General features: G+C 43.1%; 1 protein-coding gene across 7 annotated transcripts; it reads right to left on the reverse strand.

Moving 5' to 3' along the window:
• Nucleotides 1-39614: 39614 nt before the first annotated feature.
• On the reverse strand, nucleotides 39615-113587 carry GALNT1 (polypeptide N-acetylgalactosaminyltransferase 1). 7 transcript variants are annotated; one of them, XM_084857544.1, is made up of 14 exons: nucleotides 112953-113514; nucleotides 109903-110167; nucleotides 88770-88934; nucleotides 87319-87542; nucleotides 83559-83733; nucleotides 64947-65113; nucleotides 57945-58152; nucleotides 56364-56534; nucleotides 53421-53538; nucleotides 52696-52876; nucleotides 49901-50040; nucleotides 47880-47978; nucleotides 46241-46375; nucleotides 39615-42784 (listed from the first exon to the last, which is right to left on the reverse strand). In XM_084857544.1, the coding sequence occupies exons 4-14, from the start codon at nucleotides 87455-87457 to the stop codon at nucleotides 42638-42640; spliced, it is 1680 nt and encodes a 559-aa protein (XP_084713670.1). In that variant the 5' UTR covers nucleotides 87458-87542; nucleotides 88770-88934; nucleotides 109903-110167; nucleotides 112953-113514; the 3' UTR covers nucleotides 39615-42637. The 7 variants fall into 7 exon arrangements, with proteins under 7 accessions (XP_084713670.1, XP_084713667.1, XP_084713666.1 ...); XM_084857541.1 differs by having other exon boundaries at nucleotides 109903-110208; XM_084857540.1 differs by lacking the exon at nucleotides 88770-88934 and having other exon boundaries at nucleotides 112953-113587.
• Nucleotides 113588-126678: the final 13091 nt, after the last annotated feature.

Here is a 126678-nt window from a genome sequence, read left to right on the forward strand (position 1 = left end):
GCTTTCTAAATTTTTAAAAATGTAAATGTTAGGATTCAGGTCACCATAGTAGGCTGCCTTTTAACGGCAACCACCAAAAATGTTGCAGACTTTACTGTTACCCGTTTATCTTGATCCAAAAGGAGGAAGGATACATGCAGTTCAGATTAGCACACTGGGAGAGGTACTAATAGTGGAGTAATTAACTCTTTCCATAAATCTCTACAGAAGGGGGAAAAAACAGCAGTACATGAGTGAGCGTTTCAGTGCCATCACCGTATGGACATGTGCGATTTTCTACTGGGATTCCCTTAGAACGACCCTCAAGTAATGCTCTACTCCAGATATTTCCTTACACAGGCCACATATTTTCTTGAGTGGCTCATTCCATAGATCGTTTCCCTCTGGGTCTCTTTCCATTCTGGAAGATGCCTCTCTGTTGCAGAACATTTTCAACCCCAAACCAGCTGACAGGGATCATATCCATTTGTTTATCACTAGTGAAACTGTAAGTGTCTCAACTACTCCTGTTTTATGCTTTACAAACCTGTGCTGGAAGCAGCAACACGAGAAGAAGCTCTGAGTGGTCGGTTAGGGCTTCTTTGTCTGTATGAATTCCCTAACAGAAAAATCAATCTATCACTTGGCAGATCTTTAGCCCAGCCGTAACACACACAGAAAAGTGGATAGCTAAAATAACTCAGTAAGTGCAGATGTGCCTCATTCTGCGGAGCCATAGACTTTTCTAGATGTTTCCTCCAATGGAGGCAAAGCCGAGAGGAGATAATTACATACTTCATTTGGCTCAAAAATTCATGTTCAGTCATTTTGGAGCCAAGAGGAATTAAACGAGCCGTTCCAAGTTGGCATGGGAATACAAAAAGCTCAGGATATATTCTAAAATACTTTTTTTTTTTTTTACAAACCATGTTGTTCGTAGCATTGTGTCAAAAATGCTTAGATGAAAGCCCAGCGCTACTTGAGATGCACCGGGGTGGGGCACAAGGGGGCTTTTGCTGCCAAGAAAAAAGGAATTATATTGATTTCAAGTTGGAATAGAGCAGCAGGACGTTGTGCTTCCTGAGCCAGTTTACACTCTAAATGATTGAAGTCTAGAGCCAGAGAAGGCACATTGGGAGCCAAATGCTGCAATATGTCCATCACAGCAAGACACAAACAAGAGAATCAACCATGTTCTTCATTGTTGTTGTTGTTGTTGTTGTTTCTTAACAGCAAAAAACCAGGAACCAAAATTGGTGAAGCTGAGAGTAACGTTAATAACTGGAGTGGAGGAGAAAACGATTCACCTAATTTAGTTAGCAACATGCAATTTGAAGCTCTGGTGCTTGGAGAAGGGAAACTTTTAAAAAGTAAAATAGTTGTCCGGAATTGCAATACGTTATGTACAAATATTTAGAATACAGTCCTATGCATGTCTACTCAGAAGTAATCTCAATTGACCTCCTTGGAGCCTACTCCCAGGTAAGTGTGTATAGGGTTATAGCCTTAGTGATGGTGACTCACACTGCAAACATCAGGTAGCCCAGAAGTTACTTTGGAATATCAGTCTATCGATTTGTTGATCCAGTCAACAGACCTCACAATAAAGCTTCTGCATTAACCTACCAAAGTCAAGTTCAAGAACATAGATTGAATATCTTTATTAACAAATACAGAAAACCCACATTACATTTAGGGAGCAATCCTATGGCTGCTAGTCAGTGGCTAGATGGCCATAGGGTATCTGGTTTTCCAGGAATTGACCTCAGAGCCCATGCTCCAAGGTCAGTTCCTAAAGAACCGACCTTCCCTTCCTTCCGTGCTGCCCTGCAGGTAGCACAGAACAGCCCCATGCTCTGTGCTCGCAAGACGAGCGTGGAGCAGCCAAAACAGGGTGTTCCGGGTGGGGCGTTCTGGGGTAGGGAGAGCAGAAATGCTTGTACGACACATTTTATGTGTCATCTGGCAGCCTCCTCCCCTGCTCCACCCTCCCGCAGCTAGACAGCTGAAATTAGCTGTCTACCTGCTAATGCAGGGCAGGAGAAGCGTGGAGGGAACAATCCCCTCTGTGCTTCTCCTGCCCGGCCTTGGATAGGTGGTTGCCGCTGAGTTTAGAGGTGGCCACCTATCTGCATAGGATTGCGCCCTTAATTGCATAAAAGTTTAGCTTGTATTCTCATTGCTCTCAACAAAAAATTAGCTACTGTTCCTTTGATAACCTCATCTATATCAGAAAAAAAGAAAAGAATGTAACATTCAGACGATCACTGAGGATGTCAAGCGTGGACGGCAGCAGGTAAGTGCTCCGTTTCGCACGCCTTTCGTGGGGTGGGGGGGCTTCGTTCCGCCATGGATTTCGGGGGGCCGAATGCACTGGCATTCGGCCTCACCGAGATCCGTGGCAGAATTCTTCAACATCCCTATGTGGGAAGAGAACTGAATGTAGGGAAATCTTAGAAACACAATACAAACTGAGAATTGTAACATTGTAACATAAGAGGCCTTTAAGATGAGGTGCCAAAATGTGGCCATCTAGTGGTTACTCTGCAAAAGTGGAGTTGCTGATCTTAGTTTCTCTCTTGCTTTGGTGGTGGTGGTGGAGAAAATACTTCAGAGCTCAATGAAACCAATAAAAATGGGATAGAAATATTATGGTATAAAGCTAAAAAAAATCTCAAGAACAAATAAAAGGTTGGCAACGTGCAAAAGGTAACGCTGAAAAGATGAACCATCTAGACAGAAGGATATGCATGCTCCCTAATCTGCAGAAGGTGGGGGTAGGGATCAAACACCGCATAAGAAAATCTGCTTGCATTAAAAGGGTCCGATTGCATTTTTTAGACTAGGGGCTAAGAAAAAGGAAAGGGGATTTTGTTAGTACCTCAAGGTGACAGAGTTTTAGTCAAGGAATTGATTAATTGATGAATTAAATTTGCATATGGTGAAAACAATGTTTCTGCAGGAAGACACACATTTGCGTTGTCTTTAGATGATGTCATTGGTGTCATAGCAGACGTAGTCTTAGGGCAGGGGAGGGTTTCAAAAACCCTCAGCATGGGATCAGTTCAGACTTCTGGCAAGAGTGATCTATTCTCTTTCCTGGCAGCCTGCTGGGCAGAAAGGATTAGGGAGAGAGAAACAAGGGAGTGGCAGAAAAGGACATACAGGCCCTGACAGGTTACCTGTGAGGAACTGTGGCCCTCAACAGAAAAATGCTTGCCCAGCCCTGTCTCAGGAGATGCATTCAATGCATGTATGTGAAAGGAGGGAGAATGCTGCTTTTAAGATCGTGCTTGCCATCTGCCATTTTTATTTATTTAATTAGATTTTTATTGTGACATTTCAACAAAACAAAAAGGGCCAGTTTTATAAACACACACACACACAGACACACCTAATTAATTGGAGGGGCACCTTTCAATTGAATGTGAATCAATCTAACAGATGAATTGATAAAATTTGCAGCCCTAATTATTTCACAAGTTTGAGTGCTTGCAACTTAGATAGATAACATTGCATTCCAAGGACAGGTCTTCAGACAATCCTGACAAACAAAAAGAAATATCACAGTGATTTCAGTGCTCCTGTGATTTCACTCAATATTGCTCTATCAAAACAATTGGATCTGTCTAACTGATTGGTATGTTTGGTCTCAAGAAGACTTCTTTCCTCAGGATATAGTGTCCGATAACTCTGATATTTCATTTTCACTGTACTCTGTAGCCTTGTTCAGGTATGTTTACTGAATGGATTCCCTATTCCATGTATATGACCAGTTATTGCTCATTTTTTGCTTACTGTGGAGTAAGAGTGGCACACAGTGGCCAAAAATCCAGTGCCAGCCCTTTTCTAACAGAAATAGGATCAGACAAAACATGGTATTTGATTGGCTTTGAATGAAGTTTTCAGTGAACGTTTCAAGCAAAGAAGTGGTTGCCTGCAAAGCCCCAGAACTGGGATAACTATTGGTCTGCAGCAGAGGTGTTGAAGTTCAGATCTACGGGCCAAATCCAGCCTTCCGAGGTTCTCCAGAGGGCCACGCCCCCTTCCCCATGCTCTACGCCATTTCCAGCCATCAATCATTTGGTGGCTTCCTGGCTTTTGCATAGTTTTTTCCCCATTCCAAAAGCTTGAAATGCCTCTCCTAAGGCTTAGTTATTGGCAGGAAGACCTTTATGCTAAAATATGCTGGCATTTGGGGGGGGCGGCCCCTGCCCTCTTTTGCCTTTGGCCCTGCCCCCCACTGGAATGTGGCCCCTGAGAGCTTCTCCGAAAGAATTCAGACTTTGAGCTGAAAGAAGCTCAACACCCCTGGTCTGCAATGGTCTCAGAAGAAGAGTACTGAAAGGGATTCAAGCCATATTTTTTTTAAAAGCTCCATGCAGTGGTAGAACATGTGGTTTGCATGCCGAAGATCCCAGGTTCAGTTCATGGGATCTCCAGTTAAAAGGATCTCATGTAGCAGGGGATGGGAGACTCATGCCTGACACCTTGAGGAGCTGCTGCCAGATTAGTACCGGGCCCAATCTACATGAAAATGGAATGAGAAGCATATTCTGGTTATATCCGGATTTTCATGAAATCACTTTGGTCTTTCAGTGGCACATGAAGCAAGAACAGCAGAGTATGTACTATCAAAAAACCCGCTTTCACAGGTCACATGGCACTTGAAACTTCTGGGTTGGGTGGGCGGAATCCAGGGAGTAGAACTGAATGTCATCCATCCTGTAGGTGCTGCTCAGTGACTGAGAGGGGCTTTGTTCCCCACTCCTGTCCACACTCCCTTGCTCAGGGGAAGTTTACTGGAAGCACTGAATTAAGCCCCTGCAATTTACCCCACACCTCTCCCCTCTCATCCACCATTGGTATATTGTGAATGCTTGAAACAGCACTACTGCATTATTCTGAATGGGAAAAACAGGCTCCATACTGTGAATGGGGAAAGCAGCTATTGCGAATGCTTGAAATAATAATACGGTTTCAATACTTCAATACTGTGAATGGGAAAAAGAGACTCGATACTACGAATAGGGAAGCAGCCCTAGTGCAAATGGGGAAAAGAGGGAAGGGGGGGCAGCCCCACCCATTGACCAGGTAATTGCTAGGTCACAGCCCAGTCACACAATTAGGCATGCCCAGGATTTAATGTGGGGGGGATGGGGTGCACTGCAGCAGAACCGCGCAGGAGCTACGTTCAGTGGCATGCCCTGACCTCTGACATTGACTCGGACCCCAATTCAGCGCTTTGGAAAGTGGCCCAATATGGCTTGGACCATCTGCTTCAGCTCAGTAGCAAACCCGAGCCAAGGTTCAGAAATTTGAGGCTTTGAGCATCTGTACACCAGCCTAAAATCCCACATTTAAAATGGGGCTTTGTTTCCGTTTTAAATGCAGGATCACGACGGGCTCCCTTCACACACACTTCTTCCCCTTCATCCGCCCCCCGTTTCCCCCCTCCTTTTCTCCCTTATCAGAGACTTCCATATGTTTCCTTATACAGCTGCTAGATGGTGCTGTGGTCTAGCTCCTCTTATTGCGGTGTTTCCTTTTTCATGAGGGAACTCAAGCTGAACTCAAAGCGCTGTAATTTGATAGCTCATTATCTTTGATCTTTTAAAAAATGGAATAAAGTTCATTTAGTGCAGGATACACCCTGGAGGTTGACAACGTCATCTAAAGGACCCTCAAACTTCCATGAACAACCAATCTCAATAGCAGGATAAAAGCTCTGGGTGAAGAAGCCTTTTGTGCTTTCCACTGACTATCATGAGAAATCCAAAAATGACTGTTACTTCTTTTCCTCAGAATTGGATGATAGTTGCGGCATAGTAGCCTCTTACGAGGGTGTTACATCTGCCCAGTGTCTGGAAAAAAAGCTGCAGGAGTTTTTGTATTTATATTTTTGTTTGGGGTTTTTTAAAGGATAATGCTGGTAACTTTTCTATTTCTTTGCAGACATGGAGAAAAATTGCAGGGATGGTTTCCCCTTCTGAGGGGATAGACTCTGCCAAATTTGAGAATGATGGCTGCGTGGAGTCTTGTGCCAGAGCAAGCTTGACATTTTGAGGATCTCCAGAGGAGGATCTGCTTATCCGATGTTCCTTGTGGACCATTGCTCTGAAAGCGACAGACAGCCCAGAGATTTCTCTAAGGAAGAAGCCTTAAAGGTTTCAGAAAGGTAGGAGCAGCAGTTCATGTGGAGGGAGAGACCTCAATGTTTTTGGGAGGGGGAAGTGATTCTCATCCTCTTCCTTTCTTTCCCCTCTAGCTTTTGGGGGGCAATTTGTATGAAAATGGCACATGTCATAGAGGTGTCCCCAGGCAAGAAACCTGAAAATGTTCAGAAGGAGAGGTGCAGGGGTTAGGAAGTTATGATGACTTTTTTTTAAGGCTTAAAGCCGAGTTTAAGGCTTTTTTTCATGCCTGGTGGCCTTGAAGGGGTGGCCATTTCCTTGTCCCATCCTTGCTCTCCCCTAAAGCATGGTGATTGGAGCCCCTGGTAAAACATGCCCTGGGATTAGAAGGTGGACCTGTCAGTCACTCAACTGTGCCCCTTCCCCTGGTTCATAATCAGCATTTAGACAAATTAAACCAAGAGACACTATTTGCAGAAGACAAAATCTGCACATGTCCCAAACACACATCACTAAGGAAGTCTTGTTCTAGAGTGACTTTGGTTCTTTTGACTTTGGAGGGAAGCCCACTTTGCCTTGTGTCCCGCTTACACTGGGTCAGATTCAGAATTAAGGTAATAGAGGGGAAAATCCAAAGGCAAGTCAATAAACAGGCAAAGGTCAAAGGCACAGTTTTAACAGGCAAGAGGGAGAGCTCCAAGAGAAAAGTCTGGGGCACAGCCAAGGTCCAAACCGGGGAGAGTAGTCAAGCAGAAACACAATCTAAAACAAAGTCAAGCAGGAGTCCAGCAGTCAGTAGGACAGAAGTTCAGCCACAAGGCAGGGTTAAGGAAACAAACATATAAGGTACTGGAAGCTGAGGTAAAGTGTTGTTTCCAACAGCTCTCAAGTTCCAACTGAGAGCTGATGTAGCCAGAGGTTCAAGAGCCCCAGGGCCTCAGCTGGAGTTTATCACAGGCTTGTGTAAAAGGTCCGCCTCATGAGGAGGGCCCTGCTCATGAGGAATCCTTTACTTATGAGGAGCCTGGTTGCTGTGGTTCTTGAGACATGCATTTCACCTCCAGGTCTGTGCCTCCACCTTCCGGCACAGACATGCTGTAGGGCCAGGCGGATGCTTAGCCTACTCATTCTGTGTGTGTGGGGGGGGTATGGTCCTCAGGGGCCCTGCCCAGGGGTTCCTCGGCATCCACCAGTCCTGGAGCTCCGGGTGTAGCTTCCCTGGAGGTGCTAGGAGTGCCATTGTCAGGATGATGCACTGGGCTGTTGGACTCCATGCTCTCCACATCATCATTCATTGAGCCATCCTGGCCTGAGAGCCGGGAACCTGGCACCTTGGGAAGTGTGCTTGGGCTGTGGGCTTCATCCAGATCTGATGCATGTCCTTAATGAAAATTATTTGGATTGCTTTATCACGTTGTGAAATGACTTGGCAGTAGACTATTATTTTAGTGACATTGCTGTTAGCATATTGCTATTTTGGTGTCGTGAGCCACTTTGGGCACCACTGTGTTGAAAAGTGGCATCAAAATAATTAAGCAAATAAATACTGCCCTGTTTGTGCTCTCCTCCCCCCATCCCTTATATTAAACTCTTCTCTCTTCATTAATGTTTTTTTTGTCTCCTCCCTTTATGTGCCTGTTGGCCTCCACCATGTCTCACCAGGGCTTCCCTCCACTCCTCCTCAGAATGTGGGGCAGAGGCCTCCAGGGGCCTCACTGGAAGCAAGCTTTGAGTGTTGTGGGCTATCCTGCCCAGAATTCAATGTACACTCTCAGGATGGTGAAAAGAGGAAGTGGGGATGTGGCTGGCTGTCACACACGAACCCTGACCACCAGCTGGGCTGGACACAGGAATGAGGGGGAGGAAGCCAGCAGAACGAGAGGAGAACTGAGGGCAGGAAGACATAGAGGGAGTCAACTGGGGAGGAGGGAGAAAGCCATGAAGGGAAGTGGGGACCTTATATAGGAACAGGGCGGGGGGAATGCTGGGAGAGCCCTGCACCAGGAAGAAGCCATTGGGAGGAGACCATCCCAAGAATCACTGGAAATGGGAATGGTAAAGAGAGAAGGAAAAGATCCTTGTCTCCTACAGCTTCTGAAGCGATCTAGGGATGCCAAAGCCAGCGGGGCTCATCTGCCTAGAGGAAGCCTTACTTGGGGACAGGAGCAGCCAGATTGTGGCAATTCCAATGATGAGCCTCCACACTTGCCTTCACCTGGACTGGTCTGCAGTATGTGGTCGGTAAGGAAGCAGCCATTTCTGTCCAAAGCACCCAACTTCAGGAGAGGCACCACCTCAGACCAGTGGAGGCTGGTGGCTCCAATGTCAGCGGGGTGGTGAATACACTCCGGGCTTCAGTCAGAACTCTAAAGGAGCTCTCCTTTGCATCAATACATATAAATTAGCACAAGCCGATTGTATGAAAATCTGGGGCTTTTGTCCTCATGACCTAGCAATGTCCACACTCAACTAAATTCACCTTGAAGCTCATTTCAGATCACTCCCCTTTTCACTTTTGATCCAATTGGAGGCTTGTTCGAATGGGAATAGTGTGTATTCAGACAGGACAAGGGCACACTGCTGTGTGTATTTTTCAAATGTGCGCACTTTCCACCTATTTTCTAAAGCATGAAAATGTATACTTTTTAAAAGTGTTTCAAAGTGTGTATTAAAAAAACACCACATGCATTTTTCAGACACTATTGTAAATTTGGGAATATTTCCAGGGGAAAAGCACTTCTGCTCGTGTTTGTGTTTAGGATTGTGAATGGGACATGTTTGCATGATTTGTGAACAGAAATTAAATTCTTATACATCCCAAACACACACACACACACACACGTGCCTTCAAGGCTTCCAGAACTCTCTTCCGGCTTTCAGGGCATTTCTCTGCACTCCTCCCACTAGGGGCAGCCTGTAGAGATTCATAGGGCAGGGCATACACTGACTTTGTTACAATAGTCAGTGGAGGTTGGTGCCTCCGATGTCCATGGGGCTGTGCCTCCACTCCAGGTTTCAGTCAGAACCAAGCTGCCAAACCTATTTTGGAGATAGAGTTCAGGATGTTGGATAGCTCCTTTAGAGTTCTGATTGGTTCTGACTGAAACCCGGGGTGAATTCACAGCCCCACTGACATCGTATCCACCAGCCTCCATTGACAATAGTATATTGTCATCCATCAGCCACACCAAGGCTTCTTCCAGACAGAGGGGCTCCTAGCACTACCAATCAGAAGACATTGTGTAGCTATTCCATCTTTTTTTTCCTCATCAAATTTTCTGCACTGAGGAAAAAAGATGGGAGTGGTGGGAAAACACAGGGAGGTTCAGAGAGGAAGGGGACACTGTCTCAACCCCCTGGAAAATTCCAAGTATGAGGCTGGAGGACAGCACCTCATCTGGAAGCAGCCTAAAAACAGGGCAGAGAGCTACACAATATCCCCAGCTCCCCCCTGCAGTCTGAAATGGCACAGACCCAGGCATTCAGTGCCAAGAGCTCTATGAAGCTCGCCACTACCCTGAGTGGGAAGCATTATGGTACAGCCAGGGGGATTCATCACATTAAAAGCTATGTGGACTTCACAGCAGCATGTCACATTTGCTTCTCCCAAGAAAGCGGAAAAGCATTTGTGTTGTTAGATTTCTGTAGAAGCCGAGACCTCATCAGCGAGTCATCCGTTGCCATTTGGTGCAACAGGCCACTCTGTGTAACGGTTCCTCCCTAAAATATGCACAAAGGACACTTTGCGATTGTGTGGTCTGTCGGATGGCGACTTAATGGAGTCTGTGCTTTTTCATCACAGCCGTAGGCAATTTCATGCTTTTAGAGAAAAGACATGATGTAGTACTGCCAGCACACTGGAAGGCCTTGGCAGATACACAAGTCCCGTAATCAGTTTGTCTCCTGGTGTGATCAATACTCCAAAAGTACATCAAGCAGGCTTATTTTCATCAGGGATGAAATAACAATTTCTCAAGCAAATCAGAGACACAGAGGAGAAATGATTGCACCATGTGGACTGTTACGGCATGTATCAATAAGCATTCAGTTCATCCTGAAAGGGGACGTCTCCTTTGGGCAGGGCGGGACTTCCTCTGTGTTGATCACTTATTCTTTTTTTCTCATTCATTGCAATGGGTCTGCTCTACATAGGGCTAACATGGATGCTACCCTCTGAAATCTGTCTGTTTTGCTATGAAGTCAGCCATAAAAGGCCTTGATTAAGTCACCCTGCAAGCTAATTAAATGAGTTTTTTGTGAAGGACAGACTGAGCTGAAAGGAACAAAAAGCCAATTCACAGAGGTGGAGCACATGCATACAGAGCCAATAGTTGCATTAGGCTGCCACTGCTGGGCAGTTGTCCACCGTAGCTAAGCAAGAGGTATGTGTGAACAGCAATTGAATTATGGCTGTTCACACACACATGATTCAAATTCCATCAGCCTGATGGACCTCCTCTAGCTTCAGTACATCCCTTGGACCCCTTGAATCCTTGCTCCTTGTGCCACTGGAATTATTGCGTCATAATGCTACTGTGTGCGATGCACATATAAACATAAGAGACATCTGACTAGACCAGGCCTAGGGTCTGTCTAGTCCAGCATGCTATTCCCAATGGTGGCCGCTGCCAGCCCAACATTTTGCTGGCTGAACCAGAGCGCAGATGGGACCTTTTGCCTCTAGGGCCAACATGTTTAAAAGTCTTGCTGCACCATTCAGATACCAATTCCTCTCCTCATCTATTCCATCTTCCGCCCCTGTCATTATACCATTTGACTCCTCTTGCTTTACTGGCTGGCTGCCCAGGCTGGCCCTGACAGTGGCCAGGCAGATGTTTCTAGGAAGCTTACAAGTGGAGCATGAAGGCTCCCTTGTGGAGTATGAAATTCTGCCCTGTTGATTGTTCAGGACAACCCTTCCAACAGAGGATGGTCCTCTGGTAGCCCTTCAGATAGAGGGCTGTCCTCCAAAAAGAAGAACACAGGAGCATCATGTGACTCAGCCACAGGTTCACTTGACATATGGAAGGATTGAGTTGAGCAAGAAAGGCTGGATAAGGCATAAGTTGTCTTGGGTGGGTGGTGGGGGACTTCAGTCCTTGCTCCTGGGCTTAAGCTTTCATCCAGACTAAGTGATGGCAGTGCAATAACTGGACTCTCATTCTGAGCCCCCACTTAGCAGCACAGTGCCCAAGTAAAGAGGTGACATTGGTAGGCAAGGAGATCTCCTAGGCAGGCATCACATTCTGATAAGATCAAGAGGACAAAGGAATGATGTCATCACAGGATAATGGGGTAGTGTCATAGCATATAGGCACCCACCACAGTCCTTTACCATTCAAGATCTTGGCTTCAGAATTATCAGCATGGATTCTTTGCTGGGTAGGAGCATCCTTTGTCTAGTAACTGCACTCATGGTAGATGAGTACTAAGCACTGCCATGAAATAGTAGGGTAAAATAGCTTAGAATTCTTAACAGAGAAGACTGATACCTTGACTGAAGATTGAGAACTTTCAAACAACTTTTCGGACAACGTTGGCAGATACAGCCTCCCAGATGAGCTTGCCTTTTCCTGGGGGTTGGGGAACCAAGATGTATTGCATCTGTATGCTTCCCCACACAGGGCAAATGCTGGCTGGGTTGTGGTTCAGACGAGGAAGACAGCCTGGCCCTGATCTGCACCCACATCCGCCCTTCCTCCTACAATTTGTTCACTACATTTCTGTACTGCCCAATAGCCGAGGCTCTCCTTTCTCTCTCTTTTTATCTTCATGCTTATCTTTAAACTGAAAACTCATGGGGGGCAATCACAGATCGCCTGCCATTCTGTTTAGCACAGCCACATGTGCTAGTCGCTTGCTCCACTTCCCACAGTGGTGAGAAGTTACAGGGGAAGCGCTACCAGCTTCAGGGTCCTTTGAAAGATTACTCACTGGGATTGGGTGTACTGATCGTATTAAACTAGTGCAATGCCAGCTGCACTGGCTCCCAGTCCATTTCCGGGGCAATTCAAGGTGCTGGTTCTGACTTCTAAAGTCTTTCGTGGCTTAGGAGACAGGTGTACAACTTGCAGGCTGGATGCGCCCCCCCCGGATATGCGTGCGGCCCTTGTGCTTCCCCCACCACTGCTGAATCCCCCCACCCCCGGCCAATTGGCATCTCTGCTTTTGTGTGGCTAGCAGAGGCGCCAAAGCGGTCAGGGTCTTTCGGGCATGGGAGTCACTTCTGGGTCGCTCACCCCCATGGCCCAGAAGCAGCCAATATCCCTGCTTCCATGCTGCTAATGGCTGTGCCAAAGCAGCAATGCCTTTTGGGGTCACTGAGTGGGGAGGAGGCTTTAGCTTCCCCCTCCTTCAGCAACCCTAAAGCAGCCTCCCCCCACCCCAGTCCTTTTGCATGGGATCACTGAGATGGGGGCAAGGTTAATGCCTCCCCCAACCCAGCAGTCTTGCACCTGTGTGCGCGCGTGCATACACGCGCCAGATGTGACCTTCAGGGCCAAAAAGCTTGCGCCCCCATGGCTTAAGACCAGGGCAGTTGACAGACCGCTGCCTCCATACGCACTGTCAACTCATGAAGATCTTACATGGAGGGTCTCCTGTGGCCTGCCACCTGGGGTGAGCAAGGTCAGGGCTGGAGAGGGGGGCCTTCTCAGTGGTGGTGCCCCACGTGTGAAATTGTTTCCCTGGAGAGGTTTGCCCAGTGCCTACTTCATTGTCCTTTCGGCCCCAGGCAAAGACTTTTCCATTACAGCAAACTTTTTAGGTGCAGTTTTGATATTGTTGATTGTTTTATGTTCCTTTTTCATTTTATGGGTTTTAGTTTTGTGTATGTGGGTGTTGTGTTTATGTTTTGTTTTATTCTTTTTGTAAACCACCCTGGGAATATAATTGAAGGGTGATATTAAAACAATTCTATGTATGGAGTTAGGCAAATTTAATTGATTTAATTGATTTAATTGATATTTATTATTTAATTGATACTTAGCCAATCTTCCCTTATATTTGGTTTCAATCATTTTGCACCCTCCTAAATTAAACATCATCAAAGTTTCTATCCTTTCATATGTTGATAATGCCAGCCTGCTTGGGACTCAGATGAATGCAGGGATGAACTTTGATGTATGAAGGGCAATATCCAAGTCAACGCCAGCACTAATGTAAATTATGTTGCACTCGCACAGGCAAGCCTGTGTAACACCAGCAGCGTTAGCTAGAATGACAGGTTTCCCCAGAAACCCATTGTGCCATACAGTGCTATCAGCATTGCACCAGAAGTTGCTTATGTTGACTTGGTTACTGCCCTAATTATGCAAATTCAAAGTTCATGGTATTTTCAAAAAGGAAGGATAAGTATTCCTGGACCATGGATGGTCATAGATTTTAGAAGAAGTTGCCTCTTACAGGTACCTTGGGATCTGTTTTCATGAGTCCACCAACTGGAAAGTGCAGGGTAAACAGTAAAGACCAAAGCAGAACAAAACGTAAAAGCAATAGTCTGGTGGGTTTTTCAAAATGATTACATTTGTTTTTTGATTGTTTGTTTATGAAGGGAGATAAATTTGTTCTAGCAGCCATTGAAGTGTGCAGTGCCAAAACTGTGACTCAGAATCTGCTTGGAGCCTTAGTGTGGTTTCCAGGACCTAAACTCTGCAAAGCATCCAATCCTTTTTTAGGTCTTTACTGGAGACACCCAATTGTGTTGCTGGTGCTGTCCTCCATTTCGAGATTGGTCTCAGTTCATTGAGTGCCGTGGCCTGCTTATATTCCATCCATTATTGTCTTAAAATGTATTCTTTTGTTGCCTCTTAAGTCTCTTGCATATCAGGTATTTTCAGACTCTAATGTGCCTTCTTGAAAATAAGAAGCAATGGGGCAAAATTGTTAGTTTTCTCCCTCTTTGTTGTTGTTGGATTGAGAGCAAAACCTAGCTAGACCCACGCTCGTGCTTTTTATTGGTATTGAAGTGCACTGATAACCGTTCAGGCACATTGCATATTCTACACGCTGCTTTTCTAGCATTATTTCCCACTTTTTATTCCATATTATCCAAAATACTGCAACAGATGTCATTGTGCATGCTGTGAGTTATAAATGCGCAAGAGGGATATAGCATTATCATGATGGGATCATATACCACGAGGCGTAGATCTGCTCCAAAAGTATAGTTAAGTGCAGAATAAACGACATGGACTTGCAAGAGCTACATACACTAGCCTGTGGGCCATGTACCCCATGGCCACAGGTCTGACTTGCTGTACCTCTAATAACCGTATAACTTATTTTAATTTTAAAAAAATCAATACCTAAATATAGAAGAGCAATTTTATTGGCTCATTTCAACATTTTACCCTCAAAGCTTTTGGATAGCAGATTTCCACCAGTTCTCTTTAAAGACAGATGTTGTCCCTATAATCATACTGTGGTGGAAATGGCTGTGTTCTTTTAGGGCATAATCCTATGCATGTTTAGACAGAAAAAAGTCCTACAACTGGTTGGGGCATACTGTGAGCTGTAGGACTTCTTTCTGTCTAAACATGCATAGAATTGCATACTTACTGTAGTTATTACCAGAGGGTTGTTGTTGTTGTTGTTCAGTCGTGTCCGACTCTTCGTGACCCCATGGACCATAGCACGCCAGGCCTTCCTGTCCTGCGCTCTCTCCCGGAGCGTGCTCAAGTCCATATTCATTGCATCAGTGATGCTATCTAGCCATCTCATCCTCTGCCATCCCCTTCTCCTTTTCCCTTCAGTCTTTCCCAGCATCAGGGTCTTTTCCAGAGAGTTTTCTCTTCGCATTAGGTGGCCAAAATATTTGAGCTTCAGCTTCAGTATCTGTCCTTCCAATGAGCAGTCAGGGTTGATTTCCTTTAGGATTGACTGATTTGACCTCCTTGCAGTCCAGGGGACTCGTAAGAGTCTTCTCCAGCACCACAGTTCGAAAGCAACCAGAGGGTTAGATACTGTATAATTTATCCTCATGTTAGACCATTTCAAGTCTTCCTGAGGACTTTTCTTGAGGGGCTTAATCTTTTTTATCATTGAGCTGGTACCAATAAATAAATATTGTTATATCTCATAGACCTATGATGATTGCTAGTTCTTCATTTGTTATTCTTTATCATCAGTTTTACTGAAATTGTAATTTTATATTTTGTATTATTGGTAAGCTGTCCATAATAAATGTACTAAAAAGGTAAAAGGTAAAGGTGTCCCCAACCAGTCGTGTCCGACTCTAGGGTGTGGTGCTCATCTCCATTTGTAAGCCAAAAAGCCAGCGCTTTCTGAAGACACTTCCGTGGTCATGTGGCCTACATGACTGAACACCGAGGTGCACGGAATGCTGTTACCTTTCCCGCCAAGGCGGTACCTATTTATCTACTTGCAATGTCATGCTTTCGAACTGCTAGGTTGGCAGGAGCTGGGACTGAAGACAGGAGCTCACTCCATCATGCAGCACTCGGGTCTCGAACTGCTGTCCTGCCGACCTTCCGGTCTGCAGTTCAGCGTCTTAACCACTAAATCACTGCAGCCCCAATAAATGTACCACTACTACGTAAAATCAATAAATAGGGTTAGATCCAGCTTTAGTCATACTTGAGTAGACCCACTGAAATCAATGAGACAAGTTAGTCCTGACTAGTCTCACTGGGTAGTAGTATCCCATGTTAGTCCTACATAGAGTAGACCCATTGAAATGGATGTGACTTAAATTATGACTAGCTCATTTCAATGGGTTGACTAATGTTGGACACTACCCAATGATTTCAATGGGTCCACTCTGACTAAATCTGGATTCAACCCATAACTAAGGAAGAACCATGCCATGTTAGAAAGACCTAACACACTCCTGGTACTATATCATTATTTTAAAAAATATATATAGTTTATTTGAAATGCTAAATAATTGTGCCACATCAAATTATGAAGGATGTAGAAATGAAATATGATGTAAAGCTGTGATTGTGCCTGGGCTGCAGTCATGTCTGTCATGTTTAATGATGATTACACATGTCTTGCTGGTTTAAGTTGTAATTCCTTTTTTTTTTTTTTTTTTTTAAGGATTTAAAGCAAAGGCTGCTTGGAATAGGAATTGCTAGTTCTTACTTTTTTGTCCGTTGCAATACTTATTAATAGCACTAGAGGGAAGCAAAGTATAGTGGTTTAAACATGCTGTTTGGAGAAAAAAATGATCAAAATGATACATAACTCTCTGGTTCAATTGCTCTCAGATCTACCTTCTGAAACATCTTAATAGGAGATAGCTGTGAAAACGTATTACTTCAGTTTAGAATAAAATTAAATCGTTATAGGTGGGATTTATTTTTTAGATGATCATTCTCTCCCCCAGAATTGAACATTTACCTTTAGCAGAAGTTATGATGGTGACAACGATGATGATTCATTTGTAGTTGAAGGAGAGAAGTGCCTGAAATAGATGTTGCTTTGACTTCTCAGTCTTGAGAAGTGGTATTTTAAGTCACTGTTTTAACAGAGTTTTAGAATGGCTAATTAGGGAAGTAGTATTGAATGATCTTGTATAGTCAGCTGGTTTCTTAACTGTTATTAAATTTTGCATTGCAGCATTATAGTGCTATAACATTAGAGTACAATACTGTTAATTTTTAAAAGGATTTTAAAAAATGCTTTTAACAACCCTTTCTAGACATTGCCATTTTAACAACATGATATACGATGGTGATCAGAAAGGTTTCTTCAATTTTTTTTTTTAAATTAACTTATCATGAGGGTGTGATAGCTCTGTGTCTCTCATGGAAAAAAATATCTGGAAGAGCACTAATTTAAAGATAGAATAAAAACAAAGGGGGTCATAACATGGTGCCTACTGCAAAGGTTGTAATGAATGTGTACTGAGCTGTGATAAGGCCACTGGCCATATAAAAAACCCATTTTCCTGACTGGTCATAAAAAAATTCACCCATTAAAAAAAAGATGGAAGAGTAGTGCTTTAGCATCTATATGTGTGGAGATAGTTGTTGTTGTTGTTCAGTCGTTCAGTCGTGTCCGACTCTTCGTGACCCACTATTCTTCTGTGGTCTGAGAAAAGACAGATGAACCACAAGGAAAATACAGGATGACGATTGGATACTGGTGGCATATGGATGCGCCATAAAAAATGAATGAACTCCACATGGCAACTCCACACTAAACACCTAGTATGGATTCTTGCAATGTGTTGGGCTTTTCCCCTGTAATTAAATGGAAAGTCTGAGAGCATTTTTTAGAACAAAGGCACACACATTCAAGAAAAGACAGACAAAACATGTTTTGTTCTTTGAAAGGATCAGGTCAGAGTGCCTCCCAGTCCTCACTTGCCCACAAATGAAAGGCAACACCTTCTCACGGGTGCAACTAAGAAACATTACATGAAATGAGACGTCACTATCCCCACTTGAAATTCAATGGGAACATTGTTAAGGATTTTCTGTTAGAACAGCAAACATTTCCCATTATCAGGCACTGTAGGTGGGAAGGTAGCTCAGAATTTTGTGTGTAGACATCAGCTGGTGAGTCGGCCAACATGAAGGAGGAGCTGGTAGCCTCCTTACACAAAAGTCACCCATATTGAAGGAAGGTGATTAGAAAAGTCCCTGTATAATCAGCCAGTGGCACCAGATTGGTCCTCTGGTCCTGACTTGCCAGGAGAATTCTGGGCAGTGACGAAACGGCCCAGCAAGAATGGCCTGTAGTTACCACCTCTAACCAGTAGAGAAGCCAGTGTCTGATCGGCAAGTCTCCCAGTTGGAGTTCTGCCACCTAAGGCCACTCTCTACTTAAAGATCCCGTCAGATTACAAAGATATATTTATCATATGAATAGAAATATTCAGAGTACAGAAGATTAAAAAGAAATTACTCCCATTCCACAGGCCATTCACTTCAATATACCTGTGGCCTTTATATATGATCGACAGGCCAGAATATTCTCGTGGCAGCAAGTACCTATCCCAGTCCCATCTGTTTCTTCCATTTAGATCAGCCTTCCCCACCTGGTCCCTTCCATATGTTCTGGACTTCAACTCCAGTCAGGCTCAGCCAGCATGGCCAATAGTCAGGAATGCTGGGAATTGTAGTCCAACACATTGGGAGGGAACCAGGTTGGGGAGGGCTGCTTTAGACCCATCCCTTACATCAGCTGTTTTATACCTAACATTGTAGGGACGGGGAGGAAAATGACAGGTGGCCTGCTAACATTGCTGGCGGCAAAGAATTGCTCTTGCTCATTACTTAGTAAGACCTTTATATCACTTGCAAATTAAATATAAAAAATGAAAATGATAAAGGCATCAAGCAGCTGTAGATGAGCATAGGATTAAAAAAAAACTAAGGACTTTACTGGTAAAGTTCTATGTAGAGTCAGGCTATCCAAAGCAAGGAGCTGCGATAATGTTCTTCAACAAAATAAGAGGATCACACTGAGCCCCACCATGCTTTGTCTTGACTGATGGATGAACTGGATCAGGAGAGGTGCAGGGCGGGGAAGTGGTGGAAACCTCTGTTTCTGGTTTTCCTGCTAGTAGATCCAAGCTGTTCATAGAGATGGACAGAATCATTTAGTCCAGTTCTGGAAACATATTGGAGAACCCAGATTTTTTACCTGGATTTGGTCAAGGCTTAGATTCCAGAATGGCCATTCTAGGCTCTCAATCTGACATGGCGTGAGAGTCTGTGGTGTCCCTGATTTGTGTAGGCCTCTTGCCATTTGTGGTGAGGTTTACTGTGGTGTGGGGACGTTCACCAGTCATACCTAGTCATGATTTTTCCCATTTTTAAAAGATCCTGTCCTTTCTCCAAGGAGTTTTGAGACTGCACACATGCCTCCCATTTTCCTCCCATCATAACCCCCCACCCCCTGAGTCTGACCATTTTGATGCCATCTTATTTCAGTTTCAGTAGTTCTATGGTTCTATGAATTCAGACATATCATTTCTTCTACCTACAGCAAGAGCCTTCCTTGATAGCTTGGCAGATATATCTACTGGCAAGGTTGCAAACTAGTTGTACACACATGACAGAGCACTTCAGTTTGAACCAACGTATAATTTCACCAAAGTCAATGATGCAGGTATGCTCCTTGTTATATTTGCCTGCACTATTTAAGTTACAGGTGACCATCATATCTACTATTGTGGGCAAGAATCCCTTAGAAGAAATGGAGTAGCACTCATAGTCAACAAAAGGGTGGGAAAAGCAGTACTGGGGTACAATCTTAAAAATGATAGAATGATCTCAGTACGAATCCAAGGCAAACCATTCAACATCACAGTAATTCAAGTCTATGCCCCAACCACTGAGGCCGAAGAAGCTGAGGTTCATCGGTTCTATGAAGACCTACAACACCTTCTAGAACTAACACCAAAAAAAGATGTCCTCTTCATCATAGGGGATTGGAATACTAAAGTAGGAAGTCAAGAAATCACCGGGATAACAGGCAGGCATGGCCTTGGTGTACAAAATGAAGCAGGACAAAAGCTAATAGAGTTTTGCCAAGAGAACATGCTGATCATAGCAAACACTCTTTTCCAACAGCACAAGAGGCGACTCTACACATGGACGTCGCCAGATGGTCAATATCGAAATCAGATTGATTATGTCCTTTGCAGCCAAAGATGGAGAAGCTCCATACAGTCAGTAAAAACAAGACCTGGAGCTGACTGTGGCTCAGATCATGAGCTGCTTCTTGCAAAATTTCGGCTTAAATTGAAGAACGTCGGGAAAACCACTAAACCGTTCAAGTATGACCTAAATCATATCCCTGATGAATATACAGTGGAGGTGAGGAATAGATTTCAGGGATTAGACCTGATAGACAGAGTGCCTGAGGAACTATGGACGGAGGTCCGTAACATTGTTCAGGAGGCAGCAACGAAATCCGTCCCAAAGAAAAAGAAATGCAAGAAAGCCAAGTGGCTGTCTGATGAGGCTTTACAAGTAGCTCACGAAAGAAGGGAAGCGAAAAGCAAAGGAGAAAGGGGAAGATATACCCAACTGAATGCAGAGTTCCAGAGAATAGCAAGGAGAGACAAGAAGGCCTTCTTAAATGAACAATGCAAAGAAATCGAGGAAAACAACAGAATGGGAAAGACTAGAGATCTCTTCAAGAAAATTGGAGATCTCAAGGGAACGTTTTGTGCAAAGACGGGCATGATAAAGGACAAAGAAGGCAGGGACCTAACAGAAGCAGATGAGATTAAGAAGAGGTGGCAAGAATACACAGAAGAACTATACAGGAAAGATCTGAATGTCCCTGATAGCCATGATAGTGCGGTCACTGAACTTGAGCCGGACATCCTCGAGAGTGAAGTCAAGTGGGCCTTAGGAAGCATTAGTAACAACAAAGCTAGCGGAGATGACAGTATTCCAGCCGAGCTATTTAAAATCCTAAAAGATGATGCTGTTAAAGTGCTGCATTCAGTATGCCAACAAATCTGGAACACTCAACAGTGGCCACAAGACTGGAAAAGGTCAGTTTACATTCCAATTCCAAAGAAGGGCAACGCCAAAGAGTGTTCAAACTACCGCACCGTTGCGCTCATTTCACATGCCAGCAAGGTGATGCTCAAAATCCTACAAGCTAGGCTTCAGCAGTATGCGAACCGAGAACTACCGGAAGTACAAGCTGGGTTTCGAAGAGGCAGAGGAACTAGAGATCAAATCGCCAACATTTGCTGCATCATGGAGAAAGCAAGAGAATTCCAGAAAAACGTCTATTTCTGCTTCATTGACTACGCTAAAGCCTTTGATTGTGTGGATCACAACAAACTGTGGCAAATTCTTAAAGTGATGGGAGTACCAGACCACCTTACCTGTCTCCTGAGAAACCTGTACGAGGGTCAAGAAGCAACAGTAAGAACCAGACATGGAACAACCGAGTGGTTCAAAATTGGGAAAGGAGTACGACAAGGCTGCATATTGTCACCCTGCTTATTTAACTTATATGCAGAGTACATCATGAGAAATGCCGGGTTGGATGAATCAGAGGTCGGAATTAAGATTGCCGGGAGAATTATCAACAACCTCCGATATGCAGACGATACCACCCTAATGGCAGAAAGCGAAGAGGATCTCAAGAGCCTCTTGTTGAGGGTGAAAGAGGAGAGTGCAAAAGCTGGTTTGAAACTCAACATTAAAAAAACTAAGATCATGTCATCTGGCCCTATCACTTCCTGGCATATAGAAGGGGAAGAAATGGAAGCAGTGACAGATTTTACTTTCTTGGGCTCCAAGATCACCGCAGACGGTGACTGTAGCCATGAAATTAAAAGACGCTTGCTCCTTGGGAGGAAAGCTATGGCCAACCTAGACAGCATAGTAAGAAGCAGAGACTTCACCTTGCCGACAAAGGTCCGTCTAATCAAAGCTATGGTTTTCCCAGTAGTAATGTATGGCTGTGAGAGCTGGACTATAAGGAAGGCTGAGCGCCGAAGAATTGATGCTTTCGAACTGTGGTGCTGGAGAAGACTCTTACGAGTCCCCTGGACTGCAAGGAGGTCAAATCAGTCCATCCTAAAGGAAATCAACCCTGAGTGCTCATTGGAAGGACAGATAATGAAGCTGAAGCTCCAATATTTTGGCCACCTAATGCGAAGAGAAAACTCCCTGGAAAAGACCCTGATGCTGGGAAAGACTGAAGGCCAAAGGAGAAGGGGACGGCAGAGGATGAGATGGCTAGATAGCATCACGGATGCAGTGAATATGAACTTGAGCACGCTCCGGGAGAGAGCGCAGGACAGGAAGGCCTGGCGTGCTATGGTCCATGGGGTCACGAAGAGTCGGACACGACTGAACGACTGAACAACAACAACAACAACAAGGTTTGTGAAGCTTGGTACTGCAGACTGTTCATTCTAAACCTAAACAAAGATGGTGCAGCAGCCTGTATGAAGACATGTATGATGCAGGGGGCTGCACCATGTCACGCTCTCTATTTTATAGAGTTAAAATATGGAACAGGTGGACAGCCTATTTGGTACCATTTGTGTAAACATCACCCAAAATTCTGAAAGGGGCTAATCCCATCATATCTCCCCTTTCATTGCACTCTTGCTTGGAAATTAATAATTAGGCTCCATATGGAAACGTTCCTTCTGTGCGAGCACCAGGTCATTACTGCCCCCTAGAGGGATGCCGCTTGCGCTGGCGTTTTCCTGGCAGACTAGCGGGGTGGTTTGACATTGCCTTCCCCAGTCGTGGCTACCTTTCCCCCAGCGAGCTGCGTACTCATTTTACCGACCTCGGAAGGATGGAAGGCTGAGTCGACCTGAGCCCCCTACCCAAGACCCGGCTTCTGCTGGGATCGAACTCAGGTTGTGGGGAGAGTTTCAGTTGCAATACTGCCACCTACCACTCTGCGCCACATGAGGCTCTAAGCTCCATATAGACATGTTCAAAACAACTGCAGAATTAAAGCAGACAGCGTGTGGACCTGCTTAATGACGAAGATGGGAAACTACTGCAATAAACTGCTGAGTTTCTAAAGAGAAGGATATAAGTACAACAAATAGTATCTACACACACACTCACACACAGACATGCACACAGTTAGCAGAATCTAATGGTAAAACCTTTCCTAGACTGTACCATTTCGGATAGCAGGTTCTGATATTCCATGTTTGAATGCACGCTGGCTGGCTGGCTGACATGCATGCACGCACGCACGCACGCGTGGTGCAGCAGCTAATGCGCTCCATTCTTAAACATACGTATCTAATGGCTTATCAGGATCTAGGACTGGGTCAGAAATCTGCTCCCCCCCCCCCCCGAAGTCTTGAGTTCGTTAAATTGCAGGCTGTTTCCTCACATGCCAGAATGGAAACAAATGGTCCAGATCCAGCTACCCAAGCCCACGGTTGCACATACATTTCCCCAGGCTCAAAAATCCCATTTAGATGACAGCATCACTCATCTGTTTGAGAGGCAGGGCTCAGTCCCACTCTCCATCCCAAACAAGGATGAACAATTTAGCTGGGGCTGCAGTTCCTCAGTGGACTGGAGAAATGCATACAGTACATGGCTGTGCTCACTAGGGAATGCTGCTAGGGAATGTTCATTCCCTCTGTGAATTTAATTCTGTGAGGCTTCCTTCCATGTAATTATCAGGACCCTCCTATCTCCATCAGCACGCCCATGTATTTTTGCACCTCTTCTGTAATGTTCTCCTTTTTAACAGCAGGCCCCCGTGCTCGATTACAAGCTGCTTCTGAAACTCCTCTCCTTGTGGTATGGGCTGCTGTACAAGACAGATGCATCTTCCTCTTCCCCCCTCCCTGGCCTGTGTAACATGCTGCAGCGTTATCTGGCCACTGGCCAATGCATTTGCAGATTTCCACTTCTATATTGACATTCTTAACAATTGTCATTTTCTGAGACGGGATCCACTGAATAGAGGTGTTATATAAAATAGAACAGCCAAAGCAGTACCAGGGTTATCTTGTTTCTGGGAGTTTTGTGAAAGCACAAGTAGACAAACCTGAGTTGTCAGCCAGTATTTTCTCAGCTGCTGCGGACACCGAAGAAACCAATTCAAGTGTGGAACAATACGTTTTTGTATACATCAGGTTTGCACTGCTCAAGTTGCTTTATTTACCTGTGTCCTCTTTTCCTCTCAGGACACAATATGTAATCTGTTATCCACTCGGCTGCACTTTGCAGACGTGAGCTTGTTTTTCCACAGCATTTGTCTTCCTGAAAGTTCAAGCCAGCTTTGTCACTGGACTTGATTGCATCCTTTAGCATTTTGATAAAGTACGCAAGTTGCCAACGCCCTGCTAGATGACCAGAGATGGGCTACTGCTCTGCATTTTTGGTAAGGAGTAGCTGCTATACTGTTTCATGGAACTGCCGTCAGGTGAGGCCAAATCATAGGATTGGGCCATTAAGTGCCGCCGTCTGTCTGCTGCCGCAGCCACCGCTTGCATCTCCCTCCTGTGTTCTGCCAAGTTTCTAAGTGTGGCTTCATTTTGGAATCTACATTTCTTCACTGCAGTACCTCAACTCTGACCAATTTTCCCCTGTGCTGTTCTTTCAGGGCTAACACAGGTCTGTGCCCACCTGGCCAGGGTGTTTCCTGCGTCAGCCACCTGCCTCTGCCTGCTTGCCCAGTGCTGGGATGAAGTAGCAGAGCTTGGTGGGTGTCACGCTGGGTGTCCAAACTCACAGGCCTAAGGCACTCTGTCGTCCGGCGCTCATTCCGCCTCAAACAGCCTGCCTTCAGCCCCACCTGGCTCCCTCAACCATCCACCTAACTGCTCTTTCCGTGCAGCAACTCAGCTCTGAACCTCTAGTGCTACACTGAAAGTAACTCAGCTCTGAACCTTGTGCCCCCACGCAGTGATCAGGGGACGGTGCCTGCCTGGCAAAGGTGCTTCTCACTTAGCTAGCTGCCAGCCTGCCTCTCGTGACAGGATGAAGTGGCAAGAATTGGTGTCACACTGGACATGCCAGGTCACAGGTCTATGACTTATGAGTACTCTATACAGTCTGCTGCATTCTACCAGCAACTCTGCATCTACGCTGGCTTCTAGTCTGTTTCTGAACCCAAAGTGTTGGCGTTGACCTTTAAAGCCCTAAACAGCTTGAGGTCAGAGTACCCAACAGTACCTCTCCACCCATATGTACCCGCTCAGACCCTTAGGTCATCTTCGGAGGCCCTCTTCCGGGTGCCCCGCTGAAGGAAGCTAGGCAGGTGACTTACCAGGGAGAGGGCCTTCTCTGTGGTGGTGCCCCACTTCTGCAATAAGGAACGCCTGGTGTCTACATTGGGGTCTGTTCAGTGCCAGGTAAAAACCTTTTCTCCCAGGCATTTTAGGAACTTCGTTTTTACATTTCATAGCTTTCATATCATGCAATGTTTGTTGCATTGTATTCTACTGATTTGTATTGTATTCTTTTAATCATTTGTAATCTGCCCACAGAACATTTGTTATTGGGTGGATTAAAAATACAACAAATAAATACCAAATAAAAATTCCACCCACCTCTGCCAAACAGTTGCTCTTCCACTGAGTTTCTCAACCCTGAAACCTATACTCTGCTGCCCTTTCAATGCAGTACCTCGGCTTTGACCATTGGAACACTTCTTACTTCAGCATGATGCCTCAACCCTGATCAGGAGCCTGTACCTGGCAAAGGTGTTCCGTCTCACCTGCCACTGCCTTCTTAGCCGCTGTAATAGTCCTGTACCTCAACTCTGAACTGGAAGCACTTTGCTGCTGTAGCGTGGTGCTCTGCCCCAAGTAATATGGGGACTGTGTACAAGCGGCAAGGCTGTTTCTCATAGAATCATAGAACAGTAGGGTTGGAAGGGGCCTACAAGGCCATCGAGTCCAGCCCCCTGCTCAGTGCAGGAATCCAGGTCACAGCATCCCCGACAGATGGCTGTCCAGCCTCGTCTTGAATGCCTCCAGTGTGGGAGAGCCCACCACCTCCCTAGGTAATCGGTTCCACTGTCCACTTTGCTGCTCTAACAGCACAGTAACTCAACTCTTGCCCCTCACAGTGCACTGGCAGCCTTTGGGGACAGGAGCAGGAGCCAGAACTGCTGGGACCTGGATGGCAGGATGTATATGGGTCTTCCTTCATACGGAGACTGGGCTTGTGAGTATTGACCGCATGGCCCGTGCCCACTGCAAACACGGGTCTTTTTGTAGAGGTGCCAGTAAGCAGCGTTATTGTCATGAAACAGTTTCGGTGTGGCAACCATATTGTCTTTGCTCACAGGGTCAAAGTTTTGATTTGATTCTTTGTCTCCGTAACAGCTGAAATGAGCAGAACACACACAAAAACCTTTCACAATTTTGTTCACAGTCTGAAAATTGTCTTCTCTCTCAGGGTCAGCCAGATTTGGGATTCTTCCTTCATAAATTTAATAGACACACTCTGATCCTTGCACCAGAACTGGGGTGGGTAACTTTGGGTGGGCCGGAAGCCATTTTTGCCCCTCAGGCTCCTCCCATAGGTGCCAAAAAGGGGGAGGGGGAAAATAAAAATAAAATGGCATCCAGAGCAGCTACAGAGCACCCAAAAGGTCAAAATTAGCTTGTTTACTTTGGGTGCTCTGTAGCCACTCCGGATGCATTTTGTTTGCACACACACAAAGAGGGCTTTAAAAAAACTGCCCCCCCAATTTCAGGGGTGGGGGCTACACTGGGGAGCTATGGGGCCCACCTGTGGCCCATGGGCTGCATGATGGCCACACCTGCTCTAGAAGTTAAATGTCTTTGTTCTTGCTGTTAGGTTGGTCTCTACTTCCAATGTTGTCAAGCAACTTGGATGTGTAGGTGCATCATTCTTTGCCCACACAACCACGAAGTTGGGTGGGTGGGTGAAGCAAATCCTTTATAGTTCCCTTCCAACCCCAAAATAAACTTCAATGGCACTTAACACAGAAGCCCCTGTAAATATCCTTCTGTAATTTGGTAGGTGTCTTATAAAGGGACTCCTCTACAATGTCCATTTTCATAGAAATTATCACACAAACAATAGGGAGAATTAGTTAACTTTTTTTTACCTACCTCAGTACTGTAAACTTCTTGTTGTTCAGTTGTTAAATCGTGTCCGACTCTTCGTGACCCCATAGCACGCCAGGCCTTCCTGTCCTCCGCTGTCTCCCGGAGTGTGCTCAAGTTCATATTCATTGCATCGGTGATGCTATCTAGCCATCTCACCCTCTGCCGTCCCCTTCTCCTTTTGCCTTCAGTCTTTCCCAGCATCAGGGTCTTTTCCAGGGAGTAATACTGTAGACTACTGCGGTTCATAATTCAGCGGTCTAATCCGACTCTGAATATGTGTCTTTGCAAACCCGGTGGGTCAGAGGGTGTATGACCAGTGTCAAAGGCCACAGATTTAACTGAAATGAATCAATTGGTTTATTGACGTGCAGTGCCTGAAAATAATACTGTCTTCATAAAGAAAATAGTATTATTCACTTGAAGACAAAGTAACATTCGTATTTAGAAATTATGAATAGTCAGAGAAGGCCGTAAGAAAGTGAGCAACAAAACAATGTAAGTGGTTTAGGGATGACGTAGGAATAGCATTGAAATGTAATTGACAAAGCAAGCAAAGCAATTTGGTTAGTAATCCTAGGCCTACGTTTTCCTACACCCCGTAGGTTTCCTGGCTAGTTTTAAACTTCCACTCAGAGGCAAAATTCATATCTAACAGTCCAGAGGGTCATAGCATATTTCAAAGTTTACATCAATTTGATAATAATGCGCATGGACAGACATGGAGATCATTCCACCTCGCACAGCCCATAATTTTTCTAGGGGAGAGGTCGACAGTGCTTTATTGCCTTTCCATTGCTTCATAAGCACATTCCACATCAACATCTTCTTCCAAAGCAGCCCGAGTAGTTCTTCCTCCACGGTGATGCCTGTTGCTGCTCCTTTGGTATCTTAGCAGAGGCAACGCTTGCTTTATCATTATGATTATTTATTTATTTATTTATTGCATTTATATCCCGCCTTTTTTCCTCCTTAAGGAACCCAAGGCGACATACATAGTCCTCCTCCATTTTATCCTCACAACAACCACCCTGTGAGGTGGGTTGGGCTGAGAGTCTGTGACTGGCCCACAGTCACCCAGTGAGCTTCCATGACCGAGTGGGTACTAGAACCCAGATCTCCCGACTCCCAGTCCAACACTCTAGCCACTACACCACACTGGTTCTCTTCAGTTCAAATGCCAAGGTGAACTTAGTGACACTGGCTGTCACTAAGATTCAGCAAAATCTCCAAGCAGCTGAATCTTACCACAGTTGTCAGCCATCTTAGTCTATTGCGGCTGCTCATGAGCTTGTAGAATCCAGTGGTCCCATGGGCCTAGCAGGGCCAGACTAACACACACGTTGGGGATTTGACAGGCTTCATCCCCAGAGAAGGGGCAACTATGCCTCCAGGTTCCATCCAGTTCTGCTGAAATATTTAAAAAGTTATAGGCACTTCCCCTAAAGGAGCCTACCCCAAACCCCTGGCATTTGTCTCAAATCTGACAGGCTTTATCCACTCAGAAAGTTCTACTATGCCTGCAAATTTCATCCAATGCTGTTAAAAAGTAAAAATATTATAGCCCTTTGTTGATTTCCAACATAGACAGTGGGAGGCACCAAGCTTCAGATGTCCAAATCTCACTTTGGATTCAGCCCCAGGTCAAACTGGGCAGCTTCCAAATCAGTCCAAGGCAAATCGGGCTGTTTTCTGAATCACTGAATTGGGGTCAGAACCAAATCTTTTGGTCAGTGCACAACCCTAGCTTACACAAAACCCCTCTCAATTTAGGTATTTGTGTCAACTTGCTAATGTTCCTCAGTAGCATGCTGTGAGGCTTTGAGGCCTACAGAGGCAAGGAAAGGGGGAAAAGGTCAGGCCTAGAGGCCTGGAGTTTTTGTTGGGAGGGGGTACCTCTGAGAGAAGTAGTTTCATTTCCCTTGTTAAGTTTCAGTTTCATTTCCCCAGTTAAGTTTCATTTCTTCAGGTTCGAAACAGTACTTTCCATTTTGAGGGAGGAGGTTATAAAAAGTGAGCAAGCAGGCCTATAAGTGCAGAGTCAGGAAACCAAAGCCTGACAAGGGAGCAGGAAGAAGCAGCCTAGAGGAGTCCAAGCACAGCTAGGGTAAAGAAACTTGCGTTTTGCAACTTTTATTTTCTTTTAAGGCCTTTTGTATCACTCCGCTCTATTGTGTAAATAGCTATAGTAGAGATTGCTTGCTTTAAATTTACCAGTAAACCACTGTGGTTAAACCCCAAGTGTCTGGTATGTCAATGACCCCACGTCTACTGTCTAAACCCTAAACCCCATGTTATTGGGAAGGGGAAGTTTAGAAGAAGGAAGGTGGGATTCTTAAGGAGGCAAGAGATCCTTAAGGAGTTGCTTAGGGGTCCAGGTCATAAGGAGAACCCTGACACATACAATTAGAAAATGTAAGATCAAGCTATTTCCAGAAAGCAAAAATTCACTTCCAGTATCCACAGTACATAAATGGATTCTGTGAGCTCTACATCAATAACTTTTCCTGTGTGTTTGAGAAATGTGTACACTTGTTTCTGCAGGAGTAGGAACCTGAGTTTTAATCTGATTCACGAATGATGTAACAACGTGTAATGTTGTACTTAAAATAGATGCTTTAAATAGAATGATGAGAAATAAGCTTGTTGCGGCCAATTTTATACATAGTAGACTTTTGGGATTCTGGCTAGGTGCCCTTTACACATTTTGTGGCAAGAGGGGTGGGGGTTATTTGGGGGTAGGGAGAGAGAAACACAGAAGGTTTGAAATTCAGTTAGTTTCACTACCATCTTCAATCATGATGGAAATCCTTGGTGACCTTGATGTAGCATGCTGTTGTGGAGCTGTGCAAGCTGTAGGTGTACATTTTCCTTTAAAAGAGGAAATAACACATCCTGACCCTGTAGGTGGTGTGGTTTCATGTCTGATAAGACTACAGCAGGGTAGGTAGGCAGTTTTTCATAGCAAGACCCTTCCTGTTGAGAATAAAGAGCAGTGGCAAAGGGGCTTGCCCAGTGGGATTTTTTGATTGAACAGATCAACATCCCCATTGCACACACTGCTTTGTGCAATGCTCCAAAAGTAGCTGAGGAGGGTAGTGGTGGGGTTTCTGTTTGAGAACAAGAGGAAGAGAGAGAAGGGGGGACTAGCCTTAAGAAAATACGATCCTGATCACTGGGAAGAAATTGGATGGTTAGCAATTATAGAAGATTTACCAAAGATACAATGTTCAAAGGGGGTTGGGACACCATCCCATGTCTCTTCAATAATCTGGCCTAATCTGAAACAAAACTCTCCCACTGTCCCTACATCCCTCCACATCAAGTAGTAGATACAGATTTTTTATTAAAAAATTACATTTAGAAACCCTCAAATAGGAATTCATTTAGCAAGAACACAGCATTTTAGATGACTAGTTAGCATTGGTTGCAATTTACAAGCGTAATATCTATGTTGGATGGAAGATTACTATGAGAGAGTGCAAATTACTAGCTGGAAATAAAATAACTAGCTAGCAGGATCTTTTGCTGTGGACACACGTTGCAGTTGGGCACTGAATTTCAATTTTTGGCACAAGTAGAGGGGAAACTACTAGCATACCTCTTTAACCAACAGATACTAATTCAACAAAAGAATCACTGTACCTCAGTTGCATCGGTTGGCTTTGATCACACACTACAATGGAAACTTTGTTTTAATAACCTTTGTTTTAAAAGACTATGGCTGCACTCCTAAGCATGTTTATAAAGAAGCAAGATACATTAAACAAGTAGAATTTACTTCTGAGTCAGGATTGAACTTTTTGCTTTGGGGCACAGCAATTCCCACAGCACCCTACAAAATCCAGATGCTGCACATGGCTCTTCTGGATTGTGGCTTCTTTTTGTTCTTCATTTTTCCAGAGAGAACAAAGAACTGACCTCTTTAATGGACTTTGCACTCAATGTCAAAATTAAGAAGAGGCAAGCTCATTTTTTAATGATCTTTGAGGTCTTAATTTCTGAACATTTGGAACTGGCAGCTATGAGGTACAGTTAAAATGGTAGGACTCTGGTCAACAATTCATTTTTAACAGGGGCCAGATGTTGAATCAGAGTCCTCATCCTGCCAGTTTCCCATCGCTGTGGTATTACATCTCAAAATAGAGGGATCCCATTTCAATCCAGAATAATGACTGGAAGACAATAAAGACCACACATGTCTCACACTATAATGACATACATCACTCCAGGGCACACATTCTGTGAAAAGTGTATTTTGTCTAGTGTAGCACTCAGCAGAATTCTCCCTTGCTCTTGCTTTATCAGCACTGATCTACGTTTTATAGGCTTTGGGGCTTTAAAATATATTAACAACAGCAAAAACATCTCCCAATTACACATCTGTGCTATTTTGCAATTTTACAGCTCAAGGCTAAATGCGATGGGAATTAAATGCAGTCTGCAGCAACCCCCAAAACAACCAGAGTAGACACTTAGAGGAAAGAGAATGAATCTTTAAACCAATGGCAATAGGTTGCTGGAATTGTTCACTGATAGCCAAATAAAGTAAGTTCAAACTACCTGTGCTAAACAGGAAGAAAAACAAAGCAGCGGATCAAACATTACCAATTTCTCTGTCAGCATGCATGAACTACTTGCTGGGGCTGTTGTTAAGTGTCTAATGTTAACTTCAGAACAAGACATCATTACACTCAGTTCATCATGATATACAATAATCACATATACCTATAAGCCATTTCCTAGGCTCCATCTTTGTTATGCTCTAGCACAAGTGAGAAGATGCCTCTGTGAAAGAGCTATATCGCTGAAGGGACAGAACTTATGCAGATTCTCAGCAGCTTCCATTTTCTATGGCACTAGTTGCAAATCGGTAAGACAACTGTCCCCTCCCTAAAGAAACTAGGATCACCAGGAACAATGGGGGGTCTCTATCCCAAATATATTGTAACAATAGTTCTACTGGCCCTTGTATATGTGAATGTCTTCCCCTCTGATGAGAAAGGTAAAATGCACTTTGGGACACGTAAAAGGAAAAGTGTACTCCCCCTCCCTAGCACTGGGTGGCAGTATGTAAACTTTCAACTACACATAGTCAAATGACAGCTCCACTTCCTCTGATAATAGGATCCGCATATTGCTACAATATAATGTATCCTAATTTAAAAACAGTTAACCTCTTTATGGCGTGTGTTACTTGTACCAGGTAATCCTTCCCAGAATGGTAACTCCACTTACAATCAAATCCACATGCTTCACATTTTATGAGGTAGATGTATCTCATGGTAAACACTGCAATGTGAACATGACTGTTGGCAGTTTGCAGATGTGCATCTCCCTTTCAAACATGAATAGTGTTTAAGCATGTGGACTCACTAGAACAGGAGTGCCCAACTTTTTTTGGCCTGTGGGCACATTTGGAGTCCTGACAAAGTGCCATGGGCACCAGTGACAAAATGGCTGCCATGGAAGGGGCATGGCTACTCACAAAATGACCACCATTGGGAGTTGAATGGGCAAGCAAGCAGGGAAAGGGTCTGGCTTCCCTCCTCTCTCATAAAAGACCTCCGTTGCCATGCACCGCAAAAAACAAACAAATGGGGTTGGGTGGGGTAACCAGCAAGCCCAGAAATCTAGCACATGCAATGAACAAAAATAGTTCAAGCATGTGAGCGAGCACGTGGTGAAATCCTGAACTTTGCACGTGCACATACACGAAACAACACCCAGAGTGCCACAGCAAACACAAGGCAGGCGGCTGTGGGGGATAATGGGAAATGCCCCTGCATCACCACCACCGCAAACACAAAAGCCTGGATGTAAAGCAACACCTGAATAGGCTGAACAGATGAAGAACAGGCTGAAAATTCCATTGCTTTATCCACCCACCCACCCCCAACAAAAAAACAGAAAGGCACAGAGGACAAGCACTGCACCTCCCAACACACAAAAATATAGGGTTGGAGACCAAGAATCATCCCCCTCACCCCCCCCCAAAAAACACAGTAAGGTAAGCAAGCAGGCAGGAAATGCTCTCTCTTTGCCTGTGCTCCCCTCTCAGATGGAAAAGGTATTACTAAGACAGCAAAAATTGGGTTTGCACAAGAACATTCAACACAGCCCTAACTAGAACCCTGCATTGTCTCTCCCAAGAGTTACAGCTCAAAACCTCCTTTCTCTTAAATCCTGGGAATATAGAGCATGAGAGGTTGTATCTGTCACCCCTCTGTGCACCTTTCCTTTCAACAGGTACATGCATCAAGTTGCTGGATTCAGGGATGCTCCTGTGCTCTGAGCTAACCTTTGCACTCGTGCAGCCATTTATTACTGTTGCTGAATTGAAGCGTCTTTCCCATCACAAATTATTTATTTAATTTCTATACCGCCCAATAGCTGAAGCTCTCTGGGCGGTTCACAAAAACCTTGGCCCTCCTACATAATAGCTTCCCCACCCCCACTCCCCCCGGTAACTAGCCCTGCATAAAGACATTTTAGAATAAAGTGAACTTTTCTGTTTCTATAATGAAACATGCCCATTCGCCTTAATTATAGGGCCCAGTAGATGGTACCCATCGCAAAGGGTCATAGAAACAGAACCAAAAAAAGAGAAATTACTGGGATTTATTGCATGTGTATTCCACCCTTCCTCCAAGCAACTCAGAGCAGCATTTTAACCTCACAACAACCCTGTGAAGCATGCTAGGCATAGGAACTTGCCCAAAGCCATCCCACCCTGAACTTTACAACCACGCAGCCATTAGAACCGGGATTTTTCCCAACATGTAAACTAATGCTGCATTACACCTACCATCGAGGCAATGGTTTTTCCTTTGCACTCATTCATCCAGTCTCAAAAAAGTCGAGTCTACTTTAAGGAAGAGTGTCAATTTAAAATGAGAAAACATCATGGCACACAGCCAGTCTGCTTTATATTAACTCTAGATCCATCAGGTTGCATAGCAAAAGAAAGTTCCACCTGTGACTTCAGTGAAGTTAATTAAAAGTGATACTTAGCTATTTTCAATTATATTGATGTACAAACTGATTAAGCTACAACTTGGTTGGGTTTGCTTTGTTTACAATCATTGTTTTATGTATAATTGATTCCACTGCAGTCCTCTGTAATGAGCTTTTGTATTTAATGCTAAAGCAGCTACATTACTCCTAGTAGCCAATTTCACAGCATTTAGCCATCTTAGCTGCAAATAAGGAACATTTGCAGTCAGCAACAAACTTGAATAGCCCAACTGTTGATATTTGTATGTTATCCATGACGAAGCCCCCTTTTCCCAATGTCCAAAGTTTGCTATGTTCCATTTACATGTCCTCACTTACATCAGTAGTCACTACACTGGTGTGACTGCTTTTATCAGATCTCATTCGTCTATTTAATGCTAAAAAGAATGGTGATGTTAAAGTATCACTCTACCTCATAAAGATGTATTAGAAAAAACGGGTGAGCCTGGTGTACATAGGCAGTGAACCTATGTACACCAGTTGCTGGGGAACATGGGCGGGAGGGTGCTGTTGTGCTCATGCCCTGTTTGTGGGTTCCCATTCATCCACTGTGGTTGGCCACTGCGTGAACAGAATGCTGGTCTAGATGGAGCCTTCGTCTGATCCAGCATGGCTCTTTTTATGTTCTTAGAAGTAAGAGACACTACAACATACAGCCACCATGTTTAGGGTTAATATGCCTCTAAAAGCTAAGAAACAGGATGGGCTAAATCGCATGTTATTTTAGCTGCACTATACCATTTCAAATAATGGAATCAGAGGTGGAAATCAGGCTTGAATGCTTTCCCATGTTAAATGTTCCTTGATCACAGAAGCCTAGAACCCTTCTTCCTGATATACTATTGTTTTCTGTGTGTCAGATTCCCACCTGTTCTTTGAAGTTATAGTCCAGCAAGAACTGCAGCACAATTCTCCTGATCATGCTGAGCTTTGACTACAAAGGGCCATTACCCTCTCTTTGCGTATTACCTTTTGTGGCTTTTTGATAGCCACTCTCAAAATGTTGAGGAAGAATGTCCATTTGTTTTATGAAGCATCACCATTCTTACATGAAATCAAAGAAGTAAAACAGAAAGCTTGTTCCCTCTCTTTCACTGAATCATCTCTCTTCCCTTCCTCCAACAAGCCCAAGAATGTCAGAAGTTACTTGAACCCGTCATTTGAAAACTTAGCCGGTCTAGGACTGCCATGTAGCTTATAGGGAGACCTTCTGGCAACGCCGCATAATGCTGTTTTGATATTCTCAGGGGAAGAACCTGATACAAAACAAATAATCACTGTGGCCTCAGCACTAGCAGTATAAATGGTTCTCTTTTTAAACGTTAAAAAAAAAGCCATGGTATGTAGGATTTTCAATAGCCATTACCTAAAATAGCCAGAGCATACATTTTCATTGCCAGTTGAGTATATAACCTAAGATGGGGCTATTGTCTGATTCGGTAAGCTGGTTCTCATAGTGGGAGGTAGTAGCTCAATTTCAGTAATGTTCCTTATAGCTCTCCTGCCGGTTCAGTCATGACATGTCAGGCTGATTCCAAAAGAGCACAGGGACAAAGGTGTTAAACGCCTTGGCTAGTTGGTTCATTTCAAAAATAGGAAAGTGTCCAAATGACTGAGGATTTGCATATGGCTGTCAACTGAGTGCTTCATGAAATACTGTTCAACAAAAATGGAGCACAGAATGGTATATACAATGTAACTGTCCCTACACCTATTTGTTCACAACTGTAGTATAGGCTTCAGATCGGTTTGTACATGATTGAACAGTACCAGATATCGTGATTCCTACAATTTCATCTGGATGATAGTAGCTTTACTTGAACTCTGCCCCGCACAATATATTTCCTTTTGGATGTATTGCAGCACCGAGGTACCAGCAGAAAAGATGCTTCAGTGGACCACACAACATGACAACAATTTTTCTCCCACTGAGCCATCTGGAGAAACCTGCTAAAATGAATGCAGAGTCAATGTGCTTCTTCAGTGTTGCTTCCCTGCCTTAGCAGGGTAGCAGGAAGAAATCGCATGGCCAGTTGCACCATTCAGCAAGTTTAAACAAAGAATGTGTTCACAACCAAGTAAGAAATTGCAAAACTCTTAACCTTCAATAATGTCTTAACTTTGGGGGAGTTACACAGCATTCATTTTTATGCAAATGATACGAAGTACAGAAGAATCCCACCAACCCACCCTCATATAAAACATGGAAAACATGGAAGCAATTAAGAACACAGTAAAATAGGAGCCAAACTCCCTACACCATGATTCTCATATCTGCCCTAGTAAACACACATGCAGCCTATCCAGCCTTCATCTTTCAAAATAAAACTCTTGCTTTCTTAATACTTTTGCACATTTAATTGGTTTTGAGCTCATTGCTTTCCAGTAAGTGATTTTAATGTGTAAGGCTCCAGAGGGGTCCCTGTGTAAAACACAAGGGTAAGCGGGTTGCCAAAACAAAGTAGCTACAAGACTTGCTGCTAACTGCCAGACACTGGCAACCAAAGTACTTCCCAGTGGCTGAGGAATAGTTTCTGGTTTTACAGGGTATTATGAAGACAGCAAAAATGGGGTTTACACAAGAAGCGAGGTGGTTTCCCGGTTCACTGTGGTGGAAATGTTCTTTTCTCTGAAAAGAATTGTAGGTCCTTAATTTTTTTTTTTTAATTGTATGTATTTTAACCGTATTTGTATGAAGAATTTGTATTAAAAAGATAGCTTAAAGACAATCATTGGGAGAACGTTCATTTTAACAGCAGAGACTCTCCCAACCAGAAGAGTTTAAGTCTGGTCCACCTACTAACTCACCATGTGCTGCCACTGCAGAAAGTAATGGCAGCACATGATTAACACCTTCAGGGCGCAATCCTATGGCTGCAAGACAGCTTCTAGACGGCTGTATTGCCAAAGTGATTTGGTTCTTGATTTTACCCAACATAAGGCAGATCAAGGCAGGCAGCTGTCCTAAGGCTTTATTGGCCAACATAAATATTACAAAATAGACCCACTGGGTTTTATCCATTGCATATATGAACACTAGTAATTCATTCAACTGGTCCCAAATTATGGTGCGTCCCCCGGGCAAAGGCATGATAGCGTCTTTCCCTTGGTGGACTGGGTCTCTTTCCAGGTTGTAGTCACAGCACCTCTCCGGCTTCAGTGGTCTGGAAACCCAGAGCCAAGAAGGAGAGAGGCAGCAGTGAAGTCAGCAGCTTTTGGTAGTGGACTCTCACACCTGGCATCCGCTGGCAACCTCTCTTCCTGTTTCTCCAGTGTTTTTTATAGTCCATTAGCAGGGCCTTGCACAGTCTGTCCTGTAGGCTTAATCCATCCCATCTGTGCTGATTGCCTACACTTGTGGGAAATGCAGCATCACCAATCAGCTGTCTAGCTGCAAATGCAGGAGGGCCAGAGCACGGCAGAGAAGATCCTCTCCACGCTCCGCCTGCCATGCATTGCAGTCAGCAACCTCTGAGCTTGGAGGTGGCCAACTATCCCCACAGGGTTGCGGCCCTATTATGTTACGTTTGTCAAATTCCATCATTCCTCCTGAGCTTTGAAGGCTAGCCTCCTGCTGTAGCCGATTGAGACTGGCTCTGGAAAACACAGAGTATCAGCAGATGTGAAGCTAGGCCAATGGAACTGTTTTGTTCAGTCCATTTATCTTGTTGACACAAGTGTGGTTTGCTGAAGGAGTGACGCCTAAAGGGGTGTCCCCTTGGGAACATTGCTTCAGGGAGAGCAAGGGCCATGTGAAGAAGAATCCCGATTGTTTGTGAGGTGGGGTCTGGAGCTATACTGGTGATTCAGTTAGTGTTTCTTAACTGGCAGTTGGGCAGGTGTTGTGGAATATAATCCCCGTTTCTGCCCTCCGGTGGAATATAAGACACTGGGGTTATACTTACTGTGCCTGAGTTACATTACTCTAAAAGCTGCATTGCCTTTCAGTTTAAAGGCAACATTGGTTTAGGCCTAAGCGAGCTTGGACAGGCCAGTATACAATTGGGTGTGCGGAAGGAACAGAGGTTCAGAAGGCAGGTGAAGCCATCATAAGAGTGATAGCGGGTATAAGGTCTTATGGGAGTGGAGGACTAAAGTGTCAAGTCAGGGCAAGAGTTACCCATCTATACACTTGCTTTCCTTCCAGCCTGCCCTCCAACCTTGATAATATCAGTGGCTTGACTACAGTCCTGAGTTTGAAGGCGGTGGTAATGAATGTCAAGTCAGTTAATGGGAAGGCTTTCACCATCAATGACCTCATCCAGCAAGAGCACGTTGATCTGGCTTATGCAGCCAAGAACTGGTTGGACAAAGTATGTGTGTTAATCTACCCCAGATGTGTCTACTGCGCTATCAGGCACAGCAACAACTACAACTTGAGGGGAAGGGAGAGAGGGTAGCTTTGGTCTGAAAATATCCAGTCTCTCTGGTCTGATACCCTATTCCACACTCGGCTAGTTTTGAGTACCTGATAGAGGGTATAGACAAGATTATCATCTTTTTGGCACCAGGTCAAGACTGTTCTCTTCTCTCAGGCAGTTGGCAGCATATGATGAGTTCTAATCGATCCTGGATTTGTCTTATGGTTATGGTTGCTTGAAGTTGTTTTTAGATACATGTCTTTGTGTATATTGTCTGTTCATTTTTTTTAAATATAAAATGGCTTTTAGCCTCCATATACTGTATTTTTAATATCTGTAAACCGCCCAGGCAGCTTTGGCTATGGGGAGGTATAGAAATGTAATAATACCTATACCTTTTGTTGGGAACCCAAGATGGGATTGTGATTCTGTTAGTGTACAATCCACCCTGTTGTTCAACAATCTCTGTCCGAGCTGATAGCAGTGGCCTCAATTGGTGCCAAGAACCACAAATCTGATGGTCTTGAGGGACTTTCAATAATCATGTTGGGACTGCATTGTCTGGAGTGGCTCGGGATGTTGTAACTGCTGTGACAACTACAGGCCTGTCTCAATTAAGAATAGGATTAACCTATGTGGCAGGTCATACTCTGGATCTGGTGTTCTGCTCAGGACGAGGGAAGGATAATCTGTAGGTAGAGAAGACAGAAATGGGACTGTTTTCATGGACAGAAAAATTAGCTGATCGAGCTGGTACTTCAGGCTACATGTAGCCTCCATAGAGGCAGAGGACCGACTTTAACGGTCTGTACCCTAAGGCTGATAAATCCAGTTTTTCTGAAGTTTGGGGGGCAGTTTTCTTGCAGTGTTACCCTAATGGTACTGTCGAGGTTCTGGTCTCTGCCTGGAATGTGGAGATGAGTTAGGCAATCCAGATGATCACAACCAAATGTCTTTCATCAGATTGTAGAGGCATATCAACTCCTTAGTACTCTAAGGAACTGAGGGTGATGCGATGATTGGGCTGATGACTGGAGAGCAGGTGGCTTCAGACTTTTGACCGAATACAAGTATGAACCCATCTTCGGGCTTATGCCATGCTGTTATTTCTTTGCTTCCACCATTGATTCCATGCAATGCTGTCCAGTGGAGCTATTTTGGGTGGTGAAAGGCCTCCTCCTTAGTGGGCAAGGGGTGCACATAGTGGAACCCTGGAAAGTGCACTGTGACCAATGTGCTGTGTATTTTCTGGATAAAATTGCTCATATTCACACCAAACTGGATGCCATTGTTTTAAACAAAGTCAGAAATGGCGTCACTAGAACACTGTCTAGTTGTGTTTTAATGGGTACTTTCAGCTTGGGCAACCTGAGGATGTGGACAAGCTGCTTGGAGGATTTGAGGCCAACTACTGGTTTTCTGGACCCTAGCTCATGAAATTAAAAACTGCCAGAGCAGATCTGGGGACTGGGACCTTTGAGGTAGTGAATGCTCACTTGAGGAAAGGAGTGGCTACTGTTGCCTTTAAGGAAGCAGTAGTGAGGCCTTTGCTAAAGAAGACAAATCTAGAACCAGTTATCTGGGTCAACTACTGTTTAGTCTCTAACCTTCCCTTTTGGGTCAAGATTTATTTATTTATTGAAAGTTTACAAATATGTCACTTGCTTACAGGAACAAGTAAGAGAACCAAATTAGAATAGGTTAAAAAACACATTCTGATCTTGAATCCAAAGAGGGTGCTATCCCATCAGATCCTATTACATATTAAGAAAGATAGCCTGGATTATGTGGCTGGATGTCCAGCCAAATTACAAACCAGAATTCCTAGGAAAGAATGGTCTTACCAATGGACAAAAGACAATACATTCACTACTGCTTCCTCATTATGTGAAAACTGTTTTAAAATGTTAGTGCAGTGGTGCCACCTTTCAGCTAAATTGTTAAAAACATTGGAAATGTGGAAGGATAAAAGATGATTTTGTCTACTGTTGGCGGGTTTGAGTTAAATAGAAAATATTGGCAAATTAAAGATAAAGCTATCAATTATATTCTTGGAATAAGATTAATGATGGATCCCAAGTGCTGTACTTAGTAAACTTAAAAGGAGCAATGTGGCTACAAGGAGTGCACAACTGCAATTGTTGATAGAGATTTTAAGTGTTTCAAACTTCAGTACAACAAAAGACAGAGCGGAGTGATTGGTAACCTTTTTCCATTACTGTAAAGGTATGTTTGTAGTTTTCTGCTATGTCTCATCTTCTATTTGGTTTTGCCTTCTGTAATTATTGTTTTAAAATACATTGTGTTCAGTATTAGTAAAAAAAATTCTAAACAAATATATTGCACAGTTAATAGAAGAATTAAAAATTGGTGGTTCAGGCATGAGAAAAAAATTACAAAGCAGACACCATCTCTGGGCACGCTTTAGATGTTGAGGAATCCGTGCTCCCCTACCGCTTGCAGCCAGTATGGAGAGACCCATGCTGGCTGCCTCTCCAAGGTCTCAAAAGCGACCTCAGAGAAAGGGGTGGTTTCTGTGGGCGGGGGAAGGGGGAGGGGACTGGAGAGGCTGGCTGATGAAGTATCCCCAGGCCTCTCCAGCCTCCTTCCCTCCCCCTCCACGCCTCAGCTAGATGGGCGAAAGAGCCCGTCTAGAGCAAATGCAGAGCGGGAGGAACACGGAGGCAAAGATTGCATTTGCCGCTCTTCCCACTTTGAACTGGATGCCTGTAAACCTCGGAGTTTGAATTGGGAAACGAGCATTGGGAAAGGACTGCGCCCTTAGTACACATTTAATTTTTACTGCTAGAATCACCATGTAATTTAGAAAAGCTTTCTCTGCTCTGGGGGTATGCTAAATTTAAAATTCCACATCTGAAAGGCACATAGTAGATATGAACTTCTACTCAGGCAAACACCATACAAAAACTCTGGAGCAATAATCAAGGTTTCCTTAGTTCTGACTTCTGCTAAACTACAATTCAAAAAAGCTAATATTTAACTGAGATCATTACTAGCACATACAATTCACATTTATATTCAATGTTTACCAGCGAGGATGCAAGTAATTCAGTGCTCATATGATGGCGACAAATGTAATTACATCTTGGTGAGATGGGTTCACTATTTTGTGCAGAAAAGCATGATTCTAGCACTGCTTTATAAATGCTGCACATAATAGGGTCATAAGAGAATGGCTAATCAAAGCAGCCAACTGCTATGAGACAGAGCTGGACATTCTCTCTATACACATATTAATTTGTGTCATAGGAAACTGATGACACTGACATTTCAAAATTATTCTGGCTACTAGTCAAGACTTTGTTTCTTTTGTAAAAAGGGAGCACATTTTGTACTTAAGAAAACATAGTATGTTTTTTCTCCAATACTCCAATTCATAAAGATAATTCAGTAAAGCTATTCAGTTCAAAGTGCTAGACTAAAGTGACAAAGGGTCATAAGGCCTTTGGCTATATCAATTTTTTTAAGAGGCCAGTTTAGCGATTTTCCTTAGATTTTATTAGAAAAAAGCAAATCAGTGTTACAATTCAAAAATCTAAATATGAGAGATATCCAAATATGGTATGGAAAAATGCTTCAGATGCCAACTATCTATTACCTGAATGACCCATATCTGCAGGCTTTGATGTCTGGAATCAAAGAATGAAAGATTTATTGCTGTGAAAACAAAATCTGTAGTACAGGAGTAAGAGACTTAGCCATTAAGCATAATCAGTCATTAACACATTTAGAAAGCACTAACAAATTCTTAAGACAGGTGATGGAAGGTCAAAAACTGGCTGATCCAAGGTCAACTGAAATAGCAAGTCACAAAGGATGTAGATGCTAAGCCTCCGGTTTCCAGATAATTAAAAAAAATGTAATAACAGTTCCAACAGCCCACAAGCCAAAATGGAAAGTATTTTAAAAGTTGAACATTCAAAGAACCAATTTTATTTCTGCTCAATTTTGTTTTTGCCCCAAATATGTTCCAACCCATTGAGGGAGGAAAAAAATATATTAATGGACGGTATACCACAGAATTGAAGAGGAAGTTTTTGTCTCACTTGGTTATTTTTTCCACTGAGGTAAAAAAATCTTTATATAAATTTGATATTTAGTATTACAAATTGTACTTTTACAGTTGATTTCTTGCCTCTAAACCCTGTTTTACACTTACTTTCTTCAATGATTTTTCTGTTGTGATATTGAATCCGCTCCATTTATGTCTATGTTTGATACCTTGGTTAATGTTAAACCTTGCAAAAAATCTTAGGGATCTTTATGACAGCACCGTTGACAAAGGTTGCTGATGTACAAGCAAACTAGGTTATGCCACTCTCCAGAGAGTGTATTTCCTTGATTAATTTTCCACCGTCCAAGTCTTCTATAAAATGATACTTTGAAGAAATATCTTGTAAACATCAGTGCATACAGGTTCACAAGTATTCATTGTAGTTAGTTCCATATCCTTAACACCAGGATGGTTGGCTCACAGCTCTCGAAGATTTAGAAGAGTCTGCTCCAGTGGCCAAGAAACCTTGCAGCCTTTGTTTGCTACAGAAGACTGTAGCAAATGTACTTGCTGAGGTAGTCCAGTGAATCCTCTTAGAAACCTTTCAGAATATTTCTGGAAGGGTGACATTACGAAGAAGCCACTGCTGAGAGCGGCTGCCACTGCAGTCTTTGATGCTGGGTACCTGGCTGTCTTCTTCAGAGGCTTTATCCAGGCACTGGTTACTGTTCACATGCAACAGGGTTAATTTCTTTTTCCAAGGGGTGGGGCAGGAGGGAAAGGAAGGAAGAAAGAAAAGTTTGTAATAAAAAGAAGTTATCCAAACTACCTTTAAAACAAGCAAATGTAAACTATTAAGCTTCTTTCAGGAACAACACAGCCTTTGATGGCTAGATAATTATCTATCTTGGCCACCAACCTGAGGACTGGAAACATTCACCTTTTATCTCCCATAAAGAGGGTAATGCACCTTTGATTTGTACTCATCATGACTTGAAGCAGAAGAGAAAACCCAAACCAATCTGTAAGTTTACTTTGGGATCATTGCTAGGAAAACAATAGTTGTGTTTTCCTGCTTCCAAGTGGTCCACATTCCTCTGAAGTACAAATGGAAGTGGGCACACCTTAGGTTCTAGGAAATGCCATTACAGCTTTCTAAGGGCTCAGAGTAGAGTGTTAGAGTGCCCAAGATGTTTTCTATCTTTTCTTTGATCAGTAGCCTCACTTCCATTGTAAAACTGCTTTTGAAACACTCCCTAAGGTTCAAAAGCACCTTGTAATGTAGCGTAGAGGATATTTTGTTGTAATGAAGAAAAAATAGGGTGGATTTATGGGCGGAAAATGCCAATTTAAATAATCACTTTAAAGCAAGTTACCAATTGATACTTCTGTAGCAGAATATGCCTTATAGCATGTAGAGTTGATAAGAATTTATTGTATTTTGTAGTCGTGACTAGTTCCGTCTGTGTATTATGAGATAACTAGGAGTAATGGAATGTATTCTTGGAACTGAAAGATGGCTGCCACAAGAGGGGCGGTTAGGAAGCAACAAGCTGCTTAGTTTAGCAGGGATACCTTCATCTAGGTGTTACTGGTGTCCATGGCAGGCCTGGTTACATTGAGAACAATGGGAATAGTGGTAAGACTATATGAAAATAAGGATGAGGCCATCGACTTCATGGGGGTTATAAACGACCACGGTCTGATTTGTTTGAGAGAGAGATCCTAAGAGAACGAGAAATCTGCCATACTTGCTCAGGTCAGCTTCTCCCACCATGCCTTTCATTTAGGTCAATATGCAACGTTGATATTGACTGCTAAATTGAGAGGAACCTAGGTTTTACTATGTTGACAATATGCTTGCTATTATTTTCATTATACTTTTAGTGATTATAACTTGTGTGTATTTAGGGAAGTTTATAATCTGCCTCATTTTAGCTAAAGCTTGTTACTCTCTTAGACTGTTTGAGCAATAAATATATATTCTTAAAATACCATATTTGTGTTGTCTGGCTTGAAAGAGATTTTGGGGACCACTACCCATACATTAATTCTTGAAGCCCTAAACACTTAGTAAAGATTTGCAAATCACTGAGTGGAGTCTGTCCTTAAAGCTGTTGTATTCTCTCTTGATATGGTGAATCTCAGATACACCTGTTCAAGTTTGGGAAACAACCTAGTCAGATGGAGTGAAAAGAAGTTACTTGTCTCGCTTCATATATTTTTCCTAAACAATGCTGCACATGTGACTATTCAACTATATTAATTTAAAACTAGAGCATTATTTACACTATATATGAAGAGATGCTTTATATAATTTTAACTAATTTTAGAACGTTTTATAGGATACACTGCTTAGTGCATAACTTTGCTGGTTGCCTTCATTATTCAGATTATTTAAATAATAACCAAATTATTAACTGAGATACCTAGTATCCACAAATCAAAGATACGATTTAATAAAAATATTAAATTTTATTGAATGATTTTTAAAAATCATTGGGCGGTATCCAATAGAATACCATCACTAACAAATTATGTTGCGCTAATGTGAATGACCTCTTACACAATGCCAATAGCACTTGCTTGCACTACAGGTTTATCCAATAAACCTATCTGGTAATAGAAGTGGCAACAAGCCTGTAATTAAACAAGAAGATACAGATTATAAGTGTAGGGTAGAAAGGTCAAATATTTAAGGTTAGCTAGATACCTTGCCAATGTAAGATGAACAATACAAGTTTTTCAATACCACTAGAAGGGGAAATAATTCTACAGAAACCATTTAAAATAATTATTTTTGTGCAAAAACCAAATATTGTGAATCAAGGAAGAGAGTAAGTTGGATCCAGACACAGTTACCGTTAGAACAGTCCTACCAAAATCAGAGGGCCTCAAGTGTGCTTGTTCTTTTCTTCCACCACTTTTTTTTGTAAACTCAGGGTACCTAAATATTACGTTAGTCTTAAAAATTCTAACATCCTGGGGAGGTATTTAATATAAATATCTCATAGGCAATTTATCAAATGGTTGTTGCTGTCAGTAGGCCAGTGTAAAGATGGATATTATATATATATTAAAAAAAACTTTTTTCACCATAATGCAGCAAGGCCCTTTATTTACTTAGCAACATTCATCTCAACTCCTTTTTTGATCAATCAAGGAAATGGTCTCAACTTGAATCTTTCCTTGAAAATGTTTAGGAAATTTGCAACTGGTTCTTGCCATGCAAACGAAAACTTGAGGGCTCAATGGCACAACCTCACACTGGTGTAAAAGTGAAAATGATAAAGTGGACCAGCCAAAATCTTGGCAAAGTTTTGGAGAGATGTAATCCAACCCAGCCTTCATATATTCACTCTTGAAAATACAAAAAATGCAAAGAAATACGCTGGTTCAGACAAAATTTAAGTTTTTTAATTGTAAGCTGATGGATCAAATGACTGTTAAAAATATGGCTACAATTTCTTTTAAATAAATATCTGGTTTTGTTTAGAAAAGTAAAATGATGTGTGTATGACTGAGTGGTGCTTTCCACACCTCCTTTGTAGAAAAACCATGGAAGATGAAACTGCCACATAGCTGTTCAACATTTTGTATCACTTGTTTGTAAGAACTGCTTCATTAACTTTCAGCAAATATCTAAAAATCTTTTAGGGAAATACATCCCCTTTATAGGACTTGTACCAGATAAACATCTCTTTCCTGCCATTGAGGCACATAGTATGAATGACCTGAACTTAGCTAATGGCTGTAGAGAATTTACCCTGAGGATCACTTTTCTACTTGGGTTACAGTCAAATACAAAATACAGACATATCAAAATACTTATGATACGGGTGGATACATGTATACATTACAGCTCTATCCTTCTAAGTAGATGTGATGGGTGATCAAGTACATACTCACATGTATTTGGAAGGATGCAGCTATTATTTATACATACATGTGTCCTTTGTAAGTCAGGAAACATAGAAACCAAGTGCCTCCTAGGATCAGCTCCCCTCCAACACTTTCTATATCAAGAAAGAACTTTAATTCCAACATAATTGCAAATTGTGAACATGATGGGTACATATCTTAAATGATCATTATTGCTTTTATCCCCCAATCCTAACCAGCAGTCCCAAGTACATATAAAGTTAAAAACTATGTACATTCATTGAACTTTCTAATTTCTTGAGTTTTAGTGATAAAGAAGACTTACCACTGGATCATATTCCCAAAGCTGATTGCCTTTTAAGTGGTGGCACTTGAGCATTGTGACAGGGCCATTAAGTTTGGAGACATCCAAGCACAAATCATCTGTTCGGATTTCTTTGTTGGCTGTGTATGAGAAAACCTTGGTAGAAAACAATATTCAGTTATTAAAGCAGTATACACCAGTTCATGATGATTACGTCTTAGCATTAAATCTATGAATCAAACCAGCCTTCCCCAAGCTGGTATCCTCCAGGTGTGTTGGACTACAACACCCAGCATTGCCCAGCCAGCCATGCTGGGAATTAAGGTCCAACACATCTGGAGACCACTAGTTTGGGGAAGGCTACAGTAAACTCTTCACATAAAATGGTTTCCTAAAACAGTGGTAGATAACACCCACCAGGATACTTTCCCACTGGGGCAAGGCTACTGAAGAACCTTCTTTTTTTGTATTGCTGCTTGTATTTTCCAAGCACAGTTCTGCTGTGTTATTATAAGTGGATGGTCTTTCCTGGCAACAAGGAACTTGCATGCACATGCTGTAGCTGCACACTATGACCTTAGTGAGCTGATGGAGTTATACAGCACAGATATAACTGTAAGCACCATATTCTCAACCAAAGTGCAGAATTTAGGAGACAAAATGTATATAACTACATAAAGGCATAGAGAGCAGAAGGAATGGTCCTGTGGTTAGGACAGGAAACTTATAGGACTATATTGTCTGTACCTTTTAATTTATAACACTAGTTTTCTGAGCTGGTATCATAATGGTACTCAAGTTCCTGTAAACCCATCTACATGCTCTGGTCCTAAACCAAACATACCTATAGAAAGAAATTGGATTATCTCCCTCCAGCAGGACAATCTTGTTGCTTCAAAGCAGGTAAGATTATTCTAGCTAAGTTCAACAGAAATCAAAACAATTCTGTAAAGGAAGTCTAACAGGGCAATCCTACTATGTCTAGTCAAACATTTAGTCCCACTGATTTCAATCCAGCCTACTCCCAGGTAAGTGCATACAGGATTGTAGCCTAAAATGGAGTTAACAAAAATAGGAATAAAACTGCACCATTACTTAACTCGAGACTGCTTTGTTAAAAAAAATAATTCTACTTAAATAGCTTTTTGGAAGCTCCATTAGTGACACCAACCATAGGGAGACTGGACCATTAATAGCTGTAAAAAGAGGTTTTTATGGGCAGAATTCAATGGGGTACTTCTGCCCCCACCGATTCTCTTCTAGCCTGCCAATTCTGTTGAACAAGCAGGACCCACTGCTGATGCAAGGGAGATTTAGCGCTTCTGGGGCAACCCAAAACAAGCGGAAATGCCAATTTCCAGAAGGATGCAGGTTGGCGGAGCTTGGTTAAGGGAGCTCCACTGACCTGCCTCCTTCCAAGAATGAATGTTTCCATTCATGTTACGGCTTCCCCTAGGAAGCACTAAATCTCCCTTGTGTCAGCGATGGATCCTGCTTGCGCAACAGAATAGTTGGACCCAGCACTTACGGACGGGAATCAGCAGGGCGGAAAGGAATCTGTGGGGTTGTAAGCACCCCATTGGATTTTGCTTAAAGACCTTTCAACTCATATATAGTTCAAACATCTAATGCAAATTTAGTTTGAAGTTCATATTGTTACCTGATTACCACCCATTCCATGACAGTTAAAAATTCCAACTTTTTCATTTTCTTTTCTTGCCATGTTATCAAGACATTGATTTGTTTCCACATTTCTTATCTGAAGACAATAAAAAATATTCAGCACACTCCATTTACTATACATATTTACAGCAGACAGACAATCTGCATGTCAGCCTTGGAAATTATAAGCAAGGAGGCTGTTTGCATTACTAAGTGCCTGTTTAGTCATCCATTATTCCCCTCACTGCATACAAAAAAGAGCAGCAATGGAACAGCAGGGAAACAGTGCATAAGCTGGGGTGGGGGTGGTGGAGGGCAACATGGGGATGGCACATCCCCAAGGGCCTGAATGCTATACAAATTATTTACCCACATATTAGACTGAGGATGCTAGAAGTTAAGGAAGGTAGGTGTGAAAAGCCTGTGCCGGACACAAGTTCAATCACAATTGGCTGGGCTGCTCCATTCAATTCTTCCTTAAGATGGACCAATGCCTATACCTATAATTATTTACTGGCATCTACACCCACATTACAAAGAGGGTCCCACAGTTCAAGTAGTCTGAGGCATGGCTATTTAAGATTTCTATTCAGCTTTTCAATTTAAAACTACCAAGGTAGTTCACACCACATTTTAAAGCCGCTTCAACTGGGACAGACCACAACTGTCCTCTTACCAGGTGTAAGCTGACAAGACCATGCTACATCAGTACTGAAATATCTGCATTGATCATCAATTTGTCTGAGCCTGATTCAAAGTGCCAATGTTGATCTTTAAAGCCCTACATGGTCTAGGGCCCAAATGTCTCAGGAAATGTGAAAGCCCAGGGTTTTTAAAAACTACTGATTAGGATCTGCTCCAAATTCTATCTTTCTGGAAGCTTAGATTAGCTTCTACTAGGAGAAAAATCATTTTGGCTGTGGCTCTGAAGCTATGGAACACACTCCCTTGAAAGGCCAGTCTATATTCTCCCTTGGTCCCATTTTAGAAACTATCAACAATATTTTTATTCCACAAGGGATCTGGGCTTTAGCAGGAAGTGTGCTTTTACTATGGCTTTGTTTTTTAATTGGTTCATAACAATGGGCAATATCCAACAGTGTCATTCTACAAACCCAAATAGCGCTAATGGACCTCCGCTGAATATTTCTGTTGTGCAAGCAGTTGCCCATTAAGTTTGCACAAGCAGGTTGCGCAAGGCGTGCAAGCAATTGCACAACCGGAATGTGCAACAGGTTGCACAAGAGTTATGTACAACTGGTTGCACAACAGGTTGCACAAACATAATGGACAACCACTGGTGCAGTTGTGCTTGCGCAAACATAACTTTAGTTGGATTCCTCTCTTGCGCATTGTTCAGAACCTAGTTTCTGTTAGCGCAGTGTCATTTATAGTAATGGAATGACACGGTTGGATACTGCCCAAGGTTTATTAATTTTAATATTAATTACCTCTTTAAATTCTTTTATGTTACCCACTTTGGGAACAATATAGAAATGTGATCAAGAAAATAAACGGAAGGAGACTGCTTTGAGAAAGCACATTATATCACTAGCCCAGCCTTCCCCAATCTGGTTCCCTCCAGATGTTTTTGACAACTCCCAGAATTCCTGAGTGCTGGCCATGTGGCTGGCACTGATGGGAGTTGAGTCTAAAACATCTGGAGGGAACCAGGTTGGGGAAGGCTGCACTAGCCTGGGATCATTTAAGTTTAGAAACTGTTAGCTAAAAGCACAATCCACATCAGTGGCATCATATAAACACTGGCAGTTCTCAGTAGCTGGAAAACAATTTCTTTTTAGATCCAATATGAAACAGGGTGCACAGTCCTAAATTACAGCACTACAGACATACACTGGGGAATAAATCTGCCTTAATCCCACTGCACCAAACGTTAAAGCTTTGCACCTGAAAAAGCACAGGTGTGCAGTTGTGACACCTTCAATGCTAAAGGCACATGAAAGCAAGTCTAATAGTTAACCTGAGTTCTCAAAACTGTACTATACTTAAAATCTTTACCTCTCCCAAAGAGAAATAGTGACGTGGTATTTGAGAATCAGGATAAACATTCTCTAGGTACCAGGAAAAAGGCTTGCACTGTAGCTTGTGTCTTAGTCCAAGTCGTGAGGATATGTCTCCATAATCTACCTTTGTAACCCCTGTAGAGAATCATATAATATTGTTAGTTACAGAATTTTAGTGGAACGCAGATTCTTTGCACAAAAATTGCACTGCTTGAGAAGAGCAATCTTTACACATATTTTTGAGGATGGGCTTTTAAGCAAGATTTGCACTGCCTATCTCACTATCCCACAGAGGTCTTAGATCTAGATATGTTTTTAAAAGCAATTTTGTCAGGCATTGAAGGGCTGTATCAAATTTCTTATATCTCGAGTAGTTTCCATGGAAAATGATTCGATTTTTATTGATAGCTCTGTAATCTAAAGTAGCAGGAGCCTGAAAATCCCAAGAAAATTGTGGCCGAGCAGGAAGGTTTGGTGTAATCTTTGAATTTTGTCCATGCGAGGATGCTACTATACTGGGTCTCCATAACAACAAAAGTATCCTGATAGGCACAAAGATGCTCATGAAACAGTGCAGGAGCACAGTGCCAGGCAGGTAAAATAGTGTACTTCTCTACCAGCTGCATATTGTATTTGGGAATTGTATACATACAGACATTTCCATATCACTCAGCGGATACACACATAGCTCAGATGGAGTATGCAAGTCCCATTGAGTGAGCATGCATAACTGTGTTGAAACCTGGGATATTTAAATATTTTTCAAAAGAATGTTTGCAGCACATGCTAGATAGGTCTCATCAACAATGACATTTCCACAGACATTCACAGACAATGACATTTTTCTGTGTAGTCTTGTAGACGTCCCCTTCAAATGTAGCACAAACTCTCAAACAGCTTTATCCTCATCAATACCAGGGATGAACGAGTAAAACTGTTATTTCAGACAAATTTTGTTGATGTGTCCAAATCCAACTTCTCTGTCACAATCATAACACTTCGGATTTTTTAGCTCAGTCCAGAGCACAAGACAGACAACAAGCACATCATTTATAAAGGAAGTCCTTGTGTTTAAATCATTGCTTTTTCCTGAAATAATGTGCTCAAGTTCTGCTGGGTGTTCTTTGTGAGTTCTTTGAGTCACCTGAGTATGAACAATTAAGAAGGGATGGGGGGGACAAGGAGAGAGGGGGGTGTTTTGTGTACTATCCTTCCAAACTAGTCTGAGTTGGGGGCCTGAACTGAATGTTGTGGTTGGTGCACATCCCTAGATTCCAGGCCCACTTGCTGGCATCTGATACAGCTTCCAAGGAGAGACTACACATTCACACTGAAGACAATTCTCTACTCTTTTAGCTGAACGATATGCTCTATTTTCCTAGTAGACCTCCTTTGGAGGATCAGTGGATTCCTGGGTAGACCCAGGGAGTAGGCCCAGCAGTGTGTAGAACAAATACTATCAGGATATGGAGGACAGCAGCTCTTAGCAGGAAATAGCCATTTAAATAATATGCCCTTCGTGTTTTCCCAGGGCTGAGCCTGTGAAAACATGTGCTCAAGTTTTCCACTTAAACACATTTCAGAGGGGGGAATGAAAAGTTTGGAGCATATTTTAGATCATTTTAAAGACATCAGATCAATCCACAACTCAAACTATAAGAAATTTCACAGCAGCTCCATCTTCCACTGCCATGATATAGGATACTTAGAAGAAACTTACTAATGCAGAAGTCCCACATCAAGTAAACAGTCAATTAGTAAGCTGTGCCCAGATAGACTATATAAATGTTTTTTTCTAAAATCTGACAGAAATTGCTTCACAGACAGTATCAGTGAGAACCCAGGTGTGTTAGGGGTAGGGATGTCAGAGGAATCCATCTGGGGGGGGTCAAGCCCACTGACCTTCCGGCAGCTCAGCCCGCTGGATTCTGGCTCGTTTGTCCGACTTGACCTGCACCATGACAAGCCAGCTTGCGGACATCCGCCACAGGCACTGCCATCGCCAGCTGCTCTCTACAACTCCCTTGCTTGACAGAGTTGTGCAGTGTGGCCAGTGGGCAACAGTGGTGGCAACGACAGGCAGCAGGGAATTCCAGCCCCGGTCATTGTGTGCAAAAGCCTCCCTTCTCCCTGCTGGCGCCCCAGCAGGGAGAAGGGAGACTTGTGCACAACAACCGGAGAGTCTGCAAGTTCCAGTGGGGAGCCTGAGGCTCAGATCATGAACACAATCCAATCTGGGGCTCTGGGGAAATCCATCGAGCCCCAAGAGGGCCAGATTTCCCCATGCCAGACATCCCGAGTTAGGGGCCAAATTAAGAACCAAAACAGGCAAAGTTAAACTGTCTCCTATCATTGCCAAACCAGATGGCCTAATCTCAATTACTAGCTGTAGCCTTTAAATGCTTTGAATGAAAGCAAAACTCCAATATGTAAGAAAAAGTGCATCCAATTAAAAATTCACATATTCAAGTTTGTCCTTTTAATAAACATGCTCTACTCCCCCACCAACACCATACACACAAAGGAACAAAGATATGGAGGGGCTATGACTTACTGGTAGAACACTTGCAAACAGAAGGTCCCAGGTTAAATCCCTGGTATCTCCAGTTAAGAGGACCTCAGGCAGAAGAGCTGGAAACAATCCTCTGCTTGAGAACTGCTGCTGCTGCTAAATGAAGTTATTGCAGTACTAGGCTAGATGACACAATGATCTAACTAGGTAGAAGGCAGCTTTATATGTTCACCATAATAGTTTAAGGAACTATTTTATACTGAAGAGACCTTGCTCACCTGGGGAAATTATGTAGAAGAAATTCTTGAATTCATCCATCCAAACTTCTGCAAGTCGTCTATTATTTTTATTAATAATCTGCCCTGTGCCTCCTGGGAAAGTGTAAGGAGTAGCTTTTCGAAAAACATGTCCAACATGTGAACAGGTCACAATTTCCAAAGTCCCCCCACACTGCCAAATCTGAAAATGTCAAAAGATCAACTTTTAAAAACACGGTATCATCTACTTAAAAAAATAGTTCTGGGCAGTTCCTGATTAGTGCACAAACTAAAGTTAAAGGAGTAGAAAGCCTGCATTACTATTATACAAGTTAAATTGTATATACATGTTTGACCCATGGATACTGCCCTTCACAAGTGCATGCAGAAGAACTCTCTCTAGATGCCCACTCTTCACCCATGTGACACTGGGTCCTGATTAAGTAGCAAGATCATTTTACTGAGGCAAGCACATTGCATGTAAAAACAAAGATTGTGCATTTACCAGTATTATGTGATGGATTAGGGTTCTGCAAAAAGGAGTGCAGCCTGCAATACATAAACCATGTCAAACCTATGCAGATCTGTGGCCCTTATATTACAGAAGCCTGTTGATGAGGCAGCATGATGGTCTTACCCAAGTTTAATCATTGCTTAATCAACTGTACACACAGACACTGGGATGTCATCAGATCCTAAATGCACCACAATATTGTATAGATAGCATTAAAAGGAAGTTTACTTACCCTGAACGAAATCTCTAGGTTTTCTCCACCCCATATATCCATTCCAGCATCATATGTCCCAATTTCTTGAAAATAGTCCCTGTCTATGGAAAAAAGGCCTCCTGCCATTGTAGGTGTCCTGACAGAAGGTAAAATTATTTTAGATTTGACATTTATCATTCCTTCTTAATAGGGAACTCAGGTGGCGAATGAGCGCCAACAGCAATGGAGCCAAAACAAGGCCACCAACATAAAAGAGGGAGGCACCAGCATGCTCAGGGAATCCAGACATTTGCAGAAGTGCAGGGACAGTACATAGCAACATTCTCTTTCCAGGTCCACTTGTATTACTCGAAGACAGCCTTCCCCAACTTCATGCCCTCTAGATGTGCATCTGCCAGCCATGGGGCATGCTGAGAGTTGAAGTCCAGCACAGCTGGGGGGCACCAGGTTACAGAAGGCTGTTCTAAGCTCTAGCATACCTACAATGTAGCTGGAGCAGTATGAATTAATTTTGGTTTCTTTTTTACTGAAGGTACATATGAATCAAGTAAGACTCATCTCTCTTTCTCTCTCTCTCTCTCTCTCTCTCTCTCTCAACCTTCAGGGATAGGATGCTAGTATACATCAAGCTGTGCAGATTTAAATGTTGACGAAGTTACTAATAGAAAGCAAGGAGGAAAATGATTTTTTGAAATGGCTATTCTAACTATCCACAATACCAAATCTGCAAATATGATTTGGCATCATGTATTTCCAGACTACTGTGTATAGAAAATGTAGCTATGGTTTAAAAAGGGTGAAGTGTAGCAAACAGAAGCGTAAGCCAGGATGTTCCAGGTTCAAATCGCACCTCAGCCACAAACTCACTAAGGCCACAGTCCTATGCATGTTTACACAGAAAAAAAGTCCTACCATTCCCATCATTCCCCAGCCAGCCATGCTGGGAGTTGTAGGACTTTTTTCTGTCTAAACATGCATAGGATTGCTCCTTAAATGGCCTGGGGCAAGACACTATTCCCTTAACCTAACTTATAGGGAGGTTGTAAGAAATTACAGTAGTATGTGTCTATATGGCCAATGGGGGGCCTGCATCCACCTCCTACTCTCTGTAATAGCCTGGTGTGCACTGAGTACTAATGCACCAGGGCGAGGAAGGGCAGGCTCCCTATGGCTGGCGGCTCAAATGTGGTGCCCATGGCACCAATGTGCCCACAGACACCTCTCCTGATGCCTGCCATGCTCCCTGCCCCTCCTGATGTCTATTTTATTTCTTAAGATTGTTGTTGTTAAACTGGGAAGCTGGCATGCTGAAAAGCAAGTGCTGCTCACCATCACCATCTTAATTTGGGTTCCGAAGAGTGGTTTTCTGTTTTGGAGCTCAGAGCCCACCTCTGCCTTGGACTTCGGCTCTTAGGCAAGTTATTTTTCTTTTAGCCTCACCAGTCTGCCTTGTGGGAAACGAGTGTTTTGTGACCAGCCATGCCCACCATGGCAGCCATTTTATGAAAGGCCAAGACCACCCGTCCCTAGTGGCTGTTTTGTGAGAGTACCCACAACACTCTCTCAAAATTCCAAATGTGCCCACCAACCCAAAAGAAATGGCGACCCTTGCCCTATGGGGATCTTTACATGTGGGTGCTATGCTATTAAAGTTCATCTTATAGTTGATTCTGCAGTGTTTAAAAAGGAATAGCTAATAGAAGTCAATAAAAATAATGCCTCTCCTTCATGCCTTGTATATTTTCCCCATGAAACTGATAAAGAGATGCACAAGCTGATGCACTCTCCCCACCGCCTAAACAGGACCTTGATCATCTCCCAATTGGGATAAATGGGGAAAAACTATTTTGAACATGAGTGAAATGAGGAAAAATGGGGTAAAGATTTGTTAAATATAAAACTGGCCAGGAAGTGAAGAAGTTCACTACTAGTTCTGCAAGCCCAAGGAGGCTTTTGGCTTGTTTCTCTAGCAACAGCTCTTCATGCCACATTGGAATCTGAGGGCACTTTCAGAAGTACTTTGAAAAGCAGACCAACCCATGTAAATGCTATATTACAAAGTCAAAACCCCACCAGACATGCCAGTTGTTGGGCATGCCTAAAGTAGTTCTTTAGATCCTGCCCCACGTTGGCTGGAGTATGGAATAAAGATGGGATAAGACTGATACATTTAACACTGCTGTTTCACTCTTTGCTGTCTCAGACATCATATACTTGCAAGCATAAGTTTGACTTCACTTTCAGTAAACCATCAATTTCTTCTCGAAGATTACTATGTTTACTGTACAATATTAATATGTTAACTGGGCCAAGATGCAAAAAGCCAGTAGGGCTATTGGTTTTGAACAGCAGACTCTCATGACGTATGTAAGTTGTGTTTGAAACTCTACTGTGATTTAGGGTGCAGTGAGAATGCTGCTGTCAGGCAAAACATCCAAAGAACAAACATAAAGTAATTTTCTGAAACTTTATGCAAGATGCAATGAGGACCTGAAAAGTGCCTGCCTAGACATGAATTGAGGAAGAAGCAGTTTAATTCATTGTGTGAAAATGAATGGAAAGAATGCCTGTATGGGTATTCAGAAATGCCATGGAGGCAGCTGGTATCACAAGCACCTGACCTTTCTATTTCTCCTCATTTCACTCAGAAAGCACACTGTAAAACAGATAACATAATATACAACTCTTTGTGGAAGATGAATCCTGGTGTTCAACACTGCAAGCACTTAGTAAGGGCCTGGAAAATCATCCTGTTTCAGCAAGCTTTCCAAAATATTCTTTAACTTACTGTGTCCTCTTTCTGGTGAATTGTTGCTGATTATAAATCATATTTCCTCATTGTTCTTAGTAACTTAGAAATTAGTATCAGCTAAACAAAGTTGAATATCACGTGTCTAAATAGAAGCAATAGACAGATATGCATGACATGATATCCAAATTATGATGATCAGTTTCCCTTACCTCACCGGAAGAGTCCTGTCACCTTTCCTTCGGTCCATTTCTCTCTGAGGAACAGGATACCATCGGAAATTCAACTTCCAATTGAATCCACCATAAGTCATATCAGAGCCTGCCATATATTCAAATGTATCATCACTGATTACATCAATGATAGGACAAACTACTGTTCTCCTAAAGAAAGAAATAGCATACATTGTTATAGGATAAAGACAAGAACAATGTATGGAATTGTACAGCACAGGAGAGCAGCCATTGTTACAAGCAGGTATGAGCACCACACATTATACAAGAACATCTCACTAACATTGCAATTATACGCACATTTTCCCATAAGCATGCCCCACTGAACACAGTGGGAGTTACATCTGAGTATATATGCACAGTATTGTGCTATACGTTAATGCACACTTTTTGTGTCTTCCAGGTGTAAATTATATTGACAGAAGGAGGACTGAATGCACATTCGTCCCTTTAAAATGAAATGTCAGACTGGATCAGATTCAAGGCTCATCAACTATACTCTTTCTATTGCTCTATGGAGGTGAAACATGAAACATCTCTATTTATGAGTTCCAAACAAGTAGCAAATGTACAGTGAAGCCCCATCCCTTGCTGTGTGCATCAGACTTCCTTTCCCTTCACAGTGTTCTGAATAAATTACTTGATAATCCTGATTATACAGGTTGTACAGCTTAACGGTATTCAAGAGTCAGTCTTAAATCTAATATTCCAAGGAAGCATACATCTCTAAAATAGTTAAGGTTGTCATAATCCAGCCAATGCTAAGCACTTTGAAGTCCCACTAATTTAAGTTACCTCAATGGGGATTGTTTTTAATTTGACTGGATCATGTTCACTGCATACCACAGTTGATTCATTTAAAAAAAATAGAGACGCTCTCACTGGAGATTTATGAGGAGCTTGGCAAACCATCAGTTAATACAGCTATGTGAAATACAATACTACAGCCTAATATACTAGATGCTAGTGCATCTCTGTTTCAACAAAACTGGAACAGTCCATTACCAATCAAATCTGTCATACCTAGTAAACAGCTAAGAGTGCTTCTGAGGCCAATAATTTCTAGCACATACTTCACTCTGTTTCAAATGAAAAGTACTGTAAAGGTATTTTAAAATTTGCACATTACGTATTTCACATAGATAAATGGGATAGTGGCAAAATACAGTATTACAATTCAAGGTAACCATATTACAAATGTTACTTCACTAAACAAGGTATTTATATCCAGAGGAGATGTGTGTAGCTTAGTGACAGAGCAGATGTTTTGCACAGAAAAGGTCCCAGGTTTAATCCCTGGCACCTTCAGGTAGGATGGGGTGTGGCAGGCTGCTTGAGTTCTACATATTGATTATTCACTCATAACACAACTTAAGACAGCCAAGTTCTACTGCTTAGCTTTAATTAATCCTTTGCTAAGCACTCTTCTATGACAACTGTCAAATGCTAAGGATTTTCAAAATTTACCTATCGCTTCCAAATATGCCTTTTATGCTTTATAAAAACAGTTTAGCTGAAATAGCAAATATTAACCTTTAACATGTTTTATAAAATAACCACCTGTCAGCTTTTATCCGTGCTAATAGAGGCTCGAGCCATCCTACTGTGCATTCACAATGAGCATCTAAAAAGGTGATGACTTGGCCTTTAGAGGCAGCAGCTCCTTTCAATCTGGCTCTGATCAGTCCGGAACGCTGCTCCATTCGAATCACATAAACTGGTATTCTTAACTTTTTCACATAGTTCTCCAAGGGTCTCTTCAAGAAGTCTGAAAAACGTGGACAAATAAATGGTAGCTGGTATGCTTCATTCATTCTGTGTGTACTTACTCTTCAGAAACTTAGTCAAAATTCTTACATTGCTATCAGTCTAAATGAGCTCTCAACTGGAGCAGCCAGAAGGACAGGACAATCCCAATAACTATACAATGAACATATTGTTAATTTCAATACTAGAATTTTCCACACCATGTATTAAACAAGGGCTTCTCCCATAAGCTTCCAAGAACTGCTTAAATGCAATCTTATACATGTTTATTCAGATGTAAGTCCCACTGTGTTCAGTGGGGCTTACTCCCACATAATATACATAGGATTGCAGCCATAGACATACAAGTTCTAAAGATACGATCAATTTTTGACAGCTGTACTTAAATTAGTTTGTGCATGCCACTGCTAAAATATCCTCTACATGGCCATTTGGAGAGCTACTACTGGTACTAATAGGAAATAGAAGGCAGACAATATTGACATTGTTACTGAATTATTACTGACGTGATCCAGCCAAAGAGAAGTACTTTTAAGACCTACTGATCTTAACAGGATCACTAAATACATATTTAGCATTCTCTCACTGAAATAGGCCTTAAAAGTACTTAATTGTAGCTAGACTATGTCCCATACTACACAACCACTTCAGCTTCAGAGCCTATGAAAGCAAAATGAAGTAGCTTAGTTTTTTGTTCAACATTCAGTTATCTTCAGCATATTCTCTCCCACTCTGTAAAAATTAACAATGATGATGATGATACAGATTTTAACATAGAACTAGTTTGCAATCTCTTTTACCTAATACTTTTTGACTTTCGCTGGTGATTTTGTCCACATCTTATCAAAACAACTACATTAATCACTATTTTTCTCCTAAATGAAAAATTAACACTTCTAAATTACATTCGGAGGAAGTCTTGTTTTTTTTTGTTTGTCTTCTCAGTGTGAAAGTGAAATCTTATGCAAATTAACTTTGCTAGGAATACAACAACAGCAGATCCAGAGGCTGCTGCAGGCAAAGTTTACTTCATTCAGTTCAACCACCTGATGATAGAATTTGAAATTCACTGGGTCTGCCTTCTGTTGATGTGAAGGGCTCCACTCATGGAAGGTGCCTCTGCCAGATTTGGTGGGGGGGGTCTCCCCTTCCCCACAGCTCACTGCATTCAGCAGTGTCACCTGACCCTCTGTGTAGCATTTTCACGGGGCTGGAGAGCTGCTGTGGGGAGATGGGGAGGAGTACACTTCCACCAGCCCAATTGCATGCACCCAAATCTGGATCCAACCCACTGCCAGATTTGGGGGGGGGGGTCTCCCCTTCCCCACAGCTCACTGCATTCAGCAGTGTCACCTGACCCTCTGTGTAGCATTTTCATGGGGCTGGAGAGCTGCTGTGGGGAGATGGGGAGGAGTACACTTCCACCAGCCCAATTGCATGCACCCAAATCTGGATCCAGGAGCCAGGGCCTGCAGGAGAAGCCACCACCAACACCACCACCGGGGAAGAGGCGCGCTTGCCGCCGCTGGGCCTGCTGCTGCCGCCGCTGCCACCACCACCAGGCCTTCCTTGTGGACTTCTGCCTGGCAGACCGCCAGTCCCTGCAGGACCAGGCCCCCAGGTACCAAGCCAGCTGTGCTGCTCCACCTGCCCCTCCCTGGAGGGGCTACATAAGCTGGCTGGCTGAGGTGGCCTGGGAGAGCCAGGGCCTGCAGGAGACGCCACCACCGGGGAAGAGGCGTGCTTGCCGCCGCCGGGCCTGCTGCTGCCGCCGCCGCCGGGCCTGCTGCCGCCGCCGCCGGGCCTGCTGCCGCCGCCGCCGGGCCTGCTGCCGCTGCCACCACCACCAGGCCTTCCTTGTGGACTTCTGCCTGGCAGACCGCCAGTCCCTGCAGGACCAGGCCCCCAGGTACCGAGCCAGCTGTGCTGCTCCACCTGCCCCTCCCTGGAGGGGCTACATAAGCTGGCTGGCTGAGGTGGCCTGGGAGAGCCAGGGCCTGCAGGAGAAGCCACCACCACCACCACCACCGGCGAAGAGGCGTGCTTGCCGCCGCTGGGCCTGCTGCTGCCGCCGCTGGGCCTGCTGCTGCCGCCGCTGGGCCTGCTGCTGCCGCCGCTGGGCCTGCTGCTGCCGCCGCTGGGCCTGCTGCTGCCGCCGCCGCTGCCACCACCACCAGGCCTTCCCTGTGGACTCCTGCCTGGCATTTTTAAGGGGATTTTAATTGTTTTGTTTGTTTGTTTTATTTTGTTGGGGGGGATTTTGTTGTGTTTTTAGGGGTGGGTAGCCTGCCTGATAGGCGGGAGCGAGGGGGCATGTGTCCACCTGATGGAGGCAGTGGGGGGAGTGTTGGGGGCCAGAACATACCGAGGCTGGGCGGCAGGCGCTGGCGGAGCGCTAGGGGCAGGCCATGCCAGGTAAGGGGAACAAGGGAGAGATGTGTAGTATCTGTCCCCTGCTCCGGGCCTGTTCAGAGCCAAAGGATGGCTGGGGGAGGCGTGACCCCATCTTCTGGCCTTCGTTTGCTGCTCTGCAATGCCAGGTCTGTTACCCAGAAAACCTCCCTCATCCATGACATGATCCTGGATGAGGGTGCAGACCTGGCATGTATTACGGAGACCTGGCTGGCAGAGGCTGCTGCTCCAACCCTTGCAGCCATGTGTCCAGCTGGATTTTCGTATGCACAGCAGCCGAGGGCTGGGGATCGGGGAGGGGGAGTGGCTGTTATCTACCGAGAGTCCTTGGTCTTCACCAGACCCCCTCTCCGGGAGACCAAGGTTGCTGAGTGCATGTACTGGAGGTTGGGCCCGAAGGGCAGTCTGGGGATTCTGCTCGTGTACCGTCCACCCCGCTGCACGACTGACTCCCTGGCCGAGGTGCTTGAGGTGGTCTCTGATGTGCGTGTACAGTCCCCTAACTTACTGGTGTTGGGGGACTTCAACGTACATTCGGAGGCCATCCTCACAGGAGCACCTCGGGACTTCATGGAGACCATGGCCTCCTGGGAGCTGCACCATATTCTAACTGGGCCCACCCATGTAGCCGGTCATGCACTAGACCTTGTGTTTGTTTCTGGAGAAGCGGGGAGTGATCTGGAAGTCGGGGGTATATCCACCACCCCCTTGTCATGGTCAGATCACTATCTGGTGATGTTGGACTTCTCGGTTCCACAACCCCTCCGCAGGGGTGGAGGACCCATTAAAATGGTCCGCCCCAGGTGTCTTATGGATCCAAATGGATTCCTGAACGCGCTTGGGGATTCTCTGGGGCATGCCAACGGCCACTCGGTCGAGACCCTGGTGGGTGGCTGGAATGCCGCAATCACCGGGGCATTAGATCGGGTGGCTCCGAAACGCCCTCTCCCCCTGAACAGGGCTCGAACTGCACCATGGTTCAATCCACAGTTACGAGCTCTGAAACAGGAGGTGAGACGGCTAGAGCGCCAGTGGCGGAAGTCTCGCTCCAAAGACGATCAGACACGGGCTAGAGCTATATCTTCAGCCTATCACGTGGCGGTGAAGGCAGCAAAAAAGGAATATTATGCTGCCTCCATCGCGTCTGCAGAGTGCTGCCCCAGGAGGCTGTTCCAAGTGGTCCGGAGCCTGGTCGGTCCTGTGGCTCCGGAACCACTGGAGCATTCTAAGGCCTCCTGTGAGGCTTTGGCAAGGCACTTTGCAGATAAAATTGATCAGATTAGGTGTGTTACTCTGCACACTGTGGATGCAGTTAGTGAGCAAGAGGCGGCCTGTGGCAAACCGGTTTTGTGGGATCGGTTCCAGCTTCTTCCTCCTGATGAAGTGGACAAGGTGCTTTCATCTGTAAGGCCGACCACCTGCTTACTTGATCCTTGCCCATCTTGGCTCATTATGAGCTGCAGAGAGAGACTGGGTGAAGGGATCAGGGCGGTGGTGAACGCCTCCCTTGAGGAGGGAGTGATGCCAACAGCCCTCAAGGAGGAAGTTATAAGACCACTCTTAAAGAAGCCCTCCTTGGATCCTCAAGTTCTGAACAACTTTCGCCCAGTCACAAATCTGCCATTTTTGGGCAAGGTGATTGAGCAGGTGGTGGCGGTGCAGTTGAAGGCACACTTGGAAGAAACTGATTATCTAGACCCATTTCAGTCGGGCTTCAGGCCTGGGCATGGGACAGAAACGGCCTTGGTCGCCTTGGTGGATGATATGAGGAGAGCTCTGGATAGGGGTGAATGCTCCTTCCTTGTTCTCCTCGACCTCTCAGCGGCTTTTGATACCGTTGACCACGGTATCTTCCTGGACCGCCTGGAGGGGATGGGCATTGGAGACACTGTATTGCAGTGGTTCCGGTCCTTCCTCTCCGGCAGGTACCAGAGGGTAGCACTGGGAGAGGAGGTTTCGGACCCGTGGCCACTTACTTGTGGGGTGCCACAGGGTTCCATCCTCTCCCCGATGCTATTTAACATCTATGTGAAGCCACTGGGGGCTATCATCAGGAGGTTTGGGGTGCAGTGTCATCAATATGCGGATGACACGCAGCTCTACCTCTCATTCAAATCTTCACCAAGGTTGGCCGTAGAATCCCTGTCCAAATGTCTGGAGACGGTGAGTGGCTGGATGGGGAGGAATAAGCTGAAGCTCAACCCTGACAAGACCGAGGTACTTTTGGTGGGAGACAAGAGGAGGCTGGGGGATGTTGACCTGGTGTTGAATGGGGTACGGCTACCCTTGAAAGACCAGGTCCACAGCCTGGGGGTCATTTTGGACTCCCAGCTGTCCATGGAGGCTCAGGTGTCAGCTGTGAGCCGGACAGCGCTGTATCAACTCCATCTGATACGGTGGCGACGCCCCTTCCTTCCCGACCATCTGCTCCCATCGGTAGTACATGCCCTGGTCTCCTCTCGTTTAGACTACTGTAATGCGCTGTACGTGGGGTTACCCTTGAAGACGGTTCGGAAGCTGCAGCTGGTACAGAACGCGGCGGCTCGCCTGATTAAAGGCAGCCGCCGGCGAGATCACATCACTCCAGCGCTAAAGGAGCTGCTCTGGTTACCAGTTGTTTTCCGGGCCAAATTCAAGGTGTTGGTTTTGACCTTTAAAGCCCTATATGGTTCCGGCCCAGCCTATCTTAAGGAGCGCCTCCAGCAACACCAGACAGGCCGCTTAACAAGATCAGCCTCAGATGGCCTTCTCTCTGTCCCATCAGCCAGGACAGCTAGACTGGTGGGGACGAGGGAGAGGGCCTTCTCTGTGGTGGCCCCCACTCTGTGGAACTCCCTCCCTAGGGAACTCCGTCATGCCCCCTCTTTAATGAGCTTCCATCGTGCATTAAAAACGTGGTTATTCAGGCAGGCATTTGGGGTGGGTTAGGGTATTTAAAAAAAAAAAATTTTATGGTAAAATTTTATTGTTTTAAATTGTTTTATGGGGGTTGTACATCGCCCAGAGTGGCTGGGTGACCAGTCAGATGGGCGATTAATAAATTTAATAAATAAATAAATAAATAAAATCCAACCCACTCCTTTCCCAGCTTAGGAAATTGTTTTTGTAGAAGTCTGATTGTCTCTTTAGAAAAAGGGGGTGAGTACAGATTTAGTCATATTTAAAAATAGTACTGACTTAAGTCCCATTGATTTCAATGTTTCTGTTCCAAGTACGATGCATCCCAGAATATTTAACCAGCATGTGAATAGTTTTCATTTGTTGCCTATAAGCTTCAGTTTGATAAAACTTCAAAATTAATTTCTCTTGGACCAAAGACTATGTCATTTATGGAAGCAGCTTCAAGGAAAATTATGAATGTGCAGCTATATAAAAATGGAAGAGAGGCAGGTGTACAACATTTCCTACTTTTATTATTTAATGCCAAACTTAGAAAACTTCAGGGTTTTTAAGGTTCTTTTCCTTTAAAAAAGCAGACCTTGCACAACAGCTCTTGTTCCAACACTACTTCAATTAACTAATCCTTGATTCTACATGGAGATGAAATACTTCTCTTAAGAAGTAAATTCACCACAATCTCAAAAGTAGAACAGACTATGGATGCACTTTACTTATCAAAACTTAGGCAAAATCCAACTAAATAGTGATTAAGGGCATAATCCTATGCTTGTTTAGAAAGAAAAAATGTCTTACAACTCCCAGCATTCCCCAGCAGCATGGCTGGCTGGGGAATGTTGGGAATTATAGGACTTTTTCCTGTCTAAACATGCATAGGATTGCACCCTTAGATTCAACAGGCATTATTTAGTGAATAACCATTTCATGCATGTCTGAACATTAAGGGTACCTAGACTATTTGAGGAGAGTGATTTAGCTTAGTATATGCAGAGTAATCTGTATTTCAGATATACACTCCATGGAGTGTCCAAACGGCTCCTAATAAGCAGTTTCAAGGGATTAATTAAATTAAAAGAAATGTATGCATGCAGCTATACAAGTGAGGGGTGTGGGGTTTTTTAGTACAGACAAGCCTGGATAATAATCAATCCTACAAGGAGACCACACTAGGACCTCAAACTGACCTATGGTACAACCTGATGAGAGCCCCAGAGCCTGAGCCAGCACCTTGCTTAATGTCACCAAAACTGAGACAGATTTAAAATCTGTCCATGTATATATTTATTCAGGAACTGATTCCTGCTTCTGGTAAGTCAGAAGGCACATTTGTTGCACAGTACGGTACAGGTGTTTCTTCTACACAAAAATTATAACCGTGTAGCAAATGGCCTTTGTATGAAGCAGCCCTATAACTATACCAATGGAAGCTTGGATTTATGCACAAGGGACAAATGGCACCTGATGCAATCAATGCTAAGCTCTTACCTCTTTCACTAGCATCATCAACAAGAATAATTTCTTCCAGCATGTGTCGTGGTGACCGGTTTATGACACTATGAACAGTTCGCAGTAGAGTACTCCAAGCTTCATTGTGAAAGACAATGACAACACTTGTTGTAGGAAGGTTATCTGGATATACTTTTGTCTTACACCTAAAAATATACAAATGAAGCAAAGCTGTAATAAATGCATTCTGTACTACCAGATGACATTTGCATTGTTTAATATACAATTTTAACAAGTATGCAATAAAATAAGAACTCTTTTGAACTGAACTAGCGTGTCACTTTTGACTGGTAGCATAAAGAATGGCTGGAAAAAGAACATCCGGATCTCATTGATGGCCAGAAGGTATCATGCAGTGGCTGTTCAGTCACCTACGGTGCATTAAATTATGCTGCCCTATAACCATGTTCTCAAAGTAGCTTACAACAAATGTAAGAACAAGTTAAAAAGGAATAAATAAATCAATAAAACATAAAGGGTTGTATCCAGACGTCAATCGTGCTTACAATGAACGCATTTAAAAATCAGTGGGAGATGTCATGACTAAATGCCATTAATTTCAAGGGGTCTACTTGAAGTATGACTAAATCTGTATCCAACCTTGTAACACAGGGGGAGGCAACCTGGTGCCTTCCAAATGTTTTGGACTATAACTCCCATCAGCTCAGCCAGCATGGCTAATGGTCAGGGATTATGGGAATTATAGTCCAAAACACCTGGAGGGCACCGGGTTGCCTATCCCTGCTCCAACAGCAAGAAGAAAAAAAGCCCAGATAAAAGGAATTTAAAGCAGGAGCTCATTAAAGAACCTGAGAAAATAAGGTCTCCTCCTGTCACCAAAATGATACCAAATTAAGTACCAGGCGAGACTCTCTAAGGAAGCCATTCCACAGTGCGGTGTTGCCACTGAAAATGCCTGTTCCACAGTAGCCACCTGCTACACCTCACCTGGCAGGGGCACCTGGAAAAGGACCTCTGAAGATGACCTTCAGGTCTGTGTAGACTTATACGTATGTTACATTTGTAAGAATTTAAGGCAAACAGGCTCTTGTTCACTTATACAAGTGAGTTCTACATATATGAATGCCTTTTGCCCCATACCACTCCACTTCTACAATTGAGTTCAGTTCGCCAACCCTGAAACTCCAAAAAGGTTTTAGGAGTTCTTCATACATTAACAGACTGTTTTCCCCTTTCAGGATATAAAAACTGGATTAATACACTGAAACCTGTGATGTTGAGAAGGTTAAGGGCATAAACTCTGATTTGTTCTAAACAATGGAGGGAAGATATAAACAATTTCAGCAAAATAGTAATTGCAGGTTACAGTTTTTGTGAAGTTTCTCAATTGTACTGAACTAAGTTTTTATTATACCTGAGCTTTGGAGATACTTTAATTTTTATGTAATAAGTTTGACACTTAATGTTTGATATGTTACTTTAATTTAAGCTTTAAGAACTGATAATGAAGGTTCAAATAATGTTTGTAGGAGTACAAACATTATTAGCTCTTTATCTAATGTCTATAATAGCTATGCAGAATAATTATCTTGAGGTAAGCAAGACTTTACAGAAAAGGAATGGTGAATCAATACACTCCGCTAACTTTCCAAGGTGATGAAGCAAAAAGTTCACGTCTTATAAATGTACACAGCACCTTTCTATACCAGTCTTCCCCAACCTGGTACCCTCTAGATGTTCTGAACTACAACTCCAAGCATTCCCATCCATTGGACATGCTGGCTGGGGATGATGGGAGTTGAAGTCAAAAACATTGGGAAGGCATCAGTGTGGGGAAGGCTGATTCTACACTGATCTCCTCCATATCCATATTCAGCACCATTTTTGCCACTAGGTATTACTACTAATGAAGGCAAACTATATAAAATCCAAGAAATAAATGCAGAACGGAGTGGAAGATTCAACAAAACCCAAAGGGAAGGTTTGTTCAGAGAGGAGTTTTTATTTCTAAGACATGCTTAGAATCTTTAGAAGGAAGCAGCATTCTTCCTACATCCCAGAAAGTGCAGTACAATCTGCCTGTCTGTAGCAAGAGACCAGCAGCCTGGACTCTTTACATTCTTTGCCTTCCAATTGTTGAGTTTAGTGTACTCTTGACACTATGCAACATACCCTTATATTCCAAGAGCAAAGGATCACACTAGTTGCAAAATTATTGTCTTCTATAGTTATGATTTCCTATTACTGAAGGAAAAAGTTAATAGCCGCTTAGTAGAACAGAATCTCTGGATGGAGCTCGATTCTCCTGAGAAGTCTGTTGCACAAGGAAAATATTTGTTGCACATGAAGATTTCTGGGTCACAGCCAAAGACTGAAAAAAAGTGACCCTTGCTAGTTACTAACCAGAGATATTATTTTAATGGTGAAAATTCTATGGCTCACACAATGCTTGCATCGTCTTTCCCAAATGGCAATATCCAACTGTGACCAGCCACATGCAGCCAGTCACACCGATTCTGCTGTGCAAGAGGCCCCCACCACTTGTGCAACGGCAATACAACTCTTTTGGGGAAAACCCAAATGAGCAGAAATGCTTGCTTCTGGAAGGGGGCAGGTTGGTGAAGTTTGCATAAGGGAGCTCTGCTGACCTACCCTCTTACAGAAAGGAGTGTTTCCATTCGTTTCATGGCTTGCCGAAACAAGTTTCCACTCATTTCAGGGCTTTCCACTCACTAAACAGCACTTTAGCAGGTGCTAAACTGCCACTGTGAAAGCCGGGGGTGGGGGGCTGCTTGCACTATGGAAGTGCATGGCTGGCTGTGCGTGGAACGGAAGCAGTAGTAGGCCCCATGCACAGATGGGCAGATTGGATACTTCCCAAAGCAATTCTACCTTCAGTGCCATGACTTTTGCAGTTGTCTGTGTCTGTAGATCAGTGATATGTAGTCATACCTACTTCTGTAGTTTCTTTCACAAATGCATAATTTCTCTCAAGAGCGGCTAGTTCTAGTAAACTAGCAGATCTTGAGAGCCAGAAAGGACAATGAAAGAACTGATAGCCATCTTGCAAAGGCCAACAGGGCAATAAAGATGGCAACATTGCCACTGGATGGAAACTGAAGAGGCTAAAAAGGGGAACCGTGATGAGACAAATACTCTGGGCAAGAAAGAGCTTTAAAGGAGTAGTGTGGAAGCCAGTACAATTTGATTCTGTGGACAAGTCCGTAAAAGGAAGGCAAGGCTTGCTATTTGATTCAGGAAAATCTACAGAAATAGATTTTTTTTAGGAGCACCACTTTTTGCAGCATAGCAAGGTGTCACATCCAAATCTCAGCATGACATTGGAAAAGTCTCACATAGATCAATGTCATGCTGAGGTTTAGACATGGCAGAGGCATGAAGAAGAATGATGTACAGCATCTATTCCTGTTTGTGAAATAATCACTGGGGTGGAGTTCAAGGAAATCTAGCCCAAAAGAAAAGCTATTAAGAGCTTATTTAGCTGGGAAAGACTCTTTTACCTACTAGGGATAGTAACCAAGCACATTTAAGAACCTTTAAGCAATCTCACATTTGAACAGTGACATTTTATTCCCCTTTCTAAATAATTCCCATTAATAAACATCTCATTTTTTCACTTTTAAAGGTTGTCTCTAGTGATGCTGTCAATCTTATGCCTACTCTTAAGAACCAGGCTACTTAGTTTCTTTAAGTATAGCGAGTTTATTATGGCGGCTGTGATTAAAGGTTTTATAGCTGAGACGGCATTTCCTAATGGTGAGATCTAATTGGGAACATGATTAAAACTGGAAGTGAGTTCCATAGGCCCAGGCCTCAAAGTTGTTGTTGTTTTAAAAAAGCAACATAGGTGGGATAACCCACACATTGTTCCATTGCATGTAATGGCAGTGATAGCATAACTTACAGTGTTTCTCACAGATACTGCTACAACATCTAACCAGAACAAGCCCAGAAACACAGGACACTATACAACAGAACCCAAACTGTCAAGAATGCATATTTTCTTCACATACTATGTTATGGTAGCTCTAGTCACATGTTGGGAGACTGAGCATAACTTGGAGCGCTAGATGTCTTTCAGTAAAATACACATTAGATCACTAATTTTAATAATGGGAGAAATAACTAAGCTGGGAATCTTACAGAGAAAATTTAACCACCACCACCACCCCCCCCCCCGGTTTCACGATTTCTAGAAGTGTTACATCTCTGGTTTTATATGAAAATCTTCCTATTTAGTTTTTAGAAATAATTCTGGGCAAGTAAAAACCAAGTAGCAATATATAAACACCTTGGCTTAAACATTTCATTCCATGTTCTGGAAGAAAATATTTCATAATCCAAAATTGTTCAGGGGGGGGCAAAAAAGATTTGTGGGTATTCTCACCCATCTGCACCAGCCAAATTGAATATGCACAGCAGTTCCTGGAATGGAGAGGACCATGTTGTACCTGCCTGCCATGCAACTGTTAAAGTGGAGGAGCCTGTCAGAAAAGAGGTGGCAACACCTTCCTCTGAGTGAGGCTCAGAAGATGACAACAAGGAAGAAGGGTTTCTCAATGGTGGCCACTCTCCCCACTGAGATCTGCCTGGTGCCAATGCCGTCGTCTTTTCGGCACCAGATTAAGACTGTCCTCTACTCCCAGGCATCTGATAGCATATGATAGGGCATTTATGTCAGTTGTTTTTATCAGGTCCAGTATCTTATCGTAACTGTTTTAGATGTTTAACATACAACATTTAAAATAATTTAAAGATTTTATATTATGTGTCTATTAACTTGTATTTGTGGAATGTAATTTTTGTGAATCACCAGAGAACTTTGGCTGTTGAGCGGTACAGAAGTATCATCATCATCTAATTCAGCATCACAAACACGGCTGAATATACAGGGATTCAAACCCAGACTTTTAAGAGCTAAGCAAGCACTCAAAGCCTGGATGAATGAATCTGTTGTTTTTGCTTTCTCCCACTATTAATTTTTTTTTAACATCTCAAGTTCTTCTCACCCTGTTAATGGAGAAATTTGAGAATTTTGTAAGTTCTTATCAAAACTTGATCCTAACAAAATTATCACCCATCCTAACAGAGAACCTTGTGACTGTGAGCATGTATGGAGCTTTTAAAAGGTTTTAAGAACAGTAAACACCTCAGCCACCTTTAGTCTGTGCAGTACATATATGAAGTAGTTTGACCTTCAAAGTTTAGCTGTGATCAGATTTAAGGCTATACAATGATACAATATAATTATGTGTGATACACACACACACACACACACACACACACACAATTACAGACCATTCAATTATGGATATGTTCAATAAAGTTACATGATGATGGCAGTACATAACAAATCAGGTAGGCAGGTTTTCGCAGAGAGCCATAGATGTTAGAATGATATTTTTTGTGAAAGTCCAGGGGGGAATAAGTCCCGCGCCCATCCATTACGGCTGGCATGACTCTGCATTCCCATGAAAATACTTACAGGCAATACTGAATTCATGCAGATGCCTAAAAGACTTCGACATAGAGTATCATATTCACAAACAGAGGGAAACAACAACACCCAATGCCTCCAGAAGTTAGCATCTACCATGCCTCAGCAGGTTCTTCTGCCAGCCAGCAGCCACACTAACGCTGGGGTAGTGACCATGGGCACCAATGTGCCCTTAGGCACCTCTTTTGCTGCCCACCAGGCTCCCTATCCTTTCTCATTTTTACTTAAGACTTAAAAAACAACAACTGGGAGAACAGCACGCTGCAAACCATAAGACCATATGTACTTGGAACAAAGTAACTAAACATAATGTTTTAATAGCTGAGATGTATAGGGTTTCTAAGTGCTATACACTCTGTTACTTTGTGTTTCTTTGAGGTAATTGGAGTATTTAGAACAAGTTTATCTAAGCAAGCAGAGAACATTCCATGAGTATTAATTAATGTTTGAGCTGCAGCAGTAACACTGTCTTAAGATCAATAGGTACCAACTTTTTAAAGAGTTCAAGAATAAACATAGTACTACAAGAAAGTATAGTAAAGTACACATAGTCATCGCAATTCATGCTGGAAAACAGTAATACGTTCTCAGTGTAACCATAGCAAAGAAAACACACTATTGTATAAAGATTCTCCAAGACTCTCTATTTACAGAAAGGATAATAGATGCATTTAACCCTTACAAAGTTTTAAAACTTCTCATCCTATCTATTGCGAACTCAAATGTGCACATCTGATGATCTTTTTTTCAAAATGTCACCTCCAAATCTTTGTAAAATATTTATTAACAATTTATTTCATACACAGAAACTTTGACAAAAGAATTTTTGGGAGCAGGGGAGGCAGATAGTTAAAATTATGATCACACACAAACCCAAGTGAGTGCTGTAAATCTACCATGTGTTCCTTCTCTTGATTTCTGGAAAGAACTATACATCATTTTCAGCATTAATTTTCACGTACGGTAAGAATTCCTTTGGCGGTGTGACTTGAGGACTGATTTTAAGCACACAGTTTTAAAGCATTAAGATTACAACCTTCTTTTGTTCAACCAAATGCTTAAAGAATCCTGAAAATATTCTATACTGTAGAGTATACACTTCATCAGTTGGTGGGAACAGATTAAAATCCATGTTATGTAGGATATTGTGTATAGTAACTGGTGCTTATAATTATGTAGAGTTATGAGTTTTTCAGCTAAACATCTATGCATAGTTTATATTACAGAAATAGAAAGGGGGGGTTACATGTTCAAAGCTTCTGCACAAGTTTACGTTTATTTATTTATTGCATTTATATCCCGCCTTTTTTCCTCCTGCAAGGAACGTGTGTGGGCTCCCTCCTTCCCCTTCACTCAAGTATGTCTTGAACATTACTGCAGCCCTGGTTGACAGCAATAAGCGGCACATAGAACAGTGTGATTCACTCCCTTTCTCAGACCTGGGGGCTGTAGCAGGAGTGGGGAGGGACCAAGATCCTTTTTCACCATAGAGCACTCTGTGTCAGGGCCCAGCTTCAGCACTGAAGTGGGCCCTATAGGTTATAGCCAGGATTTGACTAGAAGTAGCCTGGAAGGGCTTGGGCCTATTCAGCCTCTGGAATGTGAGAATCTGTGTGAGCTTATCTCTGACAGTGTTCTCAGAGCATAGCCAGGGGGAGTCACCCAACCTCAACTGTGGGTAGTTGGATGGGGATTAATCTGCTATTTATGCTTTAGTTGATTAGCTGCACTGATCAATTGAAGCTTGCAACCTTCATTTCCTGTATTATTGAAAGATTACTCACCTTGAGATGCTAGCTTTGGAAACTGGGCATAATTTACTTCTCTTGCCCCCCGCCCATTTTTTTAAATGGGGAGTAGACTGACAGACAGGATTAGAACTATGAAGGTAGAAGGGATGACTGCAATATAACTAACTCTAAGAGATGAAAGGTAGCTCTTCATACAGTACGTTGGATATCATTTCAATGGGCTGAAGTAGATATGGGAAGGCATCCTATTAACCCAAAGAGTATTGAACAAATTTAAAGATACGCTGCATAGTAGCATCGAATCAGACTGAGAATTACCATATACCTAAAAGCTGTGGCGAGTAAGAATATGAAGAAAATGCCACACACACAGAAGTTCAACAGCTCCCCAAGCAACTGCCTGGTCAAACGGCGGCACTCTGATACAGGCCTTTGCAACAGATCTGATAGAACTATAATAAGAACATTTTCAATTCCAAGTCACAATCAAATAGTGTTGAGACCTGGAGATGGGCTTCCATATAACAGGATCTTTCTGGTCATAAGAATGTGAAGAGAAAACCTATGATGTCTAGAGTAAAACTGATCCACTTTATTATAGCCTTTATAACACTACCCTGAAAGCCACCCAACTGGAGACGCTGAGGTGCAAGATTCTAAAGCTAGGATGAAATCTCTATTACCTAAAACAGAACAAAATCTTCTACAGCAGCTTCATAGACCAAGTGTCTTGAGCTAGGCCTAGTTTAAGAAATGACAGTGATCCACAGAACCAGGCACCCATAAAACAGTTGTGATATTAAGACAGAAAAAGAAATGTTATCTCATCAAGTGCTTATCAGTTACCTTCCATGTACCTCCAAATAAGTAATGTTCATTGATTCTAACTACCAAGCAGAATACGGTAAAACTTACAATGATCCTCAGGAGACAAGGAAGCCAAGCACCTGCCATCCTAAACTGAAATTCTGAATCAAAATATCTTAAAGATGCCACTAAAAGGCTGGGGGGTGAAAGAAGAGTATTGGGAAATATTTCCAACCTCCCAAAATCTTATTTGCCTACAGTATATTTTATAAAGACAACATTTATGAGATACTCCTAGAAGTTTGGTTCCATGCAGCACACATCAAAACTGGATATGGGCAAGTCTGAAAGCATATTTTGGATTCCCGTCCAACAGGCAGCAGGTATCTCCTTGCATAATACCATAGCTATGAACTTAATGCTAACAGTCAGGAACAGTCTTCTTACTAAATGAGACAAGTGCCAAGTGGAACTAACTCAACAGAAACACTTCCCAAGAAAAGGGATAAGAAATTTTGTATTAAGTCTCTATGAAGCACTCAGTAAATCTCCATTATCCTGTCTATTAGCCTATGAAAACATAATCTTGCCCACATCTACACATAGTTTCCCAGTTAAATCCAAGACTTCCTTAACATTATTTCATAATTTACCTGACATCAAGAGTATGAAATTTTCCTCTCTTCTGAGTTCAAAGAACTGGGATATAAGAAAGTTGCAATATCTCATGATTCAAGTAGAAATCTTCTTTAGACCCTGGAAACAAAATCCAAAATGGTCCTTAAAACCATTGTGGTCAAAGGTTGAAGCAGAATTCGCAAAAGGAAAGGGCCTGAAGATTTTTCTAGTTTTTATGGCAAAGCCAATTGCCTCAAGAAAACTCTTTCTGACAAGAAACGTAAAGGTTCTGTTTGCCTTATAAAATTATTCTTTGTTGTTTATTTGGTCAGTCGCTTCCGACTCTTCGTGACTTCATGGACCAGCCCACGCCAGAGCTTCCCGCCGGCCGTCGCCACCCCCAGCTCCCCCAAGGTCGAGTCCGTCACCTCCAGGTTGAAACACCAAACTGTATATTAGTATGAGATGTTACAAAACTGATACTTGAAATTAGTTACTTCTGAGAAGAAATTAATCAAGATTTAAACAGCTAATGACTCCTGGAAAATTCACTTTAAAATCCATATGCCTGAAGGAAATCTTAGGCCAAGCTCTGTGAAGGGCCCAAACATGGTGTGTGCACTTAAGACAAATCTGAAGAGTTTCTACCTCTTATATTAAGAGCAAAAGAAAGGAAGATTCCTTGGCAGAAAAGGAAACAGAACAGACTCATGTCCTAGCTCTTTTCAGGTAGGCAGGAACCCCATTTCTGTAGTCAACGAGAAATGTTAGGGGCTTCTATCCTGCAGGTAAGAATGCAGCCTAGTTACAGTCTAGCTCTGGTTCTTGCACTACCAACTTCAACTTTAAACAGAGCAACCATAACCTTATACATGGGAGACATACATCCCCTAACATCATTCCTACTAATACACGATGTCTAAAGTGGCGCAAGAAATGCCCAAGTTGCTTAAGTAAGATGCCTAAGTAAAATTCCTTTTCCAGAGTTACATTCTAAAAGAACTGTAGAGGTGGAGAAGGGTTTGGTATACAAGAGAAATAAGTATATGATATTTTTGATGAATGCAAACCAAGACTGAGGAAAGCATAACACCTTACCAGCTGCATCAGCTTTGAGCCACAACTAGGGATGTCAGAGAATTTCGCCACGAATATCGGGGAGGCCAAATGCCAGCGCATTTGGCCCCCCGAAATCGGTGGCGAAACGGTCTGCCACCCCTCCTACCCCCCCTGGGACGGGACTTACCTTTGGCGAATCTCCCTGGCGGCGGCGGCAGCAGCGGCGGTTCGGCGGCGGTTCGGCAGCTGGTCTTCCGACCAGCTGCTGCCGCCGCCATTTCCAGTAAAAAAAAAAAAAGTGATAGGCTACGTAAAGATTTACATAGCCTATCACGGCTGAGTGGAAAAACAAACCACGCGTACACAAATGGCGGCGCCCATGGGCTCTGCTATTTGCGTTCCTTATTTTGGCACGTGTAGTCTACGTAAACATTTATGTAGAGTACGGCGAAAATAAGGGGAACGCAAATAGCGTAGCGTCTACGCTATTTGCGTTCCCCTTATTTTCGCCATACTCTACATAAATGTTTACGTAGACTACACGTGGCAAAATAAGGAACGCAAATGGCAGCGCCCATGGGCGCCGCCATTTGCGTACGCGCGGTTTTTGTTTTGTTTTTTTCACTCAGCCGTGATAGGCTACATAAACATTTACGTAGCCTATCACGGCTGACTGCAGGGACGCAAACGGCGGTGGCTACAGCCGCCACCATTTGCATTCCTGGCCGGCCAGGATTCGCGGCAGGAGGGACGGGGCGCCTCCCCCCCGCCAGAATTTCAGGGGGGAGGGATGGGACGCCTCCCCCCCCGGCCAGAATTTCGGGGGGAGGGACGGGACGCCTCCCCCCTACTGCGAAGCAAATTTCGTCAAAGTTAAGTGACTTTTGTACATCCCTAGCCACAACTGCATTCAACTTTAGGGCTGTGGGCAAAAAAAGACCCAGATATCCAAACTATCCTATCAAAACCCCATTCTACTTTCAAGAAAACTTCCCAGCTTCTTCAAGTAGGTCATTGGATTATTCAAGCATAGTACAAAAACTGAAGTCACCCATTCTTGCAACTAAAACAAATCAAGTTGCCACATAACCATTGATGGAAGAATAGTCTTGATTTTTTTTTAACATGAGACTCCATATAGAATTAAACATGTTTTGAATGCAAGTAATCAATATCTAAAAGATAAATTTAGGGTTTAGGGTACACATTAGGGTTAGGTATTTGATCAGTAAAAAAAAGGTTTGGTCAAATATTGATCAAGTATTTCTAAAGCATTTTTTTAAAGAACAAAAGGACTTTTGTTGAGGATGACTATAACAAGTTAGTTAACTGTTATTGTGAAACAATGAAATTAACTTTAAGAACTGTGATAAATTATAACATTAAGGAAGACTTCAATAAATGTGAACAATGCTTTGGCTTTTATCCTAGAACACAAAGGCGAACATACAGTTACAACTTTTTTTTTTAAGTAAGTAAAAGAAGTAAAGCCTTTGGGGGTGGGAGCGGGGGGCATGTACTCCAGCTAAGGTAGTGCTGTCTCTGAATGTGTTCTTTAGTGTGGTGATGCTGGATGACTGAAGAAACTTAAGCTCAATCTAGACAAAACAGACATGATGAGTAGGGGTGCTCAGTAGAAGAGGAAAAGTCTGCTCTGAGTGGAACTGCATGTTCCCTGAAATATGAGGGTCATAAGGTAAGGGTGAAATCTGGACCTAACTTTACTCCTCCATTCTCAGGTGACAGCTGTGGCCCCAAGATTTTATCAGCTTTGGCTGGTACGTGCTCCACCCTCTGCTGATAGATGACTGCTGTCATCCATACTGTGATGTCGTCAAGTTTAGACTATTGTAATGTGCTCTACTGCCTATGACAATGCCTATGACAATGGTTTGGAAACTGCAACTGGTACAGAATGTCTCTGCCTGACTGGTGTTGGGAAGGAGTTGCATGATCACATTACAACAGAGGCCAAACACCAACAGTGGTTATCAGTATGCTTCTGGCCCAATTCAAAATGCTGGCTTTGACCCAAATCTGATCTCCAAAAGAGCCTTCTCACAATTACTGCCTCAGAGATGTGGAACAGTCTTCTATAGGCTGTATGTTTGGCTCCTTCCCTTCTGGCATTCTGCAGGAAAATTAACACTTGTTTTGACCAGCTTTCCACTGCTGATTTTTATTCCATTGTTGCTGCTGATTTTCTACTCATTTTTGTTTCATTTGGATTGTTTAATTATTTTGATTTTTCTGTAAACAGCCTTGAAACCTTCTTTAGTGAATGAAGGCGGATAAATAATTAACATGAACTAACTTGTTTGCCTAAGGCTTACCCTTCAAGAAGTGTATAATCAAACTCTAAAGCCCTGTTCTATTACTATAGTTGTTCAGCACACTGAAAGCAGCAAATTGCTTTCCAAGTGCTGAATGACCAAACATCTCAGGTCATTCATACCATAGTCGCCTCCAGGCTGGATTACTGTAATCTCTTTGGGTACGGCTGCCCTTGAAAACAGACTGGGAACTTCAATGCAGCTGCCAGAGTTCTGGTAGGAATCAGGAGAGTGGAACACATTACTCTGATCCTTTATGAGCTGCATTAGTCACTAATTTCCAGGATTCAATTCAAGTTGCTGGTTTTGATTTTTGATACCCTAAATGACATAGGTCCAGGCCATCTTCAGAATTGCCTGCTGACGTATCAACCTGCCCAGGTATTCTGCTCTACCATGGAGGCTCACCTCCATGTTCCCTTTACTGTCTGATGTATGTATAGTGGATGGACAAAACAGAAAACCTTCTTGGTTCTTGTGCTCAGATAGTGCAACAGTTTGCCTAGGCAGGAGCACTTAGCCCTCCTCTTCCCACTTTTTGGTGGACAACGAAGAGAATTTTATTCCTGCAGGCACTCTTAATTTGACCTCTTTGATGTGTTAACTACTTTTTATTGTTGGGTTATATTTGTAACGTTGGACTTTATTTTATTTTATGATTTGTAGGGTATTTATTTAAATATTTTACACAGGCTCCTAGCTTTCCACAGATGCTTTGCTGCTATAGTTGAAAGGGCAAAGAAAATAATGGAAACCAAACTTATGGCGAAGCAGCTGAATACAGAACTTGCTGATGTCATGGAGGTAGGAGGTAAGAGTAGGGCCATCCAACATTCTCTGAGCTGGGTTTCCCCAAGGTGGCAGCTGTGTGCACGCTTGGATTCATCATGTGATAATCTTGGCATATGAAAATGTGAATTGACTACTACAACCATACGTGCTTTTGCAGCATGTTCTTCAGGCCATGATAGACTAAGGGCTGGTTCATGATGTTATGTTCCTTCGTCCTCTCCCTTTGCAATCAACACATTCCAGGAAACAAAGCTTCAGGCCAACACTACTTTATTAGTAAACCACTAGCTTCTTTACAAATGCAGGTTCTAGGAAACTCTCAGACTGCATAGAACCAGCTAATCCACACGTCTACGAATATCAACAGAAGAAGTTAGAGAAGTTGCCAGCAGTCTGGGCACCCCTTAGGGTGGCTCCCTCCTATGTTGGCTTCCACGAGTGGCCAACCTAGCAGAGTGTCTGAACCCTGCCCCTAACTTTTCCCGCTTTGCTCTACGACAGACCCTAGCATCCCTCAAGTCACACTCCTCTCCCTCCTCCTCCAAAACGTCAGTTCTCATGGGGGAGGAATGGAGGGGCAGTTCAAGCTGGGCCATCTGTGTGTCAAGGTCTTGGGAAGGAAGTCTCGCTGTATCTGGGCTCACTAGGGAGAGTGCCTCCCTCTGTTCTTGCTGTTCCCATTCTGATTCTGAATCTGAGCTGCCAGACATCTCCACACGCTCAGATTCATTCCTGAAATATGGGCATTTACACATGGAAGAAAAGCTTCTGTCTGAAACCTTCTCCAGTGGACAGGTTTTCATAAACAAAGTACCAGTGCATGCATTCATCCTATGCGACTGGGCATTCACTCTGAAAACTTGACTCATGTTGCCTTACCAGTTACCCAGGGCAGCCCTAGAGAAAAATCACAACTATTATCAGTGGCGAGGCTGCCAGTGGAAAGAGCCTTTGTGCATCTAAAGGTGAACTGGAAGTTACTTTACATCCGGTTTTATGTCAAAGAGGCCCTGGCTACTGACATAATCATCAGCTGTTGCATCCTCCACAGCATGTCCAAGACAAGAGGTGACGTTCTCCTTAAGAACCCTGAGCTTCCTGGACCAGAGGCAGATGCCATTTCCATGCAAGGGGAGCACAGAGAACCCCCACCAGGGCCAATCAATCCTTGGTCTCATGATTCAAGATGTTGGGAAGCAAGGGCAATCCATTCCACCATCACACAGTTCATCTACAGCCATTAGCCCCACTTCCCCCTTGGCCCATGACCACAGGACTGTTCTTATACACCATCCTTCCTCAACCTGGTGACCTCCAGATGTTTTGGAGTACAACTCCCAGCATTTCCTGACTATTAGGCATCCTGAGGGGGGCTGATGGGAGATGAAGTCCAAAACATCTGGAGGGCACTAGGTTGGGAACGACTGCTGTACATGTATGTTTGAAGACAGGCTTAGGCTGACACGCAACAGTTTCCCTAGCAAATGCCTTTCTTCCATCACCCTTTAAGTAGTCCTCCTAGTTATCGTTACTGCTTTCATGTGCTATATTAATTTAAAATCAGTAATCCTTCTTTTCTTACAAAATACAGGTGTGTTTATTGGATGAATGGTTCCAGGTGCCAAATAAAGGTTAATGTAGGATGGCTTTTGGGAGTCAGTTGCTCAGAAGACAATTACATGCTAGGAGGACTTTGATGAAAGGGGATACAGAGGTTTTCAATACCCCTGTTGAGGGAAGTAACACTGCCAAGTAACGCACAATTAAAAACAGTTTCTAAAAAACATGTTTCTTTTGATTTTTTTTTTTAAAGAAAATCATTGATTTGTACCCACCCTGTTCCGTGACCTGTTCTAACAAGCAGGGGGGGCTAGACGGCCCTTGAAGTAGTCGCCTGTCCCTCACCCATCACTGCTCCTGCTTAGGGGAAAGCCCCAACTGCTAACACGCACACACACACACACACACTTTGCAAGAGGAAAGCAATCACTAGCATGATGAGATTATCATCTCTGATGGGACTGATCTCAGAGTCACAAAAGCAAACTTCTTCCACTATATATCTTTATAGGAAAAACAGCCTTTTGTTAAGCCATCCTTAGACTGCATAGCTAATTAGCCGAAAGATTTGCTGTGCTACTAGTATGGGAGAGTTAATGGCAGCATTCTGCAACAGATCCAGCAAAGTTAATTAAGATCAGGAGCAATACTTTAGAGGCTATCAGATCCCTCACTGTGTTATAGCCAGCCATATTTATATATTTTATTATTTACAGGATTTATTTACTGCTCTACATCCAATAAGATTTCCAAACGGCAAACAATAAAAAGAATCAAAATACAGAATTACCATCTTTAAAATCAATTATACCACAGACCTGTGGCTGGTCAGTCAGGGAAGGCTTGTTTAAATAAAAAGTCTTTGGCAGATGGCAAAAACAAAAAAAGTCAATGCCTACCTGACATCAATAGATAGGGAGCTCCACAGAGAGGGAGTCAATACACTGAAGGCTCTACTTCAAGTGGACTCCAAACAGACCACAGGTCCATGCAGAACCACCAGGATTGCCTCATCTCATGACCTCAGTGACTGGACAGGCCAATAAGGAAGATGCTCTCTCAAATATCTGCAACTCCAACACTTACAACTGCTGGATCATAGAGGTGCAGGGAGCCTTATAGGCCATCTAGCACAGTGCATGAAATCCAGAGACACAGCATCTCAGACTGTGGTCCACCCTCTGCTTGGAAACCTCCAGCAAGGGAAAGCACCTGCCCCCTCAGAAATTAGTTCCATTGTCAAACTGCTGTAAACTTCAAGAAGTTCTTCTAGTGTTCAACTGAAATCTGTGACTTAAAACCATTTTGGGCAGTATCCAGTGGTGTCATTCCACTAGCATAAATGACATTGTGCTAGCGGAAACTAGGTTCAGAACTATGAACAAGGGGAGAGTCCAATTAAAGTTTCATTTCAGCAACCACTTAAGCAAGAGGTTACGCAACCACTTTCAGGAGTGGGCCACATGCTCCGTTAGCACATACTCCACTAGCATAATGCACTCGTGCAACTGAAAGATCTGGCAGAGCTCCACTAGCACTATTTGAGTTTGCAAAATGACAACATTGGATATGGCCTTTTAGATCTAGTCCAGACCTTTGGGGCAGCAGACAATAAGTATCAATACACACACTCTTCCCCCATTGAACCATACAAATAAGTTCAAATAAGAACTGTGGTAGACATAACATCCATGGACAAAGACCATCACGCATCACTGGTTAAGTTATATTTTTCTTCTAAAAAAAACACCCATTTGAGCTAGAATCATAATCCTCTACAGTACTCAGTTCTGAATTTACCAAACATTTTACAACTTTATCACCATTCTGTTCTTCCGGTACTGTGTGCAAAACAATATAGCATGGATTCCACTCAGGCTAGCCTCCATATATGATGGTAGCATCCAACAGAATTGGGCTATCCTCACTATGGTACATTCCACCTATAGCAGATTCTTCAGTGGTTTTGCAGGGCATGCGTGCAGGTAAAATATATTAGATTTAAGGTGTAATCCTATGCATGTTTAGACATAAAAAAGGCTTACAACTCCCAGCATGCCCCAGCCAGCACGACTGGCTGGGTAATGCTAGGAGTTGCAGGCCTTTTCTTCTGTCTAAACATACATAGGACTGCACTCTTAAACTGCATATAGTGGAATCAGTTAAGTCAAAATGGTGAAATTGACATTAGTTTTGCAGGAAAATTAGACCATATTCTAATTAATAGCTCTGAAGAGGTGAGAAATGACCATTTGGTACAAAATACTCCTAGTGGTATAATTAGCATGCTTGCTGCTGTTCGTGTACAGTAATCCATGCTTTCTATATGCTAAATTAGCATAACACTGAAAATAATGGTTAACTTTTCTAGATGTCAGTGCTGATGTAGGATGTAGAAATAGGCAGAGCATATTATTATATTAGAAAAAGGAAATGTGTAGAATTTTGTCTTGCAAATGTATATCTATAAAACTAGTGTAATGCCAAGGAAACAACGTTAAGCAGAAACCTGGAGCATGCTCCAATTCAAATCAGTACATCCCCACTTTTTCTACTTCTTAAAGGTGCAGAAGCCCTATCTGTCCTCTTTGCATCTGACCACCTGAAAGAGGTGCAGATGGGATATGCAGATCAATTCTATGTTGCTTTACTCAGAAGTAAGTCCCAATGAGTTCAGTGGGGTTTACTCACATGTAAGCATATGTAAGCATGCATAGGATTTCAGCTGAGGAGGCAAATAAAGACAGGAGCGCGTGCGAGAGAGAGACAGAGACAGAGAGAGAGAGAGAGAGAGAGAGAGAGAGAGAGAGAGAGATCCAGATGCATGACAGGGCTCCTACAATTTTAATAGTTGTATAAAATAGGGAATTTCAGCAGGTGTAGCTTGTTGTGCCCTGCTCTCTTTTGCATCTGGCCAACCTATGAAGAAGCCTTCATAAGAAGACAACATGTTCTAAGGTCTAGTTAGGTAGTAATTTCATATTTCATTAGAGTGCCAAAGTGCTGCATGTGTTTTCATTCTTTTTCTAGAGCTTTATGTAACTTATATGAAAAATGAGGGATGATAAGCTAAACTGACAGAGCGGCACAGCTATGTGAGACTTTTACAATTGGCTACAATACATTCTCTCAAGAATTCAGCTTCAGTCTGCCTTTCTGTGAAATGGATCTCTTTTGCAGCAGAAAAAAAATGGGTTCAAAGGAGTGGTTTTGCGTGTTAGCTCTGCCTATTGTTACCCCTGGCTCCACCTATTAGCCCTGGCTCCAGCTACAGTTAGCTGCCCTGCCTCCACTTCTCTAGCCACAATGGGCACCAACTACTACTAGGTGTACCATGTCAGCCTCAGCAGTAGTGTCGTGCAAGGCAATTGTGTCATGCCATGTCGGCAAGGGCTTAATTGCAATTTTTTTTTAAAGGTGGGCTAAAAAAATATGTAACCTCTTACTTCACAATATGTCCATTGATTTTATCAGCACAAATATATCTGTGAGCTGCTGATGAAAGCTATGTCCATTTTATCAGTTACGCTAAAAAGAAGCAAATCAAATATCAGAGCCACAAGAGACCTGAAGTACAATGAAGCACACACAGTGACACCCAGACACAGATACACAATGTGATGTAGGGAACAAAGTGTTCGACTGGAGTAGCAAGACCTCATCCTGCTTAGCACTGCACATCACCATCTCTCAGCCTAACATGCCTCGGAGAGTTAGGTGAATAAATTAGAAAATCTCACATATGAAACAACCCTGTACCCATTTCAAAGAAGGGTGAGATACAAATATTACAAAACAAAATAGTAAGAGCTACTGTTTTCACAGTATTTGTCAATCTTTACTGTTTGACAAGTTAATTAAATGAAAGGAAATAATTCATGTGTTCCTATTAAATGAGGACTGACAAATTGGTCCACTGAAGATGTTAGACAATTTTTCCAAACAATGCTTCCTTTTCTACTAAATTAATTATTTTGAAAAGATCAACTATCTGTAATTCCAGATACTTAGATCTATTGATTTGGCACTGAAGTGTTATTTGCACAGAACAGCTCAGAAAGCAGTATATACAAACAAATTCTGAAAACATCTTACATATTTCATGCCAGTATCAGCAACTCTAATGAATGTCAGACAAGTCAAGTGTTCTTTTAAAATGTATATAACTTTAAAGCACAGTAAATGCACTTACCCTTCCAATCTGACATCGGGTAAAGACCTATTGAGTGCAATCATTTCACTTGCCATTAAATTAAACTGGTTTATTTTAAACATTTCCTTCATTTTTTCTTGATCCTCTTTAGAAATAACAACAGGTTTTCCCATTTCTCCCGGGCCTTCATGAGGTTTCTGTACCAGTTCTGGAACTAATAAAAATGTTTGCATTAATAAAACAATTTGAAAGGGACTAAAGACCTGTACTTATTGTGGTATAATCTTACCCCTATGAATATTGAACATAAAGACATTTAACACTGAGAAAAACAGGATTGTGAGTTATAGTACTAACATTGGATTAAAAAGTATTAAGTAGAGAATGCAAGCATCAATTTTGGAGGCAAGCCACAACTTTTTCTTTTAAATTAGGTGGCTATTTCAAAACATTTTCTTTGCTGCTGCCATGCCACTGGGTTTTGCTGGTGGCAGGGCAAGGGAGCGGCCCCCACCGGGGTCTGGGGGAGGGGGGAAATGTGCCCTCCCCAAGCCCTGGAAGTGGTTCACCCCTGGTCTACAGCAACTTTAACTTATTCTGGCAGTGACTTTGCATACAGGCTATTCTGTAACAGTGTTCTAGAATGACATACTTATCATGACAAGTATGTAACTGATTTAGAATGAATAAATGAAAGCAACAGTGAATGCCAAAGCAAACAGAACAAAACTGAAACATAACAGTGGTACTTAGAAGGCACCAATGTCAAGAAGCAATGACATATTGGCCCTCAGGGGTCCAAACCTCTGTTTCAGATTATCCAAAGATGCTACTTTCTAATCAACTGAATCCAGTAACTATGCATTGACAACATTTTGGGACAATGCTTATTGACAGTTTCAAGATTTCCCTCACCAGCCATCTGTACAAATGCAGAACTTTCTTTCCACTACAATCCTTTAACAAATTGAGAACACTGCAGGAAGCTCCACATAAAGGTCTGTAACACTGGTCCAGTTCAGATATCATACCATCATGAACTGGGTCAGTGTCTTAGCCAAAAAGAGATAATAGGGTTGTGCTTTTAACAGAATAAATAGGAATGCAGAAGATAAATCAGAATTTAAAAGGCTGAAAGACACCAATACTCGAAACTAGTGTTAAGAAGATCAGCACACTCCACAAAATCCAGTTCACTATTTTAACAGACTAAGAGCCATGCCAGCATATAGCAGCCTTCCCCAAGATGGTGCCTTCTAGATATTCTGGACTGCATCATCCCTAACCATTGGCTAAGCTGGATGGGGTTGATGGAAATTACAGCCCAAAACATCTGGAGGGAACCATGTAGGGAAAAGCTGATCTACAGTAATGGGATTTAGAGCCACAGGTAGGAACATAGTATAAGTAAGGTTGTCTTAGTGACTGGCATAAAGTCAAGGTCAGGGACAAAGCTCACACATTTCCTGTGAATTAAACGTCAAAGCACCCTTCCTAGGGCTGCTCAACTGGTACTGTCCCTACTGAATTTTAGATCCCAGGTTATGACTTGCTATTTAGTCAAATTTTTAGAGAACAGTAAATTAGAGTTTTTACCTGTTTTATTTTTAGACCCTTTTTGGTTTTATACTGCTATTTTAGCTTCCGGTTTAAACTGCTGCTCTATTCAGTTCTTACTGACATTTTGTTTTTATGCATATGTAATTTTGTACTATGCTTGCTTTATTCTAAGTTGCCTTCAAAACCTGATTTGAAATAAAGAATATAAATATATATACCAGCCTTCCCCATCCTGGTGCCCTCCAGACGTGCTGGACTACAACTCCCATCAATAAAGCTAATGGCAATGCTGAATGGGGCTGATCGGAGTTGTAGGTCAACAAATCTTGAGGGCACCACATTAGAGAAGGCTTGGACCACACGCCATGGCTTGTCATAGGTTATTTAGGGCAAGCCACAGTGCCCATAGACTCCAGGCTGTATATGTAACCCCCACCTGGAAGTTGTCGTGTTGTGAGAACATGGGTTATACAAGGGTTAAACAACCCACACAAAACCCTAAAACACAACATGGGTTATGCAAGAGTTGTTTAACCCTTGCATAATCTACACTCACCAGGTTCACACGGCACAACCCCCTAGCGGGGGCTGCATATTCAAGATGGCGGCAGCAAACACCCCGCATCCACCACAGCCTCACTGTGGGTAAAATACATACTGCGCTGTGTTGTGTGAACAGCCCCAATACGTTGCTACTGAAGTTGTACTCCTCTACAGCTAATCAAATTTTCTCTTTAAATGTAATGTATATGTGTTTCAATTGAATGGTGCTCAAGGCAGCTATTCCACACAAGATATTCCTCATGTTCTCTCATATGAAGTCTAGTGCCTCACCTCAGAATTTTTTACTGCAGTAAGCTAAATTACCTGTCACACTGAACAGCAGTTCCATTAGCCAGTCATAGCTGACATGTACCATGATCGCAAACTTTTAATATTTCTCGAGTAGCAGAATGGTATGCATTTTAAATGGTGCCCTTTAGTATTGGCACTGATACCCTTCAGTATGACAGTCAGTACAAGCACAGCCAAGTGTGGCAGGCCCTCCCATCTGATGCAGTGGGCAAAATCAATGAGTCCACATCAAGAGCATGGTAAATTTCTCAGCAAGCAGCTGGGCGTTACCAACAGCAAGTCTTCAGTGTACTAGCACATTTAATCAAAAAGTGTAATGCCAGCTGGTTTAATGATTGTTAAGAGTTTTTTCTAGGGTGCATTATGACACTGCTTGGAGGCTTGATTGAATTATTTAAGCTTCTACAGGGAATGACAGCAATTAGAATTAGTTACAAGCTGCCAATTTCCATAGTAAGATTTGGAACTGGGGCAAGGTTTTCAATATTTTCCCTAGAGTGGCCTGATACAGTGTTTAAGATTTTGCCCTGTTGGCCAACCAACACTAAATACAGACTGCAGTTAATAGATGATTACAGTTGTCATGATAAATGGGATCTTAAGAGTACCAGAAGTTTTCCACAATGCTAGGATTATTCTGATTTCCTTATTGTGGAAGAAATACATTACTCTAGAAATTACTGGCTCATTGTCGCTCAAGGCGGGCTCTGGTAAATCACTTTAGCTTCAGAATGCCTGTCCCATAGCCAATGCTATCGGGAAGGAATGGAGGAAGGAAACCACTTTCTTTCAATGTATGTAAACAATGTAAACAGACATTTTCCGAATCTCCTCTTCCCCACCACCAAAGCTCAAATGCAAGACTGAGCATGCCTCTGCACAGCTTATTTTGCCCTCTTTACCCTCCCCATATTTCTGAAGCACTACTAAGACTTGCTAGAATAGGTCCCCTGCAGTGCAACATTATCACCCATCAGCTGTGTGCCTTTGGTATAGACGAGAGCCAGCATCCAACAAACTAGTTCCATGTGTCCAAGCAAATTTTGCACTTGCGTTTTTCAAACAACAGCCCATCATGCTGCATGCTAAATTACTTTTGAAATGGAACAGAATTCAAACGGTCTGTGATACAGCATGGGGGGGGGGTGTCTGCTGTTCAGAGATAAACAAAAAAATAAAATAAAAATCACGGCACTAATTCTGGTCTAGATAATTTAAGAAGTAAACACACTTTTCTCATACCAATATATCAATTCAGTGATCTTAAACAGATTCATATTTTATTTTATGAGGCACAAGTCAACTTAATCTGATTCAGTGTGAAATCAAGCTTTTCTGATCACTGAAAGTTGTAACATCTGTAGGTAAGAAAGTATGTACTCACCATCCCCAGGTGGAAGGCCTCGCTCTTTTTTCTCATCACATTTGTTGCATTCGCTGAAGTAAAGTAACAAAAACATATCCAAAAAGACCCAAACCAGTGAGGTGGCAAGAACCACCTTGCAATATGCAAATTTTTTCATGGCACTTTGACTTCAATAAACACTTATTTTTGCATTTGACTTAATGACACTGCTTTAATTCCATTTCAGAGATCATGTTCTGCATCTGTGGAGAAGAAAAGAAAAACAAAAGTTAAAGAATCTGAAGAATCAACTACCTTATTCAAAATATAATATGCAAGTTAACGTTCTTGAATTTCCATGTGTTCAAAAAAGATGCTTTGGTAAAGTGAACTGCTTGCAGCATAGGCACTCTACGGAGCCAGATCTTACTGAACATGCCCATTCTCAATAAAATAAAGCCAAATGGGCTGTGTTTTATAACAAAAATCAGATACTGAAATTAGATTTCTCATTGTTGTTGTTGTTCAGTCGTTAAGTCGTGTCCGACTCTTCGTGACCCCATGGACCATAGCACGCCAGGCCTTCCTGTCCTCCGCTCTCTCCCGGAGTGTGCTCAAGTTCATGTTCATTGCATCGGTGATGCTATCTAGCCACCTCAGCCTCTGCCGTCCCCTTCTCCTTTTGTCTTCAATCTTTCCCAGCATCAGGGTCTTTTCCAGGGAGTTTTCTCTTTGCATTAGGTGGCCAAAATATTTGAGCTTCAGCTTCATTATCTGTCCTTCCAATGAGCACTCAGAGTTGATTTCCTTTAGGATGGACTGATTTGACCTCCTTGCAGTCCAGGGGACTCGTAAGAGTCTTCTCCAGTACCACAGTTCGAAAGCATCAATTCTTCGGCGCTCAGCTTTCTGTATAGTCCAGCTCTCACAGCCATACATTACTACTGGGGAAACCATAGCTTTGATTATACAGACCTTTGTAGGCAAGGTGATGTCTCTGCTTCTTACTATGCTGTCTAGGTTTGCCATAGCTTTCCTCCCAAGGAGCAAGAGTCTTTTAATTTCATGGCTACAGTCACCGTCTGCGGTGATCTTGCAGCCCAAGAATATAAAATCTGTCACTGCTTCCATTTCTTCCCCTTCTATATGCCAGGAAGTGATGGGGCCAGATGCCATGATCTTAGTTTTTTTAATGTTGAGTTTCAAACCAGCTTTTGCACTCTCCTCTTTCACCCTCAACAAGAGGCTCTTGAGATCCTCTTCGCTTTCTGCCATTAGGGTGGTATCGCCTGCGTATCTGAGGTTGTTGATAATTCTCCCGGCAATCTTAATTCCGACCTGTGATTCATCCAACCCGGCATTTCTCATGATGTACTCTGCATATAAGTCAAATACCCTCGCATTATTCAGAGAATGGTAGCCCTCAATGAAAATTTAGGACGAAATTACCTGCTTTTATTTACTCTCTAAGATAGGCACCCAATACATACCACTGTATTCATTACTGCTTGGGACATCTCTCTCATTTCCAAACATTTAAAAGACCTGAACATGAACAAGTTGTAGTCATCTCCACAGGTAAGATGTTATGCTTCTACTGTGCACCTCATAGCCACAAAAGCAATTGGAACATGGATGGCCTGCCTCTGTAACAGCTAGAAAATGAAGATGCTACCCATTACATACCATTAATATGAGGTTGTCTAAACCTGAAAAAAACTTGCTATTCTTCCGTGCGTCAACAGGCTGTGACACAGTATCAGCCTTCAATGGTCATGGAAAAGAGTCCTAGTGAAAGATTTTATTTATTTATTTGCTTGCTTGCTTTGAAACAAGCCCAAGTGGTCCTTCAGATATTCTGGCCCCAAGCCATTTAGGGCTTTGTAGGTAAGAATTAACACCTTGAAATGGGCTCAGAAACAATTTCACAGCTAGTGCAATTGCCACAAAATGAATGCAATAAGGGTCCCTATAACACACATCAGACAGCAGTCTAGCTGTAACATTTTGCACCTGCTGAAGTTTCCAAAAACTCTTCAAAGGCAGCCCATGTAGAAGGTGCTGGAGTAGTCTAATTGGGAGGTGACTAAGGCATTTCTTACTGTTGGCTCATACCAGCTTTCATGGGTATGATCATGGTCTCTTATTTACAGCCCTAACTTTGTAAATAACAATCCAATTTGGGCATTCCATGCATCAAACTAAAGGAAATGAGTTAGCTAACAAATATTTAATAAGTTTGAAATAGCTGTGTCGGATGGATAGAACAGTACAGCACTCAAGATAATTTCTGCCAGCATTTCCAGTGGTTTTGTTTATAGCTTAGATAGAGAAGCTAACAAACACGATATTAATCCGGTTAAGTTACTTTTAAGTTCCTCAGAACTGTCAAAGAAGTTTAAGAATTTAACTAAATGGAAGGAGTTGCTCATAACATATTCAGACATTATAAATGGGTTAACCACTGCATACCACTGAAGTATAGAGATGGTGATAAAAACTTTGAGACAACCAGTCTAAGACTAAAACATAAAATATAGAACTCCCTGGGATAACACTTTGATATTCTTCCTCCAAATTACCAGAGACAACAGAAAAAGGTTAAGTAGGCTCTCTTATTCACTAGTAAACCTTTCCAGCATGTTCACACATGTGAAGATTGTTTTTATATAGTCACCTCTAAAAATTATGTAAGGACTCTCATGAAAATTACATCCTACCACAAACTAGCAATCTAGAAATATCAAGTACAGCATGTTCAGATTAGCTTCCAAGTGTCCTTCCTTTATGGAAAAATTCTGCCTCAGGAAAACAGACTCCTGATCAGATGCAATTATTCTGGATATAAGTCTTAGTCTGCATTGTGCCCCAAGTATTCATAACAAAGGTGCCCAACCCTGGGGCAGGTTGGCAGGCCTCAGACCCATCTGCCCATATGCAGGGAGTATTGCCAGTTGCCTGGGCAACAGTACATGTTTCCTCTGCCCATATCCAGTGCAAGGGTAATAGGAAGGCTCAGGGATGTATCATGCAGCAAAATCTGGTTGCATACATTGCACTTTGATATCATGTTCATGACATAATTGTGATTAGCTGAGATAAAGCAGCGATGAAGGTGCTCTAAAAATGGCATTGAAGCAGCAACATATCCTACAAATGGGCATGTAAAAATTGAACACACAAACCTGTCTTATAAAGTCAAATCATTGTTCCATCAAGCTCAGTATTATCTACACAAGGGGTGGGAAAGACTTTTGGTGTGGGGCACCAAATAATCCCCTCACCTGGCCTTTTGTGGGCTGGATGATGTCAGGGGGCATGGCCATGCCCTGCCCCATCAAAGGTGTAACCATGCCCCTGATGTCACAGTCCCCAGCCGAAGCACCAGCTAAAGACACCCATGCTGGGGACACACCCATGGTGAGTCTTCCCACACTGAGGACAATGCGGTATGGGTGAAGCATCCTTGGTCTAGGTGGCGGCTGGAGTGCCACTGTGTTGGGAGGAGTAGCAGCACGCTGGTGATTCTCCACTGTTATCTCTGGAGATAACTACAGGGACTCCTCTGGTGGGGATTCTTCCAGACAGCAGGTCTTGGAAGCAAAGCCCCAACCCCTAGAGAAATCCAAGGAGGCGCTGCAAGCCAGATGTAGAACCTCCACATGCTAGATTAGGTCTACACTGAGTGGCACCAGCTCTTCAGGGTTTCAGACAGGAGTCATTCCCACCTCTACCTAGAGACTGACCATTTTCCAAATACCACTAAGAGAGAGTGGTATCTTAGTGCCCCCTCCATGAAAGTCCACTTTTCATGTCAAAAATCATAACTCTCAAAAATTCAGTACATCAGTAACAACTGTCCCAGGACAGTTATTTTTAAATGCAGAATTTCCTTGAGTATGATACAGAACCCATTAGAAAAAGTCTATCATCAAAAGATCCAAACAGGTGAGGAATCAAGGACAGAGGCTTTTCCTCCCAGTGCCCTTAATGCCAAAACTGAAGAGTCTGACATGCCTGAAGGTATCAGCGCCTTTATATGTCATCTCTAGATAGGCAGTCAAATGACAGAGGAGGAAGATACTCTTCCTCTGAAGTTTTAGGTTTCTCAGAGACTGATATTTTCTATGACAAAATTTAATCACCCACAAGAGGTTCTCTGCCTTCATGTGTGGAGGAAGGACAACTCTCCTCCACACAAATTTACAGAAGTTAAAAGCCAGAAGACTTGAAGCTACTATATAGTTCATGTCATATTGGTGTTGAAGACATATAGCTGACAGTTCTACACCAACACAAACTGCCATAAATGCAGTGGGAGTCTGAAATGAAATAGAAGTCAAGGCAGCAACAGTATGTTGCCTTGTATAGATGAATGGCTTATAATATCTATGCATGCCAACATACACTCTTGCTGTTTTTTGCAAAATCACATTTTGCATTATAACTATAGAAATGAAGAAGAATTATAACTGCTTAGAACAAAGTTCTGAAACAAATAATCTCTTCGGGTGGAACAAAGATAACAGAAAAGGTAAGATTTCTAACAAATTATACCTCTATTACATAATCTTGAAAAGCTGAGTAGTCTGGATCTCTGATTTATTGAAAAATGGCACATTTTCAATCAGATACATAGGAAGATAAGAAACAAGACTGAAAATAAAAAGGAAATAATCAGGTGAGAAGGTTGCGATTTGGGAAGAGGGAGAGGAGAGAAAGAGAGCACACACGCTTGGCAAAGAGTCAGATTACCACATCACAGCAGTTGCCTTTTAGAAACAATACTATTGTAGTCAAAGCACTTCCAGAAAGACATCCAATTCCATACGGGATCCCATATGCCAGCCTTCCCCAACATGGTGCCCTCCAGATGTTTTGGATTACAACTCCTACCAACCCTGCCCACTGACTATGCTGGCTAGGGTTGATGGGAGTTGTAGTCCAAAATATCTGGAGGGCATCATGTTGGACAAGGCTGCCATATGCCATTACACTGGTGAAAGGTATAACCCTCACATGTGTGGCACTGCTCTTGAAATGCCAATTCTAGAAGTTCCATTCTCCCAGTAAATGTCAGATGGAGTGTGCCATTTCCAAGCCTTTAAAGCCAGTCATATATCAACTAAGGGAGCACTCTGAATCCAAACCACATGCATCTTATTTAGGCTCCACAGGACTAGCAGATAATAATGCACCAAATGAACAAATGAAAATTATAGAATGCACTTATTCTGAGCTGGAAGGCTTGTTTGACATTCTCTGCTGGTGGCTATCGCTGAATATTTTGGGTTTAATGTAAATTGCAGTGATGCAAATCTTGTGTTATTATTAGTGCTGGATCAAAGACAGAAAGGCATGTTTCAAGACACACACCCACACACCCAACAAACCCATACCATCCCTTCTGGTGATTTTTCATGCAAAACTGTTTGTAGCAGAAGTGAGGAAGAGGAGGAGAGGGAATTAATCTCCCCAGCAGGAAAAAAAACTCTTAACTCCAATCAGAAACTGATGAGAGATAAGAGCTTTTCCTTTCTGGGAGAGGGAGCAAGGCCTGAGGAAGAAGCTGGCAGGATGGAGCGGAACTCCCCTGGGCCAGAGGTTCTCCATGCCTACCACAGAGGAAACCAAGCAAATTCTTCAGTAAATCAATACAGGTTTTGTAGGATCAAAGATATATGAGCTGCATGATCAGACATTTTGGCCCTGAGCAATATAATAGTTCTATTTTATTGCAAACAGGTATTGTTTCATTGTTATAGCAGCCAGGTTTTGTTTGGAATTGTTTATTTTATTTTATTATTTGTATGGTTTAATTGTAAAATTGCCTCAAGCACTGAATGAAAGCGCAATTCAGAAATACATTAAATAAACAAAATGCATGAATTGGAAAACTTGACTTAAAATCAGACGTTTTCTTGATGATTGTATCAATGATTTAAATCATCTTCACCCTGACAGCTAAGGCAGAATGTGGATGTACAGCAATGTACATTCCCCATCATGCAATTAAAATCAAGTAGAGCTGATCAGGACAAAAGTCTTGAGATGCAGCCAGTGATGTGCAGAAAATTTTCCAGAATGGACATTTTTCCACCACTTTATTTTCTGTGGACGCTGAATGGACGCCAATTGCAAATACATTATTAGGCAAGCTTGGCAGTTTCAAAGTTGTAATTAATGTTTTCCAGGTGATTATCTATAGCAAGTATGTGAGAGAATACATAAATGTCACTGAAATACATATATGTCTAACTACAACATAGAATGGATAAGTAGTTGACAACAAAACTGAAGGTGCACCAACAACCTTAGTGGAAGAGAGCTGAACTCCAGTGAAATAGATAAGTGGTTATCAGTATGCATAGCTCTTTAGGTTGCTAAAACATATTAGTGTGTCAAGAGTTTTTAGCACCTTTGTTTTTCCTTAATTTAACCAATATAAAGGAAGAATATGTTGTCTTTAAATTTCCAATAAAAACAGCTGCATAATATAATATTATGGCCCCAGCCTATCTCAAGGAGCGCCTCCAGAAACACCAGACAGGCCGCTTAACAGGATCAGCCTCGGATGGCCTTCTCTCTGTCCCATCAGCCAGGACAGCTAGGCTGGTGAGGATGAGGGAGAGGGCCATCTCTGTGGTGGCCCTCACTCTGTGGAACTTCCTCCCTAGGGAACTCCGCCATGCCCCTCTTTAATGAGCTTCCACCACACATTGAAAAGGCAGCCTTTGGGGTGGGTTAGGGTATTTTTAAATAATGTTTTAACGTATAATTTAACTGTTTTAAATTGTATTGTTGTACATCGCCCAGAGTGGCTGGGTGACCAGCCAGATGGGCAATTAAGAAATTTAATTAAATAAAATAAATAAAAATATTTAAATCACATTAGAACAGGCTTTAATTTTTTTCCCTTAAATATTTCAGGTCAAATACTTGTGGTGTATTGGCAGAAAAACTTAACATGGTGTACTTTTTTAAGTGTTGTTTACTACATACAAGAGAAACATACTAAATTAGATCTCTCTGTAGGACAGGGGTGTTGAACCTCTTTCAGCCCTTCTATTTTGGAAAAGCTCTCAGGGGCCTGAGGGGCAGGGCCCAAAATACCAGCACATTTTAAACTAAGCTTAGGAGAGGCATTTCAACCTTTTAGAAAGGCATTTTAACCTTTTAGGGAAAAATTGCACAGAGTTTGGAAACCACCAAACAGTCAATGGTCAGGGGAGAGGGGTATGGCCATCTGGGGGACCCAAGAGGGCTGGACTAGGACACCAGGCAGGCCAAATTTGGCCCCTGGGCCTGAGCCTCCATATACCTGCTCTAGGGCATTTGATCATTTTCCAATGCAAATTAGTCTAAATCGCATGGGAACATTTTCCAATTCATTCCCCCCCTCCCCAAAGCCCACATCACTAGGTGCTGCAAATCTGGGAGAGCATGGATAAGATTTCTCCTTTAATGTGAGGGCTTCACTTTCCCTTCACAGCTTTGTTCAAACTGGGTGGGATCACAGAGCAGAAAACACTTTCAACTTTTTTAAAAAGGCACTGAAGTAGCAGCATATTGGGGAAATAGCTGAGAACAGATGTGAAAAAATACAGCATGGAAGGCAGGCTTTTCACAGAACCCTTCTCTCCTTCCCATGGAGACTTCTGCATCAAAAACCATAGCGCATGAAAATTTGGGACGGCCACATACCCATGCTAAGGCATCCAAGTGCCATAAAGTTATAGGGGCACTAGCCAACACAGCAAAAGTAAGCCTTATTGGTTATCTCCAACACCTGCTAATAAAAGCTAATTGCATGTAAAATTTAAGCTTCTAATTTCAATATCATGTTCTACCTGCTAAATATACTGCATTTCATATTTGTGCGCTTATCACATTACCTATGGTATAAGTGTAATGACCGGAGCCTTTGAAATATTGTGAGGACAACCTGTTTTAGTGATAGCAGCATTCCCCTTTAGCAATAGCCCATGAGGCCATGCTGAGATTATTACCTCATAATGAATGGAAGGTTTAGCTACATAAGCATGTTACAAGCATTATGGAATCTCCCAAACTATAAGCCTGGGCCATTTAGAGAGTGGCAGCACCAATGAACTCTCCTTCCAGGACCAATGTTTTACCTCATAAGAAATATTGATGAAACTGGTACCAATGCCTGCCTGTAAAGACAATCTCTCTCTATCCAAATATATCCAATCTGATGATGTTATACAGGCCTAAAACTACTAAAGGTGGTCACAGTATCATAGCTGCTTACTATGGCAGTTTATAGCAGTTTCATTTCAGTGTACAGAATTGTTCTGCTTGGTTTTGTTTATAATCCTATGTCATCACAAAATATATAGAATTATGTAGTGCATAAATAGCTGGTATTCATATAATCAATATGGGTTTCTTTTTACTCCCAATATCAAAAGGCTGAAGGAGACTAATGCCCCTTGCTTCTAGAGGTGACTTAGATTTAGGCAGGGAAAATTGGGACCCGCAACAAAATGCTGCATTAATAAGCATTCCTGATTATTGTTCTAGCCAGTCAGTCACCCATACCTCACTTTCTTTTAAGATATTCCATTCCTCTTCCACCAGGTTTTCAATCCCCCTTCCAGACAACCAACATTTTTGTGGCTGCTGAGCAAGCACAGTCCTCATTGGGCTTTTGGAGGGAGGGGCGCTTCCACCTTATTTTCCCTCCCAAAAAGATTGATTTATTTTACTTCTGCCAGCCTTGGGGCTCTTCCAAGCATGCTATTACCTCCCCCCTTGTGCATGAATGGTACTTTTGGGCTACATAAAGAATTAGCTATTAGTTTATAAAAGTGGGGCACCACAACAAAATGTTGCACATGTGGTGGTAAGCCATCGTTCTCAGGCAGGAGGCTGCCCAGAGCAAGTGAAGGGAGTAGGCACCTTTCTTTCTATGTGTTGCTTGCACCATCCTAATTTTTCCAGCCACTCCATTCCATTTTGCCCTCCTGCCCAGCTTTCAGGCTGTTTCCCTCAGTCAGCAATTCATACGCACTGAGTATGGCTTAGTTGTCATTGGGCTGGTGGGGTTTTTCTGCTCAGGGGTTCCCCCCCCAAAAAAAAGCTTTTTTTTTTTTTTTTACTTCTGCAAAGGTTAGGGCTACCCCACATTTGCTGACACTTCCCTCTTGTGCATCACTGTTGTTGTTCTGGCTGTCTAAGCGATGGCATTAGGATAACAGGATTGTAAGAGATGATAATGGAATGTCTACTCCTCATCTGAACTTGGAAGCTAAGCAGGGTCATCCCTGGTTAGTACTTGGATGGGAGACTGCCTGGGAATCAGGCTTCCTGCACTGAGCAGGGGGTTGGACTCAATGGTCTTGCAGGCCCCTTCCAACCCTATGATTCTATGATACTTCTATGATACTTCCATAAGGTGATAGAATGCACGCCAAATGAAGGGAGGTGCAAAAACTGTTGGAAGAGAGGAAGGGGAGAAAGTTGTGGTAAATTCTGATCCTGAATGTGTGCAAACCAAAATACTGATCTTCTCTAAACATGATCAAAAGAAGCACATGAGAGTACTATACCACCATGCATTAAGCACAAAATGCCACAGACAAATTTTGTTTATAGAATCTGGAACTAAGCTACATAACATGTAATCCACAGGACTATGAATGGAATATTGACAAACACAAGTATATACCAATGTGGCAGAGCATCCCTTGGTCATTTAGCTCGGGGGGGGGGGGCATCAGCATGCTTCCTCATGACTACCCAGAGTTTAAACAGCCCACAGTAGTTGTGATGTGCGAACCAAGTCATGCAATCACAGTATTAAGGACTAACAGCATATTCAGATACTGAGTTGACTTCCCCAATCCAGTGCTCTCCAGATGTTTTGAACTACTTCTCATCAGTTCCAGCATGATCAATCATCAGGGTTGATGGGACTCATAGTCTAAAACCTCTGGAGGGCACAAGGCTGCTTAACAGCATTGGGTTGTATCCAGACTTCCTCATACTTAGAGTAGACTCAATGAAATCAATGGAACTTAGTCACAACTAATTCTCATTAATTTCTATGTCTACTTCAAAAGAACATAACAGCCACACTGGATCAGGCCAAGTGTCTATCTAGTCCAGCATTCTGTTCACACAATGGCCAACCAGCTGCCCACAGGAAACTCACAACCAGGACACGAGTGCAACAGCACCCTCCTGCCCAAGTTCCCCAGCAACTGGTATACATAGACATACTGCCTCTGAGACTGCTGGTAGCATATAGCCATTGATAGCTTTATCCTCCATGAATTTGTCCGATCCTCCTTTAAAGCCATTCAAAGTGGTGGCCATCACTACATCTTGTGGAAATTAATTCCATAGTCTAACTACGCGCTGTATGAAGAAGTATGAGTATGCCTGGATACAACCAAATGAAAACACTGAACTCTTAAACAGCATGCCATCATCACAAACAGCGAGTGTTCACACATAACAGTAAACCAAGTTTAGCACTATGTGCATGAACAAGAAGGAACCCACTAAGGTTCACAGACTCCCCATCGCCCCTCTCTTCTTCCTGCTCGACTGAGAGGAATAAATCAGAATTTAGTGTTGCTACTTGTGAACTAGGAATTGTGGTATAAAAGAAACTCTATTCAATTGCTAAAGCGAGCCAACAAACTCTGGGTTGGCTTGTTTAACAAATGGGTTTATTTTAAACCATAATTCCTGGTTCTCACGTAACAAGCCAGGAATCTGCAAAAGCAAAATTGAATTCTCACTTATTCCTCTAACCAGTCACATGGGAGCAGGGAGATTGTGACCTCAGTGCTTTGCATGGGCTCCTTTCTGCTCATACATGTAGCACTAAGTTATGTTTTACTGTTACATGCAGATGTCGCCATTATAGCATATTATGAATAAAAATAATTTAAACGAACATATTCTTGAAAATATTAGCATTACAAAACTCTAATAACACTGAAGATTACATAAATATCTTCATGCTACACATTCTGAATGTCTTAAAAAGCATTTCCCTAATTCCAAATGAGAAAATATTTCATAGGAATTTTTTTCAGTGTTCCCTCAAATTTCCCATTGGAAAAGCTGAAAGAGTCTGTAGGTAACAGAACAGGGGTGAAAATTACCGGGGAGGGGGGGCTCTCTCTATCTCTACACAAATGTGTATTAATATACAACCTCAATAGGCATCACCTTCCTTTCCACCATTCTCCCCACCCCTCCAGCCTTGCACAATCCACCATTCTAGTCTCAGAAAGGGGAAAGGTCCCAGGGCAAAACAGCATTTTCCTCATCCTCTGAGACAGCACTTGTGCTGCTCAGCTTTGGCTCAAATAGCCCCTCCCTGAAAAACTTGCCTGCTGGGGAAGCAAAAATGAGGGAAGAGTCACTAAGCTATTCCTGATCATCAGGCTCACTGCAAACACCCTTCGCAAACTTGCATGCTTTTCAACATGGAGCAGGGGGCAGAAGTCTGAACCACTCCCCAATGAGGAGAGCTCTAAAGATGAAGGTGTTTCTAAACTTTCCAATTCCTCACACACCTCTTCAGACTGGAAGTAGACAGAGCCTTGAGATGCAGCTCCAGTCTGCAACAGCCTTTTTTCACGAAGGAATTCCCTGCACTGCTAGCCAAGGTCCTAAATACCCTAGAACTAGCACAGCCCCAGTCACAGGGTCCTGAGCAGGAAAAGTCAGTGCCAAAGACCAGGGAGATGAGAGCAATTTTTCCTAAAGCTAATTCCCAGATCCCATCCCATCCACATAAAGGTTTTGAGGTGGTGATTAGGGGGCAGTGAAGGAGGCCTCTTTCAGACAGGATGCTCTTTCACCCAGCTATGAAGCTCATATGTCAGGGATACTACAACAGAATGATTGCTGGTTCCCCTACCATGGCCTGGTAGCTGCACTAGTTTCTGGAGCCATGGACCTGTAAATGGGGATGAGACACTGAGGGAGCCATAGCCCATTAGGATGATGATGACACCCTGAGGAATTCTGAGAATAGGAAAAATGATGTCACTTTCTGTAAATCCCATGAAACCTCTGCTATGGCCAGCAGAGTGGCAGCTCCAACATCCATAGGGCATCTATCCTCTGGGCAAAGGAATGTTGGGGGAGGTGCCCAAGGTCAATCCACACCTTAAACAATGTCTGAAAAAAAGTATTAAGGCAACTGCCTATACGACTGACTCTAGCCTCAATGCTGTACAATTTGCTGCAAGGGTTATGGTAGGTGACATGGTCATAAGGAACACTCTGGTTAAAGAACTAGAATGTCAATAGTGAATCTAAATCTGACAACCTTAACTCTCACAGGGCACAAGCTTTTCAGGGCCTCTCTTAATTGCATACTTGTTGAAACTCCAGGCCCAACAGAAGGGGAAAAAAAACAGCTTGGCAACCCATATCTCCAGTAGGATGCAGAATTTTTTTATAGTCCCAAAGAAATACAACGACTTTCTTTCTGAAAGGATGGTGATCATGGATTCACTATCCTGTCCACAGCGATGTCATCCAACATGTGCCTTCCTTCCAATTTCTCTGCCCAACAAGGTGCTCAGGAAAATTAGGAGAGGGTAGAAGTTGCTGTAATGGCACCAAGACAGAAATATTGCCCATGACTTTCTAAGCTGGTGAAGTTGTCAGTGGAGGATACCCAAATTCTCAACTGAGAGATCTACCTAGCCACAGCCTTTTCTTTCATTCAGATCCCAGGTGGCTGAACCTACATATCTGGAGACTGAGCAGATCAGGCTTGAGTAACTAGGATATGAGGCTAGAGCGGTACAGCTTTTCCTAGCATCCAGAAAGGAGACCACTAACAAGACCTATTAGGACATCTGGAAGGACTCTCACTGGTGTAGGAGAAAAGGTAAGTGACCTCTCGGTGAAGAAGTCAAGTCTTTCTTGTTCTCTCAATGATGGCCTGAGATAGGAGCTACATGCCAATACCCTGAAGAGACAGTTGATAGCTTTTGGTTCCATGTTAAAGATGCAAGCTGGGGAGCCCTATTGCCTCTCATCAGCATCTTTAAAAGTTTCTTTGTGGGACTTCTTGATCTCAATTTCCATTCAGATTTCACAGGATACTGAAAGCTTGGTAAAGGAACCATTCGGACCATTGTCAGACTGGTTAGGCTTCTCATAGAAGTTCCTGTTCCTCATGCTAACTACCTCAGCAAGGAGGATTTCAGAGTTGAGTGTTCTGTCTGTGAGCAAAGAGCTGTGCATTTCCCTTACACCATGACAGTGTGATTTTGACAACTGACCCTACTTTCATAGCTAAGGTAAACTATTATAAATAGAGCAGGAACTAGGGATTTCCTCCTTAGGCCCATATCCCAATCATGTCACTTCTTCCTTTACAAACTTACAATATCCCTTTACAAAAAAAAAAAAGTGGTGAATGAAAAGGGGTAGCAATCAGAGTCGGGAGGGGACCAGGAAGAGGAGACAAGAGGGGGTCTGTCACAAAGGTGCCTGAGATACATGCCGGAACTGGCTGGAGGCCTGCAGGGGAAGGAGGGGGAGACCAAGCTATGCCAAGCCCGATTGTCTGTCAGGCATACCGTGGGCTGTTCAGCAAACAACCCACCCACTGTGGCTTATTCACAGGGTGATTTACTATGACCTTCAACCCACTCATTGTTTCACCGTCATCCACATACGTCTATCCAGCACTCTTTCAAAAAAAAATCATTCAGAAGTTTCACTGCTCTAACCATGTGATCCTCCCCCTAAATCCTTACAGTGTCTTCCTATCCTTTCCCAGATCCTGCATAAGCTTCTCACCCTCAGCTTTAAACCCTTCCATGGTTTTGCTCCCCTCCATTGCTCTTATATCCTGACGTGTTCCTTCCTGTGACTTTCACTCATACAGGTCTGCCACCCTCAGTCATTCAGTGGTAACATGCGCCCTGAAATGACTCTGCCTTTTCCCCCATTCTGCATCTTATGCCCAGAACTGTTTCTCAGAACACATATCTGAGCCTCAAACGCTTCTTCAAAACTCAGCTTTTGTAGGAAGCTTATGGAACAGCCAAAGTCCCAATACACTATTGTAACTAAGCCACTAGAAGTATAACTAAATCGAAAATTCTTCCCGGGCCTCTATTTCCTTCCCCAACATCCGTTGTTTCACACTGTGTCTATTTTTCGATTGTAAGCCCCTTGGGGAAGGGGCCTGTCCACCCTCTTTTGTCAAGTGTCATGTACAGGGATGGGGCTACAGAACCAGCCACCATCAACCATATAATAATCCCCCCACTTAACAACTCCACATCTGGAGCTGGAGAAGGGAGCAGGTGCAAGGTCAGGAATTCTACCCCCTCCCTTGGCAAGACGCATATCCTGGTAAGAAAAGTTTTAGTTGACCACTAAGGCCAGCCTTGACGATGCAACTCTCTACCATGCACTATATATAAAGGTTTCCGGGCTGGGGGGTGGGGGAGAGAAAACATTTCCTCCTCCCCCCTTTTTTGAATCTTTTTTTATTTTATTTTTTTTATAAATGAAATAAACAATACCAACAACATAATCAGAATCTTCCGTTTCCAACATTACAGTATTCTCGGGGGGGGGGGGGGGAGGATAGCAAAGTGGGGGGGAAGGATAATATTAAACTTCAGTAAGAACAAACCAAATATCCAAATATAAATCCAATTGCAGATTATACCTACACAGCACTCTTCCAAACATTGCAAGTATTATTAAATCTTCAATCCGCTACACCACAAACGGTAAACCTTATCTTTCAGTGTCAAAACCTCAGACTTATAGCAAAGGAATGGGAGCAAACAATCCATTTCCACTGGCCATATATTACCATTCAATTAACGCGTATTAATAAACATTAAAGGTTTAGCCAGCAAGCAATAGTAATAATCACAAACCCATAATGATATTAATAAGAAATTTAAGAAAAAGATAAAAAATAAAAAACAGCAAACCATTTGTATATTTTAAGTAATATCATATCTAAAATATATTTATATGTGTACACACATATACATACACAAACAGGCATTTTATAACAATATAACACAAAAAAGGAGAAAGAAAACAGAAATATGCAAACATTTACTCTGGCATACTGCCCTTTCCCCCTTTTGAGGACCCCTACCCCCACACAAATGTCAATAAATCTGCAACTGACAGCCAGCCCCAACTTTGAGCCCTTTAGCACTATACAACACAGCAGGGAAAGCTTCAGGAAACTAGGAGAGCGGTATCCTTTTCTTCTTTTTCCTATCCTGAAATCTCTCCCCCACCCTCCAGCCTGAGTCCCAAAACACTACAAGGCTTCTATTCCACCCTGACCGAAGCCCGGAACAGAAGCACTCCTCAAAGGTACTTGGGATAAACTGCAGTATAAATACTCACTTAAAATTAATGTCAGGGGCAACAGTAACTTTGTTGCCAGGACCCCACTCCTCCAAGAGGGAAAGTGTTGTCTATGACCTCATGCTATGTTTCAAACACAGAAGGTTCTAACTGTGGAGCAGGGGGAGGGGGCACAAGTAGGGGTGTCAGAGAATTTCTCGCCGAAACTTCGGGGGGCCGAGTGCCGACGTATTCGGCCCCCCGAAGTAGTTTCGGGGAGAAATTCTCCCCACCCCCCCACCCAGGATGGGATTTACCTTTCCCGAATGTCACTCCCGGTGGCGGGTCGCAGCGGCGGTTCGGCAGGGCTTCGACAGGGGCGGGGTGCCCTGCTGCCTCCGCCGCCATTCCAAGAAAAGTTAAAAAAAAAAACGCCCCCGTGATAGGCTACGTGACGATTAACGTAGCCTATCACGGCTAGATTTCCAAAATCAGCCGTGATAGGCTACATAAATTGTCACGTAGCCTATCACGGGTGACTTTAAAAAAAAAAAGCGCTATTTGCGTTGCCCTTATTTTCGCCGTAGTCTACGTAAATCTTTACGTAGACTACAGCGACCAAATAAGGAACGCAAATGGCGGCTCCCTATGGGGGCCGCCGTTTGCGTACGCACTTTTTTTTTTTTTAAGTCACCCGTGATAGGCTACGTGACGATTAACGTACCCTATCACGGCTGACTTTACGTAGCCTATCACGGCTAGATCTGTAAATCGTTACGTAGCCTATCACGGGGCATTTTTTGGGTTTTTTTACTTTTCTGTTGAAGTTCGTGGTCGGGGAGACGGGGCGCTTCTCCCCAGCCTGAATTTCGGCCGGGGGCGAGGCGGGAAGCCTCCCCCCCGGCCTGAATTTCAGCCAGGAGAGGCGGGAAGACACCCCCCGCTCGCATGAACTTCGGGGGGAGAAGCGAAGTGCCTCCCCCCCACCGCGAAAAAAGCTGCGGGACAAGGTAAGTCCCTTTCGTACATCCCTAGGCACAAGTTGAAGGAGCAGAAAATTTGCACCTCCTCCAACAGAGCTGGAGGGTGAAGGCTTGCTTTGCCTTTGTGCCTGATAAAGTACTCCTAGCTGAGAGTGCCCTTGGGCACAGGGGCAAGCAGGTGTGCCTCCATTTCTCTACTTCAGTACACAGAACTAATTCACTGTGCTCAGAGCAATTCAGACAGATAGACAACTTAGGGTGCAATCCTATTCAGATATGTGGCCACCTCTGAACTCGGAGGCAACTGCCTATCCAATGCAGGGCAGGAGAAGCACGGAGGGAATCATTCGCTCCACGCTTCTGCTGCCTTGCATTTTCAGCTAGACAGACGATTGCGGCTGTCTAGCCGTGGGAAGGCTGAGCGGGGGAGGAGGCTGCTCTACGACACACTGGATGTGTCGTACAGGCATTTCCACCCTCACTGCCCTGGAACGCCCCTTTTTGGCCGCTCTGCACTCCTCTTGCAAGCGTGAAGGATGGGGCTGTTCCGCACTGCCTCCGAGGCAGCACGGAAGTGGGGGGAGGTCATTTCTCCGGGAACTGACCTCGGAGAACGGGCTCCGAGGTCAGTTCCCAGAAAACCAGATATGCTATGGCCATCCAGCCACTGTCTAGCAGCCATAGCATTGCTCCCGTAATAAAAATTATAAATATACTACAACTGTACAACGTAACAGTAACAGTTCAACAAGAGTTAAAATAAACTTAAGCTTAAAACAAACCAATTAAAATCCAGTACCAATAACATCTACATTATACCCACATTAAACAAGTCATTCAGCAGTTCATATTAAGAGACCTAACAATAGGATACCTCACACAATCCTGGAGAGAACCCACTATTTACTGCCTTCCACTGATAAAGTTGTCCTATTCAGCCTCTGCTTCCTGTTTTTAACCAATTACTGATTAAGAGGATCTGTTCTCTTATTATAACTGCCAAATTTGGGAGATGTTGCAGAGTGGCTTCATTTAAAAAAAAGATTCAGGAACATAGCTAATGGATAAACTTGTCAATTATTTCTAATCTTGGATCATTAATACAGTTTTTATTCAAACAATTTCTTCTGCATAACCTGTACCTAAACAAATGGTTTAGAGGGGGAGAAGCACATCCATTTTAAATTATGCACGTATGTGCCATGCACAAGCACCATCTTAAAGACACGTTCCTCTTCCTCTTGTACGCAAAGTTGGCAACTGCCACCTGCAGTTTATAAGTATTTCTATTTAAAACATTTTTTTAATCTACTGCCCTATTGGCATGTTTTTAGTTAATGAACTAAAAATTTAACTAAAATAATAGATTGTTAGCCATGCAACTAGGTGCACTCTTAGAGTTCTGTAAGTTTGGGGATGCAAGACTTCCTTCTGCAGAAGCTGCAATGACTCCCATCACAGCCTAGCTTGGTTTTGTATGTATGTTTAACAGTTCTGGCCATAGTGCTTTCCATCAATTTACTTAAAGCAGAAGGCTGCCATGACTTGCGATTTCCTGGGTCCTCGCTACATCTTTTAAAGAACTGCATTGCAATTGTATTCCAATCATCCAGTAAGGAGACATATTTTAGATGTACATGTTTTCATTAAAAATCAGATTTAAAATGCTAAAAATTAAATAGTTACAGCAAAAACTGCATTTCAATCTCAAATAAAGAAGACATATAGGTTTCTGTGAGATACTTAATACAACATTAAAATATTGTAGTACAGCAATGTGTGTGTGTGGATACCCCCACCTTCCCCACACATATTGTGTTTTAATTACTGGGATTGTCTCTTCTGTAATTAATTAAAAGTGTTAATGTTAGTATTATTAGAATGAATTTTTATTTGAGATGTTACATTTTGAAATGAACTGGTACTAAATTGTTTATTGTAATGATGTATTGATACATGTTTTTGTATTGTTTTTCTTATGTTGCAAGCCTCTTTGGGAACCTTTCTGCGGAAGGTTAATCCCTCAAGATACCAATCACCCACGTAAAGACCAATGTATTTGGAAGCAACTGTTCTGACAGATAAGGGGAGAGTATTGTTTTACATCAGGAATGTTATCACAATAAAGGTATAATTGGTCTCTGATCAGTGCATAGAATATGTAGCAACAGACCACAGCTCAGCCTTTATGAACAACTTTGTCCATAAATGAAATCTAAAACACAAGTTTTCCACACGATTTACAGATCTTACACCATGTTCTGCACCTTTTCATTGCTGCCCCCCAAACATTATTTCAATACATTATTGATCTTTTCTGGTCAATTTGAGCTTTCTTGGGCCCTAATTGGGCAAAAGAGCCTAACCTGTAGCCTCAAACAAGTCTTATGTATTTTAGGGCTATTTAAAAACACACGAGATTTTTTTTCCAGGGAACGCTACTCATTACTAACAACCATCATGGCTAATAATTTTACTAGCGTCATAGACTATCAAAAAAGGGCTACTTTGTTTATTCATTCCAGATGGTAATGATCACCTCTTTTTCAGACCTATGTCCCATTGACTAATAGTTATTGGGCATAGTAGAACGGTATTTTCATTCAGGTGAAATATAAATACTTATGTTTGACAGGTAGAGTATAAATATTTGAGAAATGATCCAATTGGTTCTTCATTTACATAAAAATGCCTCTGTTACTTCAATGTATCTGGTACGGAGCTATTTTAGTTTAGAGATTAACTGTAAGGCCTTCTTGTTCTGATTTAATATTAACATATTAACATACTTCTGTTCAGATTTAATATTAACATAGTTATTTGAGAAACTTTATATTTACTGTTCTTAAATATGGTTATAAATTCTATTATAATAAATCATTATTGTTTTTTGCTTTTACATAAGATTGACTTTTATCCACCCTGCCTAGTGGTGCTCATCTTTGCAATTAGAACTTTTCCACAGTTGCATTGCTCCAAAACTCAATGCAAATGAAGGAGACACCTTCATCTCCTCCCATAGTCCAAGTTAGAGAGGAAGATGCAGCTCCACTCATCATCTTCAGAGGGTAATGAACACCTGCCATGGCAAGGTGAAATGTGGAAGGCTCAGCAGGGTAAGGAGCTGAATTTTGCTTCCTGATGGGACAGACTGTCCCTGCCCAAACCTCTGTCCACAGACTTCCTACCTTAACATGAGAGCCACAGATTTAAAATGGTCAGGAAAATCAGTCTCTTTCATAAAGAGAAGATTCTAGATGAAATGCTTTCACTGATCTTCATCTACAGAATTGTGTCATAAGAAAGGTCGGCCAGTTTTAACTAGAACTAAACTATAGCTACCTTAACCTGGAAGTACAAATTGTAGAACTTTAATTCATATTAAATTTAATTCACATATCAATTATTTAATATTCATTCATATTCAAAATATTATTTAATATTCATTCATAAAATTCATTTAATTCACATATCACAGTACTCTAGTTAGCAAAGTATTTCACAGGGCTTTTTCCAACAATAAATTGGTCATGAGAGCCTAAACAGCTTAAGTGTAATCAGAACAGACCACACATTTATTGGGGGCAGGGGAAATGTGCCTAGTTTATACCACAGGGAACAAGAATGCATTTAAGTTTCAAGGTTCTGCAGACAAAAGAGATGAGAAATCAGAAACCAAGACTTCACTTCCTTTATGGAAGTACAAACAACTGCTACTGAGTCACCTATTGTAGTAAAGTGCTATGGTTGGAAATTCCTAGTCCACTAGTTTAGTCACATCTTTATTTGAAAGTTGGTAGCAAGAACACTGTTCTAGTCTTAGACTGATATAGATATATAGATCTATTTATCTTCAAGTATGGCATTTCTGCAATATAGAGAGTGAATGGTATTTGAGGTTTCAAGAGATCTTATTAATAAGACTTTTAAAAGATTATTCTGTAGCAGTATGTTAATATTTACTGGAGTAATATTACTTCAGACTTGTTGCCAAGTGCAGCAAAACCAGATGTTTCTTAAATACACCACACTGCTTAATGCATTTATCTTTCCAGGATTCTAGGGCATGTGAAGTATTCTACTTCTACCATTATGGAAAATAGGAATTGATTATTAAAATGCTGCAGAAGTCGCTTTCACACAAGTCTTTTACCAGTTCATTATTAATTTAATTCCACATGACCTTAAAAATCATAAAAAGATAAACAGACCTCTCCGTATATAACTATTGTACAATACCACACAAAGACAAAAGTAAAGTGAGATGTTGAATCAATATCCTACACACACAAAAGGAGTTGAGATATAGGAATACCAAGGCCACAATCTGAAATAGTTACGAAGCAGAAGTTATCCTATTTCCATAGATATTCCTTTGGGAACTTATTGAAATACTCAAACACTTAATGCATTAATATCTAACTGTCAACGGTCATGTATTGTTAGTACAACTACAAAAAAACATTTTTAAAAGACCCCAATGGCATAGAGGCCAGTCCTCCATTTCTGTCCCCCAAATCATACTGGCATTCAGTGCAACAGTCCACTGTGGGAAATGGGATGCATGCGTGCATCTTCCCCCTCCCCTTGAGGAAAGAATGCGAGACTGACAGTGCCATACATGTCTACTCTGGAGTAAGCCAGATTATACCACTGAGTTCAATGGGACTTACTGGGATGTACATGTGTATAGGATTGCAGCCTAAGAGGTGCAGGGGAGGGGCTACAGTTCAGTGACAGAGCATGTGCTTTGCATGCAGAAGGTCCCTGATCAATACGCTGTATCTCCAGGTAGGGCTGGAAAAACTCCTGCCTGATACCCTGGAGAGCCACTGCCAGTCAGTGTTAGATGGACCAATGATCTGATTCAGTATAAGATAGCTTCCTATATTCTTATGGAAGGGAAGGCCAGGTGCTAAACAGGGATACGGGAGCCCAAGCAGACCTCCCATTCTCCATAACAGGAGGGCAGTGGGAACTTCAAAGCAGGGAGTCAAACCAAATCTGAACAAACAACTGGAACAAAGCTTTATTTTTTCCTGAAGCAAAATAGGAACCATTAACTGAAAGACTTTGTTGCACCTGACCTGGAAAGAAGCGCGGGGGGGGGGGGGGAGGCTCACATTACAGGTTCAGAATAAAAGCTCAAACAAACAACAATTGATGCATTACACTCACTGGCAACATCACAACAAACTCAGAATCAGAATGAGCACATAAAATAAAGCCAGTATCTTGGAGATTTTATGAACTTTGAATTTGTACAGCAACGGCAGGCAACTTGTGGCCCTCCAGTTATTTCGGCTTACAACTCCCATAGCTCTAGCCAGCACAGTCAATAGTGAGGGATCTTGGGAGTTATAGGCCAAAACATCTCGAGGGTCACAAGTTGCCCATCCCTGTTATACAGGCTTCGACACCTTGCTTTTTCCAAGGCTGGGCCTTGGAAGCATTAGACGAGGTTGAACTGGAGGGATGCCTTGTATTTGTGGATGGGTTTTGGTCCACCCACAAGTTACAACAGGAAAGATGAACATAAAATATATGTTGTAATGCCTCACATACAAGCCAGGTAACATAGGGCATATTTGGTGTTGATCAAGTGGCCTAGACATATACTCATGTGCATAACATATAAATGTAAACTGAAGTAGGAATATGTTTGAAATAGGGATTAATCTGAACCCAAAATTGGGGCAAATAAATGGGAAACAATGTTATTTCTACTTTTCTTGTCTTTTAGTAAAGATCAAACAGGTCCCATTCAGAGGAATAGGTATGAACCAAAATCTGAATGGGAGAGGAAGGGACAAACCTCAGGGTTTGCGGTGCATGTACTGGAGGAAGGAAAGGAGAGAGGACGCCACTGCTCTGCACTGCAGAGTACGCCCCCCCAATAATACAGTGCTTAGCCAGCCTCTGTAGGTGGCAGGTGTACTGCTAATGCATCTGGTGGCTATGCAAATAATCAGTATAAATGCCTCATATTTAAGTTCTCATGAGAACTGGATCTGAACTGGTTGGTTGTGTGCACCAAACCAGTTTGAGCTTTTATTGGCCTGAACTGGAACTTCAGTTGCAGCTGAACTTGGACAGACCCCCAAAATGTAATGGTTTGACTCCCTGCTTCAAAGGGGAGAAACGAGGCTCTCTTAAACCCTAGGCTGGGAACTCCCTCTCTACATATGGCCTCTGCATCTATAGTGGACTGGATCAACCCCCAGATATTCAAAAACAAATTGTGGATTAAGATACAACTTGATCCTGAAGTTATGTTTGTGATACTAAGCATACTTACCAGGAAATAACTCTTACTGAACTCAACAGAATTCACTTCAGAGTAAACATGTTAAAGTTGAGGCGATCCCGCCACCACCGCCTTCAGCACCATGGCCCCAGCACGGCTCGGCATCCCCTCGCACAGGCCGCCGCCGCCCCTCCTCAGTGCCGTTCTTCACCACCGCATCTCCATAGCCGGCAGCGATTTCCTTCTCTCGAACAGGGCGGAGGAGGCGTTAACAGTCCCACCTCACGAGCGCGTCCACAGGCTCCAAGCGCGTCGCCTCAATTAAAAAAAAAAAAATGCCTAGGGATGTCACAGCAGCTGGAAGACAGGTGAAGTTGTCCCTTGCAGATAAGCATAGAAGACAGGACCATCTCGTAAGATTGATACCTGAACTATGCTGGTTTTGTCAATTACAGAGCAGCCTAAGCTTCGAGTCACTAAAACAAATACTAATAAATTCTTACATAGAATCCTTTAACACCTTAAGTATGTATTAACAAAAAATCAGAACTGAATACACATAAAACCTCCAAGATACTGGCTTTATTTTATCCAGAATTCAGACAATCTTCAAACACCAATTTTCTATCTCTAACAAGCAGCTGATATTCTCCCTCAAAACGCCTTTTTAAGTTACATTCTTTCATAATACAAGTTTCAGAGGAATTCGCGCTTAAGGATTCCTCCCTTCAGTGAAAAGACCAACAGCTTAGAAAAGACAAGATAAGCTATGTTATACTGCCAGAAACAGGTTTTATACTACCATACTACCACCCATCTGACATACATCATTAACAGTACAATGATATTTCTACATTAGATGCCATCTAGCTCACCTTACTTGGTACAACCAGAATTCAGCCACACAAGTAAACCAACCACTAAATACATTCTTTATTAGATGCTGAGCCTTGCATTGCTCAGCACCTAAGACTCATATATAGCAGCACTGGAAAACTAAATAAATCAATGATGAACTTAAGCACTCCCCCAGGATAAGGCACATTTCACAAAAATAATGTTTAGCACTAGCAGAACAGAGAGTTCTTAAGGCTGGATTATCTAGATAGCAAAGGTTATTAAGGTTGTCAAGTTCTGTTACCAGGATTGCAAACACATGTGAAACTTCTCATTAGAAACTAGCTGCAAACATATCCTGCATTAATGAGAGAAGTTAAATATAAATGCCAGAACTGATGAGTTTAGCAGCATGACAGCACTGCTCCCCAGACCCTCAATAGTTCGGTAATTCCCCATCCCTCACGAGATAAATTGGTTTCTCCTATCACTTGCTGTAAACAGAGGATATTCTGTTACTGAAAGATTTCTGGTTAAATGAAATATATTAGATACATAGCTATCAGCTTATATTTCCTAGGCCCCCAGCAGTTGAGGGGATAAGCTTTCCTGAGTCACTTTTTTATGGCCTAAAAATCACTTTGTATAGCGAATACTGTATAGGCAGTTGCCTTTATCTAGTGTTTTCATACCTTTCAGTTTCAAACAAAGATAAAAGTAATTAGACCTTGCAAGCTGAAAATTCTGACCATATTTAGCAGTCATGAATTAAGGGAAAAGAGAAACTTGCATCTTCACAGAAAAAAGGAACACAGTATTTTAAGAGTCTCATTTTTACTCATCTGGGAGCCCTTCTGGCTGAAGAGCAGAGTATAAATGCTTTTTAAAAAGTCACTGGGATCCACGGGCAACTTGACTTGCTACCTTAAGGATCCCTACCTTATGGAACAAAGATCTTTTCAGAAGTTGTTTCAGGGTTATTAACCAACCTCCCTCACATAAAAAGAACACATCGTATTAGTCACTTATTAATTATGGCCACGTAAACAAATGTGAAGACAGTACAACTAGTACAATTATGATAGGGGGCAGCAACCCCGGTGCAGGTGCCCTGCACTCACCAGACCCCCCCCATGCCCCCCACTCAATGCCCACCACTTCTGCCTCCTGACACACTCAGCAGCTAGGAAGCAGGAAGTCAACAGATTGGGAGACTTATTGACCAATCAACGATGCGGGTGGAACAATGGGGGAAAGAAGGTAGCTAGTGGGGGGCAGAAGCCGTGGGGTGAAAGAAAAAAGGAAAGGCAGCAGAGTAAAGAAGAGGCAGCAGGAGAAGGCCAGCCCAAGCAGGAAGAAGAGGACAGAGGAGGAGGAAGAGGTAGGGGGAGCAAGAAAAGTGGGAATCCATGCAGAAATGGCACAGGAATTGGGGGGTGGGGTGGACTAAGGCAGGACCTGGTACCGGAATGCAGCAAGTATTCTTAAAGTGTTGGCGAAGGCACACTGTTTGGGCTCCACTTCAGGCAGCAGAACATCTACAGCCAGCACTGACTTTGCACTTGGGGAATGGCGAAGAGAAAATTATCAAGTTTTTACAGGGGAATAAAGAAAACTGAGCAGGTGAGAAGCTCACTATTAGGTAAAACGCCTCCGGGCCTTCCTACAATGAATGGATCCTGCCAGCTTTTATAACTTGGGTGAGCAAGAGCCTGTAGAGGGTGGTCAAAGAGACTAAAGCTGCAATCCTTCACCCATTCACATTGGAGTACGCACCAATGAACACTTGGGACTTGTTTTTGAGTAAACATGCATAGAACTGGGCTGCTAGGGCAGGTTCACCTATCCATGTACATCACTTGAGATCCCTTTCAGTAAGGCGATTTATTAAGTGCTTCCTGTGGACTAGGGACAGCTAAGTTCAAATCTCCATTCAATCACGACACTTGCCCTGCGCCAGTCACCACCTTTCAATCTGCCCTTCAACTTGCACCACACGGAGGTTACTAAGATAAAATCGAAGCACCACCCAAGTACAAAAGAAAGGGCATGGCATCTACCTCCTCAGAGGAAGCAGATGCGCGCAGTGCCTCACTCCATTCGAGCGAGATGAAAAGTTCTGCCTGATGTCAGACCCGTGACGCCGACACGCTAAACTCCTGCGAAGTCATCAAGCGATATGAGCACGTACGTGTGAACTAACCTGCCATGACGGGAGAAGGAAGAGCGATCGCTCCCGAGAATATACAGCGGAAGCCACTCACCTCTGTCCAGCTGGCCTCTGTCGCCTTTTGTCTCGGCGGAGGAGAGACGCCCCCGGCTCTTCCTCAGCCAACCGCTGCCACGGCCTCCGGGAGCCCGGCTGAGGAGACGTCGCCAGCAGCAGCTCCGCCGCCACGCTCCCGCCAACCGGGTCCCCCTGGCGGTGGAGGAGGCGACGCCGGCGCGGAACGAGCCGAGGAGGGCGCCCGGCGCCCGTCCCTTCAGCCCGGGAAAGAGCGGCCCCTCTCCGTCCGCCGGGTGGGGGGCAAACGCCGCCGCCGCGACGGCGAGAGCCTTTCGCTCGGACTTCGCGCCCGGCCGTCACAAGCGCATCGAGGGTTCCGAGCCCGGCGAGGGGAGAGGCAGAGGTCGGTCGGTCGGTCGCCCTCCCGCCTGTGCGGTCGCCTCGGCGAGGACGCCGCGCCGCTACAGCGAGCCCGCCGCCGCCTTCAGCGCCACGGCCCCAGCACGGCTCGGCATCCCCTCGCACAGGCCGCCGCCGCCCCTCCTCGGTGCCGTTCTTCACCACCGCGTCTCCATAGCCGGCAGCGACTTCCTTCTCTCGAACAGGGCGGAGGAGGCGTTAACAGTCCCACCTCACGAGCGCGTCCGCAGGGTCCGAGCGCGTCGCCTCAATGCCCGTGCACGCGCACCAGGCGCGCCCAACCCAGTCCCGCCCGCAACACCTGACTCCGCCCACTCCCCGTCGGGGAGGGGTCGTGTTCCCGCCCACAGGTGACCCGGATGTCTGAGTCACGTGGCCCGGCTCGCCTTGCTTTGAGCGAAGAAGGGAGAAGAGACTGGGGGATAGGGAAAGAGGGGAGGGGTTGTAGGTGTTCGAGGGGGCGTGGCATCAGCTCACGTTACGTCAATCATGCAAACTGCACCAAAACCAAACCTCATAGAAGGGCCGCGGAGAAACGCGGCTGGTTGTTGTCTGGCTGTGGCTTCAGGAATGCTGACCTCAGTGGGGTTAACTACCAGTTAAGTGTGTACAGGATGCCGAAATTGTATTTTACGTTCTGCTTTCCCCATATTCCTTGCCATTTACATTAAGAAGAAATTGAAAGCAACTGTCCGGGAGCAAAAAAAAATAAAGAGTATCAGACCTTCCAGCTGAACTTCAGCCTTTTTACGTGCTACTGGTTTCAGTGGGGAGGTAAATTAATGGGACTTCAAAGCGTTTAAATGTTGGTTGGATCTTGCTCAGTCCTTGTTTCATACCATCGAATGGAAATAAATGCTACATTTTCTTATAGCGGGGGTGGGCAACCCAGTGCCCTCCAGATGTTTTGAACTATGACTCCCATAATTCCTGACCACTGCCTATGATGGCTGGAGCTGATGGGAGTTGTAGTCCAAAAACCAGGTTGCTTGTTGTTCAGTCGTGTCCGACTCTTCGTGACCCCATGGACCATAGCACGCCAGGCCTTCCTGTCCTGCGCTCTCTCCTGGAGTGTGCTCAAGTCCATATTCATTGCATCGGTGATGCTATCTAGCCATCTCATCCTCTGCCGTCCCCTTCTCCTTTTGCCTGCAGTCTTTCCCAGCATCAGGGTCTTTTCCAGAGAGTTTTCTCTTCGCATTAGGTGTCTGGCCAAAATATTGGAGCTTCAGCTTCAGTATCTGTCCTTCCAATGAGCCGTCAGGGTTGATTTCCTTTAGGATGGACTGATTTGACCCCCTTTGCAGTCCAGGGGACTCGTGTAAGAGTCTTCTCCAGCACCACAGTTCGAAAGTATCAATTCTTCCTTCCTAAGCTCAGCCTTCCTTATAGTCCAGCTCTCACAGCCATACATTACTACTGGGAAAACCATAGCTTTGATTATACGAACCTTTGTCAGCAAGCTGATGTCTCTACTTCTTACAATGCTGTCTAGGTGTGCCATAGCATGGCTACAGTCACTATCTGCGGTGATCTTGGAGCCCAAGAAAGTAAAATCTGTCACTGCTTCCATTTCTTCCCCTTCTATATGCCAGGAAGTGATGGGGCCAGATGCCATGATCCTAGTTTTTGTAATGTTGAGTTTCAAACCAGCTTTTGCACTCTCCACTTTCACCCTCAACAAGAGGCTCTTTAGATCCTCTTCACTTTCTGCCTTTAGGGTGATATCGTCTGCATATCTGAGGTTGTTGATAATTCTCCCAGCAATCTTAATTCCGACCTGTGATTCATCCAACCCAGCGTTTCTCATGATGTACTCTGCATATAAGTTAAATAAGCAGGGTGACAATATGCAGCCTTGTCGTACTCCTTTCCCAATTTTGAACCAATCGGTTGTGCCATGTCCGGTTCTTACCGTTGCTTCTTGACCCTCATAAAGGTTTCTCAGGAGACAGGTAAGGTGGTCTGGTACTCCCATCTCTTTCAGAATTTGCCAGGTTGCTTACTCCTTCATTATAACAACAACAACAAAAATTACTTTGGGCACAATCCTAGGCATGTTTAGACAAAAAGAAAGCCTACAACTCCCAGCATTCCCCAACCAGCATGGCTGGGGACTGCTGGCTGGCTAAATGTTCGTAGGATTGCAAAACTTCAATTTCGGTAAATTTTACAGAGTACATTTTCAACTATGATTTTTTTCCCATTCAATTTCTCCATCTGTAGGTTACTACATTAAAAAAAAAGATTCACAGTTTGGTGAAAATGACCAATAAAATCTAGGGTCCACTAAAGCAGCCTGCCAGATGGTCACTCAGATCATGCTATATTCAGTATTGCCATCCACACGTGTTCAAATGTTACAGTTCCTTACTTTGCAGACTTTTCTTCTTATCATACTAATTCTATTTGTTTATTTAAGGGTGCAATCTGAAATGTCTAAACATGCATAGGATTGCTCCCTTGAGCAGTTATACCACATTCTTCAGCTGCAAAGGCTCCCAGAGCAGCTTACAACTCAAAAGAAATGAAACAATCCCTGCGCTGTCATACAACTTTCAAGGCCCAAACTGATTTAGGGTGCAATCCTATGCATGTTTAAACAGAAAAAAAGTTATAGGACTTTTTTCTGTCTAAACATGCATTAGATTGCACCGTTAGCTATTTATCATATTGCTAGCCATCTTTCCTCCAAGGAAGCCAGAGAAATATGCATGGGTTTTCCATAATTCATAGTCATATCAAGCCCTTGGGGTAAGGTGGGCTGAGTGACCTGCTTCTTTTTCCTTGCAGTTCTGATTCTGTATTACTGTTTTGTATGCTGCTTCTCCCTAGGTTCCAGCACAGTCTGCTATCACAAACATTTTTGTTTTAATCAACCGCATTAACCATGATATAGAACAGGATAGGTTGTTTCCCTGGTATAGCTGCTGTTGATCTTGTACCCTTCTATATGACCTTATCTTCTCTATATGCCAGGCACAATGCATTTAAACAGTGTGATAAAATCCAAGTAACCCTTGTTCCACTGTTTTGCTCAAAAACCTTTACTATCTTCCTTTCTCTTATATTTAGAAAAAATAGCCTCAGGCTCCTATATCCACTTACCTGGGAATAAGTTCCATAGCACTAAGTGGGACTGACTTCTGAGTAGACATGTAAACCATTGTCAAGGTTCTCAGGTTTGTTGGGGAATCTATCCCATCTACCTTAGAAACCCTCTTCCTTAAGCAGGGGAACAGTCCATTGTTACTTGGTAGTAAGGGAAATGTGCTTTGCATATGCTCAGAGGTGCATTTCTTTATTATAGATCCACGTATCTTAGGACTTGACCCTGGTGCCAAAAACTGGCTCAGGGACTGTTTTCCTCCCTCCTTGCTCCCTTGTACACAGTATTATTCAAAACTAGGTAATTGCCCAACAAATGGTGGGAAAGCTTTTGGAAAGATAACGTGGCCATAAAGGTGAGCTGTCACCTAATGTGTGTGCATGCCAGCATCAGTTTCCCTTCTCACTTTTCCACCAGCTTTTCCACCCCTTTCATTCCCTTGGACTCTTTTCTTTCTCTCTCTCTCCACCCTTTGGGATCCTTGACTTTGTCTACTGCCTCATCAGCATTCTAACCTCAGCCCCCTTCCTCATTCCAGTCTTTCCTTCAATCTATTCATCTGTAGGTAGAGATGCCAACTTCAAAGTGCCATGTACATAGATGGTAATCATCATCACCACCAGCAGGTGATAATGTATATCACATGCTGTGAAAACTTTTGCCTGCTGATTTCTGCATGTCAAGCTGCTGTTAAAGCCATAAGTTAGCACCAACCTATAATATGGTACCCATGTTTAATTTTTGTCATATATCATTTTTACTTTCACTCACAGTTGCACTATGTCCACCCATCCCCTGCCCCTCTGCCCTTTCTCCTTATCCCTCTCTTTCTCTTCTTCTCTCTAACACTAATTGAGGTTAGGTTACTGTTGACTTGTGTGTCCCAGTCCACTAGTTGGACTGTTAACATGCAGACTGATCCTATGCTTGTTTTTCACTGATTTCAATAGGGATGTACGAAAGTGACTTACCTTTCACAGATTATGTTGATGGTGGGGGGGGAGGCATTCCATCCCTCCCCCCGGAATCCTGGCCGGGGGGGGAGGCGCTCCGTTCCTCCCCCCGGAATCCTCGAACGGCCGGCTGTGCCCCGCGGCAGCTCCGTGGAGCAGCCGGCCAGGCCAGAGCCGTCCGCAGCCGGATTTCTGGCTGCGGAGGGCTCTGGGTAAAAAAAACAAAAACAAATAAAGACGCGTACACAAATGGCGGCGGCTACAGCCGCCGCCATTTGCGTTCCTTCTTTTTGGCCGTCAATCTACGTAAATACTTACGTAGACAATGATAGCAAAAATAAAGGGGAACGCAAATAGCGTAGCGGGTGCTATTTGTGTCCCTTTTTCATTCACCGTTTTAGCCTATGTAAATCTTTACGTAGGCTAAAACGGCAAATCAAAACGGGAAGCAAATAGCGCCCGCTATGCTATTTGCGTTCCCCTTTATTTTCGCCGTCATAGTCTACATAAGTATTTACGTAGATTAAGACGGTAAAACGAAGGAACGCAAATGGTGGCGGCTGTAGCCGCCACCATTTGCGTACGCGGTTTTTTTTTTAACCCACCCAACCATGATAGGCTATGTAAAGATTTACGTAGCCTATCACGTCTTTTTTTCTTTTTTTTAAACTAGCTATGATAGGCTACATAAATCTTTACGTAGCCTATCACGTCTTTTTTTCTTTTCTTTTTTTACACAAGCCTGGAAATGGCGGTGGCGGCAGCCGGTCGGAAGACCATCCGCCGAAGCCGCCACTGGAGCCGCCGCCACCGAAAAGATCCGCCCCAGGTGAGTCTCGTCCCGGGGGGGATGGGCGGGGGGGTGGCAGGCCATTCCTCCAGAGTTCGGGGGGCCGAATGCACTGGCATTCGGCCTCACTGAGATCCATGGCGGAATTCTCTGACATCCCTAGATTTCAAAGGTATTTGCTCCCAAGTCTGCATAGAATTGTAGCCTTAGTAGATTTGCAATCCTCTTCCTTCAGATTATACGTCCACTGTTGAATATGTTCTTTCAGAACTTTTTTCCCCTTCCACCACTGCCTTCTGGAACAATTTTTCACACTTTTAGCTAATGAAGAAAAGCCTCATTCTGATTATGATGGTGGTAATAACAACAACAACAAAGCAATAACAACCATCCTAAACTTAGGAAGGAATGTACCTTTTAAAATATTTTTTTTTAAGCATGCCTTAATTTTTCTATGGATTTTCTTTGCAAAACTCTTTCAATAATCCATGATAAAGAAGCGATCTCAGCAATTATGTTTATTTGGTTCACACTGGGTGATTCACAAAACAAAATAATATACAACAACATAGTAAAACATACTATCAAAACCTTAAGCTTAAGGCTGAAAATGCTATTGTGAGAAATCCCTGTTTGTAACATCTGTTACAAATCAATATTATTTATCTTTCATAATATAAATTGGCAATTATCTACAACATGAATGTAATTGCCAACTTCACAGATTAGGCAAGGAGAATTTCAATAGTCAAAGCAATTAAACAATAGCTACATTTTATACGGGAGGGGGTAGCAGCGGGTGACAGTTCCAACATCTATTTTGTCGATATCAGCTCTTGAGAATTGCTAGGAAACTGCAGCTGGTGCAGAGCAAGCTACTTCGAGCAATTTCCATCAGTACTCCACTCTCCACACTAGCTTCCTACAACCTTAATCACACAAACACACACACTGTATTTACTTGGAGGGGGGTGGGAAGCACCAATTTATATGTTGATTTTGTCATGCAGGGACCACATGGAAACTGTTGCAGTTTTGATCATTTTCTGGAAGCAATTTAAAGAATGGTTTTGGCTGGTATTTAGTGATTTGAACTTACGCCAGTTGGGAGCTATTTTCTTATCTATCTATCTATCTTTAAATATCCATCCTTAGCAGTTTAGCCAAGGTGCAATTTCAGATGTGAACTGAAAAAAAGCATAACAATGTTGCTAAATATATAGTCAATGGTCCTGTTTTCAGTGTTTCTTTTAGTCTTTTATGATTTTTCTAGAGCAGGGGTCTCCAGCATGCTATGCATGGGTTCCATGGTGCCCACCGGGACCTCAAACAGCACCCGCAAAGCTCCCTGCCCCCTTCAAAAAAATATTTTTAATGAAAAACTTGAAAAGCATTAGGGTGCCAAGTTCTCCTTCCTGTTCCTGAATCTTCTGCAGATCAGCTGTTCAGCGGGCAGGAAGAGAAGGAAAGAGTGGCTTCCTGGCCCCACCCAATCTCCTTCCGTCTACACAGAACTTTGCTTGCTCTCTCTCTGTGTCTTGCGCTCTCGCTCTCTCTCGCTCTCTCTCTCCACTGCCAGCATTTGGCCTTGCTGTTTTATAGAACCATAGAATAGTAGGGTTGGTTGACTTTTCCATATTTTGTTGTGTTACAACCTGGAATTAAAATGGATTTAATTGGCATGTTTACTATTTGATTTACACAACGTACTTAACACTTTGAAGGTGCAAATTTTTTTCCTGGAAGTTGCCATTTTAAAAATGGCGACTCCCTGTAAGAAGACCAGTCACTGTGCATCCAGGCCTCAGGAGATGGCAGTGGCAGGCAGCGAGCAGCAGCAAAGACTGCAGCAGCGGGTAGAGGCGGCATGGCAGTGGCGGCAGAGGAGGCGATGGCATGTCGGCAGTGAAGGCAGAGAAGACGGCAGCGGCGCAGTGGTGAGGAGGTGGCAGCGGTGAAGAGGTGGTGGCTCAGGTAAGGACCTGGAGGGGCTGGGCCGGGGGCCGAAGCTCCTAAGCGCACCAAGTGATTCAGTGAGCCTCCGACCCACTCCGGTCCACTTCGTGCCCCCTCTTCTTCACCTCGGAAAGGGCACAAAGTGGCCCAGAGCTACCTGCTTCGACTTGGGGTTTGGGCCTTGGGCCGAAGCAGTGCACAGCCCTAAATTTTAGCAGGCTTTAGGTACCCAAAGCCGGCCTCTCACATAAGCTAATTAGTATCAGGCAAGTACAGCTTCATATATCAACAATTGTACATTTCTAAGCCTTTGCCCAATTGTCTCATGAAGTGAAAGATAAGGGTGTTGTGCCTTGATTCTCACAGAAGAGCTGAGAAATTCCCCCTCCCATGTTGGAATGTGGGGGCTCTGTTCTTAGAAAAGAGGTGATTGATTTCCCAGCCTCTGATGATTTGAGCACCTTTGGGAAAGAGAAGCCCCCCTTCTCCTGAATGTGTGTGTGCTGGCCTTAGGGATGTATGAATTGTGTACCTTCAGTGCCACTTGACTTCTGCAGTTTGCGGCCAGTGCTCCGTTCCGCCATTTACAAGCCCCCGGAATTCTCCTCTTTTTTTTCCACTCCAAAAATTATGAAGATAAAATCCATACCAACAACTGTAATTCTGGTGCCCAGCCATCTCCGTGAGTCTGCATAACTTCCGTAGGAATCGCTATTTTTCGTAAATATTTACGTATTTTTTCCCCTGCCCCGACATGCAGTAATTACTTTCAGCCAAAACACTTCCTCTTCCTTGTAGGGGCTTCCCAAAAGAAGGCTGTCTTAGGTGTGCCTGCGTGATAAACTATTTGTTTAAAGCAACGCTGTTTGAAAGAAAGAAAAAAGAAAGAAAGAAAAGAAAGAAAGAAAGAAAGAAAGAAAGAACCTTTTAAAATGACCATGCCAGTCCTGGGGCCCTGCACGAGGTATTATTCTCCCTGCTGAGCTTTATATTTCCACATCTAGCACTGTTGCTGACGTTGTGAGGCTAAAATGGAGAGGAGAACCAACTCTGTGCATGTCTACTCAGAAGTAAGTCTTACTGAGTTCAATGCGACTTACTCCTACACATGTCAGCACCCCACTTGCCCCCAGCTCAGCTTTATATTTCCACATTCAGCTCATGATCAAACCTCCTGTTAGTTATCTCAGAAGACCCTTGGGTGAATGGGGGGGAGGGGGTTTCCAGGAAAACGGCTGGATTGGGGGAGAAGCTCCCCCCCCCCCACACACACACACACATAATGGAAGAATATAGTTCTTCATATTCCCTGGTATGTTTATTCCTCATTTTGTCCATTCCCTGAGCATGTGCAGAGTGTGCTTTTTATTCAAAGAAAGAGAAGCTAGCTAATCTTTCTGCTCATGCTACATTTGTACAAGTGTAACTGCTTCAGAAAGAACACACAAACAATGTGTGTGGTTGAGACTGGCCCAAAGTCACCCAGTGAGCTTCCATAGCCAAGTGGGGACTAGAACCCCCCATCTCCCTAGTCCCAGTCCAGCACTCTAACCACTAGGCTACACTGGTTGTTTAACCACTTCACCACACTGCTGTTATGAAACTCATGAAAAAGAGACAGTATAATGGAAAGTTCTTTCTTTCTTTCTTTCTTTCTTTCTTTCTTTCTTTCTTTCATACACACACATAATGGAAGAATATTGTTCTTTTGGGAAGCCCCTAGCAAGAGGAAGTGTTTTGGCTGAAAGTAAACGGAGACGGAGGATTTCAATTTAAAAAGAACACCCACAAACAAGGCAGTGAGCGCAATTCATTTTTTAAAAAAAACTTATGTATTTATTATCGAAATATACTACACTGCGTTTTTATTTACGAAAATTTCGCAACTCTTTGCAGACGACGGGGAAAAAGCCGCATGACTGCTGGCTCCGCAGGACCTCGCGGTGCCATTCCGCAGAGGATTCTATGGCACAGACTGAAGGGAATTCAATCTCATTTCAGTCCGTGGCGGAATTCTCTGACATCCCTAGCTGGCCTGTCAGGTTCCGAGAAGGGGGAGAGGCATTGCCTGTCAGCTCATGAGCTGGAGGGAGGCATCTAGCAGAGAAGCTTATAAGATCCAATCTGCAGGTTTTGCACTTTGGTCTCGCTCCATGGAGGAAAGCACGCTGCCAGCCTGGAGAACTTGTGGCCCTAGGAACAACATCCCATACGCTGTTGATACGGGCCCCAGTGTACATATTAACTTGTGATGAGCGCTTGCTTTGTGAACTGATGAGACGTGTGAGCTTTCTTTGCATATTTATTCTGCATCTATTTTCTATTAATAAACTTGTCATCCTTTTGCACAAGTGGCTTAGTTTCATCTTGGTAATCTAAAAGAATCTATTTTGACTGGGCCCTGACAGACCCCAGATCAATACAGGGACCCCTGATCTAGAGTATATACTGCTCTGACCTGTAAACTGAGCTCCTGCAGATTTAGTATTTCTTGTTCACTTCAGTGGAAGGGGAAACTCTATTTCGCTCATTTTGACTGAAAGTTCCAAGATTTCTACCTCCTTCTTAGGGTCTTGTGGGGAATAACTTAAATTTCAGGGTGAGGCACTAGAACCCAGTGTGGAGGCTATTTCCACAGACCAGCCTTCTCTCCTGATCTAAATTTTAAAATACACACATACTTTCCCATCCTGTCCTTCTACTCCAAATGTATTGAACCTCAGGCCTGTGGGCCACATCCAGCCCTTGAGTTCCCCAGGTGGCCATGCCCCGTCTCCCTTTCCCTCAGCCTCTGATCATTGATGGTTTTGCAGCTTTTGCACAGTTTTTTCCCATTCTAAAAGGCCCCGCCCACCACTGGAATGCCACTCCTGAAAGCTTCTCCAAAACTGAATTCAGCCCTAGGACCGAAAGAGGCTCAACGTCCCTGTTCTAATCTCAGTATCTCTCTCTGTGGGAGAGAGTGAATGAGATAGTGAACACCAATACAGGCATAATGATAATTTGCAAATGTGAGCATTAGGACAAAAGGTACAAGGGCACAATCCTATGCATGTGTACAGAAGAAAAAAGAAGCCCTAGAACTCTCAGCATGCCCCAGTCAGCATGGCTGGTTGGGGCATGCTGGGAGTTGTAGGCCTTTTTTCTGTCTAAACATGCATAGGATTGCACCTTAACTCTGTTAGTACACTTGTTAAATTGATTATATGTATGTTGCTCTGGGAGCCTTTTTGGCTGAGGAGTGGTATAAAAATACCAAATAAAAAAAAATCTAAAATTATTTCTAGTTTATTAATAATAATAATAATAATAATAATAATAGTAAAATCTCTCTTAAAAACAAACAAACTCCTAAGTGTCATCAGGCTCTCTGCTGTCTGCCTTCATCAGGCACCATTCATGACCTCTCAGGCTATGCCACTGAATGTGAAATTCACTTGAACTTCAAAATTGCATAAAATCCCATATGGATCATCAGCCCCCTGCCCCCAGCAGCATCAGATAAGAATCCCCGCTACATTAGCTTTAATTTTCAACTGATCAAAACTTTTCTGAATGTATCTTGGTGACGTGATGTGAGCATTGCAAGATTTAATATAAAAACACCTTCCCCAAATGCCATTTTGAAGTCGTAATTTGCTCTCAACTTTTAAATTACTTGTAGGACTATTAAGCTCATTTCTGTTGCTCCAATATAATTGCTCAGAGGCTGAATCTTGCATGTTGCTAGGCATCCTCAGTGATTTGTGGAATCAGCAGATGAGGGTACAAAACGACCTTGTAGGATCTTGTTCCCTGTTGGTAGCCTGGTTAGGACTACTTTGATTGGGAGAGACAGAGCATCACAATAGATTAGGAGGCTTTCATTTGCATGGAGCACTTGTGTTGTACCTGATCTACATGGAAATAACTAAAATCAGTGTAATCCAAGAGTGGTGAATTTATTTTACATATTTTAATATGCACATTTTAGCTCCACTGTTATGCATGGAGGATCTTCAAAAGCTTGCTAAAAGCAAAATTCAAAGTATCTGCTTATTCTGCAGCAAAATTATAGAGAAAATTGTGCCTTTAATAACAAGACTGCAAAACAATAAAGCAAATTATATCACCAGTATTTATATCAGCACAAAGACTACAAGATTCTCATTCTCATACTGCAGTACGTAGTGGCACAATCTCCATTTACATAGGTTTGTACCACGCTAAGTACCGGTTATAATCCTAAAACTAGTTCCTTGTAAGTCTTGCTGATTTCAATATGACTACTGTAGTCCAATTATTTTGGTCCTGGATTTGTACCACGAACAAATGAACCATGTTCAAATCCTAGACCAGTTTAGGTACTGATCATGCCTGGATCTACATAAATAGCAGAACAAGGTGGTAAGAGCTGACTGTGTTACTTCAGACTTCAGGACCAGAATCACCTTTCTCCCGCCAGGGCAAAAATTTCCTTGCAAATGAGAAACCAGTAGGTCAGCAAGGAAGGTTCTAACCCAGTCCATTCTCTGCTGTCCAGGATTTGGATCCAGGATCTTCCTTCTACAAGAGGAAGGAACCTTCACTGAGAGGAAGGGCTCCACTCATGGTAGGTGCCTTTGCCTGGTTTGGGGGGATCTCCTTCCCTCCACACCGCAGCTCACCCTATTCAGCAGGGTCTTCTGACCCTCTGTGCAGCATTTTCAGGGGGCTGGAGGGGCTACTGTGGGAAGAAGGGGGTGGAAAAGTCCTGTTCATCAGTGCAGTTGATCTGGTGTAAATCTGGATCCAACCCCAGGTTTTCTGATTACAGAGGGGTTTATTTTTAACACAGGGGAACATTCAAACGTGACCTTCCCACCCTCTGCAGCAAGGTGAGACATTTTACCATCTCAGGACTTTAATTTCTCATTCCCATCTCATTCTTTTGCATTTGCAGACCAGGCTTTAGAGTGGGTTCTTATGTTATTCTCACAGCATGGGAAAAAGAAGTACTGCAGCTGGAGTAATGTAGGAGTTCACCCTTTCAGTTACACAGAAGGAGGTTGTAGAACTCTGGACTGTACTACTTCAAACTGCATGTACAAGAGTTGCATTTTGGCATGTTTTTCCATGTATATAACTGCCCTCATGAAGTACATTAGCACATCTTAAGACCATAAAGAGCCATGCTGGGTCAGACCAAAGGCCTATCTAGTCCAGCATTGTGTTTGCACAGTGGCCAAGCAATTGCCTGAGGGAAGTCCACAAGTAGGACATGAGTGCGAGAGCACCCTCCAGCTCATGTTCCCCAGCAACTGGTATACAGAAGCATACTGCTCTGAATCTGTGGGTAATCTATATCCATCATGACTAGTAGCCATTTATAACCTGAGTGCTCTAACTGATGTGTTACTTCATTACATGAAGGGAACATTTTACATGTGGAAATATTCAAACATATGCCCCCTGTCGTCTGAAGTGGTACAGTCCAGAATTCTACCAGCTATTTCTGCAAGTAGCTCTCGGCTCCTGGCCTCAGGAAAGTCATCATTTCTTAATTCCCCATCTGTGAAATGGGAATGGCTTGCTGCTTTTCAGTTGGTTCCAGGATGCTGTGCCGCAGCCTGTGCGGCTGTTCAGGCTTCTGAGCAAAGAGGAGCAGAGGCAACTATGGTCAGAAGACAATGCTTCCCCTGCTGTTCCTGATGTTAGATGAAGCTATTCTTGGTGATCAGAAAGAGAGGAAAGTTATTCTAAGCTCTAAAGAAAAATCTGGCTCTGCATTGCCTTGGAAATCTTCCAGAGGCAAAATCTTGATCTCACAGAGCTGTTATGAAGATGAGTAAGGTTTTTGAAAGTGCCATGCCCACTAAACGTGCTATAAATATTACTCAGGTTTACACATTGCTGTTTCTAAAAGATGAAATTCATGGTTAGAAGGATTATGGGGCAGGAAACATTGTATGGTATTGGTATTCAGAAAAAAGGTAAATTTAAATACAGGAAATATTTAGACATATGGAATCTTTATACCATACATTTCTTACAGTATGGAGTCTCAAGGCCACTTCACACATTATGTGGGATCCAGAGAGCTCCTTATGCAAGTAAAAGGCACTCAAGGACGTCTCCAATTTCCACTAACTCCAGCCCCCACCCCAGCTGCAGTCCTCTCATCATATCTCTAACCCAGTGGACCAGGAGTGTTTGGGAGTGGGGGGTGAGGTTCAAGGGGATGCGGTGAGGACAAAAGGCCCACGATATGAGTAGGATTCTGCCCATAGTTCTCTGGATTCTGCCCACTGTGTTTTTTGGGTATATCTACAAACAGTTTTAAGGGTACAATTAAAATGTAAAGTGTAAATGCTACAAAGAGGGGATGTGTGTGTGTGGGGGGGGGGGGAATGTATGTGTCATACAGATAACCTTGTTAGAGAACCAGAGCTGCTGCACCACCCTGTCAAATGTACACTTGGGTTTGCTGCTGTGTAGCCTGTGAAACAATTCTCAAGTTACTAAAACTGTATGCTATACATACAAAAATAATGTATGTTTCCACATTAGAGAAATG

Source organism: Heloderma suspectum, chromosome 5 (assembly GCF_057233095.1).
Source record: "Heloderma suspectum isolate Gila_16-S chromosome 5, 16-S_ref, whole genome shotgun sequence".
Taxonomy (NCBI): Eukaryota; Metazoa; Chordata; class Lepidosauria; order Squamata; family Helodermatidae; genus Heloderma; species Heloderma suspectum.

Excerpts from the sequence above, each read along its gene's own strand:
- GALNT1 (XM_084857537.1), bottom strand. The coding sequence starts at position 87,457 with ATGAAAAAATTTGCATATTGCAAGGTGGTTCTTGCCACCTCACTGGTT. Across the intron at positions 83,734-87,318 it reads AGGCCTTCCACCTGGGGATG|TTCCAGAACTGGTACAGAAA; the intron begins GTGAGTACATAC and ends CATTTTTATTAG. Across the intron at positions 58,153-64,946 it reads TGATGATGCTAGTGAAAGAG|ACTTCTTGAAGAGACCCTTG; the intron begins GTAAGAGCTTAG and ends CACGTTTTTCAG.